The 144,179-nt window shown below is 36.6% G+C and overlaps 1 protein-coding gene across 2 annotated transcripts; it reads left to right on the top strand.

The window, feature by feature from the left end:
* The first annotated feature begins 23,857 nt into the window (after window positions 1-23,857).
* PKIA (cAMP-dependent protein kinase inhibitor alpha) lies at window positions 23,858-111,612 on the top strand. 2 transcript variants are annotated; one of them, XM_004427132.3, is made up of 4 exons: window positions 23,858-23,986; window positions 77,998-78,124; window positions 104,761-104,938; window positions 108,108-111,612. In XM_004427132.3, the coding sequence occupies exons 3-4, from the start codon at window positions 104,788-104,790 to the stop codon at window positions 108,185-108,187; spliced, it is 231 nt and encodes a 76-aa protein (XP_004427189.1). In that variant the 5' UTR covers window positions 23,858-23,986; window positions 77,998-78,124; window positions 104,761-104,787; the 3' UTR covers window positions 108,188-111,612. The 2 variants fall into 2 exon arrangements, with proteins under 2 accessions (XP_004427189.1, XP_087276533.1); XM_087420407.1 differs by lacking the exon at window positions 77,998-78,124 and having other exon boundaries at window positions 23,863-23,986.
* Window positions 111,613-144,179: the final 32,567 nt, after the last annotated feature.

The following is a 144,179-nucleotide window of genomic DNA, read 5'->3' as shown; positions in this document are numbered from 1 at the left end:
ATGTCTGTTCAGGTCTTTTGCCCATTTTTTAATTGGGTTGGTAGTTTTTTTGTTGTTGAGATGCATGAGTTCTTTATATATTTTGGAGATTAAGCCCTTATCAGATGTATGGTTTGCAAATATCTTCTCCCAATTGTTAGGTTGTCTTTTCCTTTTGTTGATGGTTTCCTTTGCTATGTAGAAGCTTTTTAGTTTGATGTAGTCCCATTTGTTTATTTTCTCTATTGTTTCTCTTGCCCGGTCAGACATGGTGCTTGAAAAGATGTTGTTAAGACCGATGTCGAAGAGCGTACTGCCTATGTTTTCTTCTAGAAGTTTCATAGTTTCAGGTCTTACATTCAAGTCTTTAATCCATTTGGAGTTAATTTTTGTGTATGGTGTAAGGTAAGGGTCTACTTTATTTTTTTGCATGTGGCTATCCAGTTTTCCCAACACCATTTGTTGAAGAGACTTTCTTTTCCCCATTGTATGTTCTTGACTCCTTTGTCAAAGATTAGCTGTCCATAGATGTGTGGGTTTATTTCTGGGCTTTCGATTCTATTCCATTGATCTGTGTGTCTGTTTTTGTGCCAGTACCATGCTGTTTTGGTTACTATAGCTTTGTAGTATATTTTGAAATCAGGGAGTGTGATACCGCCAGCTTTGTTCTTTTTTCTCAGGATTCCTTTACTTATTCAGGGTCTTTTGTTGTTCCATATAAATTTTAGGATTCTTTGTTCTATTTCTGTGAAAAATGTTGTTGGAACTTTGATAGAGATTGCATTGAATCTATAGATGGCTTTGGGAAGTATGGACATCTTAACTATGTTAATTCTTCCAATCCAAGAGCACGGAATATCTTTCCATTTCTTTGTGTCATCTTCAATTTCTTTCAGAAATGTTTTATAGTTTTCGGTGTACAGATCTTTCACCTCTTTGGTTAAGTTTATTCCTAGGAATTTTATTCTTTTTGTTGCAATTGTAAATGGGATGGTATTCTTAATTTCTCTTTCTGCTACTTCATTGTTAGTGTACAGAAATGCAACTGATTTTTGTATGTTGATTTTGTATCCTGCAACTTTACCATAGTCGTTTATTACTTCTAAAAGTTTTCTGGTGGATTCTTTAGGATTTTCTATATATAAAATCATGTCATCTGCAAATAGTGACAGTTTCACTTCTTCCTTTCCAATTTGGTTCCCTTTTATTTCTTTCTCTTGCCTGATTGCTCTGGCTAGGACTTCCAGTACTATGTTAAATAGGAGGGTGACAGTGGGCATCCTTGTCTGCTTCCTGTTCTTAGAGGTATAGCTTTCAGTTTTTCACCATTGAGGATGATATTAGCTGTGGGTTTGTCATATATGGTCTTTATTATGTGGAGGTACTTTCCTTCTATACCCATTTTATTCAGAGTTTTTATCATAAATGGATGCTGTATCTTGTCAAATGCTTTCTCTGCATCTATTGAGATGATCATGTGATTTTTATTCTTCATTTTATTAATGTGGAGTATTGATTTGTAAATGTTAAACCATCCCTGCATATCTGGAATAAATCCCACTTGATCATGGTGTATAATCTTTTTAACGTATTGTTGTATGCGATTTCCTAGTATTTTGTTGAGGATTTTTGCATCGATGTTCATCAGTGATATTGGCCTGCAATTTTCTTTTTTTGTGTTGTCCTTGTCTGGTTTTGGTATCAGGATAATGTCAGCTTCATAGAATAAGTTAGGGAGCTTCCCCCCCTCAATTTTTTGGAAGAGTTTGAGAAGGATAGGTATTAATTCTTCTTTGAATGTTTGGTAGAATATACCAGGGAAGCCGTCTGGTCCTGGACTTTTATTTTTGGGGAGGTTTGTGATTACTGTTTCGATCTCCTTACTGGTGATTGGTCTATTCAAATTCTCTACTTCTTCTTGATCCAGTTTTGGAAGGTTGTATGATTCTAAGAATTTATCCATTTCTTCCAGATTGTCGAATTGGTTGCCATATAGCTTTTCATAGTATTCTCTTATAATCTTTTGTATTTCTGAGGTGTCTGTTGTAACCTCTCCTCTTTCATTTCTGATTTTACTTATTTGTGCCTTCTCTCTTTTTTTCTTCGTGAGTCTAGCTAAAGGTTTGTCAATTTTGTTGATCTTTTCAAAGAGCCAGCTCTTGGTTTTATTAATTTTTTCTATTGCTCTTTTAGTCTCTATTTCATTTATTTCTGCTCTGATTTTTATTATTTCCCTTCTTCTACTGATTTTGGGCTTTGTTTGTTCTTCTTTTTCCAGTTCTTTTAGGTGCATTGTTAGATTGTTTATTTGAGATTTTTCTTGTTTGTTGAGATAGGTCTGTATTGCTATAAACTTCCCTCTTAGAACCGCTTTTGCTGTATCCCATAAATTCTGGCATGTTGTATTTTCATTTTCTTTTGTCTCCAGGTATTTTTTGATTTCTTCTTTGATTTCTTCGTTAACCCAGTCGTTGTTCAGTGGCATTGTGTTTAATCTCCATGTATTTGTGGCTTTTCTGATTTTGTTCCTATAGTTGATTTCTAGCTTCATACCGTTGTGGTCAGAAAAGATGTTTGGTATTATTTCAATCTTCTTAAATTTATGGAGACTTGTTTTGTGGCCTAATAGGATTGAATGTTCCATGTGCATTTGAAAAGAAGGTGTATTCTTCGGGTTTTGGATGGAATGCTCTGTATATATCTACTAGGTCCATCTGTTCTAGTGTGTCGTTTAAGGCCAATGTTTCCTTATTGATCTTCTGTTTGGATGATCTATCCGTTGGTGTAAGTGGAGTGTTAAAGTCCCCTACTATTATTGTGTTACTGTCTATTTCTGTTTTTATGTCTGTTAATAATTGCTTTATATGTTTAGGTGCACCTACATTGGGTGCGCAGATGTTTACAAGTGTTATATCCTCTTGTTGGATTGTTCCCTTGATCATTATGTAATGCCCTTCTTTGTCTCTTTTTACAGTTTTTGTTTTAAAGTCTATTTTGTCTGATATGAGTACTGCTACCCCAGCTTTCTTTTCATTGCCATTTGCGTGGAGTATCTTTTTCCATCCCTTCACTTTCAGTTTGTGAGTGTCTTTAGGTCTGAAGTGTGTCTCTTGTATGCAGCATATATATGGGTCTTGTTTTTTTATCCAGTCAGCCACCCTATGCCTTTTAATTGGAGCATTTAGTCCATTGACGTTTAAAGTAGCTATTGATAAGTATGTACTTACTGCCATTTTTTAACTTTTTTTTTTTTTCTCTCAGTGTTTTAGTAGTCCTTCTCTGTTCCTTACTTCTTCTATACAGAATTGATGGTCACTTTAGTTTGATCTCTGTCTGAAAGCTGTACTCTTTAACTCCCCTCCTCCCTCCTTTTATGTTTTTGATATCATATCTAACCTCTTTTTTGTGTATTTGTATCCATTACGTTCTAATCGTGGAAATAGATAATTTTTCCTATTTGTGGTCTTCTCTTTTACCCTTAAATCAGTCCCTTTAACATTTCTTGTAGCACTGGTTTCTTGGTGACAAACTCCTTTAATTTTTGCTTATCTGGGAAAATTTTGATCTCTCCTTCCATTTTGAATGATAACCTTGCTGTGTAGAGTATTCTTGGCTGTAAGTTTTTTCCTTTTAGCACTTTAAATATATCGTGCCATTCTCTTCTAGCCTGTAAGGTTTCTGCTGAGAAGTCAGCTGATAGCCTTATGGGGTTTCCTTTGTATGCAACTTGACATTCTCTTGTGGCTTTTAGGATTCTTTCTTTATCTTTAATTCTGGACATTTTGATTATGATGTGTCTTGGTGTGGGCCTCTTTGGGTTTATCTTGTTTGGGGCTCTCTGTGATTCCTGTACCTGGATGTCTGTTTCCTTCCTTAGGTTAGGGAAGTTTTCATCTATTATTTCTTGAAATAGATTCTCTGCCCCCTTGTCTCACTCTTCTCCTTCCGGGACACCTATAACACGGATGTTAGTGCGCTTGATGTTGTCTCAGAGGTCCCTTAGACTGTCCTCACTCTTTTTAATTCTTTTCTCTTTTACCTGTTCAGCTTGGGTAATTTCTTCTAGTCTTTCTTCCAGCTCACTGATCCGTTCTTCTGTATCCTCTACTCTGCTTTTGAGTCCCTCTAATGAATTTTTCATTTCCAGTATTGTATTCGTCATTTCTGAGTGGTTCTTTTTTATATCTTCCATTTCTTTATTCACATTCTCACTGAGTTCATCTATTCTTCTCCCCAGATCAGTGAGCATCCTTAACACTCTTAGTTTGAACTCTCTGTCAGGTAGGTTGCTCATTTCTGTTTCACTTAGTTCCTTTTCTGGGGTTTTGTCCTGTTCCCTTACTTGGAATGTATTCTTTTGCCTCCTCATTTTGCCTCTTTCCCTGTGCTTGTATCTACGTATTAGGTAGGTCAGCTACGTCTCCTGCTCTTGGATAGGTGACCTTATGTAAGTGATGCTTTAGGAGGCTTCCAGTGTGCTTCCCTCAGTTCTCAATGTTCCAGGGGTGGCCCCTATGTGGGCTACGTGTGTCCTTCTATTGTGGCCTGTTAGCTCTCCTTATAGGCGCCCAGGGAGGCTGAGTTATGCTCCTGGCCAGCTGTTGTAATGCTCAGCTGCTTGTAGTTGTTGTGGGCCCTTCAGTCTCTTTATCAGGTGTGGGGAGCCCCAGCACAGTTGGCTGCAAGTTCTAATACCACATTTGTGTTGCAGTATTTCTTTTAAGTGAGTAGGCCCCCAGCGTGGCAGGTTGTTAGGCTCAGGGCCTTACAATTGCTGTAAGCCCCCAGTCTTTAGGTCTCTTGTCAGCTCTCTGAGGATTGCAGCTGGGTGGGGCTGGTCTCAGGCATAGGAGCACCCAATTGTTTCAGGCTTTGGAAGGTGGGGCAAACCCCCTATGTGGGTCTTTGAGAAACACAAGTCTTCTGCAGCTGACAAGCCCTGCCGCCCACAGGTCCACACACACAATCAACACAGTCTTGCCCCGTGTGCGCGCCCCGACCTCCCCAAGCGGACCCAGTCTCTCCACGGCGGGAGCCCCACACACTCCGCCACCGCCCCACACTCTCCACCCGCTCCTTGTGCACACCCTGCCCCGCTAAAGTTGGCTCAGTTGGCAGGCTGCAGAGAATCCAGTCACCAATCTATGCAGCCCCACAAGTTGCCTGAGGGCTTGTTGTTGGGTGGGGCCAGTCTCTAGGGTGGGCTGCCTGCCTGGCTGAGCTGGATTAAATTGGTGCTCTAGCGGGTGGGGCAGACCCTGGGCTAGCAGGCCTCAGGGAGAACTCCAATGGCGTCTGTGTCAGCACGGCCACACCAGGCCACAACAATGGCCGCCGCCAATTTCCCAGTCCCTGGAGAGGTCTCACCTCTCACCGAGATGCACTCAGTGCCTATTAGGTGAGTCTCTTTTCACCCCAGCACTGTGCACCTTTCTTTCTGGTGATTTTAGGATGCTTTCTGGAACGGGTGAGTTTGTGCACGGGCCCTTTAAGAGCCGGTTTTAGTTTCTTTGTGAACGGGGTTTTCTGGGGGTACTCCCCAATGCTTTAGTAGCAGGCACAGTCAGATATTATGCCGCTGGTCTGGATTGTTCTGGGTCCACAAAATATCCCCAGCGGGGGTGCTCCCCGGCTCAGGGCCCCGCGCCTCCAGGGAGGCTGCGTACCTGTGAGCTGCTCCGGCGGCCGTGAGGCGCTGCGGCTTGTGAAGGCGGCGTTTTCCTCTCCAGAAGCGAGTCTCTGCCTCTTCCACCTCAGTTAGGATTGTCTGTTGTTGCAGGAGTTCCTCTTATCCAGTTTTCAGTTCTGTCTCAGGGGTAATTTTTCCACGAGTAGTTGTAAATTGGCTGTGTCCGCGGGAGGAGGAGAGTTCAGAGTCTGCTTACGCCGCCATCTTGACTTCCTCCTCCTGGGAAGCGTTAGTTTTAACAATAATTTTCCCCCAGCAAAGAAAATATCACCAACTCTCCAGGAGACTGCATAGGTTCCATAGGGCAGTGTTTCTGGATAAAGAGAGGCGGTCTAATGTCTGGAGGAGGAGGAATGTTCAACAGATGAGACTCAGAGGAAGTGATTAGTGAGGTCCGAGGAAAACTAGGAGGGAGTGGTGGCATCGAAGCCATCAGTAGCAAGTGCTTCAAGAAGGGAGAGATTGACTGTCAAATGCTTATAACAGGTTGTACAATGAGTTTTGAGAACTGACTTGAGTTTAGCAATGAAATGACCACGAGTGACAGTGATGGGAAATGCCTCTCATGAAAGTATGTCACTTAGGCTCCTTGTTTTTCAGGGAATGTCCATCAATCCCATGGCAACTTTATACATAGTCTCCTTAAAAACAGAAAAAAAAAATGTCGTTGCTTTTTAGCAAAATGGAGATGATTTGGAACAAACAGCACTAAGAAGATTAGTGAAAAATAGGTCAATCCTCAAACCTAATGGCATTATTTACTCAAAATATAATTTCAAAAGTTCCATATATTTAAAATAAAACTATTGTTTACTGGAATATATTTTTAAATAAATATTTGGGAAATAGCATGGGAAAGAGCATGAACTTCTAATTCTTAAAATTATAAAATCATTAAATATTCTACTTGAATGTCACAGGAACCCAGTCAGTACTCAGAAAATAGGAGTTTAGGTAGTAAGTAATGTTAACGACTTTATGAGGACGATTTTATGTTAACGACTCTATAAGCATGTTAACGACTTCAATGAGCAATCAGGATCCTCAATTCCGATTTTCTAATATGACTTTAGTACCTCAAGAGTATTGTGATATCACAGTCAATTTTTTCACTTCAATTAAAGATAACTATCACCACTCAGTATTTGGAAAGGAAGAGGAGATACGTCACTATAAGGAGAATTGTAGACAGGATTTCTTGTTGACATTATATACATATAAAACTATATATTACATTAACATCATTACATATATAATAAAAACTTGCGACAGAGTTTGAACAGGACCATTAAATGAGTATGATTATGGTAGTTAGTAGAGCCGCCCCACTATATGCAAATAACTCACTTGGACCCTACTCTCTTTTGTGAAGGACAGATCAGTTTTTCCACGGGGAATTCTTAAACTCATTAGATACATGATATTCATTATAATTAGTTTCCTTTAACACCACAAAAAGGACTTGTTCACAGGCTATTTTACTCTCTTCTTCCTCACTAGATGATTAGCTAGGTTCATTTTTAAATGGAAGATATACTCTAGATATTTAAATGTAGGGTATCTCTTCCCTTCACATTTCAAAAAGAAAGGTGTGCTTCACTTCCCAAAGGAAAGCTCCAGTATCTTGCCCCTCTTTTGAAAGAGGAACTAATCCTGCTTTCTCTATTCTTATCTTCCTCCCTTCATCAGCATTGAGCCTTCTTTATCCTTTTTTCAGCCCAAAGGATAGTTTGTCTCATTCCAGGCCATTCAAACATTGTACCTCAGGAAGTAAATGAAAACAGTTAATCTTTAATTATAAAAATAGAACAGTTATGGCATTAGTTCTTAAATAGTATAAAATTTTGATCCCATCTACATCAAAAAGCTTTCTTAGGACTTAGGGTTCAATGAAAGGCAATAAAAATGTTTTGGTGACTCATTTGACATCTTTACTAATAGTTTTTTATTCATGATGGTGAATATAAGCCATATAATTGTGCTAGGCAATTAAAATTAAATACTACTCAGACAAATTTTAAATTGCCTTATTAACATTAGACAATCAATCTTAAAAGTCATCTTTAGGGCCGGCCCCGTGGCTTAGCGGTTAAGTGCACGCGCTCCGCTGCTGGCGGCCCGGGGTCGGATCCCAGGCGTGCACCGACACACCACTTCTCTGGCCATGCTGAGGCCACGTCCCACATACAGCAACTAGAAGGATGTGTAGCTGTGACATACAACTATCTACTGGGGCTTTGGGGGAAAAAATAAATAAATAAAAGTTTAAAAAACAAAAAAAGTCACCTTTAAGTAAAATGTACTTTTACACTTTATAATGAGAAAATCAATAAAATATGCCTATATGCAGAAAAAAATGTAACTGTAATACCAACTAATGTTAACTGGTCACTTTTTTAAGTGTCCAATGCAGTACTTACATGCATTTTTTTTCATTAACCCTGAATACCAATACTTTTAATATCTCCATTTATAAATGAAGAAATTGAGGCATAGAGAGATAAATGACTTGCCTAAGGTACAAAGCTTGTAAGGAACAAGGTTAGACTTAACCCAGATCTCTGATTCTGAGTCCCATGTTTTAATCATTATGGCATACTGCAGAAGGTTAGAGATAGAATGTGACTTTGAAAGCTTAGATTCCAGTTTCTAGTGAGACTTTTTCATCACACCTTCATGTCCGAGGAAAAAATCTGGTCTGTACTGTCATTATTGATACTACTACTTTAGAGGAATGTTCTGGAGGGAAAGGATACTATTGAAATTTATTTTGAAAGTTTAATTTTTTTGGTTTGACTCTGTATCCTAATTTTCTCATGCTAGGATGGGAGAGAAAACAAAGACTAAAGTAACAATACCAACTATGTGTGTGTGTGAGTTTGTGTGTGTATAAGTGTGTTTGTGAATATGAAAATACAACTTACAAGAAAAGGCAAGATCCAAGTGTGTATTTGTGCAAACACTAAATACATGGAAAGCCAATAGTGTCCACTATAATTAACTACCACTTTCTTTTTGTTATGAATCAAGCTGAGTATATTTAACTTTTACTGTATTTTGATTGACAAAAACATGTTTATTTTAGTGCATTTAGAAATGTAAATGGGGGCCGGACCGGTGGCACAAGCGATTAAGTGCACGAGCTCTGTTGTGGTGGCCCGGGGTTCACCGGTTCGGTCCGGGGCGCGCACCGACACACCGCTTGTTAAGCCATGCTGTGGCGGCGTCCCATATAAAGTGGAGGAAGATGGGCACGGATGTTAGCCCAGGGCAAGTCTTCCTTAGCAAAAAAGAGGAGGATTGGCATTGGATGTTAGCTCAGGGCTGGTCCTCCTCACAAAAAAAGAAAAGAAAAGGAAAAAAAAAAACAAAAAAAAGCAATGTAAAGTACATTCATTTAGAAAATTTATTAAATATTTTTTAAATGAAGAAAATGAAAATTATCTCTTAATACACACAATATGTGCTATCTCACATACATATGTTTTACATGCATATATATATACACATCATATATAAACATATGCACATGTGTAGATATACTTTGTAAATATATATTTATATATTCAGATATTAAAACTTTATACTTTTAAAATCACATTCACTGTCATTTTTATCCTATTTTTTTGCTTAATATTAGATATGATTTTTTATTCTTATATTAAAAATAATATTTAGAGACATGGTTTTTAATAACTCCCAGATGTAATCCAGGTAGAAGCCCTCATGAAGATGTGTTTCAAATGTTGAGATATAAAGTTTTCTGACTACCAGTGGTGTAGATCCTAGGAAAAGGAAATAGTTACTGGCTCTTGATCCACAGAAGCAAATTCCTGAAAGATCTCTGATTCCTTAGGTTGGTGGAACAATGGAGAATGGTTGTCTTTGGGAATCAATAACCTGAGTGCTAAGAATTGTAATGCTGGGAGTCCAGTGAATCTTGGGCAATCAATAGGGATTAGCACCACCCTGGAAGCTCCACGTGGTGCACATGGTTCTGGATCAACAGTGGGCCAGCGTCATCCAATTCATGTGTAAGACCAGTGTCCACAGCTCCCAAATGTGGTATCAAGAATAAGTGACAGGAAGGAACCAATCAGAGTCCATGCTTGTCACACTTAGGTAGATGTTGGACTGTTACCCACCTTGCATTGCATAAAACCCAGAGTTCTAGGATCATTTAGGGGAGAGGGTTTCCACAAGAAGGAAATATGTTATATATGGTAATCTGGCAGGTAGGAGCTTGAGCTCGTTTTAATGTGAAAAACAAAAGATTCATTCTAGTATTTCCCCCTTAGGTTAGTGAACAGTTTAGAAAACCTACCAAATAATGTTCTCACTGGTACTATTTTTTAAAAACTTTTACTAAATTTTGATACACAAAAAAGTATCTGTAAATCTATATTCCTTTATTTACAAGTGTTGCTGTGAAGGAAACAAAGTGAACAAATAAAGAATGACTGAAGGGAGAGGTGGAGAGTGACCTGTTTTAGAAAAGATAGCAGAAAACGCTTCTAGGACGAGGTGGCATTAAGGCTGAGACAAGAGGATGAGAAGAAGGAAACCAGATAAAGAGGAAGAATAGGGACAATGCAAGAAGAAACTCCCTACTCAAAAGCCCTGCAGTGGAAAATCTTATAGCGTGCCTGGGTAAATGGTCGAATACCAATGTGGAGGAGATGGACATAGGATGCAGTTGGGCAGATCCTGATAGGGACCAGAATCTACAAGGCTAAGGATTTTTATTTTATTTTAGTTGCAAGAGAAAGCCATTAAATGGTTTTGAGAAGATACTTGAAATGATCAGATTCGTGTGGGATACTAGGCTGTTTGGGTAGAACAAGGGAGAAATAACAGTGGCTTAGACTAAGATGGTGGCAATGAATATGGGGAAATATATAATATGTATATATGTGTGTATATATACACACACACACTTGGAGATAGATTCTAGAGGATTTAATGATACAGTCTGTGCAGAAAGTGAAGAAAAGTACGGAATCAAGGATCATTCCTAGGTTTTTGCTTTGAGTTAGTATGGGAACAGTTAGAATGGAACAGTTTGGAAGGAGGAATAATTGAAGTTTTCATTTTAGACGTCTTAACTGCAGAGATGTCAACCAGTGTTTCTCCACCTTCCCCAATGAAAAGAATCACCTGTGGAGCTTATTACACATATAGATTATCAGTTTTTCTGCTAGAAATTCTGGTTCAGTAGGTCTGAGTTGAGTGCAGAGTACTGGATTTTTTTCACACTCCATGGGTAATATGCAGCCACAAAAAAAAAGAGAATGGGGCCAGCCCGGTGGTGTAATGATTAAGTTCACACACTCTGCTTCAGCAGCCTGGGGTTCACAGGTTCAGATACTGGGTATGGACCTACACAATGCTCATCAAGCCATGCTATGGCAGCGTCCCATACATAAAATAGAGGAAGATTGGTACAGATGTTAGCTCAGGGACAATATTCCTCAAGCAAAAAGAGGAAGATTGGCAGTGGATGTTAGCTCAGGGCCAATCTTCCTCACCAAAAAAAAAAAAAAAGAGAGAGAGAGAGAATGAAGAAGGTCTCTATCAACTGATAAAGAGTGATTTCAAACATACATTAATGGCAAAGCTCAAAAGAGTATCTATAGTATGCTACTGTCATGTAGGAAAGAAGGGACTATAAGAAAATATGCAAAAAGAAATGCAGGAAGGGTAAACCAGAAAGTAGTGCACTTATTATCTACAAGAAGCAGACAGGAACTGGGCAGAAAGAACGGAAGAATGGGAACGCGGTAGAAGGGACGAGAAGGAGATAACATTTGAGTATATCTTTTTGTATACTTTCAGCTAAAACTATGAACATTTTTCACATACCCAAGTAAATGATTAAAATCAAGTAGGATTTGTAAGGATCCCAAAATGGAACACAAACAGTAACAAATGAACCTAACTTTATTAAAACGAATTAACAGAATCACACTGAAGGAAGTACAGAAGAACTAACCTAAGTAACTTTGGAAAACAGTATTTTAATATAGTGTAATTAACCATACTCTTAATACATATTAATAATTATAATTACTAATATTAATAATATATTTATAATTAATAATAATAAAGCTAAAGACAAAAAGAACTGTACACAAATATTGAGTTTGTTAGTAACTTTATTTTTCACAAAGGTACAGTTTAACGATTTTTAAATATCTTATGTGTATTCTAGAGCAGAGCAAACAAATAAATAGATTGTGGATAACGCGAATCAGGTTTCCAATTGTTAACGAAAGGAGTTACAAATAAGGATAAGGTAAGGGAGGCTAGAATAAACCCTATGGTGTTGGACTGGAATCAAGGTATTGTGTGAACTCATGTATCAATTTGATCTTGTGTGTGTGTGTGTGTGTGTGTGTGTACATGCATACCCAGATAGATAAATATAAAAATAGATAGAGATATTTGTATGTGTGTTTGTATTCATATACCTGTTCTTAGCTCTGTCTGCTGAAAGGGCAATGGGTTCGCATGGGTAGCAATGAGTTCACCTCATACCAAGATGCTGGTTTTCAAATACCATTATTTAATGTAAGGAACAAGAATTCCACGGAGAAATGACTGATTCAAGGCTAGGACAGGGGAAAGTAAAAGATGGGTCTGGAGCATTTTTTGTGGTGTCAGAAAGTAAGGTACTACTCAAAAAATTGTATGGCCTGGTAGAAAAAACAAGGGACACAGCTTGAAGGAGTACCACTGACCAAATCTGGAACAATTTGAGAAACTAAATAATTAATGATAGTAATGGATTATAACCCATAGAATAAATAAATATCCACAAGTTTATATTGATATATACAAATAAATAACTGAATAAACACATAAATGAAAGAGAAGGAACAGCTCTTCCTTACAGTCAGGTTATAGTTAAATGTAGAAGGAATGATGGGAATAGAAAATGATCATTCACGGTAATTGTTGGAGACAGGAATTATTAATGGATGCCAAAATTAGTATGGAAGAAGGAAACAAGAAGCAGAATATTTGAGCAATCTGAAATAATTGCAAAGGGAAAAATACTAACTTTGCAGCTATCATCATAACCAAGTCATCAAAGTTAGCATCACCAGTAATGAAACATGGATTTCTTGTACCTCCTAATATGGTACACGGAAAGGGGCATAACGCCACTCCTGTGGTATTCTTGTCAAGAAACACATAACCTCAGTCTAACCATGAGAAAACATCAAACAAACTCAAATTGCGAAACATTCTACAAAATAACTGGCTAGGAATCTTCATTAGTTCAAGGTCATGAAAGACAAGAAAGACTGTGGAACTATGCTAGATTAGAGAAGAATAGGCGGTGTGGCAAATAAATGTAATAAAGGATCCTGGATTTGAACCTGGACCATCGGACAATAGGCTATATTTGCATATGAGTGTGTAAATTAGTTAATAGTATTGTGTCAATGTAAACTCTCTGGTTGCAATAATTGTACTGTGGTAACATAAAATGTTACCATTTGGGGAAGCTGGGTAAAGGGTACATGGGAACTCATGCTGCTATGTTTGAAGTTTTTTGGTAAACTAAATTTGATAACGCAGTTTTGTAAAAACTTAGTTTGGACATTTCTGAGCCTCTTTTTCATATCCTCATGAAAGAAAGCTCTTTGTTTAGCAATAACACTAATTCATCGGGGAAGATAAGATTTACACAGGATCAATCCTAACATTCATGTCGTATGGCACAGGAACAATCAACTTTGAACGCCATTTCAAGACATCATATACTTAAGTGTCACAATAAGTGGAATGCATGGACTACACAAACTTATGAGGAGTTGGAAAACCATAGAATCATAGAATTTTCTCACTACAAAGGCTATTACTTTTCCTACTTCTTAGCTTCAACCTCTGCTAAAACACTTCAGTGACAGGGAGTTCATCATTTTAAAATGCAGTCTATTTTATTGTTGAAAGATTCTACTTGTTAAAATCATCATCTTTTTATCAACCTAAACCTGGATAATTTGTCTAAAATCTTCAGTGTGGAACAGTCTAGTCCCTTTTCATAGGAAAACTCCTAAAATAGTTTAGAGCCACCATCTGGTTCCCTCCTAGTCTTGTCTCATCTCATCTATTCCCGGTTCCTTCAGTTACTTCTTATACATTTTAGATTCCAGAGACTTTACTGCATTGATCACTCTCTTGAGCATAACCATTCAGTTGTTAAATGTGGTATTTTAAGCCCTAAAGGAGTTGTTTACCATTATCTTTAAAAAATTCAAACATAAAATTTCCAATCAACCAATAACACTTCACCTAACATGCTTTATATACACCGCTTGATAAGTAAAATGAAAAGCTCCAAATCATTTCATTCTTATAGAGCAATATTAGTATGCACTTATCTATAACGTGCAGGCAATGTAAACTTTCCTTCTGTGCATCTGTAACACAGCTCTATTGCAGGGTACCAGGGGATGCTCCATTGATGCTGCCTAAGGATGATACGTATGTGATATCCTGCTATGTACTAACAAATTAGACATTCGAAAGGATCCTTTGTTCCCAAGAGACAGGCATATATGAATTTTTATCCTCTACTTTTTGTATATTTACCACTTTTATTATTCATCTATGGGCACTTAAGTGCATTCACCAAACTGCATCATAAACATCAAAGTAGATTAGTTCACTTTACCTCTTATGAGATTATTATATTTGTCAACCAATATTTGAGCCCTTAGTGTGGGCAAATCATCCTAGCCAGTTAAGTGCAGGGGTTCAGAGCACGGAGTTGACAGTGCACACACTTAGATTTGAGCAAATTACTTAATCCCTCTAAGCCTTCATTTTTGCATGTGTCAAATGAGAATAATTATAATATTGAACTGGTAAGCTGGATGGTAGAACACATTTAGGTGTTACATGTAAAGAGCATATTTGACTACTTGACAATAAATATCTATTTATTCATTGTTAACATGATGATGATGATGATGAAGCTACTAGTAGGTGTCCTTATTAGGCCTGGAAGAACGGACAAATAAGGCACAAGATCATGTCTGTGTATGTTTGCTTCCTGAGACTAGACTGCCTTTGCCATCTCACTCCCAGCTCCCACTCCTCATCTGCTTACAGACCACCCAAGCAGCTCAGATCCTCTCTTCTATGAAGCTTTTCTGAACTACTATTCTAGAATAAACTTAAAATATGTTTCTTGCATTTATCTCCTGTGCAAACTTCTGCAGTGAAATTTATAACACTTTATTGCAATTTTTGTCTCTACTTTAGATAGCCACTCTTCTGAGGAAAGAAACTGAGTCTTATTCCCAGAACTTAAAACAGTGCAAAGCACATGGCAAGTGCTCAATAGTTTTTTCCTTTGTTTATTTGTTTATAAGTGAAGTAGTGAATAAAAGAAGGAATGGTTATTATCAGATATTCCTTGCTCTCTAGGAGCCAAGTCACAAATGCTTAGTTAAGCACATTGAAGTTATTTTTTTCTAGTATGTTATGGAAAACTCTTAATGGAAGATCAGGCTCATTCATGTGCAAACAGTCTTAAGGACTTTCTCTTAACTTGTATAATTCCATATGAAGTAAGTGAAAATTAATCAATAGCAGGCTTTCCTTTATTTATATTTATATAATCTTAAACTAATTTAACCATCTCATCCTTCTCAGTTAAGTTACAAACATTAAGGGTTTTAATATTTAAATAAGGGTGAGATTTGCTTTCTTTCATAACTCTGTATTCTCCTATTCAAAAAGAGTGTCAACATTTTAACTTCTTTGACTGTCATCTTCTTCCAGACTCAAAGTGTGGTCCTTGACATAGTCCCAAATTTTGAAACTAATAGAAGAGGGTTAAATATCTAGTGATTTCGACCTTTTTTGATTTCGACCTTTTTTGGTCAGTCACAACATTTCTTTAAAAATAATTCCCACTGAACACAATACCTGCGCTTTCTCTTTTTTGCCTACTAACAAGAAAAAATTCATGGTGACAGTTCCATAACCATCCACGAGGGGGCAAACACACATTATATACACAAGGGAAAACTAGTAATAAACTAGTTACATTGGAGAAAAAAATGGGAGTCAATAGCGAGATTTGGCCCATATTAGAAAGACAACAGTGCTACATATCTCTTTGGAGATAAGATGTTTGTTTACTTTTCACTTTTTATTCTTATTTTCAATGCCAGAGGAGGTACGTCTGAAAGTAGGAGGCAAATGTCTCTTTAGAGATAAGCAAAGCACTTGAAAACACTGCAAGCTCTGTTATACTTATTTCTATTCTAACAACTTTAAAATTAAACGGTAGTTTTGTAAAACGCATTTCTGAAAGACTTTATTGAAAATGCATAGCTCACCTCCGATGATGTCATTGACTTAAGGGTCAAGAAATTACAGACAGGAATTCAGCTGAAAGACACATGAAGAATTTCTGTGTAACAGAGTGAGCTATGAGAGGTTTAGTTGTGTTTGCTCTTCACATACCATTATGAGTCAGGATTTCCAGCCCTTGTGATCCAACATGCAGTTAAAATCAAGTGTAGTGCTCAAGATCTAATTCCTTAGCTCCCTGTAAACCCTTGGTAGAGTCGATGATCCATCATTAGAATCACTCCTCAGTGTAGACTCTGTGAAGTCCCTGGGCCCTCATTCAGTTGTATTGGCCGTGCAAAATGTCAACCCTAGTGAAATAGAACCTTACACCAATTCAGCACCTGTGCCAAGCAGCTAAACATGGCGAGGACAAATGAGCAACCTTGCTAATTATTCTCATTTAAATTCATAATCATTAATGCTATGTAAACTCTTGTACTTACTAGAAAATGGACTACTTAACCTATTCTCTTTCCCTCTGTCCTAGGCAACAACTTCATAACTTCTCTTTCCTTACATCCCCAGCACCTCTTTTTCTCTCTAAATTCTCAGCTGCTTCTTATTTCACTGAGAATACAGGTGGGATCAGAACAGAATCTCCAAGAACCCCAAACATCAAGTCTACCATCCCACCTGGGTTTATCTGAAAGCACATACTCTGCCTTCCCTCCTTTGGCAGAAGAAATGGTTGTCCTCTGATCTAAGGCCAAACCCTCTACTCTGCCCTGGCTCTCTCCTCTCGCCTAATCAAGGATTTCTCTTCTATTCTGCCTCTTCTCTCCTGCATCATCAATTATTTGCTCTCTACCAGATGTTCCCATCAGCATACAAAGAAGTAATACCTCCTGTCTTAAAGGACAAAAAAAATCCATTCTTTGTTCCCATATCCCATTCTTTTTTGTGTGTGTGTGAGGAAGATCAGCCCTGAGCTAACATCCATGCCAATCCTCCTCTTTTTGCTGAGGAAGACTGGCCCTGAGCTAACATCTATTCCCAATCCTCCTCCTTTTTCTTCCCCTTTTCTCCCCAAAGACCCAGTAGATAGTTGTACGTCATAGTTGCACATCCCTCTAGTTACTGTATGTGGGACGCTGCCTCAGCATGGCTGGAGAAGCGGTGCGCCGGTGCGCACCCGGGATCCGAACCCCGGGCCGCCAGTACCAGAGCTCGCGCCCTTAACTGCTAAGCCACGGGGCCGGCCCCCCCATATTCCATTCTAAGTACTGGCCCATTGCTCTACTCCTCTTTATAGCAAAACTACTCAAAAAAGATAGCTCTACCTAATGTTTCCACTTCCTTTTCTCCCCTTTACCTATTTTTGTCCTCTCCACAACATAGAAACTATTCTTTTCAAGGTTGTTCGTTATCTCTATGTTGCCAAATCCTACACTGAATTACCAGTTTTCATCTTAATCTACTAGAAACATAGGACTAACAATCACTCCCTCTTTCTTATAACACATTTCTACTTGGTTTCTGAGACAATTCTTATCTCCCTGCTCACTTACACTCTCGGCCAGATTCTCTAGATGAGCGAGTGTCCCGTACTCAGTCTTCCAACGTCATCTATTCCCTGCCTACACTTACTTCCAAAGTGATTTCATCTGGTCTAAAGATTTTAAACACCACGATGATTCACAAATTTGCATCCACAGCAATGACATCTCTCTCTCCTGAATTTCAGACTAGTATATCTAGTTGCCTACTTCACATCTCCACTAAGATCTGATAGGCATTACAAACTTAGCATGTCCGAAAACAAACTCCTAATCCCCTAAAGCTCTCTCCTGACCACTGCCTAAAAGCCCTTAAATGATTTTTCACTCACTTACCTTTCTAACCTCATCTTCTAACAATTGCCCCCTTTGATCATTTCACTACAACAAATAAACTAACCTTCCAGTCTCCGGAACATGTAAAGTATAAGCCCACGTACCTGTGTATGCCAAACCTCTTTTTCAACGTATTCCTATGGCTTGCTCCCATGTCTTTTCAACCCTCTGCTCAAATGTCCCGTGAACACCCTATATAATTGCCCCCAGCCTTGCATCATTATGCTGCTCCTTCATGGCCCTCTCCACCAACTAACATGTTATATTTATGTATTTATGGTCCTCTCTTTCCACTGGAACATAAGATCCATAAAGAAGAGATTGATTTGTTCACTCCTACATCTCCAGTGCCTAGAATACCAGCACATATTAGACACTCCGTCAATATCTGCTGAATGAATGAATATCAACTTGCCTGATGACCAAACACAGTTCATTGAAACTTACTTTTTAGTCAGATTTAAATTCCCCGTTTTTATTAGCCTAACTTGAATTTGAGGAATTGAATATTCCTTTTTCATGAAACAATGAAGAATTATATAGACATAATTCTTCATAAATACTATTTAATAATCTATTCATTACAACAGAAAAGTTTTCATTAAAGCATACTTTTCTGCAGAAGGGATTTATTTGTTTCATCAGATTCTTTAAAAGACTTGAGGTTAAAAAAATTTAGAGAGCACTGCCTAAGCAAATTGTTTTACTTCATGACTTCATGATGATTTTTTTTATAAAAAGGTTATTTGAGAATTACACCACACTATTGAGTGTATCATATGCCATTTACAAGCATTTCACTTAAGCAAATACACATTTCACAATTAAATATAGCGTTCCAATTACAGAATACTACCCATATTATATAGATCTGGTATTATACGTCAACCCCTTACCAGCAAAAACAAGGTGAATTCTTAGCATTGTCTGAAGAAACAATTTCTATTCTGTTTGTGGTCACGTCCCCTTCTTTCATTGTCTTATTTCTGTTATATCTGCTGATACTATTCAATATCTAATAGTAATCTTCACATGAATGATTGTTTTCTTTTACTCTTGTATTAATGCAGGAAATTAGAAATTAGTCTATCTATAATTATTTGCATGCAACTCTTTCTATTACTACAGCTTTGCTATCCCTGAGTTACATCTCCACTTATTTTACATGATAAACTTTGTGACCTCATTGAAAGAGTAGATGTTTGTCATAAAATTTTAAGATTTCTGTAGAGAATGATTAATAAACCCAAGGTGAGCAGCCACCACACACATTGACACAAATACACACACACACACAAGGTACTATTATTATAGAAATTCTCCTGCTACCTTTTCTCATAAGCCAAAATTAGTAAAACAATATCGATCATGGTGCACTAAATGCCTAATTTTTTCCTAATACACCAACTTTCCAGCTTGAGGCAGACTCCTGTGGAGTGAGGAGAGCAGGAGACCTGGCAGTCAGTGGGTGACAGATGCTGGGGCCAAATCACCCTGACAAGTCCACTCCATAATAAATCTGAGAAGCTAATCTCCGCTAAATTGTTAATGGCTGCTAATGAGATACTCCATCGTCGGTTACCCCTCCTGAGAGTGCATTTGCATTTAAATGAGCCCCTTCTGGAAGGGCTCCCTAACCCAGAGAGAGGTTCTAATGCTGACAGCTTCAGACACACAGGGCCTCTGGCTCTGGTTTCACATTGTCCCTTGCTGAGACTCATGACATCATTAGGCCATTTGATCTCTAATTCCAGAATATCAGAAAGGAAGCATTGCAGACCTCAAAGTCATGATCCAAAGATTAGTTTTTGAAAAGGATTGTGCAATGAAAAAATCATAGAGTAAAAAATTGATCTCTTTCACCTCACTCTAGCCTCTACTCATCAAATTAAATTATCTGGCGTACTGGTGTATGTCAAGTTCCAAGAAGACAGACTCAAACCCTGTATGTTGACATAAGACATTCTCATTTCTTTTTCCTTTTCTGTCCAGTTTCCCTATGCCTCTCTCCATGGCATAGTATCTGATGCAGTTAATTCCTATTATTTAACATCTTTAATTTTTGTCTTTTCCCTGGCACCATCAACACTGATTCTCTCCCATGAATAAAGACACCTGGTAAGTGTACTTTTATGGTTGAAGGAGCCTAAATTATCCTGAGAAACTGTCTATATCTCCAGTGAATCTGGCTTCATGAACAAAAAATATAACAGGAAGGACAATAAAATATGGTCTGGGACTGTCCCAAGTCCCACACTTAATCCCCACTGCCTCAGACCAATTGAAGGAAAAGATCAAACATCTATTTTCACTCTTAAAGACAAGCCTAGGTAATAGCCACTGTTCCCCTTATTTCAAAAATGAGACAAAGTCAGGCTGTGTATGGAAGGATCCAAACCCAGGTCTGTTCAACTACAAACTCTCTGAGCACCAGAGTCATCTCAGTCTCTGGTTCCCTTCACCTTCTCATTCTTCCTCCTCTTAACTGTATATGAACCTTTACCTCTAACACTTGATACCTAGCAAATTCTTCCATTAAATTATAAATTATTAACCATAAGGCTTAGCATGTTCTCTCTTCCAAGGCATTTAGAACTTTAAAAGGAGATGGAAGCCCGCCGAGTGGCCAAGGATAACACTTACCGAGCACGAGCTCCCCCTAACGTCTGCACCAGGCAATTGCACATCATCTCACATCCTCACAGTACACTTCTGTGGTTGGGATCCTAAACTTCTTTTTACCATGGACCTCTTTGACACAGTAGCCTATGTAACTCTTCTTAAAATAATGCTTTTAAATGCATAAAGTATAATATATAGAATTGCAAAGGAAACTAATCATCAATTTTAAAATGCAGTTATTAAAATATTTTAAAAACCAAATTTGTGGTGTAGAAATGTTTGGGTATTTAAACTCATCAGATAACAAGACATAACATTGGTTCTATTAACTACTGTACTCAAAAATAGTGATGTTGGGGGAATAGGTTAACAATTCTAATACTGACATACACGTGCACTAGAATTGAACAATTAAGCAAATGGATGGTGGATGGGGGAGCCATTTTTCTCACTATTGAAATAAGAATTTACAGATAAGTAAAGGGAGGAAGCTAGAATGATTTACATGTTAATGGATTAGAGTTGGAGACATCAGTATGCACCCTTATTTAGCTCAATATAGATATAGATGGTTACCTAAATATTCATAGATATGTGTATATGCATAGGTTAGTATAAACATATAAACTAAACAAAATGACACCCCATTAGCAACCAGCAGGCCTAGAGCCCAGATCTTAGTTTCTATTACCATTCTCCAATAAAAGGAACCACAGCTCCCTGGAGAAATGGCTGATTCTAGGACTGGGGCAGGAAATATATGAGATGAGCCTGGAGCACATGTAGTGTCAGAAAGTAAGAAATTGTTAAAACACACACACACACACGCCCCAAAGGGAGTATGTGAAAGGAGCACAGGAGTCAACAGAAAGAGCTCCCAACAGCCAAAGCTAGAACAATCTGAACAACAAAATGAAGTAGTGCTGGATGATAACCCAAAGCATAAAATAAATATCCATGAGTCTATACTGATATAAATTAATTAATTAATATTTGGGGGAGGACAGACAAATCTTCTGTGCACAAAAATTCCAAATGCTGTCCTCAAGGAGATGGAGCATAACTCTCCGCTCCTTAGGTGTGGACTTCACATAGTGACTTCCTTCCAGCAAGCACAGTACAGAAGGCGTGCAGGAGTAACTTCATAGTGGAGAATTCTGAGACACAACTCAGCCGGGTGACTAAGGTCAACATCAACAGTCATGAATCACGTTGATAGTATATACCCTTGATATGATGTTATGAAAATGGCACTTTATCTCCGTGGTTGTCCTCCCAATAAATCGTAACTCCAGTCTTGTCATGAGAAAGATTACAATAGTGAGGCATGCTACAAAATGTTTGATCACTGCTCCTCAAAACTCTCAAGGTCATCAAAAACAAGAAAAGTCTGAGAAACTGTCACAGCCCAGAGGAGCCTAAGGGGACACGACAACTAAATGGAACGCAGTGTCCTAGATGGGAACCTGGAACAGCATTAAGGACATTCGGTAAAACCCAAGGAAATTTGAATCAAATACAGATTTTGGTTAAAATCAATGTATTAACATTGGTTCATTAATTGTAACAAGGAAACCATACTAACGTAAGATGGTGATAATAGAGGCAACTGGGGATGAGATATATGAGAACTCTGTACTATCTCCTTAATTTTTCTGTTTACCTAAAACTATTCTAAAATTAAATAAAAATAATAGTCTATTAAATAAAACAAAAACTGTAATGATGATTTGATTGTAACATCAGAGCAGTGATATTTTGAGATATCTATGAAAACTGCAATGGGAAATTACCTGTGACTTCTATTGGTGACAAAGTCTCAGGTACTCCTAATATTACTGTGGTTTGTTGTCTGCACGTATATTGAAAGAAAATGCTAAATGCTAAATTTCAATTAGAGATTAGCGAAACTAGAGATGTAATATTCCCATCCAGATTCCACAGACCCTTTGATACATATTGAGAACTCCCTGTTCTGTGGTGACATTAATGTCCTAATTTTATGAAAGTGAGGTTCAAAGAGACGAATTAGGTTGTTTCAGCTTTCAAAAAGCATACATTTTAAGACCAAGAATTCTTACCAAGTTTTGTCGAAACTCTGCTTGCAACACTATCTCCTAATTTTGGCACTGCTAAACAGAGGGGTGGGAACAATTAGTTGAGCAAAGGTGCTTCCCTGCCCTCATGCAATGCACTGTTTAGGTTGCTGGACAAATCCACAGGCTAACGCTGGCCTGGACCTAGTGCTGGGCAATTCCAAAAGCAAGGCAATTTGAATGAGGGAACATCTCTCACACAAACCCTAGTGTCAAAGAACCTCTACTTGGAAATGGCTTCACAATGGGAAAAGAAACCCTGGCTCAGCTGTAAAGAGAGCAAATCCGAGGGGGGGGGGGAGAGACAGAGAGAGAGAAAGAGGGAGAGAGAGAGAGAGAGAGGGAGAGAGAGAGGCAGGCAGGCAGAGAGAGAGACCTGTTAATAGCTGGTGCCAATTTACAGACTGAAGGAAGGGGCTTATATGCTTACATGCTTGTATTATTCCTAAGGCCAATTCGGATAAATCCTTGGGCAAAGAAAGAGATACAGCCATCCGTTAATGTGGATTCTGCTTCTTGGTTTTCAAATGTTATAGCTGTCACCAGAGCAACAGCGCAATTTGGGGGGGGGGGGGGTGGGGGGGTGTTAGAGGGAACATCTGCCCATCGCACGGCTAAACAGCAACACAATCCTGGGGCGACCCCTCTCTGGCTCCTGGAGTGCCTTCTCTGGTCGGTCGCACTTCTCGCCCCCTTTGGGAATCTCCCGTTCCATTACGTAGGCGCGAGGGCGAGAGGTGCCAGCTTTCATAATTGTGCGCGGTTTGGCTGCGTGTGTCCGTGTGCGTACTTGTGTGTGCGTTGGGGGAAAGAGGAGTGTGCTACCAGGGGCTTAGAAAGATCGCCAATTTAAAACATTTTCGGAGCGTTTGAGTGTTGATCTCAAACCACAATCCCAGTCTCAAAATTCAGCGAAATGAACAATACTGATAAGGAAGACGAAGAGGGTGGAAAACCCACACAGCCGAATGGAGCTGTCCATGCAGCCGGAGGGACGGGGGGGCGCTTGCAGGAAAGGCGCTATGCAGACACAGTCTCGCTGGCTCCTCTCTCTCGGGCCACGATCCGGGGACGCTTCCTCTGTAAAATCACTAACAGGCAATAAACCTAAAACCCGGAGGGGTAGCGGTAATCGGGCGCGGTTTCCAGGCGCCCTTCCCCGGGCGCGGGAGAGCTCCCTCTCCCCCCGCGGCTGGCGCCGAGTGTGGTGGTCCGGCCCCGGGCGGGGGATGACTTCATGCGGCCGGAGCCGGGCGGCGGGAGCAGCTGCTGCGGCTGGCAGGTGGGGCGGGGGCCGGCGGAGCTGACCGCGCACCCGGCCCGGCGCGGCGACACTGCGGCCCGGGGCAGCGGGCGCCGAGGACATGCGCTGACTCCGGCCCGAGGAGGTAGGCAGCCCGGCTATCCTTGGCACTGGCCACATTGCGCGGTGCTTTCCGCTCGGTTAATAATGGGGTTTGCAATGGACAGGCGAGAAGGGGAATACCGCCGCTGTATTCTGCAATGGGAAAAGCAGCAACCACTGGAATTGAAATGTTCATCAGCCAAGAGCCTGAGATCGGAGGAGCGGTGTTAATGGGCAAACAAAGAAGGCGGTTAGCCTCTAGACTCTTTTAAAGATCATCGACCATTTCAATGCCAGACTCACTTAGACACTGAAGACGATTCCAAATGTAAAATAATTTGAGTTGCACTTTTGCCTTTCTTCCTTCAATCTTCGCTTGGTTATTTTCTGGTTTTAGAGCAGCAGGTCCTTGCCAGCAGCCTGGGGAAGTAAGCAGAAATCTTCCCTCTCCTTCCACAGCCCTTCCCCCTTTCCCTTCCCGGTTATCAGAATGGGTCTGTGCTCATTTCAGTGTCAGAAACCTACTTCAGTATTAGAAACAGTCTCTGTTTAGAGCAGAAACTTCTCTTGTCTCCCGGAGTTCAGCTTGGGTTGAGCAGCACTTGTCTTGCATCTCCCTTCATTTATCATCTTCTTTGTCAGTCATTTCATTGATTTTTTTTTTTTCTCGGGTATGCTGTGCCCATTCACAGGCCAACTCTTATCAGCTCCTATCCCCCACCTCTGTTCCCCGACTGATTTTGTCAAGGACCCAGAAAGGGCATTGCCTTACACCAGTTTTGGTATTCTCTCTCTTTACTGATACCTGTGTCCATTTCCCTAACACATGGCATGAGAAATCCTGCTTTTAGCCCAGGACCAACATGGTTTCCAATAACTCCCTTCATTGTAGTCACTGCACCTACCAGAAAGGTTTCGAGGAGAGCAGAATCTATTGGGATGTGAGAAACAGGGCCATACCTACATATTTTGCTCCCTGTGCATAGGCATCCGTGGAACTACAGATGTGAATGTCAATCTATCTAGTTTTCTTGAAGATTTTTTAATCCAGCTTGGTTGTGAGACACCTAGCTGGGTAGGGTTTGGGGGACCTCCTTTCCCAAAAGCAAGCAGTGCGTTTGTCCTAGGATTCCCTGATAACCTCAGAAGAGTTTCCAGAGAGGCTTTCCCCACAGGCAGTCAGAAAGCCAATGGTGCTCAGGTGATTTGAGCATCCTCAACTTAGTCTCCCCATTTAGGAGTCCCTACCTCTTGTCCTAGGGTTTCCCCACAAACTCCTTACTGCTGAGCTGAAGTGCGTATTCCTGTTGCCATCTAGGGATGTACATTTGAATAATATGCTGTGAAGTGGTTAAGATGGCTGTGATGGGGATTGCAAATGTGCCGCTTCACCAACAGAGAACAGTTGCAATAAGCCAGACTGTGGGGCGTCTGTGTGCCAATATTCTATTTAAAAGGAGATCTGTTATCTTTAAACTTGAAATTAGAGAGACAGTCTGACTCAACAGCCATGTAATTTTATCTTAGCAAATTAAAATAGGAGATCAATGAAAAAGAGGGGCAGGGTTTATGGCTAAAAAATATACCTCTGCTTACCTTCCTTTTTAAATATCGCTTTTAGACAAAAATACTGGTTCTGAAAAATCATGTTAATTCTGTTGTATATTATTATTGCTTTTCTGATTACAGAGTCTCTTTTTTAAAATACACTTTAGAAAGATTTGAGTTGGTTTCTTTGTCTCCACCTTTGGTATATGAGGCAGAGGGAGTGGAGGGGGTGGGCAAAGCCCACTTTGAGTGGTCCACTCCGGGAACTGTCCCCCTGGATCATAAAAACCTCAGGAAATATTTTTTGGGGGGTTTTGTTGTTGTTATAATGTGTTGAGTGTGGTTTGGGTTTGAAATATTAAATTTTCAAGATTCTAGAATTTTGAATCAGGCACACCAACTAGAAGAGGGAACAAAGAACAGGAACATTCTCCCACCTTTCTTACTTTCCTAGTCTTAAAATATTTACCTATATAAATAATTATTCTGAATAATAATAGTAACAACTATGAATATAATAATTCATTTTTAAGAAATTAGCCCAAGGTATATGGAATACAGATTAGTGCAGTTGATCTTAAGTACAATAAAAATTTCTCTAATTTTGAGGCCTCTTTATGTTGAAGAGTAGTGCATGAGAATATCCTTATGATGGTTAGAAATTGAAAGTGTCTATTATTGGCTTCTGAAGAAACTGAATTCTTTGGCAATAAATGGGTTAGGATTTGGGGACTGGTGCAGCTAAGCTAGCATCATACCTGCCGGTGATTTCACAGGTGAAGAATCCACTCCGTTCTGGACTGGAGTTGGAGAAGCCTTTGGGGAAGAAAGAAAACAAGTTAGAAAATTTAATTTTTCATTTCAGTGCAACGGAGGAAGATAATTAAATTGAAGAGATTTCTGAATTTGGACTTTGTTGTGTGTAGACAATTTCTGAGAAAAGTTTCTAAATTCAGAGCCCTAAGAAGAAATATCTATATGATTTCTTGCCTGAAACTGATTTATGACTTTATTTCCCTTTCTTTAAACGTTTCCCAGGGAAAGGAAAGATTACTTGCCCGATTTCAGAAATGGAGGAGGAATGAAAAATAGAAGGATGTGTGCTGTTAGATGCGAAATGAACTGCAGGCACTTTTGTAGGTTTGACAAGATAGAATTGAAGTCAATCTGCTGCTTTCCAATCACGTAAAAAAATCATTAGTCTGGGGACAGTCAATGTTATCCGTAACCTAGAGAGTACAAATTTAGGAGTCAAAGTTGCCCTCTCACAACAAAAGCCATCTTCTGGTGATGCATGACTGCCGTTAGCTACAATTGAAATAGCTTATCCTGAGGTTTTGAAAATGGAAAAAAAAAAAAAAAGCAGCAATACTAGGACCGAAGAAGAAACTTCATTTCTATTCACCCAGTGCCTCCAGTGAGAATGGGTAGAAAAATGCAATTTTGAAAGTTGTCAGTGGCCTCTTAATTGCTAGATTTCCATAATATTTCACCCCATTCATTATGTCTTTATTTTTAAGTTCTCTTCTATGTTCTTTCTTTATTAAATACTTGTGTTTAAAAGTGTGATTAATAAGTACTATGTGTCAGACACTGAGATACCCCTTTATCTAGTTTCTCACTACTCTCCGTAAACTACCCCATGCCTAGCCTACACCAAGTGGTCTTTATTTCCAGTTTGTGCCCATGATGTCATGCCTATGTCTGTTTCTTCCTTTCCTTCACCCTGTTCCACGTTGAACCCTTGCTCACATCAGACACTACCCTTCCCCATGCCCACGTTCCTCCTCGCGTCAGATGTGTTTTCTCTCTTATCTCAATTCCTACAGCACTTCCTATCTTGGTCTGTCCTCTTGTGTGAACATGCTTTGCTCTTCTAAAATAGCCTTGGAGAGCAGGGTCGGCAACTAACAACTTTTTATGACCTGCGACTCATAGTATTGTGCCTAGCTATGTATATGCATAGTAGACATTGAGCAATTTGATTTTAGTGAAGAAATTCGTTGTTATTTACCAGGGGTATATATCTACTTAGTCTTCTCCACTGGCCAAGCTAGGCTCTAAATATGTGTGAAAGTACCAATTTAGTTGTTTAAAATCCTTATATAATAATAAATATAATGAAAGTGCATTCAAATAGTTATTGTCAACAACAGTTATTGTGAGCTTACCTGCCCTTGTATGTATATTAGCTCATACATATTAAAAAGCCTGGTAAGCATAACAAAACAAAACTTGAAAGAAGACATTGTCCCCACTTTCAATATGCTTGCATTATATTAAAAAAGAGTTAAGCAGAGAAGGCACCTTACATATATACACTTATCTAGTTTCAAGGCCCTCTGCTAGGTACTTTGAGCTATGGTATCTGATTTCATCCTTCTACTATATGCTAATTTTACACTGAGGAAACTGAGTCTCAGAGAAGTCACCTAAAGACAGCGATTCTTTCAACATTACCATGCTGCTCTTTGAAGTGTAATGGAGTTAAAGAAAGCATTATGAAAACCTAAGATCAGAGCCTTCAGAGTCGTTTAAAATTTTTGTGATTAATCTTCCCAGTGCTTCTTAAACATTTGAGTCTTAACATCCCCTTTGATAATTCAGTAAAGGCCATGCATCCACTCCCCAAGTCCCTACACACACACAGAGAATCTTGCATGCAATAGCAGGTGTTTAAGTACCCAATAAAGCCCTCCTTAACAAAGGGGTTAAGGACTTCCACTCTGGGCTCACTTTGACGATATTGGTCTCCATTATTAGCCCAGACATTTCTGATACTTGAAATGAGTTTCTCTTTCTATTGTTCTCCTTGCTTTAGAACCTAAAAGGAGAGCTCTTCACTAGCACTGGCACAAAGGCGGCTGAGATGACTAGGAAGCAAGTGCCAGGGAGACTAGTGAGGCAAACAACCTTGCTTCATGGAAAAGGAATCCTAGAAGGAGCTCTGACTGTTACACATTCCAAATGACTTGTTTAGGGTTTCCCAATCAAACCACTGCTACAAAAAAGAAACGGTTCTCAGACTTAGAGTACTCGACTGCCAAATCTATAGAAGAACATTGCCAGCACTTGAGTGTTGAAGTCTACTTTGAAATATATTCAGTTTTCTTGGGATGGACGTATGTCTGTCTCAAAGTTACTATTTCTTTCTGGGAATGCTGTCTGCAGTTATATATTTGCTTTTGCCAAGTTAGGGAAAGAATGACAAGTTATGTTCATCCCTCCTAGATTCTAAAACAATTGCCAGCATAAAAATGCATTAAAACTCTTAGCTGATTCTTGAAGAGACCGGTACTAGCTAGCATTGTTCCTGCTGATGCTAGTGTTCAAAGAGGGATGTGACAAGAACAACATTAATCTAGAAAACACAGAGACGGAGAAACGGAGAGAGAGAAAACTCAAGAGGACAACTTAAGCTGTTGCTTTCTTTACATTTCTCCAAATATGGTAATAACTGTATGAGCTCCTAAATTAAGTGCAAATTTATGGAAATTTAATAATACGAGGTAAATTTGTACTTTATTTTATAGTAGATTTTTATTGTATTTTTATTGTGGCAAAATATATATAACATAAAATTCACCGTTTTTACCATTTTTAAGTGTAGGATTCACTGGTATTAAGTACATTCACAATGTTGAACAACCATCACCACTATTCATTTTCAGAACTTTCTCAACATCCCAAACTGAAACTCTGTACCCATTAAACAATAACCCTGCATTCTCTCCTCCCCTCAGGCTCTGGTAAACTCTCTTTTGCTTTCTGTGTCTATGAATTTGCCTATTCTAGGTACTTTAAATAAGTGGAATCATAAAATATTTGTCCTTTTGTGTCTAGCTTCTTTCATTTAGCATAATGTTTTCAAAGTTTATTCATGTTGTAGTATGCATCAGAATTTCATTCCTTTTTAAGGCTGAATGATATTTCATTGTATATATATATATATATATATACCACATATAGCAATTTTTAGTTGCAAACACTTTTAGTACATTGCCTTTCTATTATGTTAAAGATATCTAGCATATAATGCTACCGTATTACCCTTAATAGATGCTTAATAATGTGTACTGTGAGGGTGCCTTAGTTTTCTTCAGTCAAAATCTATTGATAAACATTTATTAAGTTCCAAATTTTTTATGATTTCAAGCTATGTGGTAATGGACATAGAGGTACATGCCTTTACATATTGGTGCTTTTACTCTTGATGGAGTTCTTGGAGTGGTTGGAGTGGTATTGTTGGGTCAGAGATTATGCGCAAACATTTATAATTTGAACACATACAATGACTATAAAAATCATAAACTTCTTCAACAGATAGTATTTCTGTATCTTCTGTAACCATTTGTAACTATCTTAAAAATGAATGGAAGTAGTATAAGGGAATTCATTTAACATGATTTGAGCAAGGGAATATTCTCACCTTTTTCATTTCTAGTTAGTGTAGTTTCAGTACTATACACAAGTATGGAAAGATTCCAAGTCTCTCAATTACACATTTTATCATTTCAAAAATATTACAGCGTGCATTACAGATGTCAAACAAGTCTTATAACAACAATGTAGAAAACTAGAAATGTCTATCGCTAGTTTTTTTTTTTTTTTTTAACCTCCAGCAATGGGTCATTTGTATCCAGCCTAATCTAAAATTTGATTTATTTTTTAAGTTCAAATTTATGTACCTGCATTATGGTAAATCTTTTATTTTGTTGGTTTTTTTTGTTTGTTTTGTTTCTCTTTAGTGTGTTCTTTTTAATTTATCCTGAAACAGAGCAATTGAAGCCCAATGATGAGAGTACCTTATTTAAGCTAAACTACAGAATGTTGGACTAGCTGAAGTATAAACAGAATTGACAAGGCTCTTAACCACCCTCCTCAGAAGACGACTGTCTTGATTTGCATCATCCAAGAGAGGAGAAACAGAGAGCTTGCTAGGAATTGCATCATGTTTTACTCTAATTAGACATTAACATGCTAAGAGGGCAAGGATGAAGCAACCTGTTTATAACATATTTTTGAAAAGCTACCTAAAACTGAAGGGTTGCAGAAATATAGATAGACACATGCTGCACATTTCACAACAGTATTTTAAGATATGCTTTTTCTTTGGTTGATTGAGATAGAGGGACTTGTTAATAAACATGTCTCCTGTTATTTACTTTTGTCTTTATTGCTGTCTGATCAAACCCTCGTTAAAAAGCAGACATAAAACAAATCAGCATTCTGACCTTTGCCTGAATAAGCAACAAGCCCACGTCTCAAACAATGCACAGCAGTGGCTGTGAGACTGAGGGTGGAAGCGACCGTTTTTTGGTCATTGCAATGACCAAATACTGCAGAATTTGACTGAGTAAAGTTAGAGAAGTCGGTAATATCTTTAATGCCATTTCTTACACTCCTCTCCATGATCTTTCACACTCAGATTCTGTGATAATTGAAATGTGGTGAAAAACAACCAAGATGTTAATATCCTCTATCCATTCACAAAACTTAATCCTGCTAGGACTTGCAGAAATAATGTTGAATCTGAATTGTTGGGTATTCAATGGAATCACTGAGAATAATCTGTCCGATTCACCAAATCCAGATTCAGATTTAAAGATCAACAAATTTTAAGGATTGTAAAGATTTAAATATATGTTATATATGGTAACATATAAAAAGTTTTAGAACAGTAAATTTATATGTATGGGCATTTAATTATAAGGTATGTTCACTGGAGAATAGTGCAGTTTTAGAAGGATTCATTCTGAAAAGACTGCATTAGCACATTTTTTTAACCACTTCCCTCAAAAATAAATTGTGACAAATCATTGTTCATCCGACTTAATCTCTCATCTCAAGGAAGTGAGTTGTTCTTGGGGAAATTGCCTTTGTCTAATTTGTGCTTTCCTGCAGTGGATCAAGCTGAAACGAAGTGGGCTGACATTCTTAACTATCGTGACACACCCACACTTACTAGAATTACCTAATGATCAGTACAGAAGGGTTTTATAATAAATAAATATGTACCTACTGAGAATCTCCATTGATAAAAGTTAGGGAGACATGGCTGGTGATCCTGTAGAGGAGAAATCTAAATTACATTTCTTACATCATCTGCCTATAAGAGAAAAATCCAGGATTGCAAAGCAAGGCATGAGACAGTAGCATTTGGTATATGTTATAAATGTTTAGATTTCTAGGGAGCTTATTGGTATCATATACTATGGTAAGCACTCAATAAATGTAAACTGTCATTTTAAAACAGTGAAATATCAAGAGCAAAAACATTTCTGCAACTCAGATGGTCAGTTTGGTACTTGGCTTTATTATAGGCATTTACAAAATATTTGTTGAACAACAAAATGAATCAATACCATTTAGTTTTGAAAGCTGCCCTCCATACAAAACAATTGGTATTCTACACAAGTTCATTGAGACTTTTACTTTTATTTTTGGTGAGGAAGATTAGCCCTGAGCTAACACCCGTTGCCAATCTTCCTCTTTTTGCTTCAGGAAGAGTGGCCCTGAGCTAACATCTGTGCCCATCTTCCTCTATTTTGTATGTGGGTTGCTGCCACAGCATGGCTTGGTGAGTGGTGTAGGTCTACGCCCTGGATCTGAACCCCCAAACCTGGGCTGCTGAAGTAGAGTGTGCCGAACTTAACCACTGCGCCACTGGGCCAGCCCCTCATTGTGATTATTTTTGTAGGTGTGGTGGGGATGAATTATAGATGGCACACCCCGTCTCCCCTGTTTCTTGCCACACCATATGCTCTTCCCTCTGAAGTTTTGGTAAGGTGGGAATTAGAGATGGTGCATACTGAAGTTTGAGATATATCTAGTAAGCAGTTCAAGACACTCAACCAAGCACAGTCCCTTTACCCGGGAAAGGCAAACATAGGACATTACCCTTCTTTCTTCAACTACCATGGATTTGGACTTTTAGAAAATTCAAAATGCAAGACACAGATTTTCATAATAAATGTTAGTCAGTGGTTCTCTTATCTCCATGCCTTTTTCAATCTCATTTATCGTGGAGAACACAATCATAGAGACCGTAAAATCTCAGTTTTGCTCAACTGAAAACTTTTTCCACCTGCATGCAGGTTTGAGATAGTGGACCCGTCACATCTTCATAGGACTTTGTGAAGTCACTATTTCACCATAAAAATTAAAGCTGACGTTACAGTGGTCTGACACTAAACAGTCCTTTGAATAAGGAGAGGAAGGTTGTCATCTTGGTCATCATTAAGGGAAAAAAAAAATCACTGATCTGTTCGGGCAAAATACTTAAATGTTTCAATTTCCCCTTAATAAATAAAATGGAAAATGAAATCAAATGGCAGTACAGTGTTACGAAAGCAAAGCAAATGGGTTGATCTCAAAATGTCTGACTCTAAAATCAATGGATTTTGTTCAATTTGGTAACAATTTTATTCTCAGCGCTCTCAAGCAGCTTTTGGTCATCAGTCAAAAAGCTCTAAACATTTATCTTCAAAGAAGGCCATCACTAGACCTCTCTTTGTTTTTATTTTTATTTTGGGGGGGCAGGAGTTTTAGCTACCACTTATGTCCCAATCATGCCTTGCAGGAACTGAATTTGAACTTCAAATCCCACCTAGTTTGAATCCCAGGTTACTTAACCTCTGTGAGTTGTTTCTTGATTTTTAAAACAAGAAAAGCACAGTGGTATTCTGAAGATGAAAGAAGATAACGTAAAAGAGAACTTGAGTGCAGTGTCTGAAGCATAGTAAGGGTACATAAATGTTTCCAATTTTTATCGTTTTAATTCTCATGAGCAATTTGCAAACAGATCTCCTTGCCACAACTTTTCCCAGATGTTTGTGAACTCCTTTTCCTGCCTCCCTCCGTGTTCGTTAAACTAAGCCTTGAAATGACGCTGAACCTCACGGGAAAATGTCTCAATGCAGGTAGTGCCAGCTTGGGGAGAGGTTGAGGCCACCACAAGGCAGTTGTCAGGCTCTGAGCCACAGTAGCTGTGGGAATTAGACTTAGCTTCTATTTTTAACTCTGCAAGAAGTTGATTGGATGACCTGGGAAAAGTCACTTGGCTATTAATTCTGCATCTTATTTTCTGTCTGAATTGTACCATATGTCTAATCACTCTTTTCACTGACTCATTACCAGAAATGATATTAAGGTTGTTGAATAAAGGTGTTGATTTCAGAAGCAAGTGTCATATAAAATGGGAATGCTCCCTTACTTAAAAGCAACAGTTGACATTTTTTTTTCGGAATACAGCGTTGCCTGGCAGAGGGCAACTTTAATTTATAAAGAGTTGTTAACATTTGCTTCCTCTAACAAAAGCGCTTGAAGATCCGGCTAATTATCTGGCTTATATCCAAATATATATTTTTTAATGTGTAACTATTGAAGAAGTTTCTTATTTTTAATCAATATCATTAAGATGTCCAAAATGGAAAATTAACCTGTAACTCCATTGTACATCATATACAGAGGACTTTTTTTTGCTATATGACACTTTTCTATTTTACTGAAGCTCAAAGAATTTAGAGAGCACCCGTAAGCATTTGAATATTCAGGGTCTTGTTTATTACTAGGTGCTACTGATTAGATTTGATCAGTAGCAACACTTTAAACTGAAATAAAAAATAGAGCCCCCAAAGGGCCAGCTCTGGTGGCCTAGTGGTTAAGTTCAGCATGCTCTGCTTCAGCGGCCTGCGTTCACTTGCCGGGCGCCAACCTACACTGCTGTCTATCAGCGGCCATGCTGTGACAGTGGCTCACATGCAAATTAGAGGAAGATTGGCAACAGATGTTAGCTCAGGGTGAATCTTCCTCAGGAAAAAAAAAAAAAGAGCCCCAATTAATGTGCAAACTTTACTTCCAGAAACACCAGCCTATAAAAACTGCATCATTAGCACACACACATGCTTTAGTATGATGACAATTTTTGTTGGGCTTGAAAAGCACATAATTTTACATTTTTTCTTATATGGCTTTTTATTATTGATATGGGCCTTTGGTTTAAGGAAACAAGTACAAAAGCTGCCAAGAACAAGTTTAATATGTAAGCCATAATTGTTCATAAGTGAGAATTTTGTGGTGATCTACAAGTGCAGCCAAATTTGCAATAATTTATTTCAATTGGTGGAGTCTAGTCACGTGTACCTAACTTTATTCTTTCCAGTAAAAAGTGTGTCATTAGTAGAAGTAAATTTGTCCTAAATTTCCAAGCCAATATTGTTAATCCCCATTTGAATACTGAATTCATTAGCTGTTCACCAAGGCTTGAGGCATAGATTTTAGGCATAGTCTGATTCTAAGACGAGATGTTGCAAACAATTAAAATATCTGTTTTAAATATACATGTGCATACATGTATACATATATATTATAAATAAATTTATATATTTTATGCATATTACATATCAATTATATTTAACCAATTATGTGCGCGAATATATATACATATATGTGCATGTATATATGTCTGTTTTTATAAACATTTTCTTTCTATTTCAAATATTTGCTTGCATTATAGTTGAATTTCATTTAAAATAAGCAGACAAGTTCTTGGAGAAGCACTTGAAGAATCTTTGTTTCCAAAGTTAACTTTTGCAAAGAAAACTTATTTTTTCATTGGCTGTTTATTTTTCAAAAGTTAAAAGAATATTTTTAAAATTTCAAAGTGATTCTTTAATATGTGAATATGAATATTTATTTCCCTACTTCAGACTGCTATATATGTTTTATGTATATATGTATAGATGAATGTTTTTAAACTTGATCTTTCTAAGTTATAACTACTATCCAGTTATGTGAGAATAGTGGTGTCGTTTGCTTTCAGCTTGGGACACGCTCCTGTTTCATTTGATTGTATTTTATTTGCTAGGTTCTCTGGACTTCCATCAGTTTTTCTGCTTTGAGGAATGTATTTCACAATGCATAAGAAACATTCTTATATCTATATATGTATTTCATGCCATAATTTTCCAGTGTCTCACAAAATCTTAGTTTGAAATGTTCTCATTTGAATAGACTGTTTCAGAATGGACCCTTGTCCCTTTCTGAATCATCAGATCTGTTCTTTAGGTATTTCTCACTTTTTCTGTTGGAGAAGAAGTAGGAAAGGGAGGAAGGAAACTGTTTGCACTATGGAACATTCCAGTTCTTTTTCTATACTTATACCTAGTAAAATGCACTCTCATAGTAAAACTGGAAGCATGAGAGTGGCAGTTACAAAGCTCCAAATTAGGACATAGACCCAATATACTGTAATTTTCTCAAATAAGGATACGGAACTTGGTCTGGTATTTATTTCAGTCTTCCTCACAACCCTAACCCAGGTACTAAACTATTAACTAGATTTTTTTTTTAATAGCCATTTGTTGATTAATGATGTCTATTTTTGGTTCTGCTTTGTTTTGGCTTAGTTTCATAACCCTTTTATACAGAGGCTTATATTAACAAATGTCACAAGTTGAATTGTTGGGTTTCCTCTTGCTTTATATCTGAATAGCCATATGATTTAAAAATGCTTAAAAGCCAGACCTCTCAATTAGAAAATATAAGCACAATAAAAGTAATGTTTTTAAAATGAATTCTGAAATACATTTCTCTGAATGTTAAAGACACGTAATCTTATAGATATGTGCGTGTTTGGATGCTTTATAAATAAAAGTAATATAATTAATCACGTATTAACTTATATTACCAGAAACTCCCTCCAAATAATTTCTAGGACACAAATGTTTATGACGTTTCTTTACTGTTTTCATTTTATTAATTTATTAAAGTATTATATATGTAATATTTCATATAAACATGGCATCATTTATAATACTAGCTTAGGAATTTTAATTCTGTATATAAATATACTAACTTCTGTTGAAATTGCTATGACTTTAGGGTCTAAATTAATGTGAAGGTTATTGGTGTTGTTATTCTGGTTTCTAATAGCTGCTGTCTGAAATAAATGCATTATAAAGACAAAATATCCCTGGGTTAGAATCTCTGCCCTATTAATCACATACTGTGATGTCTCTTGGATATCAGTAAGATGATATATTCTAGAGCTTTTATGTCAGCTTTCAAGTGAAGCAATCTTTAACATTTTTTATTTGAAAATACTAAATAAACTTTTACATGGTCTTTAATTAAATATAAATATTGGAGTTGTCTGAAACATTTGAAACGAACTAACACACAAAAACAGGGATATCTTTTAAAGCATATGAATTTCTAATATATTTATTTAGGTTATCTATGCTGAACTTGATTCATGTACATAATAGCTCACAGGTAACCTTCACTATTAAGTATGTTAAGATGCTTAGAGTAGGAAACAATATAGAAACTAATAAATTAAAATTTCCTTTTTATGCAATAAGTGAGAAGAATTTGTTAAATAATAAATAAAGCATAGTCACAACTGTTTTTGAGTGTCACATGCATAGAGGAAAAAGACCCAAAGAAAATTTAAAAAGTCAGTTATCAATGGTTAAGTCAAGAAGTAGAGAGTCAAGGTGACCTTTACTCACTCTTGATCTCATTCAGTATTTCAAAATTTATTGCAATGTGTATGTATTACTTTCAGAACAGTTTAAAAAGAAATGTGCCAGTTTGGATGTGTTTTTTAACATCTAAACATTTCCAGGTGTTAAAATGTTCAATTTTTATGTAGATTTCTAGAAGATCGAGGCTGGCCATAAAAATAGTGAATATTTAAGAGGAAGGGGAGTTGTCCTTCATCCTGAAATAACAATGATAAATTATATTTTTAAAACACTATATAATTTTCAAAGCATTTTTATATCCATACTCTCATAGGACCATCCAAACTCTCTAAAGTTGGAAAGCAAGTATTATCCTCATTTTTCTTAGGGGGAAATTGAAGTTCATGAAGTTTAGCCATTTGCCCACTTAAGCAGTGTATAGAGTTATTAAGGGGCAGGGCCAGAATTTAACCCTGTTTCATGTCATGGCCTATCTAGTGCTTTCCTCTATGCTGTAGGAACTGGACATGTTTAAGAGGTAAGCACAAAAATGCAGATAGGCCAGGATCTGTGTCTAGTTACGGATTTGCCTATAGACCTCACTGGAGCCTCAACCAAGAAAATCTATATGGATTACTTTCTTCAACCCAAAGAGATGGACATGTTGAACAAGTTCCTAGGTTTAAGAAAAAAAAATCTATCTTGTCTCTTGTTTCACCCTGCACTAGTTTGTGTATCTTGTGTCTTTCAACTTCTTTTCTGGAGAACCATGCCTCCTACATAGAGGATTGCATTGCTTAATAAACAAACATTGACAATGCTGATGGCTTACCTAAATTAAATAATATGCCAATCTAGTTTGCATTGACGTAATGCTGACGTTCATGAGAATATATCATTTTATTTATATACACACACACATTTACTAGGTCTAAGTTAAGCAGTAATTTTTGCTCAAAACTAGAATGTTATTTATATAATTGCAGCACATGGCCATATAATCTATCATTTTAAAAAGTAATAAATAAAATTCACAGAAAATTCTCTCCTATAACTGCAGTGGACAATTTTAATACATTTCTATTAAGTTTCTAAGTATAAAATTATTCTAAACAGGTCATTTATGAGGTATGCCTTAGTATTTTTATGCTTCTAAAATATCATCACTATAACCTCTTTTTAAAATAGTCTGACACCTACCAAGTATTCTTTCACCTCCTACAAGAAAGCAAGAAAAAGAAAGCATTTATGTTTTTAATTTTAGTGAAGGGTTCTTGATTTAAGAATTAGTCATTTGCTGTTATTTGAATTTCAACTATGCTGTAGGCACTTGACTTTTTTTCTGTATGGCTTTTCTGCAGAGTTTTCACATGTATCACCATTAATTTCATTTTTCATGTTCATTTCAAATATTCAGTGCCTTCTCAAAAATAATAATATGGTTTTGGACTGTTTATTGATAACAGATAATGCTAAGAAATGGTGATTCTAGTTTTCAGTTAAAAACAAAATGAGAAACTAAAGGAATAATTACTATAGCAATTTTTTTTCTCCATTCACACCAGTGAATGTTGGATATAGAGACTATGAATCCAAATACTAAATGTCTTGCGTATTCAGGGAAGTGAAAAATAATACTTAGTGTGCTTATTCTGTGCTAAATACTGTTCTAAAACCAGATGGATTCCCCTTCACAACAATCCTAAAAGGTAGATACTATTATTACCTATTTTACAGATGGGCAAACTGAGGCACAGAATGATTAATATGCCCATGGTCACACAGCTAGTAAGGCACAGATATGGTATTTAAAACCAGGCCAACAGTTTATGTGAGTCCACATTCCCAACCCCTAAAGTGAATATAAAGGTTTTGATCCCTGCTATTTGTTAGATGCCTGTTTACTTGCTTTGTGGAAAGAAAAGGAAGGAGGGAGGGAGAGAGGAAGGGAAAGGGGAAAAGAATGAGGAAGAGAGGGATGCAGGAGAGATGTCAGAATTTTGCCAGCTTGTTGATAACTGCTGTAAGTTATAATGAAGTTCAGTTTAAGGACTTATAGAGATTCCAGTAGAATAAATAATTTTAAATTTTCTCAAGTGAAGTCTTTGTTGGAGAAAGATGGAGACAGCAAGTGAATTTCTCTTTAATTGTAATCATAATTGAAATGCTATAGCAGACTCTTATTTGGAACAAAAACAGTTCTGGTAATTTTTACAGCAATGATTCTACCTTTTCTTAAAATTATTATAAGATTTTTTTCACCTTCAACAATCTCAGCTTATTTAATTTCAGTACTTACTCTTTTTTAAAAGTCTATAAATTAGTTAGGCTTAAATCATAGGAAAATTGAAGGATGTTTATAGCCTGTAGCAGAAGGGCCACGCCCAGCTCTGTCCATTTCTATCAGAGCTTCTCCACCAAGAAAGGAGGAATTATTCTGATTGGTCAGATTTAATTGAACATTCCCTGAGCCACGTTTTACTATTACATAGGGTCACTGCGTGTTTGTTTAAATGTACACAGCAATGGTTCCCACATTCTTTTTTGTCCATTGCCTGGTCCTATGAGAGCAGGTAAATGGAGCAAAGATGCTCAAAACCTAGACCTGAATCTCTTCTCTCTCTTCCATTGCATGCACTAGGGTGGGCTTAATCTAGCAGAATAATGATTTCTTCTGTGTTTTACTGGCTGTTTCTATGCAGATGAGTCAAGCTCTGTTTGAAACCCAGAAAATCTTTCATGCTCTCATCAACTTCTTCCTTCAGTATGTACTCAGAAAATGGTAACATGCCCCAAATAAGCCTTTACCACAGCTCTGGACTCCGAGTTATCAGGAAGTAATTCTAAATCTCAGATGTATTCTCTATCTTAATCAACGGATAATTTGTATATTTACTGTACTCTGGATTATTCATGTGTTCTTATGCATTTGGAACCTATTTCTGTCTTCACATGCTTGAAGCTAGGACAGGTATGGATTTTAATCAAGAAAATTTAGGAATTTTATTGTGTTTATTATGTACCAGGCACAGTTCTAGGTACTGGCGATAGAGTGTTAAACAGAGTGGTTACGATTCACACTCAACGAGATTGTTAAGAAAGGATACTTAACATTAAATTCAAATAGGAAAGGTGTCCAGAAATCATAAGCAAAAAAAATAATAATAATTCCAGTTTAATATGCATGGCTAGCATTTTGGGGATAGAAAAAATCTAACACAAGGAGTTTTATAAGGTTAATGATGTATAGTCACTTCCATTGAACTTTGTTTTATTTCAAACAAGCAATTTTTTTTTAAACCCAGTCAAAAAAATCATTGACAGTAATTATACAACTTTATAGTCCCTTATTTAATAAAGATAGGGTGCTCTGACTTATGCCATGGGGTTATTTTATTATTCAAAGAACTAACCTTCAGCATTTTGGAAATTAGGTTTTTTTTCATTGATGAAGATTCTAATATTTACCTATCGGTTTTACTTCATGCTTCCAAAATTGGATTAAAACTTTCCAATTTTAGGTGAAAAACTAACATATTATCTGTTGACTCTATAGTTCCAAGTTTTACCATAAGAAGAGGTAGGTGAGAGGAATCCCCAGCTCGAAAACATATCCAAATTTGAATTCTGAAACTCTTTTTTTGATTGAACGGTAGATGTTGGTATTACAACATCAGCTTCAATGACAGAGGACATGGTCAAGTTGATATTAGCATCCAGTCCAGCACTGGGTTTTGAGAATTTAGTAGCTTTTTTAACTAGTTTTTCTCCTTCTAATCTGTGACAGGTTGCCTCCAACTCTAAAAGTATCTAGACTCATTTGTGCACCATACATTCAAGAAATAATTACTGATCACAAGCACTGTTCTAGATACCACTCTGGTCACTGGGGAAGTCAAAGATGACTAAGGCACAGACTTGACTCTCAAGGGTTCCCAGTGTAGTCAGACTTTGCTTCTTACTCTTCAAGTTGTTACCAAAGCCAAAGTGGGTTCGCCTCCTGGTGAGTTAATTCAGACTCTCCACCAGAAGTAGTTGTCACACAAAGTAGGGTATATTTACAGCAAATAGAGGCCATGCGGAATCATTTCCAAAGTCATGGCATCGCTGAACAAAGGGAAGCAGGGACCTTTATTTCTGATGGGGAATGAATATTCAAAAGGGAGAGGTGGGCATTGTCTTGCGCAGGCTCAGTTGGAAAACATGCTGCCACATACACTGCAGGTTACGGTAATGAGGCCTAAGCTCCTCCCAGAGAGGAGATTTTAGCATTAACAATGAGGCAAAGGTCATAGGCATTTCTGTTGTGGTGAGGCTTGGTCTGGTTCAGGGTGGTTGGTGACTGTATCTCTTAAACAGTTAAATGCTTCTGAACCCATCCTTGGGTTCCTCGGGGCAATTAGTCGGTGACAAAGTGGCATCAATCCTGTGCAACCAGAAGTAACAGGGAGTTAAGTAGCATTCATACCATAATTAAGTGTAGACTGGGCCAGATGATTTTCAAAAATCAGATTTAATCAAAGAAAACGCAAGAACATTCTTTGGGATTTTCCCTTGATGAGCATCGTTATATATCCTTGAGATGTAATAACAGAAGTCAGTGACTAATTCATCAAGTACAGCCCTATGGGAACGAAAATGAGTGATGTTTTTTCCTTCAGTCAATGACTTTCTACAGAGATAAGCAAGGCACTTCAACTTTCCCTGCCAAGAAATCACCAGTTAACAGCAATGATGGTAGATGAGGGCTATTTACTGCCATGAGGTTGAGAAAATTAGTGAGGGGAATTTTCACTACCTGTCAAGTATTTTGACATCTTAGAACGGAAAGTCCTGTTTAAATATAAAGAGCATTTTCTGTTGAATTGCTGTTAGTCATCCCTGTGAGGAAATGACCTATCAAGTAATACACTGGAGTATAGGAGAACTGCCATGATACAAGATTGATTTCTGCTAAAGAGACCTTAAAGTAACTATGTGTTTCAATTTGTGGTTGTTTCCAATCATTTGTAAATTACCACAGTAAAAACCCAATATAAAAAGCTATTCAAATTTACTTTCCAGCATAACTTCCTGGGCATTCTCACTCCCTCTTTCCCTTCCAGACCAGAAGGAGAGCAATGGGTCTCAAGCCTTAGTGTGAATCAGAAGGCTTGTCAAACCAATGATTTCCCGGGCCCCACCTGGGAATTTCCATTTCTAACAAGTTCCTAGGAAATACTTTTGCTGCTCGCACACGTTTGATGAACCACTGCTCAAATAAAAGAATTTGGGAGGTGGAATGAGATAGCTATAGAAAGCTGAAGCCAGCCTCTGATTTTGCTCAGGAACTACCCAAACTATTGGGAAGATAATCACAGCTGCCCTGGAGAGCCTACTGAAAGGAAATGGCCCTCCTCTGAGGAAGTGATTGGCCCAGGGCAGCAGGTAGAACACTCCTAATCTTCCCACTTTTAAGCCCAGGTTTACAGTTAATGACTGAACCATTTAACCTCTCTTTGCTCCGGTTTTTTTCAGATTCAAAATAGTAATGGTAATTTCTCTTCTCTGTTATTAAAAAACAAGACAAAACAAAAAACACAAATCCTGATGGTGCTTTCTCTACATGGAAAATTCTTTGGATTTATCCATCTGTTACTCTGATGTAGTAAAGAAGAACTATAAAAAGTTAGCAAAATCTCTCTGCATGAAGATTTTAGGCTTTTAACCTTAACTATTTAGGAAAAAATACCAAATACCTGTTCTCTGCTGCCTGGGAGTCTTGGCTCTGTCTAAGAGATGAGGAGCCTAAGGGAACAGGTACTTAGACTCTCTAGAAAGCCTTATCTGATCTGCACCCCTCTATTCTCCCTATGCACTCCCCCCACTCCCACCCCCAGCTCGCTCCTTTATCCACTACTCTTCTCACTCTTTCCACACCAGGAACATCAGCCTCCTTGCTGTGTTTTCAACACACTCAGCATTCTCTCATCCCAAAGCCCTTGCATTTACAATTTCATCTGCTGGAAATGTTCTAGAAAAGTAATCCATAGTAATACAAATAGAATATTATAATAGAAGGTATGATAATAGGATAAGACTTCCTTCAAGTCTCTGGTCAAATGTCACCTCATCACTGAGGCCTTGATAATCCTATAAAAAATAACTTTTGTGAGCCAGCCCCCATGGCCTAGTGGTTAAAGCTGGGCGCTCTCACCACTTCCAAGGCCTGGGTTCCTTTCCAGGTCGCAGAACCACACCCGTCTGTCACTAGCGATGCGCTGGTGGAGGCTCACAAGAAGAACTAGAAGGACTTACAACAGGATATACAACCATGCACTGGGGCTTTGGGGAGAAAAAAAAAGGAGGAAGATTGGCAACAGATGTTAGCTCAGGGCAAATCTTTCCCTGCACAAAAAAATAAAAGTATTGATTGATTTAAAAAAAAAAGTAACTTTTGTACAGGCACATGCAGCTGGACACATTTACCCTTGCACACGTTAACACACATATTCTATCCCATCCATGGTATATTTTTCTCCATACATTTGTTTCCATCTCATAAACAATATATTTTTGTATTGGTTTATTTTCTGTCTCCTCCCCAGCTAGAATGCAAATTCTGTGAGGATAGGGTCTTGGTTTTTTATTTGCTGTTTTTTCATTGCAGAACCTACAACAATCATTGGCACATAAGAGCCACTCGGTAAATATTTCCAGAATGAAAGAAAGAAAGGTGATATATCTTTACAGTAGATTACCCACTGCAGATTTTGGCCTCTTTTGTTTACTTGCTGAAATCCTTCTTCTATTCCATTCGTACTTAACTCCTGGAAGTTCTTTAGAACCACCATTGCTCATTATGTCTCTGCTTTAAATCATGCTATTGCCTCTGCCTAGAATGTTCATTTCTGGAACTTTTTTGTTGTCTTTCACACTCTTATGTTTTCTTTGAAGCAAGAATCAGGTGTCCTGTTCTCTGAAAGTATTTCATGATAAACTTGTTCTTCCTTCGTGTCACCCTTCCTACCCTAGCACCTTATCTTGGCACTTAACACACTTTTTATACTATTCTGTCTATTTGAAAGTCACCCCAGCTTTACTATGGACCACTTGAAGGCAGGGACTATTCACTATTTCTGGCATCAAAAGTACAATGCCCGAACGCTTGGCACATAACAACTACTCAGAAATGTTGAACAAATGAACAACAATCCACTTTATTTTTTTCTCATAATGATAAGCTACTCATCATTGCTCTGCACTTCTAAAATTTCCCTGGGGGATATGAGAGTAATGAAGAGTGTTCCTGAAATTCAAGAGTACCGATACTTATAACAATAACCAGTTTGAAGATCAACCAAACGAAACTCTCAAAACCAGCTAGAATAATTTTCAAACAAGAAACGGGAGAGAGGCATTCAAGCTCATCTAGAGATAGTAAGTAACAGCAATGCTGGTGTCCACACTGCCATGAAAAAAAACACTGCCATATGAATCTCCTAATACTAATGAAAATGTGTAGTAGTCGATCATGATAAAACTCTTCAGAAATCCTGTCTCTGGACTTGACCTCATCTGGCATCTTGGTATGTGCCGAGGTAATACATTAATTTTACTAGGTGTTTGTCTAGAAAGTATTTCCCTGGTGAGAAAGATGCTTAGTCCAATTTTGCTGCTACATCAAAATACTACCAACCGAGTAGCTTATAAACAACAGAATTTATTTTTTTTTGTGAGGAAGATTGGCCCTGAGCTAACATCTGCCAATCCTCCTCTTTCTTGCTGAGGAAGACTGGCCCTGGGCTAACATCATTGCCCAACTTCTTCCACTTTATATGGGACGCCGCCACAGCATGGCTGGACAAGCGGTGCATTGGTGCGTGCCCGGGATCTGAACCGGCGAACCCCGGGTCGCCGCAGCGGAGTGTGCACACTTAACCGCTTGCGCCACCAGGCCGGCCCCATAAACAACAGAAATTTATTGCTCAGAGTTCTGGAGTCTAGGAAGTCCAGGATCAAGGTGCCAGCATGATTATCTTCTGTTGAGAGCCCTCTTTGAGATTCATAAACTGGTGCCTTCTTCTTGTGTCCATACTGTAGAAGGGGCAAGGGATCTCTCTGAAGCCTCTTTTATAAGGGCTTAATCCTATTGGTGACAGCTCTACCCTCATTACTTAAGCGTCTTCTCAAGGCCCCACCTACTAATACCACCACGTTGGACATTAGCATTTCAACATATGAATTTGGGAGGACATAAACATTCAGACCATAGGAGGTGCTTAAGACTCAAAACCTGTTTTAAAGTTTATGGCCTGGGAGACAGGCAGAATTTGGAGATGTTAAGGTAGTATGGTCGCTTAGTCTGCATGTTCCAAGATGATAATGAACCATCCCAGCAGAGAGATCCTGCTCACAACTGGGAAAAAAACAACTGGGCATTGTGAGTCAGAATGTTTGCCTTGGCAGAAAGGAGTTATGTCTGTTTCTCTGATATCTGTGAGTCAATTGCACGTGACATTACAAGAGGACTTTGAAATATGAGAAATCTAAAGCAAAAATGATAGACCAAAAAAGTGCAGAGAAATAAAGTGAGTATTGAATGGCAGAGGTGGTATATTGGTAGGCCTGGAAATCAACTGTGAGTAATTTAAGGTGATTAAATGCAGCATAGAAAATGTGGAGGACAAGGTTGATGAGATCAAATTAACAGGCAAGAAAAACAATTTTCTCAAAGGTAACATTTTTGCTGTATCAACGAAGAAAGCATCACATGATAAGAGACTGAGAAATGAGTATAGTCATGCATTGCTTAATGACAGCATATGTTCTGAGAAATCTGTCAGGCGATTTCGTTCTTGTGCGAACATCATAGAGGGTGCCTACACAAACCTAGATGGTAGAGCCTACGACACTCCTGGGCTATATGGTACTAATGTTACAGGACCGCTGTTGTGTATGCGGTCCGTCGTTGACTGAAATGTTGTTACACGGTGTGTGACTGTATGGTAATTCCTTTGTCAGATGACCAAATCTAAGGGGAAAATGAGAACTAAATCTCAATGTAAGGAAGGAATCATTGTCCAGAAATGACTAATTGTATAGACAAGAAAAGGGAGACTTAGAGGCGTGAACCAGGAGATAAGAACTTGCCTGGTTTATTCAAAAACGATCAGACTCAATTTACCTTCATTCCTTGGATTTCTTGGGAACTGATAAGTATATTCTCACCATCGTGCTTGTTGTCTCTCTCTTGCATTAAAATGTACAATATACAACATCAATAACTGATTACTGAGTTTTGTTGTGTTTTTCCCCAACTCAGAGTTTTTTTATTTTAAAGCAGCAATAAGCAAACTATGGCCTACAGGCCAAATCCATTCTTGAGCTAAGAATGGTTATTATATTTTTTAAAGGTTGTAGGAAAAGAAAAAGAAAAAGAAAGCAGAGTGTGTGGTAGAGACTTATGTAGCTCACAAAGACAAAAAATATTTATTACCTGGAGGGTTTAAATTTAAAGGGGTGGCATAGGAGTTAAGTGCGCGCACTCCGCTGCTGGCAGCCCGGGTTCGGATCCCGGTTCGGATCCCGGGTGCGCACAGAAGCACCCCTTGTCAGGCCATGCTGTGGAGGTGTCCCATATAAAGTGGAGGAAGATGGGCACGGATGGTAGCCCAGGGCCTGTCTTCCTCGGCAAAATGAGGAGGATTGGCATGGATGTTAGCTCAGGGCTGATCTTCCTCACAAAAAAATAAAATAAAATAAATAAAGGGGTAAAATTAATTAATATTCACATTCATTTTATATATATAAATGAATATAATAAATATATAATGAATAATAAATGGATATAATAAATATATAATTACTAATAAATGAATATAATAAATATACATATATAGTGAATGTGAAGGTTTATATATACACAGTTCCATATATTATGAAGGAACAATTTTGTCTTACACATTGTAGGATTTCACACCCTAAAGGTAGATAGGAGAAAGAGATTGCTAGATAAGAGAAAGAAAGAGAAAACAATATTTACCAGTTTCATAGTTCACTGGGGTCTAGAAGAAAGAGGATTGAGGCAAGTTCACTTCATTTTTGCAATTACAACATCACAGAAGAAATGAAATAAAAAAATGCGGAACAGAAGCCTGATTGTGGGAGAGGCGTGCATGGAATGCATAAGGTGATGAAGGGGCATAAATCACGTCTATGAGAGCTCTGACGCTAGGAGGAGAGTGGGAAACAGTACTGGAGGTCCCTGCGGGTCTTGGTAGGTCTTCACTCTGAGGTTTCTCTGCTACCCCTGCTGCCGGGCCTGCAGCAAACAAGTGTCGGAGAGGATGGGAACTCCATCTTCGAAGCTCTTGCTGACTTCTCCAGAGAGACATTGTACAAATAGACCCACAAACATTCACAAATACACGTCCACGTCTCTTTTGGATGGTAGTATTTAGCTTCTGTTTGTATGTGTAAAACACTTCAAACATGCTTCCCCTACTCAGATGCCCACAGGGCCAAGCAAATCGGGCCAGGTCAAAGGCAAAAGAGAAGCAAGGGGCCTGTGGCAACCTGGAGAGACTGTGTCCTTCCTAAAAGAGTTAAAATTATATTAAATTATAAGCAAAGAGATAAAGCACTAGAAGTCACCAGTTTTCAACCTGTCCTCTCTTTCCTGTTAACCACACCTCTTTTTCTGGCAGCTGAAGGGGAAGGAGGACCCCTTTCAGTTGTTATCTTCCTTGAAACTGTTCATTCTAACCCCATTCAGCCCAACTTCAACATCCCTGCACTTCCCCTGTGAATCCATCTACTATTTCTATCTACTCTTCAAATTCCTCCTGATAGACAAATAATATTCTTAGTCACTATTTATCAAGCACTTAAATGTATACCAATTACTGTTTATCAGTGGCATTTAACCCTCACAAGTATTATCCACACTTTACAAATATCGAGATTTAGAGAAGGTAAGTAATTTCTCAAAAGTTGCACAGTTAGCAAGTGGCAGGTCTAGGATTCAGGCACAAAGGGTTTGACCCCAGACGCCAGGCTCTTAACCATGACGTTAAACCCTCTTGGAAGAAGTTAACTCCTATGCATGGGAAACGCAGGGCAGACATTGGCTCATTTATTTACAACCAGAGGGGAAAGTTTAACATAAAAAATTTCCCATTGAACTTTTCTATTTCTTAATTGAATTAAACCATCAAATTAAACAATAACACATCCTTGTTAACCATAATCTCTCTTTGATCCAAACTTTCTGATTATTTCAGAAACTTCAGTGAATAGTTTGTATTTTCTTAATTTTTTTCTTTAATTTCAGAACTTTATGAAAAGGGATAATACTATTTTCTTTGGAACGTGTACATAGTTTTGTAATTTTCTATGCTAAAATGTATAAATATATATATATTTTAACGTGAAATTTTTTTAAAGCATTGCAAAATACCAGCTGAATCATATTTCAAATAAATATATCACTTCCTCAACATTGACTTAATGTGAACTATAGTTCCTATTTTTTTCTGATTAGTACAGAATTATTCAAATGATAATGAGTGGCAAAGCCATGTTTTAACACTGGTTTTTACTAACTCTGACTTCTATGTTCCTAATGCATAAACTAAGCTTTCTTTATCCTTAATATTTTCTGACCTCTTCAGTTCAAGTGAAATCTGGATTTTTTTCCAAATGATTCCCTTACCATCTCCAATGGAAATTTAGCTCTCTCTTTCTCTAGTGGAAGAAGAGCCAGTCTGCTCCTTACATTTATGCCCCTTTCTCATTATTATTCTACCATGTCTGTACTCCCCTAATTTGAACTTAATGTTGGGAAGTAGTGCTGGCCGTGTCTCTGTTCAAGCCACTCCTGCATCCCCCAGAACCAGTGCCCACTTATTCCTTCCTGAACGAGATCAACTACAGCTCACCAAGCTTCTTATCATTTTTATAGTTTCTTCATTTATGCCATGACTTTATTGCTCATCCACGTCTCAAAATTCAAACTTCCAGAACTCCATTGCCACAATAATCAAGGGTCTAATGAACTTGCATGAGATGACCAAACATTAAAGTATTGTAAGCATTAGTAATATGAAAGTCCTACTGTCTATTCTGCAAATTTATCTGTGGTTAATACTAAAATTTGTAGTTTCACTATAGTAGTCTACTTTTCTTTTTCTTTTTGTTGTTTTTTTGGCTTTTTTTTTTTTTTTGGTGTGGAAGATTGGCCCCGAGCTAACATCTGTGCCAGTCTTCCTCTATTTTATATGTGGGACGCTGCCACAGCATGGCTTGATGAGTGGTGTGTAGGTCCATGCCTGGGATCCGAACCTACAAACCCCAGGCTGCCGAAGTGTAGGGCACAAACTTAACCACTATGCCACTGGGCTGGCCCCAGTAGTCTACTTTTTTCCAAATTTTATTATATTTCTATTATATGCCAGGTACTGATCGACTCTTTGGTTTCATTTTTTTCCCAATTAGTGACAATTAAAAAAAATTGTTTTCCAAACACTGAATGACAACTCAGTAAAATAGCAAGATGTCTCTCCTGCTACCCTCCCTTTTGTATTCCCACTCATACCATCATAATTTAGATTCTGTTACTTTTCATTTCGGCCCTTATAGTAGTCTCTTGTCTATTCACTTCCCATCTCTTCCCCATCTGTTAATCTTCTGAAATACGGTAATAACAATTGTGAGGAATAGTGTTCATAACTAGACAGCTGCTTCTCTGCCTAAGGACACCTCAAAGACGCAGTGTCAGAGGAGAGGGGCTGTCACCTGCTGACTTCTGCCCAAGGTCTCAGAGGCTGGAACTTCCGCCTTCAACAATGGGAGACCCAGCATAGAAGTGGAATGAGGAAGTGCCGTAGAAGGCTTATGAATCTTTTAATGACTTCTCAGAAAATGTACTTACACACGTGCATGTGCACAAAATTTTCAGTGTGATTTCAAAGAGATTCTCAGAATCCCTGAGTGTCTTGAACACTGGGGAAAGAACTCTGATTCCAGACATTCTAAAATTCGCTCTTGAATAAGGAACCTAGAGAGCTGTGTACTTGGACCAAATTGTTTATATCCCTTATGGTATTCTTTCCGCCAAATTGCCCCATCTGCTTTTGGCTTGCATAACAAACAATTGCAAGAATTTCTTTTCTATCTATTGGTAGAGGTCCTCTTCCATCACATGTTCCTTCGTACATAGACTATACGAGTGCATATTATTTCACAGGATTAACAGATACTTGGAGTTCAACGTAGAGTTCCTCGCACTCCAGGAAAACAATGTTCTATAAAGAATAAACTAGTTCTTTGGAAACCAGACTGTTTATGTATTTCTCACACTCTGTTTCCCAATTATTCTCTCTTATCATTTCATAAATTCTTTTGATATTTCTTCTAATATCATTTGTACTAAAGTGAAACAAAACAAGATGTTTTTGTTTTTTCCATACCTAGACAAAAGTGTTTAAATGGAGGCCTAGAGGCTGGGATGGTTATGGCAGTGATACTCAAAATGAGAGCAGCCATAAGTGGATGTGGTTTTCCTCCTTCAATTACCTGGAGATTTGTTTTCTGGAGATTGTTTTCCAGTGCTAAAACCAGGACATTCTGAATTTTGCTTTAATTAAGGGAGTTAATGTTTCCTTTCATTATGATTTTGTTTCCTCTAAAATTTCTATGTAATTTCATTGACAATTGAATAAATCCAAAGTAAACTCCTTAGCCTGGCGCTCCAGGAACTTCGGCTGTTCCAGCCTCCTCATCTCCTACACATAGGCCCGTGCTGCCATCAGACCCCACAAGCCTCTCTTCTCTCAAGTAATCTCTGTGCCACTCTTCATTCTATTGATTATGCCAGGAATTTGATTTTCTCAGATGCAATGCATATTAAAGCCACTTCTCTATAATATGCTTATATAGTAATAAATTAGACAAAAAATTATTATTAAATGACATCTAATGATGGCTATGTTGTTATAAATGTATATATATATCATGTCTTTCAACACTTTCAACCTTCCGTGTTCTCATAATACTTAACATGTGCTTTGCTTTATATTTTCTAGGCCATTGCATATGTTCCTCTCTTTGCCTGAAATTCTCTCCTTCCTCCATACTCCGCCTGCCTGCCACCCCTCCCCCATGTAACAACCCTATTTGGGGAAAGCTAATTTCTGCCCTTCTCATGGGTTCCCCTAACACCCTATTCCAAGTTCTATTATATCACACTGCATTGTAACTTCCCGTTCATTGTCTTATTTCATCATTGTTTCTCCAATGCCTGTACAGAACCTAGCATATAGAAAGCACTTGAATGAAATTTGTTGACATTGAAATACAGGTATAACTGGTTTTGAGGAGTTAAATGATAATAGCTGTTGAAAGTCATAAAAATACTTAAACCTTTGGCCCAGTAATCCAGGAGTCAAAAATTCGTACACCTTCAGGGGTCAGGCAAGTAATGTAAATGTGTGGTGTGGCCTGGGGGAAGGCAATGGAGAATACAGGCCACTGTACATGCCTCACCTAAACACATTCAGATTTACACTTTTATAAAGACTATAAAAACAAGCCAAACAAACCATAACCCCTGTCTCACTCTTATTAAATTGTTCTAAAGAAACAATTGCTTAGAAGAAAAAATTATATTCATCATGATGTTACTTGTGAATTTATCTGTAATGAGGAAAACAATGAACACAAATTAAATAGCTAGTAATAGGGACCTGATTAAAAGAAATATGGATTATATCCACTAAATGTCAGATATTCTTTAATATTAAAATAATCCCCAAAACTGTAATATATGGAAAATGCTTTTGCTGTTGGAAATAGTGGAGGAATAAAGCAAAACTGTATGTTTGCTATAATTGCAACCATGTAAAAATATGCATCCTTGTTAACAAAAAGGGATTGTGAAAAATGAAGATAGCTATATTAGGGTGCTCAAAACAGAAACGATGTTTTTAAAGTTCAGCATTTAATAATGCTATTGTTTTTCCAATCCCAATCGCTGGAGAAAACTTTAGGAATACCTTTTGGATCTTAGAAGATGACACCTAGCAAGTTGAACTATGTTACTTTGGGTAAGAGCTGAAGAATTTTGAATTGTGGGCTAAGCTAGAAATACCATTGTCATAGCAACCTCCAAAGATTTCATAGAAAAAGCATGGCTTGACTTTTTTTTGTGGAGATGACTAACAAGATCCACTTTGAAATAGTTCTGATATAGTGAGGGGTAAGATACAGTAAGTTTGATAAAAAATTTTGCTGAAAAATTGAGATAAATTGACATAACCTTAAGATCAGAATTAAGAATCCCTAGTGTAGGCTTAGCACATTTTGTCTACTGATTAGCTTTTAGTGACGTAATGCTGATATGATCATAATCTGTCTTCCCTGCATATAATAATTATTTATTTAATAGGAAAATATTAATAACAATTCATGATAATTCTATAATGATAATAATGGTTATATTCAATAAAAGAGCTCAGTTCTTGTCGAGAGAGATTTGATATCTTTTTCTGATTCTTTATAATGACTCAGTTATGTATTTTCAATGTTCTTCTGTGATACTATATATAACCTCTTGGAAACAGAGGCTGTGGAAATACTGATAGCATCAATAGAAATCACTGTAACTTCTTCCTTGGAGAGGGCATATTCTATCCCTCTCATTGCCTCATTTGTTAAGCTGAATTGCCATCCAAAGTGACAAATCGTGTCATTGTCCAAAATCCTGCAAGAATTTATGTATTTAATCCCATTCTGTTCCAGTTTAGATCAAGAATGCCTCTTAAATGATTGTATAAACCCAGGTTTGCTACAGTTTGCAAAAGCTGGCCCAGCCCACTGGTCATGCAGTGGTTCTCTTGACACAATGAAGATTTCCTGAATAGCGAAGGCAATCCAGAGCTTTATCTAATATAGCAACTAATGCACTAAAACTGCTAATTGTATGATCATGTCAAAACCTTGAGTGGTTTCTTGACTTCGCTTGGAAAATCTGCCTTTTTGATAGCATGCTCCAGTGGCAACAACTTTGGTCTCTTGTACAAACAAGCAGCCTAGATTTAAGGTCATGTGATTAAGGAGGAAGAGATTGTCAGTAATTACATTTAATGGGAAAATTCTGCGTAGCATTTTTTTCCAGTTTGAGGTAAATTTATGTAAATCTGGGTTTATTATAAATAGCAATATATCCAAAGTATCATATTACGCATACCACATACAGACTTTTGACTCTAGCTTTCTATGTAACATTAAAAAAAAAAAAAAAAACCACACACACAGTCAAATGACCTATTACCTCAAAATAAGGGGCTGTGTTGTAGCATCAGGGAGCATTATGAATTGAGCCAAAATTAACAAGGTCTGGGGCCGAGTTTGAAACCCGTGCAGTTCAGTCTCATCATTGAAACTGGCACCTGATTAACTGTTCACTCAGTTCTCCAACCAATGAACTATACATCATAAATATCTTGGCTCTTCTAACCCATTTAGTAGATTTTCTGAAGCCACTGGTAAAACGAACCTTTTTAACCACCTACTGAGGACAGAGGTCATTTTATAAATCAAATGGGAGTATTGACTTCTATTTCCATTTTTAAACACGTGGCCACAAAATTAAACCTCAGCTTCTTAAGAGAGAATTCAGTCATTATGATAGCGTCCGAATGGGATCTGTCCATTCATTCATTCAACACTTACTTACTGGGCTACTGCTTCATATAAAAGACTGTACTCATGGGTCAAAAAATGTTGGGCCAGGCTAGTGACGCAAGCGGTTAAGTGCGCGCACTCTGCTGCGGTGGCCTGGGGTTCGCCGGTTCGGATCCCGGGCGCGCACCAACGCACCGCTTGTCAAGCCATGCTGTGGCAGCATCCCATATAAAGTAGAGGAAGATGGGCATTGATGTTAGGCCAGGGCCAGTCTTCCTCAGCAAAAAAAGAGGAGGATTGGCAGATGTTAGCTCAGGGCCGATCTTCCTCACCAAAAAAAAAAAAAAAGTTTGTGAAGCTTACTCTCTAGTTAGTCATACAACTAATAATCACTCATACTAAAGTTTTGAATTAGAAAAAAAAGAGTAGAACCAATATTTGTTAAATTTTGCACACAAATAGCCATAAGGGAGACTTTTTTCATTGAAAAATATAGATATGTAAAAAAATAGATTAATATCTTAATCATCTATGTTTCCATTGAGGAAAAATTAATCTAACAAAATAATTCTATAAAACCCCTACTGCTTTGAGTCATATGAAAACTCATCGCTAATTTGAGGCTTTCTAAATTTAAAGTTGTAAGATAAGTTGAGTAATTAATCACCTTGAAATTTAGGAAAGTGACTGAGGTGGACTAGCTAGGATGCTGTTTGCAATAATTTGATTTATATAAGCTTGCCCTAGTCACTCTTTTAAAAATCAGCCAGACAGTAAAAATTCTCCACCTTCAAGTATTTGTAAACCTCCTGATGAAGTGTTTCAGATTAATCTGAATGAATATAAAATGTGATGAAATAATGGGGGTCATCTAAATTTAGTTTAACTTACTAAACAGCAACATATTTTGTCCAATTTACTTCAGTTTTCATTAGTACAATTTGAACCAGGAGAAGTACCTTTATTGGTCTATTTCTTTTCTAAAATTCTAAGACTAAATTGTTATTAAAATGTCCTCATAAAATTATTAATAAAATACCTTCATAATTATCTCATGAATATTGAGATAAATAGCTATGAAATAGCTGAATTTTCTCAAACTATTATAGTAAAAACGTATTATTTCTTAAGGATATCTCAAGTTAAGAAGAATTAAACTGCACAGATATAATGTTTAATGCTCTTTCTCAAAAGATAAGAACTTACTATCAGAAACATGTCATATATTAATAACCTTATTATGGATTTGAGAGTCTCTCTTCAGCAGAAAACAATCAGACATATGTGAGTGATGTTTTATTTTTTTCGTTGCCTATATTCCTACTGCATTTCCTATCATGGTCTCATATTGTAACTGCATTTAAAGTGTGCTCTTAAGCATTTGTCAATTAAAGAAACTCACCATAATGACATAATCTGAGCTTGCTAAATGGTATAAAATTAATAAAAACTGAAGCTCATTGGAATCTAGTGTGTTACAGGATTTTTTGCACACAGCTCTTCAACTGATTTATTTTGGACTCTGGGCAAATTACTTGGTACCTTGGTTAATGGGCTTGTGAAGAAATTTTGATACATACAGCCACTTCATATCGAGCTAATAGCTATGTGCTTGCCAAGTATTTGTGGGAAGAGAAGCTTAAAGAGCAAAGAAAGCTGGATTTCCTTAAGAGCACTGAGCTATAATGTGTATGTAAAGACGAGATAATTACCAGGGAGAAACAGGCCTGCCCATAAAAGCCAAATATATGCAAGTCCCTTCTTTTGCTGAAAATCTGCCCTACTTTCATGTTAAATTGTATATTAAGAGAATATTGCATTTTACAATCATTATATTGTAATGCAAGGGGTATGTCTCTGAACAAAGACTCTGCATTCACAATATATGATAAAAGCAAAGATATAATTATAAAATCTCATACTCAACTCATTGAAGTAGTAAATTATATTCTAAACCTCATATTATGGACAAGTATATGCACTGTGAGATGGTTATATGAGTCTCTAGTATATTTGAAAAAGGTATATATTTTTATATTAAAACTACATTTCTACTATATCTTAAATTATAACTACATAAAACATAAAATTAACACACTAACTTTGATTACCACTTGTTTACACCAATATAAGTCTATTCCCCAACAAGAAAGATGGATGTATATGGGTGTTTGTGTGAGTTAGATGACTGGCATCTTTTAAAAAACTGTTCCAGAAAATCTGAAGTAATGAATTTCCATGTAGCATGAGGAGGCAGTCAAAATCATTCTCCCATATTTCTTTAATTCTAAGGTGCCATATGTTGTATGATACGTACTTAAGTTAGTAAAACTTTTTTTGGAAAGAGAAAAAGCCAGTACCACAAATGTGCACATTAGAAGGAAAATTCTGGTTTTATAAATTTTATAATTAAAAAAAGGTATCAAAATGGAGTAAATATTTTTATTTACCTTAGAATTAAATTTGAATTTAAGCTTAATTTATATAGCAATCTTTAGAAAATTTTATTATGCAATCTTTCTTCAAGATAATTTATAATATATTATGATTGATTTAGAAATTTCCATCTGTTTTTAGAGTTCAAAATTTTGGCTAAAACCATCAATTATCTGAAATCCTCTCTCAGTCTAGACCACCCATGACGCTGATGCCTAGGTTGATCCTATAGTGAGCTTCATGGAGAGTACAGCAGAGAGAGTCTTTGTTGAGTAATTTATGGATGATGAACATGTTGAATTGCTCCCAAGTTTGCTCATGATTCTGAACCCTTGAAATCATTGAAATGCCAAAAGAATGAGTATAAAGCTACTGGGAAGAGTGAATACTTTAGGTTACTCATAGTCTCTTTGAAGCAAAGGCACATTTTGTGCATAACTATAAAGAAATATATTTTTGGAAAAATATTTCTAACTACAGTTAGAAGATGGGGAACTCTGAAGTCTCATTTATTGCTGGCGAAAGAGTTTAGAGCCATTGAAAACATTTCCTTCTAGACATTGACATGATGGTCTTGTTTTAATCAGCAGTTATAAAGGTTGACCAAGTACTAGGCATGAATGAGTAGACTATTGGGCAAAAATCAGTTTTTCCCCCTTGTACTATACTTAGATGCATCCTGTCAAAGGACAAAAATAAATAGGCAAGGGAAGGTTTATTCAAGACTATTGCAATAGAGGAGAGAGATTGGACTCAACTCTGCAGAAATGAAAGGTGGGAGAGTTTTCAGCTCTGGGGTGAGCTAGTGGAATAGTACTGGTGGACACTGCGGGGAGATTGGTCAGTGCGATTAGACCATCTCTGTTTGTGAATTGGTACTTACCCTCCCATGGAGAATGGGGGTGCTATCTTTCTTGATGATTACATTTCAAAAAGATGGCTCCCAGGTCCTTGAGAAAGACATTCCTTGGTTGTAAAACTAGCAAGAGGCTGGAAGAAGATTGACATATTAAACGGGCGGAGAAAGAATTTACAATTGCAAGTTTTCTAAAGTAGATGCTCTAAGTAAGGGGAGGTCAGGGGCCTATAGTTGGGAAGAAACCTGTCTAAAGTTTAGTCAAGCTGTGAAGAATGTTAAGTCCATCTTGGTCAATCCAAACCTGGATCACAGACACAGATCTGTTTGCCAACTCTAGAGAAAAGCCTACAAGAATAAGAAGCTCCCCTAATCTCCCATCCTCCCTAATTGAGTTAGATACTTCGCTTATGTGCTCACATGGCGGCACCGGCTTGCCAATATCACAGAATTTATCAGGTCAAATTGCTATTTTTTGTCTGTTTACTACTCGGGACACTAGACTATAAGCTTCAGGAGGACAGGGATCCTGTTTACATTTGTAAAGTCAGGACCTATTGTAATGCCCCTCACCTCATAGCACCTCAATTAATGCCTGCTAAAATAAACTGAATTCTAAAAAATTCAGAGAAGGTTGAGATGAGAAATAAGAACATAGGAATTACAAAAGAATTAAGAGCTTTTAGTTTGGTAAAATGAACGTTTGAAGGGAATATGATCAGAGGCCGTGTATTCCTAGAAGGTATGAACTTTTCTAGTAAATCCTAGAAAACTAGAAGTGCGCCACACCCAGCGAAGACAGGAAAAGGGGCTCATGTTTAATGTACACTATATGGTAGACACCATGTTAGCATATCAGATTTAATCCTTTATCTGTGAGGAAAGCATTGTAAACCCCACTTTATAAGTAAGGAAACTGACACCTAGAGTGGTCATATAGCTATAAAACAGTGAACCAAGATTTAAACCCTCATCTTTATGGCCCCAAGTCATAAATCCATTAAACTTGGCTGCCTTAAATTTAAATAGTAGTAGTTTAAGCTTTAGAAGAAAGGAAAAATAAAACTTCTAACTTTGCCGGTTAGATGATACCACTAAGAAGGAACAACCTTCAACATATAAATAGAATTGATGCAATATTAGTTGTTATCTTTAGATGCTGGAGACAAGGAAGGTTATAAGGAAAACAGGTGACGTTTTGGAGTACCTTCCAAAACTTTGGAGCGTGGTGTCACCACAAGGAGACTGTCTCTTGGTAGCACTATCAGCTGTGCATTACTGGGTTGGATGGACACTGAGAAAACATTGGTGAGGCTTTTCTTTTGTAGTTTGGACATTCTCTGTGATTCTTTAGTAATGAAATATCTTTGTTTCTTTGATTCCATTATCACTGAAAAAGATTGTTTAAAGGAACAACCTTTGTGTTTTTTCAGATACTCATTGGGGATGCTATTTATTAACTCTCACTATGTGCTAGAGATGTGCTGGTAGTCCTGTTATATAATCCTATGTGTCAGGATAGGAAATATTAAGGCTACTGGTGCTAGTCCTATCTGGTTAAATAAACTGTTTAAAGGCGGATATTCCTGACCTGGGGAGGGATGTATGTGACAAGAGCAAGCAGGGTGGAAAGAATTTAATTAACAATTTAGTTTGGTCAGAAAGCATGATAAAATTCAAATACCTATGCTAGGCTTACATGGAACTAATTTTTGAGAATACTATAGCTTGACAACTTTTCTTAAGAATTTAGGATGAGAAGAAAAATTAATTTAATCTAGTCAACAAAAAGAAAATCTATTTTCCTCATAGTTCTTTGAAATCCTTCAGTGAATTCCTTGACTCGTCATCTGACTGATTTTACCCTTTTCCAGAAAAAAACATACTGGGAGGAAGTAAGACCAAGGCTTTTCCAATACACTGTTGGCATTCTTCCAACTCTTCTGGAAAACGAGATTCTATCACTTATATTCCTGTAGAACTATGAGTTGAAATGAAGAACCCTCTTCCACAGCCTCTTAGACAAAACATCAGGATATTCTTAAAGGGACCCTATCCAAACAGGCATATTTAAAATAATTATTAATTCATCATCATGCTCCAACAAGACTGCAAGGCTGCTTAGCAACCAAATCAGAGTCAGTCACCCTTAACAGGAACATGCATGGGAACAATGTGAAAAGTGATCAAAACCTTAAAAAGGCAAATTCTTTGAACTAAATCTTTGTGAAAGGACAACACGTCACGGGCAGAATGAGTTTTTTAATCTAAGAATTGTGTCTTGAGATTGGTGCAGCATTATTTCATAGCTAAACATGAACCACTTTCCATAGAATTGATAGAACAATGGTGTTTTTAATCTTTACATAATTTAGGGTACTTAAAAAAGATTATTTTTCAGGGTTAGCTTGAAAATGCAAAATATTTCTATGCTGTCCCATTAATTATTTTTAAAACTGTAGAGATGTATAACGAAAGGAAGGTACTTACAAAAATAAGTAAATACTGGGGCCGGTCCGGTGCCGTAGTGGTTAAGTTCTCGTGGTCTGCTTCAGCAGCTCGGGGTTCACGGGTTTGGATCCTGGGTGTGGACCAACACACCACTTATCAAGCCATGCTGTGGCAGGCATCCCACATATAAAGTAGAAGAAGATGGGCATGGATGTTAGCCCAGGGCCAATCTTCCTCAGCAAAAAGAGGAGGATTGGCAACAACTGTCAGCTCAGGTCTAATCTCCCCCCCACCCGCCCAAAAAAAACGAGTAAGTAAATACTACAAATATATTTGATTAACAGCAAGTATTCTATTTTTATGTCATCATACATAGACAAAATCTCAACTGTATTTTTATCTTTTAAATTTGAACTATATAGGTATATATACATGCAAACATACATTATCTATCTACCTAATTCCCATTTCCAGAAAAGACAAATCCCACAAAGCACTGTCTCTTTGGGAATACTGAAGTGACTAATTTTTGACTAGTTTGACTGAAGGGGCTGATTTTATACTAGAATACCTGTAAAAGCACTGACTTGCTTCTATTGGTAACAATAGAAACAAATCCGGTACATGTGGGCTCTCTTGATGTAATGTGTAAACACCCAACAAATTCAGTCAAAGAGTAACATCCTGGATGGGGAGGCAGAAAACCCTGACTCTGATCCTAGTCCTGTCTCTAGCTTCAACAAGCCACTGCACCATTCTAGATCTCATATTCCTTCCCTATAAAAGGAGACCCCCAAGATTCTTTCCAGATCTAATACTCCTGAAGTCCATGTCTGTCAACTCTAAGAAGCACTATTTGTTTTTTCTCATGGAAGAATTGGTTGTTTTATTGAATTGGTTATTTGGCTACTGTCTTTATGTGAATATTAGAAGTAGCAGGCCTGTTCACCAATACTGTTCTAGTAGCAGGCAGAAAAATTTCATTACTGGCTTCTTTTCGGTTTTTCTTTGTGTCTGATTATATGTTACAGAGCTGATTTTTGGTTTTGCAAGCTCAAAACACGCAGGTGCAGATGTAATATGCTGCAGCCCTGTATATCAAGCCATTCTTTTGTAAAAGAACTGGCTTTTTTGCACAATCTTTAGAAGAGGGTTAGATGAGCACATCTGTTTTCCTTTTCTTGAGAAGTTTTGTAACATGCCCAAAAGGTCATCCTTAAACAGTCAGACAAGATCAACAAAAAAATCTCGGAAAACAGCCAGTCCACGAACAAAACAAACCCAATGGACTATTTACAGATGTTAAGTTTAAATAGGCAGCAGAACACAAGAGTGGAGGGAGGGGAGAGAAGAAATACTTTATAGATATAGCAAAGAAATAGTTTCAAGAGATGCCTCCTAATATTTAACTGCTGGGAATCAACACTAGTAAACAAACCTGGCCTGCCAGTGATTAGTAAACGGTGCATTTATAAAGAAGTTGGAAGCAACAACTCTAAGATCATGAGTCAGAGAAGCATAATTGTGGCCTCACCCACTCTGGGTTCTATATGCCATTTTTTAAACAAAAAGAAATTGATGTAAATATTTTAATTGGAAGTAAGTGGAAAAATGGTTTTTAATCCCACTAGTTGATGCCAGGCCTGGTTTTATGCATCTGAGGGCATAGTCCTAAAGTACTGACAGCTAAGTAGTAAAGAAGTAAAGAAGATGCTCTTTTCTTCCCACAAAAATACCACTTCTCCTGGTAATAATTCTAAAGGAAGAGAAAGCCTTTAACAGAGAACACATTGGAGGAAAGTCTCAGATATTTAAATCCAGAAGCTAATATTGACAGAAGCAGCAAGTGGGTTTAGAAAGAGAGCAAGCTACAGAAATCATCGATGAAGACTTTGCACTTTTAGTTGAAATTTTTAAAATTATGAACAGAAATGGAGAATTCTCTGCAATTTGTGGTTTATCCATGATTCAAGGAAGTGGCCTACTGCAAGTTTACCAGGATGACAAGTAACTTACTGGGGAATGTGGATGCCACTAGTATAGAAACAATGATATAAGGCAGAGACCACTTTCTAAAAGAGGATTTTATGGTTGACGCCAGAATCATGTTGTAGTTATACCTAACATAAATTTTAGATTATGGAATACATAAATACATACTGAGGAGAAACAGTCAATAAATTGTACTACGTAATATATTTTAGTGGTAAATGTTAGGTTCTTTTCAATGAATAATTTCACAGTCTTTTGGTGGTCTTTTTAAAGAGCCCAGTTTTTAAATAAAAATTGTTTCAAATTTGGGAAATGAGAAGTTTAAAATAAGATGAACCAGGTTTCTACAATCCAGTTTCTGATGCTCAAAGTGGGCAGGCTACAAAATGGTGCATGGCTGAGGCCTGTGGGAATCTGCGTGTTCCTTGTGCTATTTGAATCATATTACACAATCTGTAATATACCGGGCACAAAGCATTCATAAGTTACGCTTTTCAGGCAAACTTTTATACAGGATTAGCAGTCACCTTCAGAACTTTCTTGTCTAACTAATTAGAATAGACCTCAGGCAAAACAGTGATGTTTGCTTGTTTCATCAAGCTCCACTTTCTGAGGTTCTTTCCCCTGTGAGTCTGTTTATTACTCTGTCTCCTCTGTTACTTAATACCCTCTGTGGAAACATTATGCCCTCAAGTTCTCTTCCCTCCTCCACATCATCAAAACTTGCTTTTGGATCATTCAAGCTGAGGAAAAAATGACTAAGATCTTAAAGTGTGACAGCTGTTGGAATTTCAATGGGAAAGAAAGATTGAAGCTAAAGGGATGAGGTTTGGAGATAAAGGGATGCGAGTTGACTGTCAAGCGTCAGTTAGTAGATGAGAGGACATTTTAGGCCTCAGAACTTTTCTGCATCTCCAATCAGAAGACTAGTCCTGCAAGCCATACAGGAGAGAAGTAATTGTATCAAAGCTCAAGATACCAGAAAACAGAAATAAAAATCATTTCTTCTTAGTTCATAAATAGGATGTAGGTTTACTAAGAGGACATGAAAATTGTTCCCTGTTTCCTGTACCCAAACTAGCTAACACGGAAAAGGAGTTGGATAAAGTGGCCTTGGTGTTGATGAATGGCAGAGAAAATTCGGTGTGGAATTACAGATGGAAAGTGGATATCACGACGATATGTGTGTGCATCCATCTGTGTTTGTATAGAAGCCACTTCTGTCATCTAGGAAAAGACATTTATGCCCTTCAAACTTATTAATGCACTGAGAAGAAACTATAAACTTTGATATCATTTTATTGCTAAATTGGGTCATATTTGAGGAATGAATCAATAGCAGTGACTTCCTTGAAAGGTCTCCTAAGGCTATTGATTTTTTTTTTATGGCACTGATGTGCAAGGGGTTTGTTCTGAAAGGCTACAAACGCGTAATACTATCTATCAATAATTTTGGCAGTAGTAGTTGAGCAAAAATTAAAATATGATAGAAAGCACAGTTAGTTTGCTTTGTCTCATATAAAAAGTTAAAACGAAAAAGTGAAAAAACTCTTCAATTTTATTATTTTACATTTAGCAGTTATGTAAATTAAATCAAACTGATCTTGCTACTCATTATGGTTATTCAGTTACCAAAAAAACACTTGCTTTGAAATGATTCCTGAATATGGATGCATTTCATATTCAGAATCAGATGGCTAAAGAAGACTGTTTAATTTACATAGGCCACTGTTTAGTAGTTGTTGATCGTTATTCATGGAAAGTAAATAATTAATTTTCTAACATTTCATCATTTACTATTTTTTTTAACAAAAGTGGGATTTTACTTTTCTTATCAGATCTTCTGTTCTTTGTTAAGAAGTGAGAAAAAAAGCACTTACTGATTCTAAGCAAGTCAGCTCCCTGATTTGCCTGATGATTATGAATGTGAATAGAGGCTTTCTCTATAGTACAGTAGCTCTTAATCAAAAAAAGACTGGCTCTAACATATTCTACAAAGGAAAGTGTGTCAAGACATAGTCAGCCATCTTTTTTAACTTTTTCAAAGTTTAAAAAAATTATTGTAATTTGAATAAATTTTACATTTCTCCTAAATCATTTTTACTGTGGAATTTATGATACTGTAATACTAAATTTATAAAGAAAGTATAGTAGGCTTTACATATCTCCATATCTTATACTGATGATGTTTCAATTCAAACACTAAATTGTTATTGTTTCATGAACTAGGAGAAAATTGCTCTGATGAGCAGAGGAAGCTGGCAGGAACAATAGATTTACCAGTCTTTGCTTTTTATTGTTTGTGAGCCTAATTACTCTAGTTAGCCAATTAATGGCAACACATGACAAAATTTTCCTGACAACTCTTATTTCACTAGTTATGTTACTGCTAAAGCTTCCACTAATTCTATGTGTGACTGTCTTACCCTATTCATCCTATTTTCCTCCTTGACCTTCCTTGTATTCAGAAAGCCCATTTCAATTTGAGTCAGGTGATACTTGTTATAATTAGAGAAAAAAGAAAGAAGAATGAATGTAATGCCAGAAAGTATAACTATTAATAAAAAGCTGTGTTTTGCGGGTATTAAACAGAAGAGGGGTAGAAGTGATAATAGTTTAGTTTTAGGAAAGCTATACTTTATAAAATAGAACCCAAAATGGCACCACAGGTAATTTTCCAGGGATTTAATATATTTGATAACATTTTGTACAGAAATAAAAGATTTTTCTATCCACATCTTGAATCATCGCTCTCCTCTTCTTTAAAAGTTAACTCTGATTTAGATGTATTTATATCGCATTGCAATCTTTGACAAAGCCAGCTTAGCCATCTCTCCAAGTAATGATTTATCTCACATGGAAATATCTTGAACATAGGAACAGTAATAGGTTAAGTGATAAATATTACTAATATTGAGACTTGATTCATCAAAGAGAATATGTTGGAAATGCAAATGGATAGTGAAAGAATGAAAATAATTTTTAACTAAATATTGCCTTGATATGTGGACCATTGGCTAAGAAATAGTGTGAAGAACATGAGGACAGCTTTCATCCATTTCAAGGAAGCAGAGTATTTGTAGATCACTTACCATTTATTAGGCATGTTCTCACAGTCTGGAAGGATGTATAGCATTTATATGTGCCATTTAATTTAACCACATCCCTCTGTAATAATGTTATTCCTGTTTGCAGATAGGAAACAGGCTCAGAAAGTTTATGAATGTTACCTAATTCTAGTAAATAGCAAAACCTAAACCGATCGAATTCCAGAGCAAAGCTCTTTCTGCCACATCAGTGTGGGTCTTTATCTCTGAGAACTGATGAACTCTATGAGCCTTCTTCCAGAAAAATGCATAAAGAAACAACATGAGGGATGATGTTGTCTTGGTGCAAATCTTACTAAACGATTGGTGGGGTTGGACTTGCTTCTGCTGGTAGACCTTTTGCAAAATTGCTTTCCTCTGAGATAGTGTGCTTTAAATATTGTCTCGATTTTCCTAAGTTATACATATCAGAAAACTATTTTGCTTTAAGTCTAAAGAAAAATGAAAGCTTATTTAACTACACCTAGATGCCAGTGCTGCATTGTACACTCTACATCTGCCAGGATTCAAGTTAAGATGTGTCCACACTGTTTATTACACTGTGACTTCTTTCTGATATTGTGAAGTAGACATAATTTAATAATTACAAGAAAAAAAAGAGAGAAATGCTGCTTCTTGGTCCCCAGCATCAGGCTGTTAGCCTACCCCACTGCCCTATAGCTAATTCTTTCTTTCTTCTGCTGCCCCTTAGTACAGAGAACATCTTTTTGTGACTCTCATAGTCTTCTCCACTCCGAGCGCATCTTACATAAACCCAGGCCCTCTCAAGCAGTTAGTTTGTACCAGGCAGTCTTAGGGTCAGTTGTACCGATATATGTATAATTTTGAACTTCCCAAGTAGGGTCCTTGCAGACAGTCAAGCATAATGGTTAAGAGAGTTGGTTGTGATATCAGATCTTCTGAGTCCAAATACTGCCTACACACTGGCTAGCTGTGTAACCTTGGAGAAATCACCGAAGCCCCTTAAAAGCATCAGATTTCTCATCTGGAAAATGAGATAATAAATGCACCTACCCCATAGGGTTAATGTGTAAATTAATGTAACACGAGATGATGCATGTTAAGCATTCGCACAGGGCCTGGCTCTTATTAGTAATAGCTACTCTTATTATTAATTATTCACTTTGTATTCCCAGTCTCAGCCAGGTGCCTAACATAGATAGTTTTTCAGCAAATATTTTCTGGATTGAACTAGTGCTGAAATTTAAGCCCTGCGTCAGCAGCAGAGTAGTCACCCCCCACCCATCACTTCTCCCACAGAAAGGGAGAATAGACAGAAGATCCAACTATCACATCCTCTTTTCTTATTCTAAACCTCATCCAGCCCCCAGTAATAAAATAATATTCCTGAACCCCAACAAGTTTAAGAATTTTTCAAATCACACTATTTGAAAATAGTTGGGTTTCCCTAATCTAATATGTCCCAAGACCCCGAGGTCATCACACTTATATTAATGCAGTCTAGTTGAGACTAATGATGATAGTGGGTGAACCAACTATTTATGAGCTCATTGGGCTTTTTAAAATTTATTATCCATACTTCATAGAGGCATAGCTATTTTGTTTTTGTAAGAGACTCAACAGACAAGGTAATCTTTTAAAAAGGACAAATCAGATGATATCATTGGCCTGCTTCTAACCTCTAAAGGCTATCTATTGTGAAGAGACTAAAAGATAAACCCCTTAGCCAGGCTTACAGGCACCATGTGCTCTGGCCACTTCCTACATCTTTCCCCGACCTTCACCCAGTTCCACGCACATTTGCCTTTTTCATGCCCTCAGATGCAGCAAGCTTGACTTGTTGCTGTCACAGCTTTGCATTTGCTGATTCTTCTACCTAGACTAGCTTCCCTCTGATCAGCAAGATCTCACTTCAGATGTCGCCACTACTATCTTGGCCAAAGAGGCCTGCCTCCTCAGTGCCTCTCTATATCATTGGCATCATCTCTGTCCCACTATCCAGGTGTGTTTCTGTCACTGTGTGAAATTTGTTTACATGTTTACTCTGCCTCCTCCCACCTCTGGGGCATTTGTTTAAGAGTAAGGACTTTGCGCTTTCTTGTTCACTGAATCTTCCAAGGCTTTCAACAGAGACTGGAGCGTGGATGGTGCTCAGGAAATGTGTATTGAATAAATGAGCAAATATGTGAATAAATGAAAAAAATGTGAAACGCTAAAATAAGAATATTTCTGCTTCAAAAGACCAAAGTAGTGAGAAATAACTTCATTCGATAAGAATCAATCATACTTAGTTACTGATATGTGACTTAGTAGTTTGCATTCAATACAAAATGTTCCATTGTTTTCTGGTACTGTACAAGTCATTAATTAAATTTTGCTCACTTTAAGGCCCATCTGTGAGACATTATTTAACTTGCCTACTCTCAAGTTTCAGTATTAACTCAGCCCTTGGCATCACCAATTACTGATCTTGTGACCTTGGGTAAATTATGCTTAATCTCTCAATGCCTCAGTTTTCTCGTTTGTAATATGGGAATAATAATAAAGCTTGTGTCATACGTTTATGAGGAGGATAAAACATATATATGTATATAAAACAGTGTCTTAGAATAGTGTCAGGCATGTAGTGAGCATTATGAAAGTACTGACTGCTGCTGCTAGTATTGTTATTATGAGAACTAAATGTTGAGAACATCCTTCCTGTAGTTGTATATTCCACTGAAGATAAATGAAATTAATAGAATATTTAGAAATCAGATTAAAGAAGGGAGCCAGTAAAATATACCGAGGTAGAAGATTATGAAGGTGAAAAAAGCATAGAAACATAAAAACAAATAGTTTTTTGTTTTCTTTTCTTTTTTAAAGAAGGCAAGAGCCTAGAAATGCGAGGACAAAATCTATCCATTGGCTATACTGACATGGAGATTGCTGGTGACATTCATAAGTCAAATTTCAGGGCAGTGGGCAAAGAGGTTGGGGTGAGAGAAGCCAGATGGAAGTAAATTATAGAGTAAATGAGACGTGAGGAAGTGGAAACAATATGTGAAGATAATTTTGAAAAGCTCATCCTTAAATTGCTTAAAGAAGATTTACAAGGATCAAGGGAGGGTTTCACATTGTCTGTATTTTTTTAATATTTTAAGTAGGACTTAATAGTCTAGAATGTTTGAATTTTGATGGGACTAATTCATAAGGAGTAGATGGGTTGTAGAAAATGCAGTACTGTAAAGTACTTAAGAAGATGAGAGAAATGGAATACCCACCATGTGTAGTGCAAGTGGCCTTTTAACTTGAAATCTTATAATAAAAGGGAATACAAAGATCAGTGCACATGCTAATGAATTAATGGATTTGATGGTGGGCTATTTACTGACTTCTATTTTTTTAATGAGATGTGAGGCAACTCATCAGCAGAGAGCAAAGGAAGTAGAGAGGATAGAGAGAAATTTGAGGAGAGTGGGGAAGGTTTGTAAAAAAATAGTCCTTAAGGAGAATTAGAAAGAACTTACTGGTAAGTCAGAGCAACATTTCCAGTCTTGAAAACCCACTTGAAGTTATAATCATTAATTTACTGGAATACCAATTTGCCCTGCCACATGATTTTTGTCCAGCTACCTGAATATAAGTTACAAAGAGGCAGAAAAGGCTGACAGATGATAATCAAGAGAAAGTACGATTAGTATTTTAAATATATATATTATTTTCAACCTCAATAGTTATCAAAAAATTCAAAGAAATGGAACATGAGGTTCCAGTTTATTAATTTAGGAAATTCAAAAATTATATATAATATCTTATGTTGGCAAAGTTCTTTGCCATATAATTTGGTTTGATCTTTTAAAAAAGTAATTTGGCAATGTCTAGCAAGATAAAAATGTTCCTAGCTTTTTACACATTAATTCTAATTCTGGAAACTTTAATAAATAATTTATATCTAGAAAATTATTATATAAATAAAGGTTTTCATTATGTCATTTCTAATAAAAAATAGAAACACTTTTAATTGTTAATGATAAGAAAATGTTTTAGTAAATTATATCCATTTAGTAGAAAATTACACAATTATATTATAATTAAAAGACTAAGCAGCAAAATAGAATAATGCTTAATGGAGAAAAACGAACAAAGCTGCCTTCAAAATTGTGTCTACCTTGTGACAACAGTTATATAAACATATGAATATTTATTAAAAATTAAACCAGGGGCCAGCCCTGTAGCATAGTGGTTAAGTTTGGCCCACACCACTTCGGCGGCCCGGGTTCCCGGGTTCGGATCCCAGGTGTGGACCTACCCTACTCATCAGCCATGCTGTGGTGGCGACCCACATACAAAATAGAGGAAGATGGGCACAAGTGTTAGCTCAGGGTGAATCTTCCTCAAGCAAAAAGAGGAAGATTGGCCACAGATGTTAGCTCAGGGTGAATCTTCCTCAAAAAAAAAAAAAAAAAATTAAAACAAAATAAAATTTTAAAAGCTCTGTAACAATAATGGGAATTTTCTGTTTGTTTCAAAATATTCTTTAACATGGTTCTTTGTGTAATTTTGCTTTTCAAGAGGCATAGTGAAGGAGTTTTTTTCTACCCCTTTTCTTAAGACTTTCTGATTATTACATCATGTTACATTTCATTTCAAGTAAAGTCAATGATTCTATCATCAGAGAAGATTAGACTTAATTGACAGTTCATACTTTCAAGTTATTTGCTATAAAAAGACCATATGCACTTGTAAGTGCTTTAAAAATACCATTTCAAGATTTTTTTTTTGGCTTAGTCTTTCCTAGTATGAAGATTAAGCAAACTATCTAAAATTGCTAGCCATTCTTTTCCACTACTCATTTTTATTCATTTATCTTGCCCTTCACAGAAATGATAACAAATGAGTCTGCAGGTGTATCTGCCAATTTCTTAAATCCCCTGTTATCCACATTCTGAAATCGTGCTGATATGAATGCTTCCCGTATTTTCAGAGCTCTTCAGTTATTGAATTATACTTTGGCCTTTTGTAATAAGTATCTTATGTAAGTGTAAAATTTGGACACCACTTCTGGAAGCCTTTTGATTTCTTAGTTCAAAAGTGAGAGATCTCTAGTTCAGCCATATGATTAACAATTATTTGCATAGTTATAAGTTCCTAAATTATTGGTTGATGGATACCTGGCAGTACTCTTAGAAGTTCTCTATTAATCTCTCTCTCTCTCTCTCTCTCTCTCTCTCATACACACACACACACACACACACACACACACACACACATATTGTGATTAAGAGCCCTGACTCTGGCGTTATAAAGTCTAAGGCTCTGATTCCAGTTCTGCAGTTTCTGGGCCATTTCACTGTTGGCAAGTAACCTAATATCTCTGAGTAACAAATATCTTGTTATTTTCGTCTGTAAAATGGAGATTCCAATTATATTAGACAATCCTCAAAACATTCCTAATGATTTTAGAGATTCTTTTACAGAGTTGGGTACACAGTAGGCACTCATTATCTGCTAGTATTTTTATTACTTTATTATTATTTAGGTCTTGATTTTCCCTGAGTCTGTGAGTCCCCATAGTGAAATGCAATTTCCAGTAAATTGAGTAACACCTGTTATCCGCAAAGATTTTAATTGAGTTCATTACTTTCCAGTGCAACCCAGAGTAGTTTTCTGCCTTCTTTGCCTTATGTAGATGTTCAATAAAGACTCACTTAATAAATAAATGAATGAACAAATGAGTGCATGGATAAATGATTAAATGCTACATTTTGAGAAGGTGGAACAAATAAGACACAGTGGAACAGATGAGAAAATGGTCCACGGAAAAAAATTGCCAACTTGTGTATGTGCCCAGGGTCAACCTAGGAAGAATTTCTCTGTTTTGAAAAACACAAAGAAAAATGTGTTGAATAACTTATTTTAATTATTTTTAAAAGTTAAACACAAAATTCCCTGATGATTTCCATATTTGACACTAACAAAAATAATGTGAGATTAGCAATATTAAAGATAGAGTATTGAGCTACTGTCACATTAAATGACAATATGTAGTCTAAATACATGGATTATTTCTGAGATGGCTGATAAAAAGTAAGGTGGTGAGTGAGTTTTGAGTAGCAAAAGACAGAGAGAGAAATGGCCTTTGCTACATTCTGTTGTGCCTCTAAGTAAAATGCTTGGTAATCTAGCTACAAAGCTACATGTCCTATGGCTTTTAGGCACCTGCTGTATCAAAGCTTTCTCCTGTGAGGATCAGATTTTGCCATGGAAGGGATTTGTAAAAGTAACGTACATGCCAGTATCATTGTCAAGCACAAGTGCCAACAAATTCCAGTTGAAATTGATGAACATACTGTCAAATGATACTATCATTTCCTCGTGAGTTTTTTGGGAAAAGGTGAGTAGGGAATGTGTAAAAGTGAAGCCTGTATAGACTGAAATAACAATACATCATTTTGAAAATATAAAATACATTAACTAATGTTATAGCATCTTGCATTAATATTTCACTGTACTTTAGACATAGCCTATAATCAATTTTTATGATAATCTCTGCCCTCTGAAGTGGAATCATGCCTGTGGTACACATTAATCGTAAAAAGGTTAAACACTGAAAAGAAATTCAGCATTATAGACAATTTGCTTTGATTTATTCAGTAGGTTCTTACAAAAAGGTGATGCCAAGAATTATTGCTTATTGAATCCTTTCAGATCTACTTAGTTTTTTCTTCAACATCAATATCAGTGAAGGTAAAGCAAATTTACGTGTTCGTTAAGAAATATAGGCGCATAATCATAAAACAGGCACAAAATCATAAATCATAAAACATAATCATAAAAATCATAAAACGTAAAACACAAATCGTAAAATCATAACCATAAAAACACAACTTTTTTCATAAACTTTTTTATAATAGTTTTAATTTTACAGAAAAATTAAGATAGTATAGAGTATATCCATATACACTACACCCATTTTCCTCTATTATTAACAACTTATATTAGTATGTTACATTTGTTAGAATTAAACAACAAATACTGATACATTATCATTTACTAAAGTCTATACTTTAGTCAAATTTCCTTAGTTTTTACCTAATGACATTTTTCTGTTCCAGGATTCCATCAAGGATACCACATTACATTTAGTGGCCATGTCTTCTTAGGCTTCTCTTGGTTTTGATAGTCTCTCAGACTTTTCTTGTTATTGATTACCTTGACAATTTTGAGTAGTATTAGACAGGTTTTTGTGGGATGCCCACTGTTAGAATTTGTTTGATACATTTCTCATAAGGTTGGAATTATGTGTTTGGGGGAGAGAGTAGAGGGGCCATTTTGTCAGATCACATCAAGGGTGCATACTATCACCATGATTTTTGACTGCTGAAGTAGAGCTTGATCACCTGGCTGAGGTAGTGTTATTCAGGTTTCTCCACCGTAAAGTTACTCTTTTTCTCCTTCCCATACTGTACTCTTTGGAAGGAACTCACTATGCTCAGCTCACAACTAAGGAGTGGGGAGTTAGGCTTAAGGTAGAGTATCTACATAAACTATATGGAATTCTTCCACACTAAAGATTTGTCTATTCTCCTCCATTTATATCAGTAAGAATTCATGGATTTTTTAATTTTATACTTTAGGTTTTAATAAAATACTACTTTATTTACTTTGTTGCTAAAATTGTTCCATTGACCATTATGAACTCTTTTGGTTAACTGTTGTGCTATTTTGATATGTCCCCATCCATATATATATATATATATGTATATATATATATATATATATATATTTTTTTTTTTTTAGCACTTCCTTACTGTCTGACGCTATAAGATGATCCAGGTTCATCTTGTATATTTACTGCCCCAGCCCTAGAATCAGCCATTTCTCCAAGGAGCCCTAGATTCTTTTTTTGGAGAATGGTATTAGACACCAGGATCTGGGTATGAGTTGTGCTCATTGCTGCTGGGGTGTCATTGCTTCTAGGTCTTCTCAGCTGACTGAGCAAAGAGATATATGTGTGTATACTAACCATGTATACACATATATCCGTAAGTATTTCTATGTATAACCATGCATATCAATATTAAGCTAAACACGATTGTATATTGATGTTTCCAACTGTAATCTATTGCCACATAGATCATTCTAGCCTTATCCCATACTTATCTTTAAATTTCAACTCCAACAAAACATGTAACTTTCAAAAGTGTGAAAATCAAATTGTAGCAACTTTGGGAAGCCACGTTATCTAGCAGAATAATTCTTAAATGGCAAGTTTTACATCATCAAACTTCAGTTTACAGCCATCAGTGCTTTTAACGTCAATAGACTTCCAGACTTCTGCTTCCAACAAGATGGCGTAGCCCATTTCTCCCAGGTCCTTCCTCCTACTTAAAACTAAAACTCTGAACATAACATAGCAAACAAGCATAGGAAGACACTGAAAGGTGGAAATAAGAAGGCAAACTTGCTAGGGGCCATGGGATTTGAGGAATACATGGTGATGAGTTCCCTATGTTTCCTGTTGCTTCCCGTATATCCTGAAGAGGGCACTAAAGGAGCCTCCAATCCATAACCACCAATAGAACAACAGACAAAAAAAAATTCAAGAAAAACCTGTTCCCCCTAGACAAAGTATGAAGAAAGGGGTTGCTAACAACAGAAAACCATTTTGGCAATACACACACTACCCCAGTCAAACACCAGTGGAAAATTGCACCCATCCTCTATGCCCCATGGTTTCAGTGGGACCACGTGAGGAACTGATCTTCCACACCATCTCTCTCTTGTGCTCTCTTGTCCTCTCTTGAGCAGGCAGCACTCTGATTTGCCCACCAGTGTTGTTTCAGTGTGGTCCACTGGTGAGCTGAGTCTCCACCTGTATCCATCAGCAAAGAGACTTAAGAAGGCGGTACCCGATAAGGCTAGTTACCACTGGGCTACCACAGTCATACAATGGGGGATCTTAGCCTCCACCTCTACCTGACATCAATAATAACAGGAAAATTGATGAGGCCGGCCCTGTGGCATAGCGGTTAAGTGCGTGCACTCCACTGCTGGCGGCCTGGGTGCGGATTCTGGGCACGCACCGCTTGTCAGGCCATGATGTGGCGGCGTCCCATATAAAGTGGAGGAAGATAGGCACGGATGTTAGCTCAGGGCTAGTCTTCCTCAGCAAAAAGGGAAGGATTGGCATGGATGTTAGCTCAGGGCCGATCTTCCTCACAAAAAAAAATAATAATAATAATAACAGGAATATTGCAAGTTGGGGCCATTAGGCACTCTATTTTCCCCCAACACCTGGTGTCAGTGAGACCCAGTGGGGTGCTGAACCCCCATACCCATCCTGAAGCAATAAGACAGAATGAGGTGGCACAAAGCAGGGCTGGTTGGCAGTTCTCTTCCTCCCACCCTGGTGTCAGTGTGGCCCAGCAAGGAGCTGAGCTTCTAGCCACATCCAGGATCAGTAAGATGGAATGAGGTGGTGTGAGGAAGGACAGTTAACACTTCACTTCCCCCTCCCTTGGTATCGGGCAATGTACTGGGGAACTGAATCTCTACTCCTACTTAGAGGCAACAAGATGATATGAGAGGTGTCACTTCTTTAGGGAAGATGTCGGCAGGGCCAAAAGGAGAGCTAAACTTCTACCTCATCTGTCTGCAGTGAGACAATGTGAGTCAGTGCCTACTTTTGCTGGGGTATTGTCAGCAGGGCCCAATGGAAAGCTGTATGGCCCACCCACCCCCAGCCCACATGCTATACTTCAATATAAGGGGACTTCCAGCTAAAAAATAACAATAAGATTACATAGGATCAGAGTCATATTACTCATAATGCTCAGAATGCAATTAAAATTACTCATCATACCAAGAACCAGGAAATCACAAAATGAATGAGAAAAGATAATCAACACACACCAACACTGAGATAAATCAGGTGTTGGAATTATCTGACAAGGATTTTATATAAGCTATCACATAAATGCTTCAATAAGCAAGTATGTGTTCCTTGAAATAAATGGGGAAAAACATAGAAAACTTAAGCAAAGAACTAGAAGTTATAAAAATAAAAACAAGTGAGAATGATAGAACTGAAAAATACAAAAATCAAAACAAACACCTTGCTAGACAGTCTCAAGAGTAGAGTGGAGGGGCCGGCCTGGTGGCATAGTGGTTAAGTTCGCACGCTCCGCATCAGCAGCCCGGGGTTCGCAGGTTCAAATCCCAGGCGCGGACCTACGCCACTTGTCAAGCCATGCTGTGGCAGTGACCCACATACAAAAATGGTGGCAGACTGGCACAAATGTTATCTTAGGGCCAGTCTTCCTCAAGCAAAAAGAGGAAAGTTGGCCACAGATATTAGCTCAGGGCCAATCTTCCTCACCAAAAACAAAAACAAAGAAAGAGTAGAGTGGAGATGACAACGCATAGAATCATGAACTTGAGGACAGATCAATACAACTTACCAAATCTGAGAAACAAAGAGAAAAATAGACTGGGTGGTGGAGGTGGGGAAGGGACAGGATCTCAAGAACCTGTGGAACAATAACAAAAGAGCTAACATTCATCTAAGTCCCAGAATGAAAAAGAGACAGCAAGTAAGACTGACAAAGTATTCAAAGAAATACTGACTAAAAAGGTCCCAAATTTTTTAGAGACATAAACTTACAGGTTCAAGAACCTGAGCAAACCTCAAATAGGATAAATACAAAGATATCCATGCCATGACACATCATAATTAAACTTCTGAACAATAAAGACAAAGGAAAAAAAATCTTGAAAGCAGACAGGGAGAAACAAGTATCACTTACAGAAAAACACCAATTCCAATGACGGCATATTTCTAATCTGAAATATAGAGCCAGAAGCATTGGCATAACATTTTTCAAGTACAATACTGAAAGAAAAGAATTGTCAGTCACAAATTCACAAATTTTATATTCACTTTCTTGCTTGGCTTATATTAATGGACTACAAACTAATCCTTCTGTATCCAAGATTGCCACCACCCTTCTCCATCAATCCAGCCACAGTCTTTCCATAGTGATCCTTCTAAAACTAAAACAAACAAATTCTTATAAAAACACCTAATCATGTTATGCAAATCAACTTTTCTCTCTTCTTTTCTAACTAACTTTTCAGTTAAAATCCTTCAGTGGATTCTCGTCTTCCTTAGGATAAAATCTCACATCCTAACTGTCTTAGTAGGTTTGGGCTGCTACAACAAAATATTCCGGACTGGGTGTCTTATGAACAACAGAAATTTGTTTCTCGCAGTTCTGGAGGCTGGAAGTCCAAGACCAGGGTGCCAGCGTGATCGGGTGAAGGCCTTCTTCTGGGTCACATGGCAGAAGGGTCTAGGGAGCTCTATGGGGTCTCTTTTATAAGAGCACAATTCCATTCAGAAGGCCTCCACCGTCATGACCTAAATCACCTCCCAGAGGCCCCACCTACTAATACCATAACCTTTGGAGGTTAGGATTTCAGTTTATGAATTTGAGGGGACACAAACATTCAGACCATAGCACTTACTATACATACATGGACCATTCATGATCTGGCTTCTGCCGCCCTCTCCATTGTCTTCTTTTCTTGCATTCTGATGAGCACTCTTTATACTGGTTGTATATGGAACTCCTTTCTGTTCTGATCCTTAACCATTCTTTTTCTTGCCACCATGAATTTCTCTTCTCTTTGCCTCAAAAATTCACCTATCCTTCATGTTACACATCTGTGTCAGGTATTGCTTTCCACAGGAAGCCCTGCTGATATTCCTCATATACTGTAGTCCACAGCATGGATTGAGTCCTGCTATGTCTTCCTATAGCACTCTGTAATCATTTATATTGTAATTATGGATTTACTTATCTGGATGTCCCAATACATTGAATTCTAGATGGTAAGACAATGATTTTAATAATGGTAACACTGGGGCGTAACTTAACCCATGATGTACTTTAGGTGGTTAGTAAATGTATGTTGAATGAATGGTCAACTTGAAATCTTAATCATTTCACTTTTTTTTAATCTATCAAAGATACCCACAGTTTTCCAGAAGATTAGGGACTTAGGATCCTAGACTCCCTTTAATAAAGGAAATTGTTAGGGATACGTCAGTGCCTAAATACCTTAAAGTAAAAACATTAACCCAGGAACTTAAGGTTATCCATTTGGACTTGCAAGCCAGTCATTCCTATCTTCCACCCTCACCGTATCAGATGCTATCAGTGTTCCACTCATATCTCCCCAGCACTCATCATTCCATTATATACTGACAGAATCATGCTATCACCTGCAATTATCTACCCTAGGGCAGGCCAGAAGTATCCAGGAGTTAATGTATCTGAGTATAGCCTTCAACCAATGACAGAGGAGTGTTGGAAGATAAGTACTTCAAGTTTCTCACCCATTATTGGGATAACTCTGAGACATGCTCTATAGAGTCTCACAGAACCCCCCTGAAGTACTGACAGTTCCCCACAGGAGTAATCTGTTCAGTAGTGCATCTCTATTGGCTTCCTTTGTGTCTCTATTCTCGGTTCCCACTCCATTCATGGGTTTCCTGGGACCACCTCCCAGATAAACAGTTTATATTCAAATTCTTGTCTCAGATTCTGCTACTCGGGGAACTCAAACTAAGACAAGCTCAAACAATTTATAGCCTCCTAACAATCCAGTGCTCCTTACAGAGCCATCATTGGTACAAGCACCAAGGCATGGCACGTTATGTGTCATTCCTCCTAAATCTTAATGTTTTTAAACAGATAGGAAAGAGCATGACTTTGAAGAGAAAAATAATTTATATGAGAATGGCCAATGGATAAAGGGAAAGAGAGATTGTGCCATTTTTTTTTCCATTAATGATGGTGTGGAATTTATGGTCTTGTAATAGGTATGGCTGTAATGTGAGGAGACTGCTCCCTCAGTTGCTCAGAAAACCGCTATTATTATTTTGGAACAACCTTGGGTCTTTATTGCTTCACTTGCTGTAGCCGTTCCCTTTACCTTAATATCTATCTTTTTAAATCAATGACAATCAGTCAACAGGTTAATTCCGTCCCGACCACCCTGTCACAAAAAAAGACACACACACAAACACACACACACACACTTTTGCATGGCACAGTGCTTGAAAAGACAAGCTTGCAGTGCATGTGGCAGTGGACATTGTACATTAAAGGTCTCTGGGAAATATCCTTCTACAAGTTCCTATATTTATTTTATGAATAATTCAGTTTAGTCAAATTAATAATTTCCTGAAGATCTAGGTGAAGACTGAAGAAAGAAGGTAAATTTTAAAGAAAAAGACTTAGAAAACTTGCTTTTTTGCCCTCACTTTTGTCTTAATGAACAAAGGATAACTGGGCTTTATTTTGAAGTCTTTGCTTTGCTTAAAGGCCCAAAATACAACCTGTACTAGTCTTGTCATAATATGTTAACTTTGTGAGTATTCAAACTTATAAACCGTGAATTTCCCTTAAGCTATTGTACTGTTTAGAAGATGTATGCTTGAACATTTACTTCAAACTAAAAAATTGAAATCTATATGTACAGATAATTTCCCTTTCTCTTGCTGTCTCCATTTCAGTTTCCTGAGTTTTGGAGAAGGCCTGGTTTCCCCAAAGGAAAGACTTCTGGTGGAAGTCTGAAGGTCTGATCCACGAAAAAAAATCCAGTATAGCCAATGAATTAAGGAGAAGAAGGTTTCCAATCAGGTAGGAACATTTAATCTCACACATTCAACCAACTGAATAAAGTGTGCTGAGAGCTGGATATGATGTGACGGTGTGGAAAAAGATGGGATATATAACCCGCCCCACAAGCAAGTTGTTCGCAATTCCCTTGGAGGTTGTGGTGTTTATCAGAGAGTACCTTGGAGGAAAACAAACACAATAACAGTGTGATGCTGTTTTCCATTTTTAGCTCATTGTTGCTAAGAACACTTAGTGATCTTGGTGCCTGTGGTTGAATCCCAGGAGGTCAGGCGTGTGTAGCAGCAGATTAACCCTGTTGGTGTTTTCTCCTAAGACAAATCGTTTTCATAGGTTCTCTCCATGCTATTCCAGTTGCCTATTAAAATTAAGGGCTATGATGGCATCAAGTCTTCCAAGTGAGGACTAGCCTCAGTCAACAGTGTGAGGAAATCAGCTTGGTTCTTATTGGGCACGTCTAGTCTTGGTCTTGGCACAAAGTGAGTGCACATAAGGAGTTAGAAGGGAGGAGAATGGGGCATGGGAGAGAGATTCTGTTTCCTTTTACCTATGCAGATTAAAACCCCACTAACCATTTTATTTTCATTAGCAACTAGAGATAAAAACTTAGGGCAAAGGGAATCATGAAGATGTCCCATTATATGGCAAGACAAACGACTGTAGTCACATCAAAATCAGGGCCTATCCATCTCATTCACAGTTATACACTCAGGGTTTAGCACAGCATGTGACCCCTACTGAGTACTCAATATGAAGACGCGTGTTGAATGACTTATGGATGAATGAATGAAAAAAAGTTAATAGCGTGGAAAATGTGTTTCATCCTTGTATTTCCTTGTCTGTTGACTTCTGTATTCTCAGAACCGAGCACTATAACTGACACATGGAATGTAAGTGATAAAATTGGTTGAAAAAAGGGATAAGTCCCCATGATTCTAAGGGTAATTATAAGACCAACATAGACCCCATATTTGCCAAGGTCTATGGAAGAAGTATCCATGAAATGAAAGCCTGGATCTCAGACTACTGATATAGCTGACAGAATTTATCTAGTTTTAATAATTTACATATCATCCTATTACATTTAGGCATAGTACCTACATTAAACATACTATTAAATGACTCGAATATGGATAGAAAATCCCCTTGATAAGCTTCTGTGCCATACTATTCACAAAACATGATTTTTCGGAGCCTTTTTATAAAGACAAAGTTAAGAGCAATTTCAGAATCACTAGCTGCTAAAATTGCTATTTATACTTTTCCACAGATAGGTAGTATAGCCGTGGTACTACAGCAGCTATTTCTCTGTAATTTGCTGTTGCTATCTTCCACATTCCCAAGGGAGAACAAAACCCATTTAATTAAAGAAAGAAACATAAAATGTAGCATCATGCAGCTTCTACAAAACCAAAACCCACACATACACCTACTCTCTCAGATATGAAAATGAAATAATAATCTAAAATAGCACCCTGGAACTTGTTGCAAAATGAGAGGAAATCCACTTATATTTGATTATTTTATTCTTTTATTCATGTGTGATATTCATGTGTACTTATTAATAAGATTCTGAGTTGCTAGATGGGGAAATAGCTTTGTACCATTTTTGTCATTGTATGTGTTTACCAATGACGTATGAGATTGCCTCCCCCGCTCCCTCTGTTTCTGGATTCTCTTGGGGGCAGGAGATGTAGTTATCAGTTGTTTTTAAAATTTCTAGGCAGTCAAAGGACTAGCATCACTTATATAAAGATGGCAAATTGTCCCAAAGTAGGAGGCTTCATTATGGAACATGCAGTCCTCCTATGAAGAGGGAAGAATTTCATAGCTTGACGGTTTCAACTACAAAAGATTTATGAGTAAATATGTTTGTTGTTTCGCAGTGGACTTTCTTTCCTGTAATTAATGTCTAGGGGTTATCTTTGGTATCTAGGAGAGTTTGATTTCTAAAATATTATTATATAATAATTGATACATACAAAAGAATACATTCAAATATATGTAAGTTGTGAGACATAATAATAAACTTCTGCAAACATGCTACCAAAACTAAGAACTAGAATCAAAACTGCTGAGTCTTCTCTTTGTGCTCTACCCTGATCCCACCTTCCCCCTTTCACAAAGAAACAACTCTGATCTTGGCTTTATGTTCAACATTCACTTAATTTTTATGTATTTTTTCCTATATATGTCATTGTGCTAATTATTGAGTTTTATAAAATTGATATCGTATTTTATGTAGTCTTCTAGTTGGCCAATCTAGTTGGTATAAAATTTCATTTGGTCTTTGTATTCGTCTGCTAGGGCTGCCATAACAAAATACCACAGACTGGGTGGCTTAAAACACAGAAATTTATCTTCTCGCGGTTCTGGAGACCAGAAGTCCAGGATCAAGGTGTTGGCAGGTTTGGTTTCTCCTGAGGCCTCTGTCTTTGGCTTACAGGTGCCCGCTGCCTTGTCGCTATGTCCTCACATGGCGTTTTCTCTGTGTCTATGCATCCCCAGTGTCTCTTCCTCTTCTTAAGGACATTAGTCATATTAGATTAGGTCCCCACTGTTATGACCTCATTTAACCGTAACTGCCTTTTTAAAGGCCCTATCTCCAAATACAGCCACATTTGGAGTTGGGACATCAACAAATGAATTTTAGGGAACACAGTTCAGTCTGTTAACAGTTTTAGTTTGTGTTTCCCATATTACCAATATGTTGAGAATCCTTTCATCTGCTTAAGAGTCATTTATGTTTCCAATTCTGTGAAATTCCAGAGAATATCTTTTGTCCACTTTTCTATTGTTTATCTTTTTCTTACTTATTTCTTATTCTTCTCTAAATAAAAGCAAATTAACAGCTCTTTATCGACAAATGAGTTATGTCTTGTCTTCTCACTTTTTTTTTTTTTTTTTTTTTTTTTGGTGAGGGAGATTAGCCCTGAGCTAATATCCATTGCCAATCCTCCTCTTTTTGCTGAGGAAGATTGGCCCTGGGCTAACATCTGTGCCCACCTTCCTCTACTTTATATGCGACGCCGCCACGGCATGGCTTGACAAGCAGTGCGTCAGTCCGCGCCTGGGATGCGAACCTGTAAACCCTGGGTGGCCAGAGCGGAGCGTGCGCACTTAACTGCTACACCACCGGGCCGGCCCCACTTCTCACTTTTTTAATGTTGTCTAATGATAAATAGCAGCTCTTAATTTTAATGAAATCAAATTTACCTTTCAGGTTAATCTTTTTGTCTTATTAAAATGTCCTTTCCTAGCTTAATGCTACACAAATATAGTAGATTTTCTCCTAAAAGTTCTAGGGTATTTTTGTTTGTTCTATATTCAAGCCATTAATCCATCTAGAATTGATTTGTATGTATTATCCAGTTTGTTTCCTTATGAATAATTAAGTTCTCCAGGACCATTTAGGAAATAGTCCATCCTTATCCGAGTAATCTGCAATGACTTCTCTGTGATATGTCCAAATATGTTATGGTCAATTTCTGGACTCTTTATTCTGTTCCGTGAGACTATTTGACTACCCCAAAACACCACCTCACTGTCTTAGTTAATATAGCTCTATAATAATCTTTGTATCTGTTGAGTAAATCCTTCTATGTTAACACTCTTTAGGTGTGTTTGAGCTATTCTTGGCCATTTGACCATTCATATAAATTTCAGACTTAGCAGGTTCACAAAAACTTTGGTCAAGTATTTTGACTCAAATTGTATTGAATGTATAAATGAAGTTGGGGAGAATTTGCATCACTATGATAAGTCTTTCTTTCTATAAACAAGGGGTATCTCTCCATTTATTTAGGACTTCTTTAATATCTTATTTTATCCATAAATATCTTGCACATATTTATTGAGATTTATTCCTAGGTAACCTTATTTTTCTATTTTAGATGATTTTTAAGCTCTCTCTTTGTTGCTGGCTTATAGAAATGCAATAGTAAAACCTACCTTGAGCTTATATCTAACCATCTGGCTAACATTGCTTATTAATAGAGAGAGAGTTTTCTTAGCAGAGAGGAATAAATGTAAAATGTTTTTAAAATGTTATAGATCAGCTCTGGTCAATAGAACTTTCTGTGATAATGGAAATATTCTTAGTGCTGTCCAATACTATAGCTGTTAGTCACATGTTTTTTTTTTTTTTTAATTTAAATGTAAATTCAATAAAATTCAATAAAATTAGAATTTCAGTTTCGGAGTCAAACTAGCCCTCATTTCAAGTGTTCAGTACCCTCATGTGGCTAATGGATAGCATACCGGACAGCATAGCTCTAGACTGGTAGACTGTGGAGCCATGCAGTCCCAGGATTTTGTCTTTCTCAGTGGCACAGTGACATCTTTCACGTGACAATTATTCTGTTATTAAGAAGGAAAGTTACTTAACCTAGTTATCCCTAGCCTTTGGAAATAATCCAGCATGGCTTTCACCAGCCATGAATTTCTTGAATCATATTTATATTTTACCTGAACTACTTCTTGAATTAAGTGTTCACTTGGTAGCAAGGTTCACTGTCCCAAAATGGCACATATCAAATGGGCCCCTTATTCCTGACAAGCTGTGACAGGATGAAGAAGTCCTGTTACCCTCCCTTATCTGGTCTTTATTGTAATCGGATGTTAATCTGCATCGGTCTTCATATTCCAAATTTACCTTCAAAATTATCAACTATTCCCATAATGGTTGTCTTTATTTTATTTAGCTAGTGTCATGACCTTATAAGTGCAGATTTGATTGTTTTCTCCTCAAATCTCATATTTATCCATGTGGAAATGCATCTCCTATTTTTTTCCCCTCTTATAAGCTCTTCCTGTAAATTAATCCTCATGAGATTTATTTCCCCTAATTATTTAATATTTTGTTAAAAATTTAAGATATCACTGGTAAGCCCTTTTTTTCAGTCATCTATACATTTTAAACAGTGTGTTAAAATAAGAAATAATACTTGGGGGCCGGCCCCGTGGCTTAGCAGTTAAGTGCGCGCGCTCCCCTGCTGGTGGCCCGGGTTCGGATCCTGGGCGCGCACCGACGCACCGCTTCTCCGGCCATGCTGAGGCCGCGTCCCACATACAGCAACTAGAAGGATGTGCAACTATCTACTGGGGCTTTGGGGGAAAAAATAAATAAATAAAATTATAAAAAAAAAAAAAGAAAAAAATGAAATAATACTTGGTAACCAGAAGACCTGAGTCCTGGTCTTTACCCATGAACTATGTGCATTCAAGTAAGTCATTTTATATGTAAAATTTATTCTGATTCTTATATCATTATGATTATTTAGAAAATTCTGTTTAAAATATGACAGGATTCAAAATCTATAAAGGTTTTGAAATCTATTAAAAAAAACCTATAAAGAATTCAGATATTTTCCCTGCACGTGATATTAAGCTGTAATCCTCAACCTTCACTTATAGCATGCTCTAGCTGCAGTTGATGCAAAGACAAAATATAATGTCTCAATATTGTGTACTTGTTTTTTAAATGGATACTTTTGTTTACAATTGTGTTTTTCTAAATTCATGATTCTCTTTTCATGACTTTTCCATTCCCCATGCCACTGCAATCAGTCACTGATGATAGAAAAGTATTCCCTGTTATGTTTGCTAAAGCTCATTTTAGAATATCAAGTTTCAAACTCATTAATGTGGGAAATTTTGGAAAATGAGCTTTCATAATTTCCAGGATGAATGCTTTGTTTCATTAGCTTTCAGGACACCATACTCTCCTGGATTTCTCCCTTCCTCACTTGTCATCCGTCCCGGTCTACTTTGGCGATGCCTCCATCCCTCAGCATCTGATGTTACAGCGCCCTGACACCCGTTCCTGCGCCTCTTCACTCTCCATCTCCACTCACTACTCAAGAGTTTCAATCCAGTCCTATTATCTTAATGAGCAGATGACTATGACTCCCCAATTCACGCCTCTAGCCCTAACCGCTCACCCCGGCTCCAGACTCCTAATTCCTAGTTTCCCACTAAATATCTCCTCTCTGTGCATAATAGGCATTTCAAATTTAGCAAATAAAACTAAATATTTTACTTTGATCCCTCCTTTCCACTCCAGTTTTTCCTGGCTCTATAATTCATCCAGTTGTTCAGGCCAAAAATGTTGGATTCATCCTTAAACTCTCTCTTTCCTACAATTCCTACATGTAGTCTATTGGAAATTCTTGCCAGCTCTAACTTGAAAATAAATTCTGAATCCATCTACCTCTCATCACCCTACTCCAGGCCATCATTGCTTCCCTCATCTAACGCAACAGGCAGCCTCTTCCACGATCTCCCTGCTTCCTCTCTGGCCCTAATCCTTACAGTCTATAACCAATACAGTAGCCAGAATATCAAAAACATAAATCACATCACGTTATTTCTCAAACCCCATTCCCATCACTTTTAGAATGAAAATTAAACTGCTTTACATGTCCTATATGCTCTTATTCAATGTTTTTCCTACCTTACTGTCCAAACTCATTTACTACTACTGTTCTCTCACACACTCAACTCCAGGATTTTTCTCTCTGTAAAGGCTTTGCCGGCATCAGGGTCTTTGCACTTGCTGTTCCCTAAAACCTGGAACATCATTAAGGTTCCTCCAAACAAGGTCACTTCATCTTGTGGAGACATTTGGTAGAAGACATTTTGCAGAAGATAGATACATTTTACTTTGGAGACTATTCATTATCTAGCAATTTCCAAGTTGGTTAAATAACAAATGTGAACTGATAGAGCTAAAACAAAAGGGTTATAGCTGGTGAGACCTATGTGTTTTCACTGGTGAAATTTGAGGAATTGTAGACATGCGAGCTACACCGCAGTTTCAATATTTAATGCATGAGAATCAGCTGAGGTGTTTTCCAAATACTCATTACCCTCTATAGAGATTCTGAGCAGGAAATCAGGAAGGGCCCAAGAATCTGAATTTTAACAAGTATCTCAGTTGATTCTGCTGCAGATGGTTTGCAGACAGCCCTTTGAGAGACACCAAGCTGGTATATTTGCTCAGATACAAGGACATGATCACCAATGATCAGGCAACTCCCCAATGAGATGCAACCAAGAATCAACAGATGACTTAAAACCTAAGTGACAAAAGTGGAGAGAATTCAATAAGGACCAGTATAGGTGCTATCCCAAGTGCTCTTGGCTGGGAGTTTTGCAAATCTATTCATAGACATGGACTGGTAGTTAACAGCCAAATGGCATTATATATATATATATATTTTTTAAGTTGCCGGGTATTAAAATATATAGATAAGATCATAAATTTTGTCACATATATTTTGGTTGCTATAAAATTGTGTGTGATAGATATAGATAGAGGATCTAGATATGTAAAAATATGTAATCTAGGTTCACTTCTTCAACTGATACTTCAAATGTCTTTACAACTTTCTAAGCAAAGAACCTCTTCAAATGTTGTTTAGAAAAAAAAGATACCTCTCTATCCCTTTCTACTTCCCTTTCCTCATCCGCTTCCTTGTCCCTTCCTTTCTTGAACAATTTAGTCCAAAAGCCATTAGATGAGGTCAGTAAGCCTTTGTTGGCATGGGCAGGGTGAGCACGCAGGGAACTACAGTGGCTTGGCGATGGGTCTCAGGGCCTGAGAAGGGGCAGGAGGATGTCTGCACTGGGGAGCCTAGTGTTGGGTGTTGAAGTCTGACTCACGTGAGAAGGACATTCACGTGAGGAAGTGGCCATAGCAACCACTCAATAGAGATAGTCACCACCTGTGCTAGGTGGAGAAAACGTGTGGGATGGGAGAGTGGCAGTTACAAGAATTTACTTAAATACAGGGAGATTGATCAAATAAGTAAGGATATTAAGGATATGGTAATCAGTGTTTCTTAATGCTGAGGAGCGAGTTAAAATATGAAAGGGGCAAAAACTAGAATGAACTCTGTGGTATTGAATGGGAATGGAGGATATTAATGTGAACTCGTGATTTTCAATATATAGACAGATATAGAAATAAACATAGATATAATGTGTATGTGTTTATGAATAGATAAATGTTTGTATATATATATTTTCATATCTGCATATGTATACATGAACATAAATCCTCCAGCTCTGTCTATTGAGAGTGCCTGGGGCCGCTACTTCACGACAGCAATCAACACACCTAGTGTCCAGATCTTGGTTTCTAAATACAGTTCTTCAATTGAGGGAACTAAAGATCTTTGAAGAAATGGCTGATTCCAGAGTTAGGGCGGGAAAAGTATAAGATGACCCTAGAACATATTATTGTTTCAAGAAGTTGGGGAGATATCAAAGAATAATGGGGAAACATTAAAGGACATATATACCAAATTGAAGGGGTTTCCACAGGGCAAATCTTGAACAATCTGAGCCTCAAAGTAAATAATAATAGAAACAGATTATAATCCATTGAATGAAATAGGAGTCTATAAATTCATACTGATATAAATAATTAAATTGAATAAATTATGTTTGACGAGGAACGAGATATTTACATAATCACAAAGTACCTTACCGCAAAACTTATTAATGATGAGGGAGAAAAAATAACTTTACAGTGGAGCAGACTGGGTGACACCCCTTAATCAAATGAGTAAAATTAATATCCCAGTAAGGGTACAAATTAAAAGTTTCCAAAATTGTTTGACAGTGAGAAGAACAGAACTTCACTACTGTGATATTCCTGCCAACTACATATATCTTGGATCTAATCATGAGTCAAACATAAACAACTAAATCCTACAAAATAACTGGTCTGTAATCTTTAAATTTTCAAGGTCATAAAATTCAAGGGAAACCTGAGAAAATTTTCCAGATTAAAAAACTAAAGAGACAGGACAACTAAATGCAACATGTGATTCTTGACTGATGCTTTTGTTGTGAAGGACGTGATTGGGATAATTAACAAAATGAAAGAGGTGTGAGGATTAGATGGCACTGTAGTTATGTGTTGGTGTGAATTCCCTGATTTTCATGATTATATTTGGATATATGTAGGGAATACTAAAGTATTTGGGGGTGACAAGGCATTGTATTGGCAACTTACTCTCAAATGGTTTGGGGAAATAAGGTATTTTTATTGTCATTTCAACTTTTCTGTAAGTTTTGAGATTGTTAAAAAAAATTACAAAGAAAAAAGAAAAGGTCCCTGAGTCAGCTAATCCTCCTTCTCCTGGCGACTAGCATAATTAAAGGCTCTGTTTACAATGGTAGTCAACTTCTCAGTCTATCTGTGCTAATTTCTCTTACTAACACCATGTAATTCTGGCAGTATTTCATTTTCTATTTGAGGTTTTGGGTTTTTTCCTAATGATGCTTTTGTTTTCTTTTATTTTTTACCCTACCGAATGTCTATGAATTTGGTAAAGTCCTCTGTATTAAAATAAAATCAACAAGCTTCATAAGAATGAAAATAAGTCCTTGGAGAAATTTATAAATTTCTACGTACATTGAAGTTGGAGTAAATTGGCTTGAAATTCATAAGAATAAAAAGACTATAAGGAACACTTACACTCAGGAACTCCAAACGGTTGCACATGTTTATCCTGTAAGAAATCTATGATGAAACTGAAGGCTGAAGATTATATGTCCAAACTGAAGTGCAACCTTTTAAATCATGTTTCATGCCAGGCCATGTAACAATTGGACAATTCAGTAAGTAAATTAGAACAATTCTTATTTTCAACAATTTCTTAAGTCAGCACTTAGAATAATGGAAAACTTATCTTTAACTCCAAGCAACCTGGGCAGTTATTAGTTAATGCAAGTGCGTTGTCCTACTGGCCTACACCTGGTGATAAATAGCAGTGGGACTTGAGAATACCCCTGGATACTGAATGGACTTTCTAAAAATATAGCTTTCCTTTCTGTAAGGGCTTTCAGAAGAATGCTATATTTTGTGAACACCTGGCCTTTATAAAGGGCACTTGGATATTAAGATCAGCAACTTTTAGACCTAGAAAAGATTTGAAATATTTTCATAGTCTGGGAGCCACATTTTGGAGGCTGATAACTGAAGCCCAATGAAATTAAATATTTTGCCCAGCATCCAATGGCAAACAAGTGATAACGATGGCACTCATACCTCTGTCTTCCAAATCCACTGAACGTGGCATATAATAGATTTCAATAACTGCTTACTTTCATTGCCCTCAACACCACATTCCTTCTATGTCTTATCCCTCTTGCTTCTTTAAGAGGGATGAGAATGTTATCTGCAGACTTTAGCAGTAACTAAATTTTTAAAATTTTGCTGTTTTGTAACTCATTTTTGAAATGCTCTTTCTATGTTAAAAATGTGTAAGAGCATTTTCCTTCCTTCTTGAAATGCCTCTGCCTGCATTTACGATCTTTTACTGTTGAACTATTGAATAATAATAGTATAGAAACACACTCTGGTAGAGGAGGTAAGTGTTGGGGGCAACAAGATGGAAGGTAGAGTTGATGTACCTTAAAAGGAGATGGGGAGAGAGGGAAAGAGAACAGAAATTTAATTTGTTTGAAAAAAATTACTGGCAAGTTAGATAATGTTTGGCTATATTTAATACACTATAGCCTTTCTTAATTTAAATTCTAGGTTAACGTCTGTTGTTTGCATTGTCACAGACTAGGGAGTAAACAAAGCAACAAGATTTTGTGTTCCACCATTTTGTATTAATTTCCTAAAGATTTCTACAAGAGCTTTTTAATAAAAAAAAAGGCTTGTCTTTAAATTATTTTTCCTGCTTTCTTGCACTTTAATAAGTTGATAAATTGCATTTAAACTCAATAGTTATGATTAACCCTGTCCCATAATTTTAAAAAGCACTGGGGATTGTGTGTGTGTGTGTGTGTCTGCATGCATGCAGGCATGTAGACACGCACACACATACACACATTTGCTATTAACTATTGTGCTGCCTTTGCAACCGATGAAATAAAGTTCTCAACCAAAAAATTATTATTATCATCTAGACAATAATCAGATATGGTAGTGGGGCCAGCCATTGCTAAGTTGAAGAGTCACCTTCGGTGATTTATATGTACATTAGGGTTGAAAGTCTCTCTTCAAATGAAGCACTTTGATGGAAGTAGAAAAGCATGGCTCTAGTTTCATATCTGACACCTGTTTTATTTAGAGTTCTTTGGCAGGTTCTTGTTCTATGTGTTTTTATAGCCTTTGGTTGAGCTATAAAAATAACAAAAGTTGGTGTGAATTAATGAAGTGATATGCAAAAATGAAAGCCTGGAAGATAGGATGAGCATGAGGGCTTCTAATTATCACTCAAATAAGTTTGGTTGACACAAACATTATGGGAATTAGATAAATACCTTAATAATTCATAATGCTGAAATAAAAATTTTCTGGTTATAGCAATATAAAAGAAATCCTAATTTGTACCACAGAGTAGTGAATTTCAAGAATTTTTATTTGTTGAATATTTACTTAGTACCCTGCACTGTGCATATAACCCTTTTCTGAAATTTAGAGAGCAAACAAGAAAAATGCAAACTTTCCGCCCTCAAGTAGTTTACACTGCAGTCAATGAAACGTCTCTATTTTGATGTCTTTTAATTTTTCAGGTCATTGTAACTTCTTCTTCAGAGGAGTTGTTTTTTATTTCTTAAAACCAACGTTTAGCACTTTATTTTTTTGTTTTATTTATTTATTTTTTGTGAGGAAGATTAGCCCTGAGCTAACATCCATACCAATCCTCCTCTTTTTGCTGAGGAAGATTGGCCCTGGGCTAACATCTGTGCCCATCTTCCTCCACTTTATATGGGATGCCGCCACAGCATGGCCTGACAAGCGGTGCATCGGGTGCACCTAGAATCCAAACCTGCGAACCCCGGGCCGCGGTGGCAGAGCGCACAAGCTTAACCGATACGCCAACCGGGTCGGCCCCACCAATGTTTAGCACTTTAAATAGTTTCTCGAATGTTCCTGATAATGAATTAGAGTTATAATAATAATTTCCAATACTGATAATAAAATTGATAGTAGAGTTGCTTGATATTGACAGTCAAGTGATTTTGATAATCTACAAAATATCATGAGGTTTTCCAGATAACAACTTGTCTCCTGAACAAAAATGCACTTATCTTCTCGTCTTGTAAAAGTTTCCTTATTTTATTCACATAGTGATTTTACCATATCTTTTAATTCGTATTTTAAGATATTTTGTACAATGGATTATCTCATTTTGCAACTGTCTATTGATTTATATATCCATTATACATTATGTAAATATTAATATATATTTCTCAGTGGCTAGATTAATACTTTCTTAATTACTTAAATTTGTTTAATTCATATTGCTATTCTTCAGCATTCCCTTTTCTCTCTGGAGCTTATCCTACTGACTTCAAAAAGATGGAAAACCCATTTAAATGAATGCATGGAAAGTCTTTAAGATAACATATAATGATGGTAGAGAAGAAGGGTGTTAAACATTGTGCTGAAGATCATTCCATTAATAAAGAGAGTAATCAATAATTCTAACATTCAGATATATAATAAAGATGAAAAACAATTATAATACTGAGCAATGACATTTTCAATACAGGGTGATATTATAGGAAACTAGCATCTGCAAAGCAGATAAATTGGCAATGATTATACATATATTTAAAATATGTTGGAACATAGTCATAGCAACTGTTTTCTTTTTGGCTGAAAAGAGGCATATTGGAGTGTTTAAGCACTATTTCAATTGGAATAGATATTTAGACACTACGCAGAAAATACTTGATTGCAGAAGAGCAGATATTAGCATGTGTGTGAATGTGTGTGTGTTTTTAATTAATGCATTTTCATTAATTCAGAAAGGAAAAGAACGCCAAATTGACTTTAAATGTGGCATTGTGGTATGTTCAAGTGGCATTCTTAGACTTTTGCTGCTGTTGCTATTCCTTTAGCGTTCACCAAAGAGTACCATCCTGTCATTCATCCAAGTCAGAAATCTGGAAGCAATCCCAGGATTCTCATTGTAGGGTCCCCTGCCTTCATGCTGCCCACTCAATAAGTCACGAATTCCTGGCTCTCCCCCATACCAGACTGCTCTCTCCAATGTATGCCTGCTCTCTCATTCTCCCGGCACAGCGACTCTGCCTCACCCTCCTACTGAAGTCACTTCTAGTCATTGTGGGCAGGGCCATTTTTAAACCTTCCTCAGTCCTAGGCAATTGCACTTTGGCAAGCCCCACACTATGTCTTATCAAATGTATTAAAATGCACCCAAATCACATATTCAATATAATTTACAGATAACTAAATATAGGAAAGATAACATTGTAGTTGATGAGTTGTACTAATATTAGTGTTGAAACTATGAATTAAACAAATTTTTATCTCAGTTTTGCAGATTTTTTTTCATATTTTAGAACCATTTTTTCAGGTGTCAAATAATTTTGTAAGTCCTTCTCAAACTCATAGTCCCTAGTGGATGTGCTTTTACTGTCACGAGGCTGAACAGCCCTGACAGCAAGGCGTATGAAGATGAGGACCATCACCTGGATGAGTAGACCAGATACATGGGAGTTGGAATGCAGTGTTTATAGAACAAATAGAGAAATCAAGGAAGAGATGGTGGTGTCAATTAATATTATGTGTATCAGATGATATTAAAAGGCCGGGTTCTATAGGGATGTCAATAAAGTATCACCCTACAGAGTAATGTCTCAAAACAGTATGTGAACTGCGTCCATATTTAAAAAGAAATATTGACTGCAAACCATCAACAGAAAATGAAGTTTAGTATGCTCCAAAACAAATGTTGGAAAATGGCAAGTGGTTTTGTGAATGGTTAAATCTCCTGCCAGTTTCGTGACTTAATGTTTCTAAACCTTTGTTATTTCATCTTTAAAACTGAAATAATGAGAAAACCTATTTGATAGAGCTGTTGAGAAATTTAAATTATATAATCTACGTAAACTTCTTAGTGTCATATCTGGCAAATATTTCATACTTTTATTATTGTTATTGATAAAGCACCAGTAAACAATAGCTTTTTGTTTATTTTTATGATCATTGTTACAACTTGGAACAGACCAGAAAATACTACTGAGCTAGATTTGACCTTTCATTGAGATTTTAAAGATGGAAAAGTTAATAATCAGTTATTTTAAGAAGGAATATGTCAGTGTTCTAACATCCCTTCAAAAGCTAAATATTTATTTGATTAGAAAAAATAGTCTTAGTTTAATGAGAAGGTATAGATTTTAAAAGCGTCTTTCCTCCTTGGACTCATATAGAGCCAGAAAAGGAAGACATAAGACAAAGGATTTAGAAAGTATTATATACCATAGAACAGCAGCAGCCCCAGGCTCTTAATGCTTTTGTGATTTTGATATGAATAACCGCGGTCCCCATTCTGGCTTCAGTACCACCACTGACTGTGTAAGACATGGTCAAGTCGATTAACCTCTCTCTGCTTTAGTTTCTTCATCTGTAATGTGCGCGTAATATTACTTGTCACTTGCCAACCAGCAGTACTTCTGCAGCCAATTGACTGTCTCAGCAGAGGTGTTGCAAAGATTAGCTGGTAAATGATTTACAAACCCTTTGAAATAGTGAATAAATGATGTAAAAAGCCCTAACAAGTGAAGGACAGAACAGATCGTTCCATGCATTAATTTGCTACTGTACTCATATATATTTTATAAAAAACTTAAAAAGAGGTAGCCCTCAATAAAGTGAAAACAGATTACAAAGAATTCTAGAGTGCTTTTTGTTGCTGTTACTTTTTAAAATCCTCTGTTAAAATTAACGTACAGAAGAAAAAGTGTATTAGAGGAAATGATTACAGTTCATCTCCTTAAATTGATGAAAAGTCTTACGAGATAGGAAAATGAACTGGATAAGGATAAGGAAACATGCTTTCTCCACCTACTTTTACTATTGACAATGGTATAACCTTAACAGATTTACTTAGCCAATAAGGATCTTGAGTAAGATGATTAAAAACAAATCTACAAAATACTTTTGGTAGATGTAAGAACAACATACAGAATCCCAGCCAAGTATTGTGAGGGATTCAAAAATTGAAGACCCAGATTTCAAGGAAAATATAATATAGGGAGAAGAGCAACATGACAATAATTAATTCTTGCATAGTGCCAAATTAAATAAACACTGCAATAAAGTTTTTAATTAAACCTGGAGATGGGGAGTGAGTGTGGCCTATAAACTGGGCTTGAAAGATGAGGAGGGTTTTGTTGTCGTTGGGAGAGAAGGGCATTCCAGGTTGAGACGACAGCATGAGAAAACCAACGGAACACCAGAGATACTGTAAGTGTTAGCTATGATTGAACTTTAGTATGCACGGGCGAGATAATGAAGGGAAAGAGGCTAGTAAAGTAGGTTGGCTTCAAATTCTAGAAAGCCATGCAAAAAAATTGAACTATGTTTTGTGGGTTCCCAGGAGCCACTGCAAATTTTTGAGTATTCTATGTTTTATAAACTTAATTCTGGTGATAGTGTAAGGGGTAAGTTGGAGAAGAATAGGTTTAGATAAGTAAGTCGTTAGCCTACCATTGTAATAGTCAAGAAAGAGATGATGAAGTTAGTGACCAGAGAAAGGATGGAAATAAGACTATTAAAGAGACATTGAATGGATAGAATTAAAACAATGATGTTTGAGAAATGATTGGATGTGAAGAATTAGTGAGATGGAGTAATTGAAGACAATTTACGATTTCTATCATAGGTGCCTGAGAAAATAGTGGTAATATGCACTAAGATAATGAAGACAATGAATGGTTTTGGGGGTGGAGGTGGAGATACAACAAAAAGGTTCCATTTTGAACTTACTGAATTTGAGTTTTTAAGGACAGCCACGGTGGAATATCCAATAGGCAGTAAAAATTCTAAAGCTGTGCTTCAAAAAAATATCAAGCCCCCAAATTATAGATTTGATAGTCATCTACATACAGGTGGCAGTTAAGACTATTAGTGTAAGCGGGATTGCCAAACAGAACATAAAGAACAAAAAAGAGAATAAATATTATTTAAGAAGTAAGTGGGAGAAAGAGCAAGAAGAAATAAGAGAAGAAGATTATGGGAGAACCAAGAGTACAGTAACTATGATAACCAAGGGATAAAAGTGTTTCAAGAAGAGGAATAACATGTAAAATGCTATATACAATTTGATATGAATGATTCTTATGAAAAACTTATTGAATTTTGTAGTTAATCTGTAAAGGTTTTTCTTTGAATAAACAATTCTAGTAAATTGATAGGTACGTAAGTCAAATTGCAAAGGAATTAAAAATAAAGCAATGTAGAGGAAGCAGGAAAAATTAATATCTACCTCTTTTCCTACAAGTTTGGGAGTAAATGAAAAAAAACATGTAAGTGTCTTAAAGAACATACAGACTTAAAAAGATGAAATGTATTTTATAACAGGAGAAATGTAAGCAATTTTATGGGCATTGGAGAAGTCGGGAAAAGAAGAGACTCCAGAAGCATAAGGCAGAATTGAAGGAACAGTAGTGGGAAAGAAGATAGAATTAAGAGCACCAGCAGATATAAATATTGTGCAAAAGGACTCTTGAATAAAGAGATGGACAATTTTGATGTGAGGATAAAGAAAAGAGAATCAAAGAAACTTATGTAAGATGACCTTGATGTTCTCTGTAAAATCATTAGGCAAGATTTTCTGTGGAGAGTAGGAAAAAGAAATATAAATAAGACTTGAGAAGCACAGAAAAATAAATTGCTGTTGTTTGGGCTGGTAAAGAAGTCAGCTAGAAATGAGCAAAGGAATTTATGAGTAGCTTTGAGGTCACTTGTTGTTGCGTAATTAGACAGTGAAAATATTTCCTAAAGGAAGATAGCCTGTGCCTCTGGTTTTATAACATTTTAAGGCTTAGATTTCTCATTACAAAGCTTTGATTTGTTAAGCTTTGCAGAAAGAAAAAAAAAGGATTTGAGTCTGGGCTGAAGGAAATTTTCAGAGAAGAAATTAAGTAATGATACAATTGACTAGGTTGTGAATTTACAAAAACAGTATAAAAATGTCCTCATGTCAAAAAAAGGAAATATATAAAACCTTGATAAAAGCATAAGGGTCACAAATATCACATCACTGAAGGTAGAGATGAATTGATGAACAGAGAGAAGATTGAGAATAATAATCATTAGTATCAAATATTGGAACTCCTTGAACTTAAGAATTTTTGTTATACACTGAAAATCAGGGAGGGAGTGAGGAACTTCCCCCAACCAAGGCAGATGGGATATATTTCTCTAATAGTATTAGTCAACAACTTATTGTGAAAACCATCAAAAGACAGTCTATTGGGCAAAATTTATTCTAGAAATGTTTTTGCGATAAAAAGTTCAATGCCTTGGATTTAGAATATAAAAAGAGTTTGACCTAACCTAGTTAATACACGTTGGCATCTCTCTGTGATACAACTCAGTATGTGAGATTACTTTATTAAAGTGTGCTTTTGATAGGACATGATCCAAACTCTTCTGAGGGTCCCCTTTATACCAGATGGTACTCTAGAGCATGCCGTTTCCTGATCTGGTGCAGGAATTATAATTATGCCTTCACGGAGGAAACTTTTGTGGAAATTTTCAAATTGTTGCTATTAATAGAGTTGTGGTTCTTGATTTCTTCTTTGCTGTCATTCACTCCACAGTGTGACTAGAATGTAGCCCAATTCAAGGGAAAAGGGGATTGAGTAGCATCAAGTTCTGGAACCCTGAGCTCAAGAGACTTAGTTTGAAGCCCTCTGATTTGTGAGATTAAGGGATTGTTTTTGGAAATAAGCTACTAGGTTGTTTTTAAGCCTGAATTAGATAAATAAGCAATATCCTTATACAGGAAAAGCAAAGGGAAAAAGACGGATAGTACTTAGCATGGAAATAAAGCAGGTGATATTTGCAAAATATTTTAGGAATCAAAAACTTGCTTGGTTAAATTCTTTACAAATGAGTTCTCTTCTGTAATCTATAGTATTTATCAGATAGCTTCCTGTTACTTTGTAGCTCAAGAGTTCTCAAAATTTGGTCCCTGGACTCCTGCATGTCCTCCAAATCCTTTCAGTCAGTCCATGAGATACGTTCAGTTGGTTCACAAATTCAAAATAATTTTCATAATAATACTGATGCTATCTGCTTTTTGCACTTGGCTGACATTTGCACTAATGGTGCAAAAGCATGGTGGGGAAAGCTGCTAGCACCTTAGCACTAATCAAGTCAGCGGCACCAAAGACTATTAGTAACTCTGGTATTCTTCACTACTACACACTCATAGTTAATATTTTTTTTAGCGAGAAAGATTCACTCTGAGCTAACATCTGTTGCCAATCTTCCTCTTTTTTTGCTTGAAGAAGATTGTCCCTGAGCTAATATCTGTGCCAGTCTTCCTCTATTTTGTATACGGGTCGCCACCACAGCATAGCTTGACAAGTATTGTGGGTCCACGTCCGGGATCTGAACCCGCGAACCTGGGCCGCCAAAGCAGAGCACGCCGGGCTTAACCACTACGCCATGGGGCCGGCCCCCACACAGTTAATATTTTTAAAATGCAAGATTTACCTAAGAATGTCCTTGATGAAGCAGTAAAAACAAACATTAATTTTGTCAAACCTCGACGCTTGAGTACAGGTCTTTCTAATATTCTGTGTGATGCAATGGGAAGTCACATAAAGCACTTCTGCTGTGTGCCAAAGTACGTGGTTGTCTCAAGTACAGTACTTGCTTGACGACTTGAGTTGAGAGCTGAACTAGCCATTTTTTTCACGAATCACCATTTTTACTTGAAAGAACAACTGACAGGGTTTTTCAAACTGTGGTTTTTCAAACTTGGATATTTGGCAGAGATTTTCTTGAAAAAGAACAAAGTGAGCTTTGCACTTTAAGGGAAGCAAAATCCAACTGTATCTGTTGCCAATGATAAAATATGAGCTTTCAAACAAAAATTACAATTTGGGAAAACTAATTATCTGCCCCTGTGAACTTTTCAATTTCCCAATTCTTAAAGACGTCTGATGAGATAGGTGGCGTTAGTAACAAATGTGTTATTGTATAATGAAATATATCATTTGCAAATTTTGCACAACCCAGTGAACCAGTATTTTCCAAATGACCAATACCTAATATTAAAAAAATAAGCATGGGCAAAAAATCCACTTAAAGAGGAAGGTAGAAAATAGATTTTAATAAAACAGAGTATGGAAAGCATATTAATATGGTTTTAGAGTCCACATTGCAAAATTTTTAAAAATCCATAATTGTCTGAAAAGCTATTAAAATTTTCCTCACTTTTCCAACTAAAAAATCTGTGTAAGTCCAGATTTTCTTCATATACTTCAACTAAAACAACATATTGAGACAGATTGAATGCAGAAGCAGATATGAGAAATCAGAAGTCTTCTATTAAGCCAGACATTTGCAAAATTAAGCCAGAGAATTGCAAAATGTAAAACAATGCCATTCTTGTCACTATTTTTTTTTGCTTTGGAAAATATATTTCATTTCATTTAAAATATATTATTTATGTAAACATGTAATGGGTTTATTATTTATATTTTTAAGTGAATTAATAAATATTAAATATTTTTTCAGTTTTAATTTCTCATATGGTAAATATTGGCAGATACAACCACATAAACAAAAGATCACTGGGATTCTCAATACTTTTTGAGAATGTAATGGATATCTGAGACCATAATGCTTCAGAAACACTAATGCAGACCAAGTCCTAAGTACATAGTAAACTACTCAAGGGCTTTTAACACGCTTCACATGATTTCATAAAGTAACAATTGAGAAGTTGTATAATTGCATTTGTAATACTAGGACACAAAAAATTTTCCTTCTCTTTTAAAGTTAAAAGAACTCATGCCGTTCATGTTAGAGAGGAGACTTCAGTGCTTGGTGATGGCATTCTCTCCATTCTTTCTTCCAAGTCTGTGAGTCTCATTTCACATGTCCCCGTTTACAGGAGTAAAATTAGCATGTTATCCAGTCACCATTTGGCTCATGACTCAATGTCACTATAAAAATCATTTTAGCAGCTTTGTAGGCCTGACTTCTTTTGTGATACATCTGTGTGGAACGCGTCAATTTGTTTACTATAGGAGACGTAAGTACCTACTTTTTCTAACCTCTTGCAATCTGTCTAAATCTATAAATTCTACTAGGGCAAAGTCTTCTCGTTTATTATCTCAAATAATTTGTGTATATGATCTTTAAAAAGGCAAAAGGCATAAACAAGGAAAAGACCAACACGAATCATGAATCTCAGTTTAGAATTCCATTATACACATGAAGAATTTTTAGAATATCAATATACTGCTTCTTTTGTTAAAGCGTGAGAAAGTGAGGCTTTTATAAATGGGGGAAGAGAAAGAGCAAGTTTATTTCTTAGTCATGAATTTTGTTTGGATTTTTAGATATCAATATTTAGAGATTTATGCTTTAAAATTTAATCTAACTTTAAACAGTACAGTACTTAAATAATAAAATGTCTTTTTCTCCCTCTAATCAGACTTTGAGCATGAGTATAATTGGCTCTTTTGTAGAATTGGATACAAAAAAATAACACATTATCTTGTTTATATCCAATACTACCATTTTGTCATGTCTAGAAAATTCTCATTATAGCAACAGAAACAGGCAACTCTAGTGAAGAATCAAAGCCCACTTTTGGTAAATTTTCCAGGTTTTATTCTGATTAGTTTATTTTTATAAGGCCAGAATGTGTGCTAATTACTACTCTATTAAACCTCTACCAGCTGCTGACATTTAGTAGATTATTTTTTTAACTTTAGTCATTTTTTGATGAATATTTGTCAGACATAATCCTTTGGCAACAGTTTCCCCAGAATTTCTAAGCGAAACTACAAGTCGTTATACAGTGGTATATTTGGTGTAAAAGATACTTCCCGTCTCTGGTAGTTGTATCACTAAGTTGAAGAGCTATGTTTAAATGCTTAACTGAAAGAAAAAATATCATAGCTACTGTGAATGTAAAAATAACTATTTTTGAATACCTAATGGGAATTCACTAAAAGAAATATAACCATGAAGAGAAAGAAAAAAATATAGAGTTCACAGCATCTAGATATTTTGTTTAAAAATGTATTCTTCCTTCATTCACGTATTTATATGTGTTATTCATCAGCTATTGTTCTTTTTACTGAGACGTAAGTCTATTGTCTGGAGAAAGAAAATGTAATAAAAATGAAATGCTACTTTCATAATAATAACTATTATTATAATAATGATTATAACAGCTACCATAATTGAATGCCCAGTACTTAGTTTCTGTGTTACTTCAAAGGTTTAAAATTGAATGCATGTCAGGCTGGCAAATGTATTTCATAAATGTTTAAGTGGAGAAAAGGTTTAAAGGAATAAGCTCTTCTCACAATCATCATTATTGTCTTTCACTCAATCAAACTGAGAGCTCTATATACACATTTTAAAGGTGAACACAATATACATTCACATCTTTCATAACCCTGTTTCTTCTTCCATGTGCTCATCACTTAGGTGTACACTAAGAGAAAATTTGAATTAAGCTGTTGCCTCCTCTCTTATACGTAGAATTACCACCAGGATCTTTTAACATTCCCAGATATACAAATCATAACACAGTAATCTTTTTTTTTTTTTTTTTTTTTTTGGTGAGGAAGATTGTCCCTGAGCTAACAGCACGGTAACCTTTTAATTCATATCTTCTCATGGAAAATGTTACCACTTTTCTCTGTCTCATTCTTGGTATTTCAAATCTCCTTAAAACGATTATCAGCAAAATGAGTTAGATCTGAACTCCCACATGCACATGTGTTATTATGACAGTCTACATAGAAAAATGATAATGACAAAAAACCAGGACCTTTATTTCAAAATACAATGCTCATCATGCAAAAACCACAGACCTGGGTTTAAGTCATAGGTCTGTGTATTAGTTAGCAGTCACTTAATGTCTCTGAGATTCATTTTCAGATTAAGATGTTTTTGCCTACTTCATAGCATTGTTATCAGATGAGAATAGCAGTTATGCTTTTCTAAAGGCCTGTGTTTTAAAAAGCTATAAAGACACTAACAGTGAAAGACAATAACAATGATTGTGAAATGAGTTACTCCTGTAACCCCACGTTCCCTTAAACTTTTATGAGATATATTTGCTAGGTTGCTGTGCATGTGCAATTCTAAATCTTTAAATCTTTAGTAGAAACTAAATACTGTGTTGGTTAATTGTGGTGGAGTAGGTAATGAAAATGTCTTTATAACTAATAGCACTGAATTACTCCAAGGTCAGAAACTTTATCCAAACTCATTACTCGCAGACAGGCAACCTGGAAAAGCAGACAGAGTGAAGAAGGCTGTGTAGATCTTTGTTCCAGACACTTAATTAATTAACTATGCGAAGATGGGCAGATCACTTAACCTATCTGCTCCTCAGATTCTTTACCTGTAAAAAATTCAGATTTTTAGGGTTTGGTAATTTAGTATAACTAGGGAAAATAGGGAATTTCTCTGTGGCTACTAATGAAAGGTGATTAATATATTTCTTCCTCATTGTTAGGTTCTATTCAACATACTTTTCTTTAGCACTGACTATGTGCAAAGGACTCTACTAGGAATTGTATGTAATGAAAACATTAACAAAATGCAGTTGCTGTCTTGTCAGAGCTTGTGATCTGTCTAGAAGGAGGGATAACCATATTGCTAGTTAGAGTTTAAGTGCCCTGTGCAGGCACAAATCAAAGCCCATGGGAGCGCTAGCTGAAGAGACAGGGAAAAGACAAAGAGAAGACGGCATTTGGCTGAATTTTGAGGGCTAAATCCATCTCGACAAGCAAGTTTGTCAAGGGAATGCATTCCAGGTGGAATAATAGACTTGAACAAATGCACCAGCAGAGAAGCTCTGGAACAATATTGTGCATTATTCTGCAGCGTATCACATATGAGAGCGAGCAGTTGAAATTAAAGCAGCAAAAGTAGGTTCTCTCCAGAATGTGGAAAAATTCAGCAATAATCCTGGTAAGAGCTTTTCCTGTATTTTACAGGGAATAAACATGAGTGACATCAAATAAAAACCAACATGACCTGGCAAGTGATTAGACATGGACATCGAGTGAGAGAAATATGTAAAAATATACTCCAACCCTGTGTATTAATGAGGCCAGTTTTCTCTGTGTGTTTTGTTGTTGTCTTATTTTGTTGTATTGAATTTGAAATGCTTGTGCAAAGCCAAGTGGAAAATACCTATTCAGCAGGCAGTTGCCCTTGCGTGTGAGGAGGTTGGGAGAAGAGTCTAAACAGAAGATGTACACTTTTGCATTATCCATAGTGAGGAATTAGAAGCCTTGGGATTAGATGAGTTATTCAAGTCAGGAAGTAAAGAAGGTCAAGGACTGATCCTAAATTCCTACAAAAGGTGCCCTTATTTCAACAGGTGGCCTAGGAAGAGAAATCTGTGAATACAAAGGTCAAATAGGATGGAACCAGGATAGTTGGGTATCAGGGAAGCTAAGAAATGACAACTGGTTTTTTCATCAGCACCTACCCACCATGTGCCTGCCAAACATTGTGTTAGGCTCCTTAGATACGTAATCCAAATACATTCTCATAGCCACCTTGAGAACTAAGTATATTTATCACTATTTATAGATGAAGAACCCAGTACAGAGAGATTAGACATAGCATAACAAGTAAGTGAAAAGTCTAGATGCAAATACAGATAAGTCTGATTTCTATAATAATCTTGCCTCTATAACTTGCTGGATGTGCTAGGGAGGAGTTTCAAGGAGAATGTAGCTGGCAGGGTCCTGTATTGTAGACCGGTCAAACAGGATGGACACTCACAAGAAACTTTAACATTAAGCAGTTACTTGTTAATACAGATCACTTCGGTGATCTATAAGAAAGTAGTCTCCATATAAACGTACTATATAAAAGCCAATGGAATACAAAAATCCTGAAGGTGTGTTCAAGGAAAGTGAGAAAATAAAAGTAGCTGAACTCTTCTGAGAAGTTTAATGAAGAAAAGAGGTGGAAGTGCAAAGGTGTATGAAGGTTGAGGAAAGTGTATTTGGTTGAATGGTTGGTTCATTTTTTTTAGTAAGAGAAGACTTGAACATGCTTTTAAACGTAAGAGAGAAATCCAGAGGAAAAAGAAGACTCAAAGCATTGAGCCAAAAAAAAAAAAAATAATGAATGGAGCAAGGTCCTACAGAAGGTGACAGAAGATAAAATCAATAACATCCCTTAAAAAGAAAGAGGCTAGTTCATCTAGAAAAGAAAGAATAGTGATTTACAGAGAAATGTGTTTGAGAGAGGAAGAAGTTTAAGAGAACTTGTAGCAGATAGCCTATATGTTCTCAGAGAAGGAAGAGGCAAAGTCATCTCTTAAGACAGGTGGTGTCTGGTTATGTGAACTGGGAAAGGCTTGGGATCCTTCCCATAGAGAAAAGCATAAGGAAGACTCAACTAGAATTTTCGATCAACTCAGAGTGTATGCTGATAACAGGCAAAAATTTCTAGTTGAGCCAATTGGCACAGTTTTGTGACATTTTCTGGTAACAGCCACCCAGTAAGATGACCAGAGAGAGTGCACCATGCTGTTTTCCCAGGTGAGGCTTAGGAAGGTCAAAGTGACAACATATCCAAGGGACTTCTTGATGCTAACAAGAAGCTACATGAAATGGTGGGCAGTTGATCCAGACTGGACCTAGAGGAAACTAAAATTAAGAAGGTTAAAGGAATTAATGATATGACCAGTGTGAAGAACAGATTCATTAAGAGTAAGAGGAAAAGAAAAAGAATACGTGGTTATGACCACAGAAGGAAATTTCCAAATGCAAGATTTTAGAAATGAGATAGTTTTGAGTGATCGTTGTTTTTACACCTTCACTTGAAATGCATTAATGATCATGTCATCCAGCTGTCCCACTTTACTTATTAGAAAATGTAATACCAGGAGGTCGATTTTCTGAAAGTCACTCCGCAAGCCAGTGGCAAAGCCAGGACTAAAACCAATATCTTCTGAGGAGCATTTTGAAATTTTAAATAAGATGATAACAGTCATTGAATCATATTCCTGTAAAAAACAATATAGTTGAAGGGAAACCAGTGTCATCCGTAATATAGTCATAGTAAAGCATGCATTAGTTCCTCTTTCAAAACTTGTATTATGCTATTCCTCTCTTTCCTGTTTCGCCTTCCTCTTGAAGAATAGAAAAGTTTCTCCAGATTGAATTGAAGAATATAAAAGTTTCTCCAGATTGAATTAACAGCTCCCTCCTCCGAATGTTGGGAAAAGAACTAAGCCTAAAGGAATGTGCTGCTGGCTACCCTCCTAAACTGCACCCTAAATGGCATCAAGTTATTCCAGAGTGCCAGTGTGCATGCACATGATGATGTATGGGTTCCACCATACATCCTTCCTCCATATTTCTTATATTTTGAAAAGACTCCATTGTCTTGATTATTGGTGTGAGTTTTTAATCTTAAACTATAGTAAAATGTAATTGGAATGTTTAGGAATAGGAGGGAAATTGTGTTATTTTAAAGTTCTGTTTAAACAAAATAACCGGACAGAAAGTCAGTACAGTCGGCCCTCCGTATCCGCGGGCTCAACGTTGAGTCGGCAGACGCAGAACCCGCGGATATGGATGAACCCGCGGATATGGATGGCGGACTAAGGGACTTGAGCATCCACGGATTCTGGTATCCCTGGGGGTGCTGGAACCAATCTCTTGCTGGTACCGAGGGACGACTGAATTTTATATCTTAGTAGTCATCCCTCTTTTGACCTTCAGGGAAGGATATAAATTTAAACAGAAAAAGAAATTAAAGATTTGTATGGTGGTCTTTTGTTAATACACACATCTCATATTTTACCTTGAAAATATTTTTCTTCATTAAGTTTTTATTTAAGCATGTGTATCACCATGTTTGTTTGGGAAAACTCACTTTTACTGACTCCTTTGTAAATTTGAAAATTTTATTTCAAAGAGTCAGTCAAGAAAGATTGTTATTCCTCTCAAGCAGTGACTTACCAATAGGGCCACAAGGAAGCTGTCCTCCTGGACTGGGAGCAGTATTTGATCACTAACATTGTTTAGAATTGCTGGTGCATAGTGATAATAAAAGCAAACTGGATTTTGGTCAGTATCGTTACTGACCTTAGACTCTCTGCAGACAAGACTCTTGCTTACTGCTTACCTCTAGGATGGACCACTTCACTCCACCCCCCACCTTGGCATGCTATTGATCTCAAGTAGTTCTCTCTAGAGTTGAAGACTGACTAAAATGGTATTAGAGAAGGAGAATTTCATGATATAAACCAGGTGTCTACCAACTATGGCATGTGGGCCAAATCTGTCCCTATGCCTATTTTTGTAAATACAGTTTGTTTATTACATTTATTTAACATATTGTCTTTGACTGCTTTTGCACTATCACCCGAGTTGAGTAGTTGGGATAGAGACCATATGGCCTTCAAAGCCTAAAATATTCACTATCAGGCCCTTTACAGAAAAAGTCCCCTGACCCTTGATCAAAAATAAAAGGATTACTTGCTCTGTGGATTTGTAAGCAGCACAATTATTTCACATTCATATTGTAGGCCAGTAACTTAACAAGTGTCTTGGTTAAATGTTTACCAATGACCAACGTTATATTTACCTATTAATTTTTCTCTGTTTTGTAGTCCCTGCTATGTGGATATTTGTTAGCAATGACTGATGTGGAAACTACATATGCAGATTTTATTGCTTCAGGAAGAACGGGTAGAAGAAATGCAATACATGACATCCTGGTTTCCTCTGCAAGTGGCAACAGCAATGAATTAGCCTTGAAATTAGCAGGTCTTGATATCAACAAGACAGGTGAGTCCTTTGACACACATCTCTTTATGAACATAGAATGATTTGAAGCCTTTCACTAAGTAGGATTAAGGCATGAAAAACCACCTTTGAAAGTAACCTAATAGAGTTATCAACAGTGTAAAGCAGGATAAAAGTCAGGGACTGATCTTTTAATCACTCTTACTCCGTTTTCAATGACCTCTTTTCAGGATTTCCCACTCCAATGCAAAGTCTTTAATCTGATTTTACAAATACAATCAGTAAAACACCTGGGTTTTTAAAAAATCCTAATGTCTATAAAAGTTCTGAAATCTCTTAAGTAGAATATTTAACATAGTTGGAACTCCCACCTTTGACAATATTGGCCACCTGTAATATTTAATGGAGTTAGATGCCTAACAAGATTCGCAAATGAATCTGATGGACCTCAATTCCAAGAACTATTTCAAAAGAAAAGGGTCTCCAGGACCAATTTTATTGAGAATGGAAATAAAATAGTCTGTTACATAAATAAGTCTTAGGTAAAAAGGTCTTTTTGTTTTCCTTCCATTATAGAATGGGTTTGGGAAAAAATTTGTCTTACTATTGGGCCTCAAACTCTTACCCAAGGAGACTAACTTTATCAATAAAAATGGAAAACAAGTTTGATACTCAAAGTACCTCTGAGTTTTGAATGAATCCCTTGATAGGTCCTCCATCTGTAGTTTTTGCAAGTATCAAAGTTGAGTGTATTTCCCTGAGGAAAACAACCTTTAAAAGTAAAAAGGAGTTCAGATTAAGGAACCATACCACAGTGAAAAGCGTTTATCAGTTTCTGACTCATGGTAACCACTCAATACTTCTTCGCTATTAGAATTTTTATGGGAAAGCCTTTCAGTTACAGGAAAACTGAGTCAGAGTATCTGTTAGTGAAACAGCTCGGCAACATTACCTTAAAATACCTAGGGACAGTACTTTATTCAGTGGCTACAGGTCCACAGGTCATGGATTGGTCTTTTCAAATTCAGATCTAAAATAAAACTTTAACATCACCACCTTGGAATATATAGACCTATGTATATTTCAGGTTTCATTATTTCTCTACTATTACTACCAGGAGTTACTTCTCAAACAGCTCTGAGACAGGCATTAGGGAATTATTCCAATTTGGTGTCATGAGGTAAGTAAATATATTTTTTCTGCAGTCTTTGAGAATTTGCTAATTTCTTTCATAGGATATATTTTTATTTTTATATTAATATTCTATTTTAAATAATCTGCATTAATTTTAGGCACCCTTAATATTAGGACATTTTTATTCATAGTGCAATTTAGTTTCTTCTTTTTCTGTCTTCACTGAAATTGAGACTCATTAGTCCCAAGACCTTTCTTATACAAGAAAATATATTAAATTATTATATAATTTAAACAATAAATTGATATTTTATATTAATAAATACAATAAACAAAGTAATTTTATGTTGTTATTATTAAATAATTTAAAATAATTCAATATCTTTATGCTTCCAAATATTTTCTTTTCTAAACATTTCTACATGTTAATTGCAATTCTCTAGGACCTTGAAAATTTTTCTGTTTCTCTTCAAATAATAAAGTCCAGAACTAGGCAAAATATGAAGAGCACTGACTTTATTATTCTAATACAAATAACTAAAAGTAATAACTGTACAACACTAACATGTATAATGACAAATGAAATATCACTAGCTGAGAATTGTGAGGGATTTCCTTTGTAATTCCTGAATGTTTCAGCTTCTTTTTAGTTTATACTCAACAATATTGCTGTCCCATGTTTCTCTTGACTTGTTAACAGCATCTTCTTAGCCACAGCTTTGCGTTTGCAGCATTATACTAAGCTCTGAGAAGCGTCCCCAGACACTAGAAAGTCCCAAGCCCCATGGGAGTCAAGTTCCTCATCTTGTATTTATGTAGTCACTTTCATCCTTAATATTCTACTGTCTTGCATCTGCCCTAGTTTGACTTCATTCCTTTGGTTACTGAGACTGTCTCCTGTTTATCAAGTTCTCATTGCATGCTAATCTACATCTCAGATTCAGGCCATCTGCACATCTTGGGAGCGTGTTCATTGCTCTAATAATGAAAGTAGTGTATGAAAATGATATATAATGCCTGGTCATACCCTTGGAATCCCTTTAGAACAGATTTTTTTTTTTTTTTAATGTAGAAGAACTGCTTTTAATGTCCCTAAAGTATGGTGTAAGGTGAGATGTTTTGCGTGTACTTGTTAATAGCAAAAGAGAAACTGCCTTTCAACATTACCATCTAAAGAATGGACCAGACCACTTACCTCTATCCATTTGAATTATGGTAACCAACTCTTAGTAAACATTGATATAATTTACATTATTGCAATGGCCCAAAATATTTTGTCCAGTAAGCCATATTGGTTGCGTAGTAATGAACTAACACATGTAAATATGTGAATCTTTGAATCAAGGATTGCTTACAGCTTTCGCTCAGGTAAAGTGACCTAATATGGAGAGAAAGCATTATTTAATTTTAGCGTTTGCTGTGTCACTAGCTGAGATTGCTGCCTAAGGTGCAGTTACGAGGGTGGTTTTATTCGAGTCGTGCATATGTTCTCTAAGGGCAAGCCAGAGGCCAGCCTAACTATCTGACAAGGGACTGACCAGCTGACATAATGTCCTTTCATCTTCCACTGTTGCTTTTAATCTAAACTAATTAAACCTTTGAGAAATCAGCTGGGTTATCATCAAGTGCTATCAATAATGTAAAATGCAATTTTTATATTTCTTAAAATGAGACAGTCAGGAGTAAAAAGGTAAACTTGCTCCTCACTTCTGATTTCTGCCTAAAGAGACTTCTGATTTCTGCAACCTATGAAGCTATATTTAAGTGCCATGACCTGGCCATGAGACTTCCTGGCTATTTATCAAAAGCGTAAATAATCACTAACCACTGTGAAAATTCAGTTGTTTTGTTTTTGAGCCGTGCTGTGCCAAGTTCATAGAACCAGAATTAGCTAGCCTTTGAAACACTTAAGCTATTTTCTTGATGAGGAATTGATTACCGAGAAAATGCACTTGGCTCTGTAAGGATTTCAGACTTGTTGAGTATTTCTGAAATTTCCGATATGATATATTGAAAGTCGGTAAATATAAGCAATAGTTTTTATTTTGCTGTCTTCCTTTTTCATTGTCTCTTACAGAAGGTGAAGAGGATGCACAGCGAACTTCAACAGAACAAAGCGGGGAAGCCCAGGGGGAAGCAGGAAAATCCGAAAGCTAACACCCCACTTTGATCTTCATCAACACCCGACAATGTCTCAGATCTCCAGGCCTGGCTGGAATGCGTTTGTTTCCAAGAGTGAAAAGGGGAAAAAGAAAATGGCTGTGCTGCATTGCAGGAACCTGCTCATTATCATGTTAAAAATGGGGGCAGAGGCTGCGGCTGCAGACAGACTTTTCTCTACCTCTGTCATGAGCAATGGTTGAAATCATGTGGCTTGTGTTGGGACGTCATTGTTGTACGGATCCTTTCACTTGACCATATGATGAAATGCTTTTAGAGAGTAGCACCGATCTAGATGATGATTCTTCCTGTAGCATCTGGCCCCTCACAATGTCAGAGGATTTAATTGTGTCTAATTGCAAAGGGTTGGTTGAACCCCAGAGTTTAAATATCTCTGGCCCAAGTATTCACCCAGTAAAAGAACCATCCAGAAAGCACTGTTTTTAGCATTATGTATCTGTGTGTTATTATACTGTGTTATTTACACTGTTTTGTATTGTACAATATAGATGCTCAGCACTGCCCCCTTCTTTGATTGCTTATGAAAAACAAAAATAATGTATGTTACTGTGAATTTTTATACCACTCATTTTTAAAAGGGCTGTGTCTTTTTCTTCTCCATAGTGTGGTGGTGTACACAGGATAGAACACATTTTCTTTTTAACTTAATCTTTCCCTTTGACTAAGTGTTGATGAATTGATTAATTCTAACAGATTCATCAACACTCCTTTACTTTATTATACAGGCATTTGAAAATATCCATTAATGTGAATATTACCCGAATTCACTCTGTTTGGTGTCTGCACAGACCAGAATTTAATCTGCAAATTTTGTTTTATTCCCAAGTAGGGAATTTTTCCCAACTAATATTTTTATTTTTAATTATGAGGATTTGGGAGAATTGAGAAGATGGGAAAGAGAAGCCAAGATAATACTGAGAACTGTAAATATTTTGTTCTACTGGAATCAAATTTCTCACAATGTTCTATGCTACTATTTAAATTTGGAGGACAACTTATCTCCATGGAGCCACAAAAGATGGAGAAAATGATCTCCTTGCAATCATGTGGACACCAATCACAAAAATAAAGCCCTTGTGTTGTGTTTTTCATGTCTTTTATCAGCCCTATCAGATCCAAATGTTATTATGCACTTTTTAATGTTTGTAAACTTTTACTAATAATTAGTGTGAATTGCATTCTGATACAATAATAATCATCATTAGAAGCTAACAAAATCTTCATTAATGCTGTTGGTGGCCTCTGCTGTGTTTTGACATCATGGTTCTTACATGGAGAGTTTCTGTGAGCTGTGTAATCCCTCTGGTCAGTATTATGAAATCATTTATCAGTGGTAATAAATAAGGAACCAGTAATATGCCAATGGCTCATGAATTACTGGACAAATAGCAGACAACAGGAAGACCCTTTACAGTAAAGAGCCCACTTAACTGTCCTCAAGATCTTAGATAGAGTCCTATGTGAAGTAGGCTAAGTGGCAGGTAATCTATATGGACATACCAGGAACTCAGCCCTCCTTTGTAGTCTCATACAGGATGAAAGGTAAGTCTGCCTTCATCTCCCTTTACACTACTTTTCAAATGAGTGGGATAAGGGCATGGGTATCATTTGGTCCTCAGTCATATACTACTAGAAAAAATGTTAACAGTGTGAGTGTCTCAGAAAACAGAAAGAGGAAAGATTAAATTTTAGAGTACTTCCATCTGTCTAACCCATTAGGGTCTAAAATGTGCAGTTAAAATTCAAACAAATCCACCTATCAATAGACTCACAAGTGGAAAAAGGTTCCTGAGGCTATTTTAGACAATCTCTGGTAGTCCGTTGAAAACGTCCAACTCATAAAATCACTTTTTCAATATCCTCATTTAGTATCCTCATAGCTTTCTTGTAAATCTAAGTAAAGTTCTTTTCATCCTTAAAGTTGTGGAATTCCAAACTGATTTCATGTGATTTTGTAAAGTTTAGGATTAGTGCTGAGTATATGTGGAGGGTTTTTATTCCTATGTGATATACTATTATTAATGCATGTGGTGTCATGCTTGTGTTTGAGTATATAATAGTGCTGAATTTCAAAGTCATATGGAGCTTTTGAATTATTTCCATCTCTTACTGCTACTTTGTCTGCTACATTCAAACCCAGAGGCATTCCCAAGCTGAAAGATAAAAATCTACTTTCCAAAATGTCCACACCCTTCAAATGTCTCGCAGCAAAAGTTCACAGTATCTTCCAAATTTTATTGTAATACTTTTACTTGCAAGTCAGTAATAGACATGGAATTGAATTTTTAAAGAGAGAAGGAAAGGGTAGAAAACTAAGGCATTGATTTCCTAATACACATTGAATGCCTATTAACCAACTGACATTATATTCGTCGCTTCCCAGCACATATTCTCCCATTTAAGCCTCCAACAATTTGATTAAAAAGATAGGGTTATCCCATTTCACAGATTAGGAAATCAAGTCTCAATAAGGTAGAACTTTTCTAAGCTTAAAAACCTAATATGATGAAATTAAGATTTGAACCTATCTTTGTCTCCAAAAAGATTTCTGTTGCACATGCCATAAAACTAAAGGCAATGACAGAGGATGTTGATCTGTAAGGGAATATTTAGAGATGGACTGGTTCAGCCTCCATGTTCTAGAGAAGGAAACTGAGTCCCAGAAAGGGGAATTGTCTTTTAAGGTTACCTAGATAAGTGATGATACAGATGTCATTAGATCATAGAAAGTGCACTTTTAAAAAAAAGAAATTCAATTAGAATTTATTTTTTGTGTTATACTTCCTCAAAGATATTTTTCTGACGTTGTAGTCTGTTAATTTAGCATGGTTCAGATCTTTTATGGTCCATGCTACTTATTTGGTTTAATTAACTAGAACTATGACACTCTCAGTTTTCGACTCATTTGCAACGTGTGAACTTGTCAAATGTACCTTTTATCAATTGTTAAGCATCCTATGCCAACATATTGTTATCATAAATTCATAGAAATATTTTTCCAGTAGATAACAGGCAGCCTTCAATTTTTAGGCAATACCCCCAGAGCTGCACACTATAAATGCCCTACACTTGAGTCTTACTCAGACACAGAGGAAATGTACCCTTTTAGAAGTTGAATTATATTGCTGTTTCTCTTTAGAGAAGCAAAAATGGAAAAAGAAATGTATCTGCTGGGCAGCAAGGCTTCTGAGTGAAGCCTGTAGTAATAGGGAGAAAATGTATAGTCATCAAGTGAAAACAGGAAACGATCTATGATTTATGATGTCTTAATAGGCCCTAAATTGTTCTTTAATTAAAAGAGTGGCAGTCTCTGAAGTCATTTGTGAGCTTGTATGACTTTTGTATTTAGCGATGTTGCATGCTCACATAATTGATATTAAAAGTAATACATTTTTCTGAAATGTGCACAGTCTATTAAGAGTATTTATTGAACACATGCTACGTACCTGGTGTTTGAGAGAGTGCTGCGGTGGTAAAGGAGAAATTCAACACATTAGCCTCCCTGTGGTGGACGTCGCCACTATCCAGCCTCACTTTTTCCTGGTCTTTACTCCAACAATTTTCACCTCCATTCCACTCTGGTAGCCGACTTCCTGGACTGTATTATCTACCAGAGCCAACTCCTAAATCGTAAGCCCCAATATCACTCCTGTGGTTCTTACTTGCTCATCTGCGGGGCAGTGATTTTCAATCAGAAGACAGGTGTTTATGAGAATCCCCTGCAAGTTTCCACTCCCGCCTCCACCCGCACACACACAGATACATTCAGACACAAACGCTCTCTTCCCCTTGAAAACACTCCCTATACGGTTTTGATATCTTTTTTCCTCCCACCTTCACCCTCACGACTTGAGAACCACTGATCTAGAAGAAGTGCAGGGTTTCAAGATGGATCCACTCTGTGCCCTCCACTGAAAAGCTTTAAAATGAGTCAATAACAAAATGGAGTGCTCACAGACACCCAAGCTTTTACCATATTAAGCATACTATCTTGCGGTAGAGGAGCAGAGAGAGTTTAACCACTTTTATCTTGGTATTGCTCCCTTTTCATCATATTTTTACCACATACAGGCAGTAAAGATCAAGCAGAGACCAAGGTGGGACTCGGGAGAAAGTAAACATCAAATAGCACTCAGCCTGAGACCAGTCAAGTCTTAAGCTAAAGGGGCAAATCTTTAGGTTTATATTACTCAGGTCACAAGGATAAAACCCCACATGGGGATTTGGGACAAAATGCTAGCCAGTGCAACAAGTTTGCATTATCTCTAGTGTTTCTTCTCATATATTTTTTGCGTCTGTCTAGTCCAGGATGTGGAAATTTGGGATCTTGGCCATCTCTCTTTGTAAAGTCAAAATTAACAAAACTATCTGACTGTAACCTGTAAACTTTCTAATTTGCACCACATCTACTTTCTGACCATATCAAGGATACTTCCTCAGCAACCCTCCTCCCAGTGTAGAATCCATGGTTAGTCTTTCTCCTCAGTGCTCTCAATTTCCTTACTTTCTTGTCTTTCTGCCATCCCTGCCCACAGTTAATCAAACCATTCCCCTTCTCTCTACTTGTCTTTGGAATGACTGTAAAAAGTTTATAATGATGCTTATTCATTGTTTGCAATCTCAGTTTAGACAGAAGTGCTACACAACTCTCTTTTTTCACATCCCTGGCGACAGAGGAAGTTCCCCACTTCCTGTCTAAGATTTCATCTGAGGTTTTTAAACCATTTTCTTTCTGACTTTAACAGGAGGTCTATTAATTATCCTTTTCTCTTCGCTGACTTTACCCTTTTCCACAAATGTGCTCAAGTTCTGAAGTTCCCCTCTTCCCTTCACTACTTTGTTAGTGCCATCCAGTGGATTCCAACTCCCCGTGACCCTGTGTACAACAGAGCACAACGGTGCCTGGTGTTTTTGCACCATCCTCTCACCTACTGGTGCTATATCAGACAATGCTCCACTGCTATTCATAGGGATTTTGTGGCCAATTTTTTCGGAAGTGAGTGGCCAGGTCCTTCTTCCTGGTCTGTCTTAGTCTGGAAGCTCCACTGAAACCTGCCCACTCTGGGTGACCCTGCTGGTATTTGAAATACCAGTGGCATAGCTTTCCTCATCACAGCAACATGCAGCCCCCACAGTATGACAACCAAGAGATAGTGGTGTGGTTTCCCGATGGCGAAATGAACCTTGGCTGTGGCGGTGAGAGTGCCACTAGACCACCTGGGCTGGCTTCTTTCATTATGTATGTTTCTCAGAATAGTAACCTATACTCCCTGTTTTCATGCTGCTCTTCCTCCTTATTTCTTATCCTTTTGCAACTGGACTTCCAATTAAATTTTTCTCATTACCAATGACATCTTCAGCAGCTCCTGGACTCTCAGTAATTTGTCACTGAAGCTCTGGCAAATGTGGAAATTAAAAAGTGATGATGTTGCAGAGGACTCAAGCTTCACCTAAAATCAAATTTAATGGTTTTATAATTTCAATTGATATTAGTGTGGCAGGGTATAGCTGCCTAATGAGGGCTTCTTAAGGATGGAATCTACATATCCTAAGGAAAAGACCATTTTCTCTTCCAGGTTCACATCTTCCATCACGTATGGATGTGTCTTCTCTTTGACCACATTTTCTCCATAATGTTTGGTTACCACATCCCCAAATCCCACAGTGTTCATTTTTTCATAGGGGTGGTTGCCACATATATAAGCACTGACCAGAGTTTGGCCATCCAGAGATGGGCAGGATTATCTCGTGATGTTTTAGGGTTCTGTGTTCCATTACACTCTGGGATGACTGCCAGGGATATCGCTAGTTCCTCTCAACAGCAGCCACATACAAGCAAAAACGCTCGGCTTCTTTCTACCCAGTCCCACTCTAGTTCTTTGAATTAGACCTAAACAAATATATCAATCCCAGAGGCCAAATATAATGGATAGTTTATGTATGTTTTATTAGCCTACCCTATGGCATTTAATCCTGTTCACCATGAGATCTTTTTCGAGATGCTTCATTTGCTTTCCCTTTTTTTTTCAGGAATATGTATGTATGTATTTAATCTTTTGGTTTTTTTCCTCTGGCAACTCCTCACTCTCCTTGACTACTGCCTCCTTCTCTATCTCCCCATTAAAAATGGTGGTTCCCTGGGATTCTATCCTTATTCCTCTTCTCCAGTCTAACTCTTCACATGACCCCTTCTATGCCAATACCATCATTCACCACATTTACCATGATGAATTACAGAGGTCACTCCTGGTCGGCTGACCTATTGGATAGCTCAATATGGATTTCCCAAAAACATCTTAAAATTCAACATTCCAACACTAAATTCAGTATATCACCCATTCCCTGCTTTTCTTCATATGCTGCAGATCTCATATAATGGTAGCACTGGTTTCTCAGCAACCTTAAATCAAAATTCTTACAGTTCTCTTAACTCTTCTTTCTCCAATTTGTTTTTCAGTCCATCAGTTCTAATTCTTAACTACTTCTTGAAACGTCCCACTTCTTTTTGTCTGCACTGCAACCTTTTAAATCATCTCTTATCTAATATAATGCAAATTATGTTAGGACCAGGACCTGCCTCATCTGGCACCCTTTCTATCCATCTTGTGACCAGGAGTATCTTTCCAATACGTAAGTCTGATTGTTTAACTCTTCTAATTTAAAAAAAAATCCTTAAATTTAGCCAGACTAAACTTTCTTGGTATAAATGCCACATTTTATATTTATATAACTCTTTGCTCTGTTAGCTGTTTTCCTGTTCCTAAGATCTTCTTCTTCTTCATGCTTGTTGGCAAATTCTCATTGATCCTTTCAGACTATGCCCCATTTCACCCTTTCCTTTAGAGCCTTTTTGACTTGCATCTTCATTCCCAAGCCCCACTCTAGGAAATTAGCTGTTTTATACTCTTTGCTCCCCTAACACTTTATCTGCTAACGTATCTCACTAGGTCATAGCTATTTGTTTACACGTGTATCTCTCCGACTAGAATATCAGCTCTTTGAGGAAAGCAGCCCTCTTTTATTCATCTTTGTATCCTCGTTGTCTATTAATACTCAATAAATATTTGTAAATGAATGTCCACTCTCCTGAAGCTCACAATATAGTTAAGAGACAGAATTTACACACAGATTGATTAGGAAAAAATGCAATTCTGTGATAAAGTTGATGGTTGAAAATAGTGAAGGCTGTATAATATTGCATTACAGAAGATTAAAAACTTGATTTCTATCACTTTTTTCTAGTTTATGCAATAGAGTAACTATTTTTCAATTTGATTCTCAAACTGTATGCTGCATATTTACACACATACACAAAGATTTGGTATGAATTAAAGAAATGAGATGTCCAATAGAATAATGTATAAATAAATCGGCAAATCAGGGTAAGCCATCCAGGCAGAGTGACCCTGGTAAAGGTATTTCTTGGCATTCTGTAGTACAAATTCCCTTCAGTTTGCTGGCATTAAGAAAAGTCAAAAGAAAGAGGTTGTATCTTAGTCTCCTGGCCTAGGCAACACATTAGTTAAGACAGGAAGATCTCTGGGGAGACTTTTGTGGTCCTTGAACAAGGGGACACTGGAGATTCTAAGAATATGCTTTTCAGAAATATACTCGAATCTACTCTAATAGGCTAAAGAAATGGGAGTTCTGATAGAATATGATGAACTTCAAAATGGCAGAAATTCATAGAAAAAATAGAGGAAAATATACAAAGGAACTAAGAGATATGTTTTAACATACTCAAGAAAGAAAGGACACTGATATATATGTATAGAACCTCAAAGTCTTTTTTCTGAATATTGTATATTTTGGAAAATACAGAAAAATAGTAGTAATCCAACTAACACTGGAAATCTAACAGGACTAAAGAAGCATTGTGTACTTTTTGACTCTGAACTAAGAAATAAGAATGGCCAAGCTAATGATGTAGGTTACTCCTAACAGAACACATGTTTGCACTTTGGCTGCCGTGATTCACTTTACATGTCACTTGAGTAGGATGGTGTGACTATTATGACTGTCCTGTTGAATTCTTAAGTTTTCTTTTATCCCATATGTTCTTTGGAATCCATAAAACAATATATAACCACGAATGTCAAGGGCAAAAAGTTATTTAAAAATAGCTATAGCTAGGGAGTGACAACACAAACAGAACTTGCCTTCCCAGATTGTCCTAAATAATATCCAGTAAATCATCAAATGTATTTAGGAAATATATATTGAGCATTTAGTAAGTTTAAGTCTCTGTGTTAGGTGCAGTAAGGAATGAAATTAAAAAAAGGACCATAAAATCTTTGACCAATAGAAACTAAAATATGTGATGGGGACCACAGTTGTTTTTTTTTTTTTTATTACTGATGTCATAAAAGTTTACAACATTGTGAGATTCCAGTTGTACATTATTATTTGTCAGTTATCATATAAATGCACCCCTTCACTCATTGTGCCCACCCCCCAACTCCCTTCCCCCTGGTAACCACCAAACTGTTCTCTCTGTCCGTGTGTTAGTTTATATTCCACATATGAGAGATGACCATAGTTTTTTCTACCAGTATTTCCCCGTCATCACTCCATCCCTCATTGTAAGGAATTTTTCTTCAATTCCGTTGTCTAATGAGAATTTACTTTTTCCTCAGCTGATTCACAAGCCTTTGTAACACAGAATTGGGAGAGCAGATCTAGACACAGGTTAGAGTGATAAGATGAGAAAGATTTTTTCATGAAGACTCAATACCAGAGTTGTTCTTTGTTGTTAATAAACCAGGTAATGGTTGAAGCAGATGAAAAAAAAAGTTTTCAAACTAACACGTTTAAGTCAATTTGCATAATAAAGAGCAAAGAATTAGAGGGAGGTTTAGAAAAGCAATGAAACAGGTTTCTAAAAGAAGTTTGGGAAGTTTGACAAGTAAGAGGTTTCAATGAAGAAACAGTCAAAGAAAATCAAGAAGAAGAGAAAAAACCATGTTCATAGGTTATGAACTAGACTTTCTTTAATGTTCTTTAAGAGATATATGTAAATATTGGGAATATTTTTGAATTATTTCTGGTTTTTAGATGAGACGTTTTCCAATGGGCTCCATTCAAAGACAGGGCCACATAAGAGTCTAAGGTTTATTAAAGTATGCTCACTTAATAGTAATGGTAAGACAATACATATATACCTATAATAAATGTCTCAATATGATGAGCAGTAATTAGATGAACATGGAACATTCCATACAGATTCTAAGGGAGAAACGTCACTTTAGAGGAAAAGTCATGGAGAAGGATGCACTGGAATGATTCCTTGAAATATTTATTTCATTGAAGAAAGACAGATTAGACATTCTACATAGAGAAAATGACATAAACTCAGGTACACAGGTAGGAAAACATGAGGTCATATATTTTTGTAAATAGCTGAAGTGAGCCCAGGATGTAACTGTTACATCTGAGGTGAGACACTGGGCCGGGTGGAGGAGTAGAAGTCTGAGACCCTAAGGAGGGAGATCTGGAAGCCCCAGAAGCTGAGAAAAGTCACTCAAGGGTGTGCCTGCCACAGCTCAGCAGTGGCTGGCAGGCCAGCTCCGCGGGATCACTCAGAGGGAAGAGTGTGGGCCTCAGGGCATGTCCCAGACACAAGGACCCTGAGCTTCAGATGGGGTCCATGCCAAGACGCCTAACAGAAACGGAAGACTTCTGACAGCCAGAGTTCAGTTTTTGAAGGGAGGCTAAGGGCTTTGAGACGAAAGTAGACACAAGGACTTAGACCGAGGTTAAAAATCCAGCAGCTGAACTAGCCGCACGTCAGAGGGAACGTGAGAAGCAGTGGAGACGCACACAGTGAGGCACAGACAGAATCCCGCCTGGCACAGCAGCTGCTGCCCTTGACCAGTGCTTTCTCCACATGCCCTGACGCGCCCTTCAGCTCTTAAAGGCACCACACTTCTCTGCTGACAACATGCGGTGCAGGAATAAGAGAAAAAGCTCTTTTTATTTAGCACCACAGGAAGGGGGTAGAAGACTCCTTGACCTTTGCTCAGGGTCCTGATAACGATCAGATTCTGAACATCTGTTGGATGCTCGATTATATTACTTCTATTTCTCACAATTACTCTGAAATATGAGTATATTTACTTCATAAATGACCAATCTAAGGCACAGAGAGGTTAAATGGCTTGTCCAAGGCAGTACAGTTTTTGCATTGCAAAACCAGAGGTGTAACCTATGTCCATCTTCTCTGATGGCAATTCACATGCTCTTTCCATGACACCAGAGCTGTCCAATTGAACAATAATAAAAACCAACATGTAATTCTACATTTTCTAGTAGTCACATCAAAATAAAGGAAAGCAGTAAAATAACCCAATATATCTAAAATATTGCCATTTATCGTATAATCAATATAAAAATTAATAAAACATTCTTTTTTTGTTGTTTCGTATCAATTCTTCAAAATCCAGTATCTGTTTTACACATATATCTCAATTCAGACTAGCTACATTTCAAGTAGTCTGACCTCCATATTGCACATCACAAAACTATATATTCTATTCTGCTTTCCAAGGATTAAACAAAGAGAAGATTCACTTTGGGGGCTTAGGGGTACGGAGTGTACATGTGTGTGTATAGCTCTTTCTTAGCGATTCTCCACTCTGGCTTCCTGTCAGAACCACCTGAAAAACTTTTTAAACATATTTAAGACCTGGGCCTCATCTTTACAGATTTCGATTGTATTGTAGGGTGAGATCCAAGCATCGGTATTTTTTTTAACTTTGTTGAAGTATAATAAATATTAAAACATGCACAGAGGGGCCGTCCCTGTGGTGTAGTGGTTAATTTCAGCATGCTCAGCTTCAGCGGCCGGGGTTGTGGGTTCAAATCCCAGGTGCAGATCTACACCACTCATCAGCCACACTGTGGCAGCAACACACATATAAAGTGCAGGAAGATTGGCACAGGTGTTAGCTCAGAGCTAATCTTCCTCAAGCAAAAAAATAAGAAGATTTGCAACAGATGTCAGCTCAGGGCTAATCTTCCTTAGCAAAAAAACAACAAAAAAAGTGCACATGAATTATGGATTTTCCTAAAATGAACACACTCAAGTAACCAGCATCCAGATCAAGGATCAGAATATTCCAACACCCTAGAAGCCCCCATCAGGTTCCCTTCTAGTCAGCACCCCCAGCAAAGGGTTACATCCCCTGAGACTGGTAAATTGGTGAGTTTTCCATCTGTTCTTATAGAGCAGGCCCAGGAGTTTGGCTCATAACCATCACCTAATCCATTAATGCTCATTGCAGGTTGCTCTTCTGCAGCGTTCTATTCTCAGGTTTCTCAGGTCAACTTGTAGCCCCTGGAATAATAAACCACATGCCAACCCATCTGTCTTCTAGAAGATCTCCACCAGAGAAAAGAGAGGCCCTCAAGCCCCTCTATCCCCCGATCCATGCAGGGCCAATCTCCATTCAGCCCTGGACCACTGGCTCCACCTCCATTCAGCTCTTCTCAGCTGCATGGTCCCCGGGATTCGGTCTTCTTCCCTCCTTTCCTGAACTATCCACAGATTTTCTCACCTGAGTTTCACCTCCCTCATTATCAACAGATCAAATGAATAACAACATTGCGAAGCCAGTAACACAGATTTCAATTTCCTGCTGAACAGGTTTTAATAAAAGTCCCAGGTTTACACCCTTTTTCTTGGTACTTAATTCCTCAAACTTTTGCTCCAGCCCTTCTCATTTCTACACAGATCCTCTGGTCCTATAAACTCAATTCTTTGAAAACAGCATTTGTTCTTCCTGTAGGTTATTTACTGTCCTCAGACCCAAGTGATTTTTTTTTAATAAATCCCTTTTTATTTTTGAATCAGTTCTTTTTTCTTTTCTTTTTTTTTGTGAGGAAGATCAGCCCTGAGCTAACATCCATGCCAATCCTCCTCTTTTTGCTGAGGAAGACTGGCTCTGAGCTAACACCCGTGCTCATCTTCCTCCACTTTCTGTGGGACGCCGCCACAGCATGGCCTGACAAGCAGCGTGTTGGTGTGTGCCCGGGATCCGAACCCAGGCCGCCAGCAGTGGAGCGCGCGCACTTAACCACTACGCCACAGGGCCGGCCCCTCAAGTGATTTAAAACATATATTTCTAAGAAAATTCAAAATTGATGTCTTTAACAGATGTTCCCTCATTAGTTTAATCAGGAAGAAATCAATTAAGACATTTCCTAACTCCAGCCAACCTGAGCAAACATAAAAGTGGATTGAATCCTCAAGCCTCATGCTACAATGAGTCCCAGTGAGTAAACAACTTCTCCATGTATTAAAAACCCAGCCGTATTTGGCCTGCCATTTGTTGGAATCACAATTGCTTCACACTGTTGCTTTTTTCCTGCTCTCAGCACAGTGACTTGTACTTCCAGCCCATACAAGAACCTTCTGAATGAGTCTGACTTTGCAAAGACAGCATTTGCAGTGGAAAAAAAGGAAAACATGACCGTCTGTTCTCTCCCTTCATGGTTCAATCTGACAGTATCCTAACCCAGCTGTCTTCCTCCTTGGCTCCATCCCACTCGGCCCACCTGCCTTGTCCCACCAGTTTCCCACTTCAGCTTCTTCCCTTACTTTGTGTCTCTCCACATGCCTCTCCTCCTACGCGCATATCACTGCTGTCCTCCATTGTATCACGTCATGATTCTTATAACCCTCAAGAATACTCAATCAATTGCTTTTTATTCTCCATCCTCCCTACTCTAGCTTTCTCCCTCAATCCCTTTGCCTAGCACTTTCTGCACTCTACTCAGCCCTATCTAACTTTATGTGGGAGAAACAGAAAAAGGAAAGGAGTTCCATACCTAAGCTTCTAAGATCAATCTAAAATTTGCCGGAAGGATGAAAATAACCCCTAGGTATTGGGGAGGAAAAGGGGCATAAGTGAAGGGGAAGAATGCATAAATAACACTGGCTGCAAGAGTAATTTTCATCTCTATTTATTATAGATTTCCACTAAGTCATTTGTCGACAATGGGAGGATACACAGTGCCACCAACTGTCACCACCACCAGAAGTCAGAACTTTGACAAGTTCCCCAAATATCAGAGAGACACCTTGATTTTTCCTCTGTCCATTCAGTAAAACTCCAAGTGACTGATAATTTTAGAACACATGTGGAAAATATATTTAGGCAAGACTGATTTGAATAGCAGAGGCTCAGAACCCAGATATCTTACTAACTAAATGTATGATTTCACGAAATTTACTTAACCTCTCTGGGTTTCAGTTTCTTATCTGTAAAAGGAAATAATGATAGCATCTCTTAGAAATGTTGAATAATAGTAAGAAGAATGTCAAAATGTAAGCACTGAGGAGAGTGCTTGGCACTTAGCACAAATATTAACTATTAACATTATTGTTGTTGTGTGGTTATATGACATATGTATTTATAGTCTTAGATAACTCAGAGAGCACAGTCAACTGGCTCTTCTGTCTTCTTCTTCTTCTTCTTTTTTTTTGCTGAGGAAGATTAGCCCTAAGCTAACATCTGTGCCAATCTTCCCCTATTTTGTTTACAGTTGGCTGCCACAGCATGGCTGATGAGTGGTGTAGGTCCATGCCTGGGGTCCAAACCCGTACTCTGAACCCTCTGGCTGCCTAAGCAGAGCACGCCAAACTTAACCACTACACCACGGGGCCAATCCCCTGGCTTTTACTTCTTAATGAGTAGTGCCACCGAATGGCACAGAGGCTTTATTTATTCACTTATTAAATAAACGTGAATAAGTTCCTTCTATGTGCCAAGTACTTTCAGGATACTAACTATATAATGGTTTAACCATAGGGATGATCTCTGACCATGTGAAGCTCACAGATGAGTAAAATCTGGTTTAGTTGGATCCTAGCTAATGAAATACTTAGAGCATTTCCTCTAGTCTTTTGTAGAAAAGCCAATTTGAGGAGAAAAATTTGAATCAAGGGAAATTACTTCAGGACTGTCTTAGGGTCAATTCAAGTTCAGTTCTAACTTTTTCTTACAACTGCTACCTTTGCAGTTTCACAATGTCAATAGCTAGTAGATGGGGACATAAGTTCTCATAATGATATAAAATACAAAGCCAGCAGGGATTGGCACCGAAAAGACAGGGAGGATCATTGGACAAGTTCAGTCATTTGATGACGTTGATTTCCTTTGTCATCTCTTACTGGCACCTCTGAGAGCAGACAAAATCCAATTCTCTTGATCCTCCTTACTGAAACTGAGACCAGGCAAAGAATCTGGTAACACAAGGAGACCAAAAGCAGGAAAAATAGATAGAGTACAGATTGCTTGGAAAAGTTTCTCATTTTTAATCTCATTAACTTCAGTCCAGAATCTCCAGGCCCAACCATTACTCATGAGATCCTCTAAAAGGAGATGAGACGCTATCCAGAAAATTCTCTTTTCACCTATAGACTCTTTCTCTTATCCCAGTTTCTAGACTAAGAGACTCCTCTTCCACTAATTAGAAATATCATGAAAGCTATCCTTACATAAGTATCTACTTCCAGCATACAGTATTAATTATATGATTAATATAACACACATTATTCATACACACTAAAGAAGTGTTTTCTTGATAAAAAAAAAAATAGTCCTAAAGCTCTCAAAATCTCAACCAGCATATACAGAGGTTATGATGCTTATCAGTCTACTTACTCAACCAGAAAAGCCAACTTTTAAAATTATTCAGGGCTGGCCCCGTGGCTTAGCGGTTAAGTGCCCGGGCTCCGCTGCTGGCAGACCAGGTTCAGATCCCGGGCGCGCACCGACACACCGCTTCTCCGGCCATGCTGAGGCTGCATCCCACATACAGCAACTAGAAGGATGTGCAGCTATGACATACAACTGTCTACTGGGGCTTTGGGGGAACAAAATAAATAAATAAAAATTATAAAATTATTCATAACAATTTTCAAATAAAAAGCATTTTCCTCTTAATCCTAAGCAAATTCTATATAATAGATATTCTGGTTAATCAAATATTTACTATAATTGTCTTTCAATAAATATTTCTGTGTTAAATAAGGCCTACTTCGCAATCAGGAAAACTGAGTCATTTAACAATAATTAAACCAGTCTTTCATATACCTCAAGTGAAAAATAAAAATACACCTTTATGTTTTTCTATGTTTCTGTATTTCTATTTTCTAATCTGTATTTCTGTAAATATTGATAAATAATATGTAATAGAGATCTGCCTCCTTGTGGCCATATGCAGTTCTAAAAGAAAAAATATTCTATCTCTCTTAAAACACCACAAAGAGATTTTGTTTTAGAAATTTGTTTAGAAAGCTGTTCACTCTGAAAAGCAATGGTAGATTGGCTTGGTACCAAGAAGGGAAAAAGTCAGCAGTGAAGCCAACATGAGCGCCTTCCAAGGACACTGTGGAACACAACACTTCCCCTTTTCCGTCAGTTGGCTTGTAAGCCATGAATATATGCACATAAACTCCAAAAAGTCTTCAGGAAAACTAGTCTTAATAAAACTAAAATGTTTGCCTGGTAATTCTAATATGTTTATTGCAAATATCTTCCCTTAAGCCCCAAAGTCCTAAGGTTACAGTACAATTTGCCTTGACTATCTTTAGCCAAACAGAATATTCTTCATATACATTCTCCTGATGTAAGGTCTGTGTCAATCAGATACCACCAAAAACGTGTATGCTTCTTTGTTTGGTTAAGCACCTTTACTTGGCAACAGAAGAAAACTTTTGGGAAAGTATCAAACATGCCTTGACAGGAACATAACACTGCTTACTGAAACTATGTGCTAGAAATGCAGAAGGCTTTGCCAAAATAATAATTTGCTGAGGTGACTTTTAAAACTATGATTATCAAAATCTAAGTCAATATTTGAAGTGTTCCCTCAGTAGAAATAATAGTAAAATATATTGTATGTCATGTCACTAATAAATATTTAACTTAAATACTTATAACCTGTACGCTACAGAAAAAAATTTGAATAGAAGAAACATGTTTCAATAAATAATCTTAGCAGCTAAGATTAATCTGTAAAAATCTATATTTTTGAAATTGTTAGATGAATTAACTCAGGACTAATTAAGCACTTAAATGACTTTTGATTGCAATATGAGGATTTAGTTGGGAAAGTGATACAAAAAATATTTAGGATTTATTCCATATATCTCACAATGTTCCTTTGAGTAGTGCTGGTCTGCAAGAAGGGAAGATTGAATGAACATTATTTTAACATCAATAATAAACAAAAAACCAAGTTAACTGAACTCAAATCACTGAACACAACTGTATGTAAAATATTTTGTTAAACTCTATCAGAAATTTTTTCTTTTTTTTACTATCGTTTTGAGAATATTAAAGAGTTGTATTATCATAGAAGAATGCCCTCAAGCAACTGAAAAAACAATGAATTCATGAGAAGAAATAATATATTTGACTAAGAAAGACAAACATTCATATACTTATGATGGCTTTCCAATATTAATTTTAATTTTTAAAAAATATTAATAGATATTTTTAAACATATACCAAGTAGAAAGTAGTATAATGAACTCCCATCTAGTCATTATTCAAATGCAACATCATCAATTCTTGGGGAATCTCGTCTCATTACAGTCCCACACTCCCCAACCCAAGTGGATTTTGAGGAAGGCTCAGATATCATATCATTTTAACTTTAAATACTTCAGTTCATATCTCTAAAAGACAAAGACTGTTTTGTACATTATCGCAGTAGAATTATCACAACTAAAGAAAAAGAGTAATGCTCCATTATCAAATATTTAGTCTCTGTTCCAGTTTACATCTGTTTCACAAACGACTCTACAGCTAGTTGGTTTGAATCTGGATTCGTAACGGGTCCATACACTGTAATTATTGATAAGTCTCTTGAAGCTGTTTTTTTAATTAATAGACTTTATTATTTAGAACAGTTTTAGATTTTCAGATTAATTGAGGAGATAATACAACTATTTCCTATATACAACTTGCACAGTTTGCCCTATTATCAACATCTTACATTATCATAGTACATTTGTTAGAACTGATTAATACTGGTATATCATTATTTACCAAAGTCCATATATAATTCAGATTTCTTAGTTTTTACCTAATGCCCTTTCTCTGTTCCAGGATCTTATTCAGGATACCACATTGTATATATTGTAAGGTCACCTTATGCTGTTCTATGCCCGTGGCAGTTTTTCAGACTTTGTTTTTAATGACTTAATAGTTTTGATAAGTACTGGTCAAGTATTTTGAAGAACGTTCCTCAATGAAATTTGTCTAATGTTTTGTTCATGATTAGAGTTAGGTTATGGGTTTTGGGGAAGAAGATTGCAAAGGTAAATTGTCATTTTGATCACATCATACCAAAGATATATACCATGAACATGACATATATGTTGATGTTGACCCAGATCTCCTGGCAGAAGTCATTTTTGTCAGGTTTCTCCTTTGTAAATTTATTCTTTTTCTTTCTCCCTTTCTATTCTGTACGCTTTAGAAGAAGACGATGCACAGCCCACACCAAGGGGAGAGTTATGCAACCCCTCCTTTAGAGTGGAGCGTCTACGTAATTTATCTGGAATTCTGCATGAAGATTTGTCTCTTTTCCTCCATTTATTTATTTATTCAGTCATTTATGGATCATAGATATTTATTTTATACTTTGGGTTATAAGCCAATCCAATCCAATATACAATATATTATATAATATATAATATACAATCTAAAACAATACTACTTTATTTTGTTACTCAAATAGCTCCACTTTCGGTTACTGGGGACTCTTTCAGCTGGCTTATGTGCCCCTGACATATTTCTGCTGATGTGGATTTTTTTTTTGAGCACTGTCTTACTTTCTGCCACAACAAGATGATCTAAGCCTACCTTGTATATTTCTTGCCCAGTCCCACAATCAGCCATTTCTCCAAGGAGCCCTGGTTCTTTTATTGGAGAACAGTGTCAGAAACCAAGATCTGAATGCTATATGTGCTCATTGCTTGCTACTGGAGTCCACATCTTTTAGGTGTTCCCAGCTGACACAGCAAAGAAATATATGTAGGTATACTAACCTGTGTATATACACATATTTATAAATATTTCTATATGCAATCATCTGTATCTATATTACATTAAACATGTTCATAGTGATGTCGCCAACTCTAATCCATTACTACATGGGTCATTCTAGCCTCCTCCCCTGGCTTGTATATAAATCTTCATTCTAAAAGTGAGAAACTTGGCTCCCACCATCCACCATCCATTTATTTAATTGTTTCATTCCAGTTTACATGTATAGCTGAATCAGAATTGTTAATCTGTACCTACACGACACAAATTTATTGACTAAAGTACAGTGCTTATTATGTACATTTCCTTTTGCCTTTAGTCGTGCAGATTGCATTTATTTCCAAAGATGCTAAGGTCAGCGCCGTTTCCTCCATCATCTTCAGTGAAGTTGTTTTATTCATTTGTAATATAGTTAGAGTCTCTTATCACAATCTGCATTCTTTCCTGGGATCTCCCAACTTCGTAATTTTTATACATTAAAGTTCTATCTTTGTGCTGTAAAGCTCTATGGGTTTTGACAAATGCATAATGTCACATATGCATTATTATGATATCATACAGAATAGTTTTGTCACACTAAAAATCACCTGTGCTGCACCTATTGAAGTCCCTAGCCTGAACCCCAAGCAACTACAGAAGTTTTTACTGTCTCTATAGTTTTGCCTTTTTCGGAATGACATATAATTGGAATTATGCAGTATATGGCTTTTTCAGACTGGCTTCTTTCATTTAGCAATATGTATTTAAGCACTATGCATTTATCCATGTCTTTTCATGACTTAATAGCTCATTTCTTTTTATAGCTGAATAGTATTCCATCTGGAGGTACCACAGTTTGTTTATCCAGTCACCTATTGCGAGACATCTTGGTTGCTTCTAGTTTTTGGCAACTAGGAATAAAACTCCTGTAAGTATTTGTGTAAAAGTTTTTGTGTGAACAACAATTTTCAACTCAATTGGGTAAATACCTAAGAGCACAATTACTCGACTATATGGCTAAACATATAAGACTATGTTTAGCTTTGCAAGAAATTTCTGAACTATGTTCCAAAGTGGTTGTACCATTTTGCCTCGCTACCAACAATGAATGGGAGTTCCTTGTGCTCTGCATCCTCACCAGCATTTGGCATTATAAGTTTTTTTGAAATATAGTCATTCTAATAGGTATGTAGTGATATATCGATATTCTTTTAAGTTGCAATTTCCTAATGACAAATGATTTTGAGTATCTTTTTATATGCTAATTTACCATCTGTATATCTTCCTTGGTGAGATGTCCATTCAGATCTATCGTCCATTTTTTAGTTGGGCTGTTTGTTTTCTTATTTTTGAGTTTTAAGTGTTCTTTCTATCTTTGGGACACAAGTCTTTTATTAGATAGGTGTTTTGCAAATATCTTTTCCCAGTACTCTTAACAATGTCTTTCATAGAGCAGAAAATTTAAATTTTAATAAAGTCCAACTTATCTATAACTGAGTATTTCTAACTCTTCCCTCCTCTTTCTGATAGCATCATTGTCATTCATTTATCCACATGCTATGATCACCCAATACATTGTTGCTGTTTATTTTGAGCAGTTTTCTGTTAAGAATAAGAAAAGTAATAATTCTTACTAAGAATAAGAACATAAGTAAAAGACAATATAAATATATCTATGTAAATATAGATATATTTATATTATATATAAAATCTAATATAAAACAAATTGTTATCTTTTAAACAAATAAAAATAAGTAAAAAAAATAACACATTAAGAACAAGAGTAAAAGATTTTATCTTTATTTTTTCCTTCTCTTATGTCCTTCCTTTCTTTATGCAGATCTGAGTTTCTGACCTCGATCATTTTCCTTCTCTCTGAATAATTTTTTTTTAAATAATTTTATTTATTTATTTTTTCCCCCAAAGCCCCAGTAGATAGTTGTATGTCATAGCTGCACATCCTTCTAGTTGCTGTATGTGGGACGCAGCCTCAGCATGGCCGGAGAAGCGGTGTGTCGGTGTGCGCCTGGGATCAAACCCAGGCCGCCAGCAGTGGGCCACCAGCAGCGGAGTGCGCGCCCTTAACCGCTAAGCCACGGGGCCGGCCCTGAATAATTTTTTAAAATGTTTCTTGCAGGGTAGATTTGCAGGCAACAAATTCCCTCAGCTTCTGTTTGTCTGATGAAGTCTTTATTTCTCATTCACTTTTGAAGGATAGTTTCACTGGGTGTAGAATTCTAGGTGAGTGTTCTTTTCTTCTAAAATGTTAAATATTTCACACCACTGTCTTCTGGCTTGCATGGTCTCTGATGAGAAGGCTGATGTAGTTTTTATCCTTGTTCCTCTATAGGAAAGGTGAGGGTTTTTTTCTCCACCTTCTTTCAAGAATTTCTCTTTGTCTTTGGTTTTCTGTAGCTTGAATATAATATGCCTAGGTGCAGATGTTTTTTGGTATTTATTTTGCTTAGTGTTCTCTGAAATTCCTGAGTCTGTGGTCTGATGTCTGTCATTAATTTTTTAAAATTCTCAGCTATTATTACTTAAAATGTTTCTTCTTCTCCTTTCTCTCTTTCTTCTTTTGGTATTCCAATTCTACATATTCCACAGTGCCAGGTTATTCTATCCATTTTTTTATTCTTTTTTCTCTTTGCATTTCATTAAGGAAGTTTCTATTGTCATCACTAAGCTCATTGATCCTTTTCTTGCCCATTTGGCACTCACTTCTGTTAACAGTGTTTTTTTATTTCTAGCACTTCTTTTTTTTTTTTTTTTTTGTGAGGAAGATCCATGCCAATCTTCCTCTTTTTGCTGAGGAAGACTGGCTCTGGGCTAACATCTGTGCCTCTCTTCCTTCACTTTATATGGGATGCCACCACAGCATGGCCTGACAAGCGGTGCGTCGGTGCGAGCCCGATGTCTGAACCCGGGCCGCCAGCAGCAGAACGCGCGCACTTAACCACTACGCCAGGGGCCTGGCCCCTATTTCTAGCATTTCTTTTTTATTCTTTCTTAGTGTTTCCATCTCTTTGCTTACATTACCCATCCATTTTTGCATGTTGGCTACTTTTTTATTAGAATCCTTAATGTATTAATCATAGTTATTTTAAATTCCCTATATAATAATTCTAAAATCTTGTCATATATTAGCCTGGTTCTGATCCTTGCTTTGTCTCTTCAGACTGTGTTTTTTCTTGCCTTTGAGCATGCCTTGTAATTATTTATTGGAAGGCAGACATGAAGTATCAGATTCTTGAAATTCTTTTATTGTACATGATTTCTCACTCACAGCCTCTCAGTTTTCTATCCCTGCAATTTGCTTTTCTCCTGTGATATTTGTAGCCAATGTTTATTGCCTAAATATATTATTTCATTAGTGGTTCCAAAATGGTGGTACTGTAATACTACTATTCCTTTTTCATGTATTACCTGAAATATTTCTATATAAGGAAACTTCTCATCAACTGGTGCTTACCTTGAGGTGCATTTTGTATAGAAAAGGCAAAACAAAGCTTAATTATTTCCTTCTATTTAGCAGTTTTCAAAATAATAAGTTGATTTTTAGCATCATTAAAAAGTAATATGACCATGGGGATCGGCTCGTGGCTTAGCGGTTGAGTGCGCATGCTCTGCTACTGGCGGCCCGGGTTGGGATCCCGGGGCACACTGACGCATCGCTTGTCCAGCCATGCTGAGGCTGCGTCCCACATACAGCAACTAGAAGGATGTACAACTATGACATACAACTATCTACTGGGGCTTTGGGGGAAAAAAGGAGGAGGATTGGCTATAGATGTTAGCTCAGGGCCGGTCTTCCTCAGCATAAAGAGGAGGATTGGCATGGATGTTAGCTCAGGGCTGATCTTCCTCACACACACACAAAAAAAGTAGTATGACCATGTAATTTATCATCTAAACCATTTTACGTTTGAGAGTGAAAAGGCAGTGCAATTAATAATTACAGTGGACTTCTCATTTCTAATTACCCTTGTTAGGAGCGTGGAAGTTGCCACTCCATCCTAACAAAAAGAAAAAACCTGAGGAGACTGAAAAATCAACAACTTTTCTTGGATCTATAAGAGAGGTGAGGACACAGGCCAAATTGCTGCCCCTAAGACTGGAGAGACAGACAGGCAAATACAGGGCGTCACAGCTTACCAGAGCAGAGACTCACGAACAGGGTCTCTCATGGGACTCTGCCTGAGTCCAGTGATGTAGGAACCAGTGCTGGGCAGGAAAAAACTGTAATTGATGAATTTCTGGAGGCTAAGTGTGGATAAGTCTGAAAGTTAAAAACTCCAGGGAGATCCTGTCATGGAGAACTCCCACAATTTTGTGAGTTTTATCTCCAGGAGCTCCACCAGGTTCTTACAGTAAATATCAGAGAAAAATCCTCTTGTTTCCAGTAGAGTGAGGAGAAAAGGAACCATTTTTAAATATGCCAGAGCACTCTGTTCTTCTTAACAAGGCTTGCTCTCAGAAGAAACTGGTTAACCAGAACCTCACCTGCGGGGGAATTATCAGAGCCTAACCCGCCTGGGAGAAGAAAAATACCCAATTCTAGTCCATTTTAGCCATCCTGTGCCACCCATGAAAGGAGAAAAAAACTGAGAAACACTTGCAAAGTTCACAGTCCAGAGGCATAGGCTCACTAAAAGACTGAGGCTTAATCATAGGACTACAGAATGTTTCCTCTCTCCCCACACCTCACCACCACATTACTAAAGGCCTATTTACAGTAGTTCCTTTTACACAGTACATCATGTCTGGCTATCAAAAAAATTACAAGACATACTAAAAGGCAAAAAAACCCCACAATTTGAAGAAACAGGGCAAGCATCAGAAACAGATATAGCAGAGATTTCGAAATCATCAGAGCAGGAATTTAAAACAACTATGATTGATATGCTAAGGTTTCTAAGGGATAAAGTAGACAACATGTAAACACGAATGTATAATGTAAGCAGAGAGATGGAAATTCTAAGAAAGAATCAAAAAGAAATGCTAGAGATCAAAAACACTGTAACATCAATAAAGAACGTCTTTGATGGGCTCATTAGGACCCTGGACATGGCTGAGGAAAGACTCTCTGAACTTAAAAATATGACAATAGAAACTTTCAAAATTGAAAAACAAAGAGGAAAATGACTGAAAAAAACAGAACAGAATATCTAAGAACTATGGGACAAAACATGTAACATACGCATAATGGGAATACCAGAAGGAGAAGAGAGGAACAGAAGCAATATGTGACAATAATGACTGAGCATTTCCCCAAATTAGTGTCAGACACCAAACCACAGATGGAGGAAGCTAAGAGAACATCAATTAGGATAAATAACAAAAAACTACACCTATGCATATCACTTTCAAACGATAGACAATCCAAGATAAAGAAACAATGCTAAACAAAAAAAGCCAGAAGAAAAAAATGTCTTACTTGTAGAGTGATAAAGATAAGAATTACATCCAACTTCTCCTCAGAAACCATGCAAGCAGCAACAGAGTGGAATGAAATATTTAAAGTGTTGAGACAAAAAAACTCACCAACCTAGAATTCTATACCCTACGAAATTATCCTTCAAAAGAGAAGGAGAGATAAAGACTTTCTCAGACAAGCAGGAATTGAGGTAATTTGTTGCCAGTAGACATGTCTGGTAAGAAATGTTAAAAAGTTCTTTAGAGAGAAGGAAAATAATAAAAGTCGGAAACTCAGATCTATGTAAAGAAAGGAAGAGCATCAAAGAAGGAATAAGTGAAGGTAAAAGAAAAAATTTTATTTGTCTTATTCTTAATTGATATAACAGATAACGGTTTGTTTAAAATAGTAATAGTAATAATGTATTCAATTTTGTATGCTTAAGTATATATGTTATATATGTGCTTATATATAAGTAAAATGGATGACAACAATGATACAAGGGACAGGAGGGAGGAATTGGGATTATTTGTTATTATAACATACTCACACTTCCCGTGAATTGGTGTAGTGTTATTTGAAAGTGGACTTGGATCAGTTGTAAATGTATATTGCAAACCTTAGGGCAACGACTAAAAAAAGTAAAAAAAAATACAAGTATAACTGATACACTAAGAAAGGAGAGAAAACAGAATCAGATAAATTGCTCAATTAAGAACCATAAAGGCAGAAAAAGAGTGGAAGACAAAAATAGAAGCAAAGAATAACAGCAATAAATAGAAAACAGTAACAAATATAGTAGTTATCCATCCAACTATAGCAATAATCACTTTGAATGCCAATGCTCTTAATGCACCAATTAATACAGAGATGGTCAGAGTGAATCAAGAATCAAGACTCAACTATACATTGTCTACAAGAAACCCACATTACATATAAAGACACATGTAAATTAAAAGTAAATAGATGGAGAAAAATTTACCATGCTAACACTAATCAAAAGAAAGCAGAAATAGCTATATTAATTTTGGAGAGAGTAGTATTTTTTAAAATTAAAAAAAAATTTTTTTAATTTTTTAAATTTTATTGTGGTCACATTGCATACTGGTACAGCCACTATGGAAAACAGTATGGAGATTCCTCAGAAAATTAAGGATAGAACTACCATATGATCCAGCTATTCCACTGCTGGGTATTTTATCCAAAGAACATGAAAACACAAATGCGTAAAGATACATACACCCCTGTGTTCATTACAGCGTTATTCACAATAGCCAAGACATGGAAGCAACCTAAGTGCCCATCAAGTGACAAATGGATGAAGAAGATGTGGTATATATACACAATGGAATACTACTCAGCCATAAGAAACAATGAAATCCAGCCATTTGTGACAACATGGATGGACATTGAGGGTATTATGCTGAGTGAAATAAGTCAGAGGGAGAAGGTCAAATACCGTATTGATACCAATGATAAGTAGACAGAGCAGTTTTCAAGGCAAAGAAAGTTATCAGGGATAAAGATGAGCACTACATAATGATAAAGGGATCAATTCTCCAAGAAGACATAACAATCCTTAACACGTTTACACCTAACAACAGGTATCAAACTATGAAAGGCAAAAACTAATAGAACTGAAAGGAGAAACAGATGAATCCACTACTGCTGTCGGAGACTTCAACACACCTCTATCAGAAATGGACAGATCAGCAGGCAGAAAATCAGCATAGACATTGTTGAACTCACCAACACCATCAATCAACTGGATATAGTTGACATCTGTAGACTACTTCAACAACAGAAGAATACATATTCTTAAGATCGCATGGAACATTCACCAACAGACAACATTCTGGGTAATTCTGTACCATTTTTACAGTAGAACATCAGATTTAACTGAGACTATCTCAAACAAACTATGTCAGCTGGTCTCCTATCCACAGGTGACCATTAAGTTTTTCTTTTCTCTCTCCTTTTATATTTAAATGATATTATGAACACATAAGTATTACAATATTTAATGTCTTAATACAATGCATTTATTATTCTTCTTCAGTGGCTTTACACTTCTTTTTACCAAGACCCCAGCAGTCTTTGTTAAATATTTGCTTTCTGTTGACAAGATGTTGCAGGCTTCCTTTTTAAGCAACAGATCTTGAATTAGCCATTTCTCTATTTCAAGACCACAATCTGGGTGCTAAATGTCTATGGATGCTCACTGTTACTGGGTTAGTCATAATTTCATAGGGGTTTTGGTGAAGAGAGGCAAGAAATAACTTTAAACAAAGATAGTATATCATAAGTTCATGTTGGTATTTACGTTTCAAATTTAGAATTATAGTGGTTGCTTAACTTCAATACTTGTATCTCCTTTCTTTTATAGTAAAATTTTTCTTTCTTAATGACAATTTTATACAATATATCGAAATAAGTAATTTACTATGTTATTCATATGTTTAGAATATGTACAGGTACGTATATACACACACAATCATACAGACACAATATTATTATTGAAAACAATGTAGAATTGTGTAAATCTTTTAATCCTTCAGATATAGCCTACTATGAATGTACAGTTAAATTAATGTCTTACAAAATTACTTAAAATTATTCCTTTCTGTCTAGTTATGTCATCAAATCCATACACACAGGTTCATTTATTTATATTTCTTTAATTTTAAATTATTATTTATTTAATTTTGTTTATATGCTTCCAAAACAAAGTATATTTAGAGAAATCAAGTCTCTATCTTTGTGCCCTTTATACAATTTTCTCTCTTCCCCATAGGTAACATTATATATTTTTGGTATTTTTACTCTAAATAAATGCATATATGCATTTGGTTGCTTGGGATACACACTTTTTTTCCACCTTGCTTTTTCCACTTGACAATATTTGCTGGCGATCACTCCATAAGAGCAAATACAGATATTCTTCATTACTTTTTATATCTGCAGAGTCCCTTTTGTTAGGAAATATCATTGTATTGTATTGTATTGTATTGTCTCCTATATTTTGCTTTTATAAATAGCACAGCAACAAATATTGTTGTGTATACATCTTTTTGTTTTTTTCCAATGCATCTGAGGAATAGATTCCCATGAATAGGATTTCTGGATCTGAGTGTAAATGTATACATAATGTTGCTAGATAAGAACAAATTTGCCTCAATAGGAATGAACTATTTTGCATTTCCACCAGCCAAGTATGAGTGCATATTTTTCCTCAGATTGCCAACGGAGTATTTCAGATGAAAAATGGTATCACAGTACAATTTTAATTTGTGTTTAAGTAAATGTATATATGTCATTTTATTTCTTCTTCTTAGAACTGCCCAGATACCTTGCCCATTTTTCTATAGTATTATTGGTCTTTTACTTTATTCTTTTGAGAATCTTTTTATATATATCGAATATCTCTTTAGATAGTAACATATCTAATGTATAATTTTTTCCCAGTGTTATTTATAAAAATCTTATTTTGGTGTTTTTGCCATGCAAAAACGTTCTTCATTTTATGTAGTAAAATGTATTAATCCTTTCTACTATTACTTCTGGATTTTGAGTCATGGGAGAGTTTTTCCCATTCTCAATTTGTATAGGAATTAATTAATGCTCTCTCTGGTTCTTTTGTGATTCTACTCTTTTGCATTAAAATCTCCAGTACATTGGGAATTTATCATGATAGAGCAGATTAAATTTTATCTTCTTCCATATGGCTTCCCAGGTATCCCAACAATTATTAAATTGTTGGGATAATTAGATTATTAAAATATCTGTCTTCGCCTCCTACATTTGGGATGCTACCGTTATCACATATTAAATAATCATATGCAATCAGGTTTATGTCTGGAATTTGTTTACTGTTCTACTTTTAGTATATGTATACATTCCAAGACACTATACTTTTTAACTATAGTGATCTTATAATATGCTTTAATATTTGCTAAGGCCAGTAGTCTACCACTTACACAATTGCACCCATTCCCCAAGGTTTCTCCCAACTATTTGTTGCTTATTTGTTCTTCCAAGTGAACTTTATGATCAACTTTTAAGCTTCTGAAAAAAATTCTATTGGTATTTCTATTGGAATCATGTTAAATTAATGTTAACTTCGAAGGGGTTTGACATAATTTTGATACTCAGTTTTTCTCTTCAAGAACATAATTTGTTTTCCATTTATTTAATTCTATTTTTCATCTTACCGGAGTATTTCATAGTTTTTGTCCAGCAGGTTTTGGTGTTTCTTTGCAAACTTATGCCAAATTTTGGGATTTTGTTTTTTTTGGTTTGGTTAGTTTTTGTTTTTGTTACAATAAATGGGATCTTCCATTAAATTTTCTAATTGGTTTTATTTGTATGCATGAGGGCTATTGATTGCTATATATTAAATTAGTTGTTGTACTTTTTCCATTAATATTTTTGGGTTTTTATGATATATGATTGTATAATCTGCAAATAAAGATAGTTTTAACTCTTCTTTTCAGAATTGTTATGCTTCTAAATGCTTTCTTTTCTCTGTTTTATTGGCTACTATTTGCAACTTAATATGGAACTTAATAAATTAATAAATTAACATGAAACTTAATGTGAAATAATAATGAAGATAATAGGCATCCTTGTCCAGATCCTTATTTTACTAGAAAGTTTCTACTACTTTCCCATTAAGTAAGATACTGGCTTTTATTTTATATATATATAATAATTGAGGTATCCATCAATTCCTATTTATTTCAGTGTTTTTAACATGAATTGCCATTTCATGCGTTTTTCTATCTGGGAAGATAATTGTATTACTTTTCTCCTTTGCTCTTTTGAAGTGGTAGATTTTAATTTGCAGTTTTCTAATGTCGAAGCTCCTTCACTTCCCTGTAATAAATCCCACTTGGTCATGGTTTATTATTTTTTAATGTGATGATAGATTCTGTTTCCAAATTTTTTTTTCTGGAAAATTTTGGATGGATATGTTTAAGTGAGATTGGTCTGTTGTAAAATCTTATTTTTCTGCCAAGTCTGACAAAGACTTTATTGAATTTTAGAAAACCCACATTTATCCATGAGTTAGCCTAAACAAGTTCTCTGAGCACCATGCGGGCCTCCTTCAGTCAGACCTGGAGCACATCTCAGTGAAAAAACTCCCACCTACCCCCAATTTTGAAAAAGATTCCAACATTTAGACTTTGTTTCCAGGGGTCCTGGTTTTGAAAACTAAAAATTCCATTTCAAACTCTAAAGAATATTGACATTTCACATTTCAAAAAACATAAATGAGAATGAATTATGATTTAACATTTGATAAAGGCCTTTTTGAAAATAAGGCTTACAGGAGAGGCAGCTTCATGGCCTCATTGAAATAGTCACTTGTCATGACCTAAAAGCTTTGGCTGCACGTGAAATTAAATATTCAGTATGCAACACACTTGACCCATGTTACTCAGTCACAAATAAAAAAAAAAAATGCCTTCGCTGAGTTAGGATTGTCTTTAAAGTCTCAGCATTGAGAGAACAGTATAAGAAATCAACCACAATAAAAATGTTTGTGAATTTCTATCTGAAATCATAGTTGAAAACATCAGGCAACTTCCATTATACATATACATAGGCCTATGGAATAAATTCCTCCTGAATTAATATGAGGTCAGAAAGAATGCATTTTCTCAAGACATTATGTATAGTGTCTGCTCCCTGGAAAATCTAGCCTGTGACATAGAGGAATTGAATAAAACAAAACAATAGCAACAGCAACAAACCAGTGAGTCATGTAGAACCAAATAGAATCGTGGAACTCAGGGGACCGCTCTGACCACCAACACCCCTCTGACTCCAACATTCAAACAACTGCTTCCCCTAATAGGATTCTAGAGTACACAATTCTACTTAGTGACTACAATTGACCCTAGCCCTAACCTGATTGGATATAAATTGTTTGGCACCTCCTGTGTGCTCAATACATTTTTATTTTCATCTTAACTGCAATTATACCTTCATTTTCCATTTGATCTTTCACTGGGCAGCATTTGTGCCCATGGCAGCCAACACAAATAGAACCCATAAAAACTTGAAAAACAAAACCACATCCACAGTCACAGACTTGGAAATGTTCACGTTTGTAAAGTACTAGTGAAATGTATGAAGAATTTTAATCTAAGATTCATAAATTCTCTACATTCTAGAATTTTAATACAAGAAATAGTGTTTCTTGATTGTTCTTTACCGCTTCTGCCAAGTTTAAGAAATGTAACAGCTAACCATAATTTCTATTCTCTTCACATACCAGACTGTACTTATGTTACCCTAAAAGCAACATAGCCAGCAAATCTCACATCTCTGAATATGATTATATGCCTTCTGCTAACATGAAAGTGGACACTGCTGTACTATTGAAATAGTTTCTTTTTTTTCCAAGTGCCAGGGTAAACTCTGGCTGAATCTGAGAAAATGATCTGAATTTTCAAGCGTTGCACGTGTCAGCATTCCAGCGAAGAACAAGGACAGAAGGGAGTTGTTTCCATTCACCCAAAAAATCCACAGGCTTGAGCTGACTTGTCTTGTGTACTTAACGAAACCACAAGTGGTGCTTTACTGCTGAGAACCAAAATACTTCCTGCTATTCTTAACAGAATTTAAATTTGTCTCCTGGCTGTCCTGCAGTTGTCTTTGTCTGTTAAGCAAGACACCAAATGGCCCCTTTATGTCCCAGTCTGCCTATTAGGACAGGATATTTGCTTTTGGAATAGAAAGCAGCTTAATTTAAAGAATAAAAGAACTATTCTTGCTTAACTTTGGTTAAAAATGACCACATTTATTTCACAAAAAATAACAAAAAAACATATAATTGAGAATAATAAAGGATTTAGTAGTGAAGCTTCTGTTACAAATCCACAGAGCACATCCCCCCTAGGAAATAAACTCGTATCTATAGTGGCCTCAAAAGATTTACTATCCTGCAGATATGGGATAAAATAATGTTAAAGGTCTGAGGCAATTATTTTGATTTCAATTGTGGTTGCACATTGTTCTGAAATTGTCACAGATTAAATATTTTGCGAGTTTTGTGGCTATAAAATTTGACTATAAAGAGATCCGGCCACTGAGTGTTGCTGGATAAATTATGGGATATGGTCTCCTTCTTAGCCCTTAAAATTATGCAGATAAAATTAGGCTAAAATGAACTATCAAGGACAACTTTGAGAAAATAAGTGTGTTACAAACAGATAATTTTAAAAGCCGGGAAGCAGGGGAGAGGCAAGTATGTGTTAAAGGTCTCTGCACCTGGTCCTCATAACAGCCTTGAGGGTTGAATCTATAAGGAGACTAAGACGTAAAGAAATTAGATCTTTTTTCCCAAAGCTATCAACTATGAATGACCTATTGCACATTCAAGTTCAGTTCATTTTGTTAGACATACTCTTGTACATGCACCACAGAAAGGAATTAAACAGCCACCCTTGCCCTTGGTATAATGGTTGCATAAGAACCAAGTTTATATTTAGCAGCAACTGTTACCACTGTTTCTTTAACTCAGTTCTCCCACTGTGTCTCCACAACAGACTCAGGCCCTCTAACAAAGGGATCCGGGGAGGGTACTTAAGCGTGCCATAATAAAGCAATAATTTTGGTAATAGGAAACTAACATGATATCTAGTTTATGATCTATTTCTTATTCATGAACGATTCCTATTTTTGCAGTAGATGTATCTTGCTTTGACAGTCTAAAGTATATTAGGAAAAAGACACCCCCACCAAAACCCTCCTCTCTTCCCTCCACTTCCCACTGTTAGCACGTGTTTATTCCTTTGTGCATTTCTGTATGCATCCATCTTCCCAATTATAAGTTCCTTTGAGGGTAGCAACTGTAATATCTCATTTTGTATTCTTTCTGCTGGAAAAAAAATCTCTTAACATACTTCTTGGCATGGATATGACATTTTTAATATTTACGCATCTAATTTTATTCAGTAAGTATAGAAGTAGCCCTCTTAGAAAGCTAACAGTGTTCAGTTGTTTCAATTTCTATTGCTTCAAAAGTTTTTATATTCAGCTTTCCGCATACTTTTTTGACTATAACATATCAACTGAAGTAGGAAAACTCTCTAGTAATTTTTATGTCTTCTCTTGTCTCTGACCAGTGTGTGACAGGAAGGATGGTCCTTTGTGTGTTGGGGGGGGCAAATGAGAACACTCTTCTCAATCTAAACATATTCACCAATGGTGGTGGTGTGTGAAAGGGAGAGGTCTGGTCAACACTGAAAGGGGTTATATTCTAGGAATGCAGTGATTTCAGTCTACAGAGTTCAAGAGAAGACATGGTGCTTAGTATACATCATAAAATTAAAAACAGTAAATTTAACTTGAACAGAAAATGAATATGGTTCACATTTCCTGCATATTCTGATTAAGCCTTGAATTTGTAGCATGATCAAAAAGCATACTAACACACTTTGGGAGAGATGTTGGAAGCCTATACTCATTCACAGGTGGCACAATGGATGATGCAGCAACATGAGTAATGAATGATGTAACAAGACTTTTAGAGTTGTATTTGAAAGCAAGTGGCAAGAAGATCAATTTTTTTCCAATACAAACAGTTTCCAAGGAGCCAAAGCATTGTAATAACAGCTACCTTTTTATTGTGATGAGAGGCATGACATTAACCAAGAATGACAATTTGACAGTAAGGAACCACGATGAGACGGTTCTCTAACAAAAACAGGAAGAGACGGGGTCTGCATACTGCAAAGAATATTCACGTGCACTGACTGTACGTTAAACAAATAATGAGAGGCCTCTTCACTATCTGTTATTCTAAATCTGGATCAATAAATCTCTATTCATCTTACTGGTCCATAAAATTTGTTACACGTTTTTAAAATCATATTGTTAATATAGACCTCATTTTTGACCAAGATGGAAAAGCAAGGCCAGCTTTAACTTCACATCTTGTACATAATGACAAAAAAAAGGTAGCTATTTTTATCCAAAGATATTGCAGACAAAGCAAAATATAAAAAAATAAACAATTGAATACAATTTGCATTATTCTCCTTATCATAATCTCCTACTAAGGTATACTGTGTCCTCTTACCTTTGTACAGCTTTTACCAACATGGCCCTTACATTTTTGTTTCTTTCTCTTGCCTAGGCTTTTCAGTATTGAACCCTCCCAGATCTACTCAATTTTTCTGATGCGTTCGAATTAAAGTTCTTGAAACTATCCTCAGAGCCATGCATACGGCGTGTATGATTGAGAGAAAACTTCAGTAGAGAGGAAAAGCTCTGTCATATTGTTCTAAAAGATGCTACCTCCTGGTTTTCCTCCATGTGTTGGGAGATAGGGATTATGGAAACATAATTAAGATTTTTACTTTTTAAATTTTAACACAGTAACTTTAACACAGTATCCATGTAGAAAAAGCAACTTTCCTTTCTCAGTATGAATTTTACTGCTAGTTACAGTGTTTCCTAGTAGTTCAAAGTGATTTACTTAGAAACTTGAATTATCCCTAATAACCATCTCACATATAGGATCAGCTATACATGTTTTCTGAATCAAATGGTCTTCTTGTTACAAAGGCAAGGTTACGTCAAGTGGGACTTGTAAAATACATAATTAAAACCTTTCACAGATTTGAAATTTTATTTTCAAAATAATTTACCACAAGGAAAAAAAGAATAGATTGAAGTTGATTGTAGCTTCTAGCTCTGAAGAGTGGTACTAATCACTGACAGAAAGTGGGGAAGATCTGAAGGGAGAAAGACTTTTGGGGGACTTTGATGTATTTAATTTTCAGTATGGTTTGTTTAAGAATATGACAGGATATTCAAAAGAAAATGTCCCACAGGCCATCAGAAATGAGAACGTCCAGAGCTCTGTTAACACAACAACTATGTTGGTATTATGATTACTCTTCATATAACCCTGAGAACTGGGCATAGTTTAAAGATTACACTTCTTAAATACTTTCTGTACCACCAGTGGATTTCTATACTAAAAATAAAACACAGAAATATACTTCTAAGGTCTATCTATATTCTTGTCAACCCCAGGCTCCAATTTTCTCCTTCTAAAGTGAACAATAATGAATGGAATAATGCTCCAACTATAGCATCTGGATAACTTTCCCACCTTCCTTCCTTTATTACAACTATCGGCAGACGTTACGTGCTATTTCTGCCACTCTTTCCTCACATCTACAATCCTCCACTCTTCCTTCAAACATTTTTTTATTTTTTACCAAATCTCCATTTCACAGAAAGCTCTCAGATTTTGAAACAACAGAGTATTTTTATGGACTTTGGAAACTCTAAATCCTAACAAAACACAAGTTGTTGATTTCATATGTATCTTTCATAGTTCTTTCCACATAAAGGCTAAATGGTACCAATTAAAAATGAAGATCAAAAAATTAAAAGATTCTAAGGAACAAAAGAAACTTTTTGCTTAAAAAACAAACAACTAAGCTCATGCTAATATGGATAGAAATACATTCAGGAAAAAAATCTTATCTTTTGAGCACTTGGTAAGAACAAAATACTTGACCTTTATTATATCTGCTTCTCGCTAGGGATATGCATTTCCATTTCACAGATGAGAATAGAAACATAGAGACATATAGTACCATTATTTGCCTTAAATCATATTGGTAAGTAGCCAAAACAGGATTCAAAAATCAAACTTTCCTCTTAACTGCCAAACGTAAATGCGAACCAGAAACTATAAAGTGACAGATAAATGTAAGCATTGCATCTTAGAAGATACAATAGTAATAATAATTATAATCAGTAGACACGTGTTCCAATCTACAATTTTGACTTCATTTTCAAAACCTAAAAATTTATTTTAGCCATGTTTTATTTTATTTTATTTTTTTGTGAGGAAGATCAGCCCTGAGCTAACATCTGCCAATCCTCCTCTATTTGCTGAGGAAGACTGGCCCTGGGCAAACATCTGTGCCCATCTTCCTCTACTTTATATGGGACGCCGCCACAGCACGGCCTGACAAGTGGTGCGTTGGTGCACACCCGGGATCCAAACTGGCCAATGCCAGGCCGCCGCAGCGGAGCGCGTGCACTTAACCGCTACGCCACTGGGCCAGCCCCAATTTTAGACATGTTTTATAGCTGGATCTGAAACATGCAAAATGTAAGATGTGTGAAATTTAAATTTATATGTGTATAAAATGACACTGAAAATTAATGATTTATTCATAAAAATCAGCATTAAAAAAATCAGCAGATCCAGTAAATAATGACACTATCAACCCTGCTTACATTTTTAAAATATAAACAGACAATTCCTAAATATATTAACTGTTAATAGGAAAAGTAAAACAAAGTAAATATCTTTTAATAATTGTAAGTTTAGAGATAGATTATGCCATTTCCATGAGCAACTGTTAAATACGTTTTATTTTCCAGAAGGAAATTTTGAATTACATTTTGAGAAACTCTTCTTTTTAAGTCATCTATTTCTACAGTGATTTACTGATGTCTTAGAATACGATGCAGGTTTAGTGTAATCAAACAGCACTGAAAACTGTAACCATTTTACACATATAATTTACTTACATATTTACATATATATGTAAGTACATTTCTATTTTCTTTTTGTGTGTCCATACTAGTGCAGTTTCTCCTAGCTAATTCCTAATGAAAAACCACTAGGGGGTGACCAAGCATCATTTCTTTTTCTTCTCTTGCTCTGGTCACTAATATTTAGATAATATTAATATTGTACAAATGTTTTACTATAAATTAACTCATTGGTTTTCCTGAAGATTGTCCAAGATACTAGAAATGTTTGAACAAAATTGTATCCAATACAAATTAGTCTCAAGAAATTTAAGTATTTCTAAATTCCCCATTTTGTTTAGTCTTAAAGCATTTGATTAAGCAGTTGCAATCCTCTTAAAATCTGAATAAAGGTCAAATGTAAACCATGAATTGTTTACTCCACCAGAAGTGAATTTTTTATTCCTTCTGAGACTACATATCACATAAGCTAACAACAAGTTTGAAAATCAAATATGTAATCTGAAAGCAATGAGTCTTAGGAGCATTTCCTAGCATTTGAAAAATTATATGTTAACATAAAGATGATAGACTATAACAAATGGTAAGTCTATTTTGAGAAAAGTAGTCAATTGTTTGGCATACAGTTCAATTTTTGTTTTATTCTATTTTTTCCTGAAGTTTATTTCGAGAAAATTTAATAAAATATATACTAGTAATCACAAACAGAAAAATTATAATAGTCTTTATTTAAAAAAGAAATAGTTTTAATAGTTTTAACTCTCAAAGGTCAGAAGCTTAATAAGAAATTTGGGAAAACACAAATTATTTATTGACATTTCTGAAACTATGAGCAACTATACAATAAAGAAGTCTCATTTACAAAAATGGAATGGAAGTTTATCACTTAAATCAATGACAACAGAAAGAAAAGTGGTTAAGAAAAGTACTTACCTGTCAATTCTCCAGCCTTTGGACCATGAAGCAGGCTATT

Source organism: Ceratotherium simum, chromosome 31 (assembly GCF_057802395.1).
Source record: "Ceratotherium simum simum isolate JZ-2026a chromosome 31, ASM5780239v1, whole genome shotgun sequence".
NCBI classification, from domain to species: domain Eukaryota; kingdom Metazoa; phylum Chordata; class Mammalia; order Perissodactyla; family Rhinocerotidae; genus Ceratotherium; species Ceratotherium simum.
The sequence above is the reverse complement of the archived record's forward strand: the minus strand, read 5'-3'. Positions and strand labels throughout refer to the sequence as shown.

Bases quoted from the DNA above. Each gene is read 5' to 3' on its own strand.
- PKIA (XM_004427132.3), top strand. From the start codon at position 104,788: ATGACTGATGTGGAAACTACATATGCAGATTTTATTGCTTCAGGAAGA. The intron at 104,939-108,107 runs GTGAGTCCTTTG...TGTCTCTTACAG, and splicing joins TCTTGATATCAACAAGACAG to AAGGTGAAGAGGATGCACAG.